At 42.4% G+C, this 132,301-nt stretch overlaps 4 protein-coding genes across 7 annotated transcripts; all 4 read right to left on the minus strand.

Moving 5' to 3' along the window:
• Positions 1-19,778: 19,778 nt before the first annotated feature.
• LOC311126475 (tripartite motif-containing protein 16-like) lies at positions 19,779-34,384 on the minus strand. The gene is made up of 6 exons (XM_084200481.1): positions 33,717-34,384; positions 33,220-33,306; positions 22,106-22,339; positions 21,770-21,929; positions 21,585-21,644; positions 19,779-21,348 (listed from the first exon to the last, which is right to left on the minus strand). The coding sequence occupies exons 1-6, from the start codon at positions 34,311-34,313 to the stop codon at positions 20,828-20,830; spliced, it is 1,659 nt and encodes a 552-aa protein (XP_084056607.1). The 5' UTR covers positions 34,314-34,384; the 3' UTR covers positions 19,779-20,827.
• A 13,568-nt stretch (positions 34,385-47,952) lies between these two features.
• On the minus strand, positions 47,953-60,576 carry LOC311126477 (tripartite motif-containing protein 16-like). Its single transcript, XM_084200483.1, has 6 exons — positions 59,935-60,576; positions 59,415-59,510; positions 50,362-50,595; positions 50,102-50,261; positions 49,917-49,976; positions 47,953-49,680 (listed from the first exon to the last, which is right to left on the minus strand). Exons 1-6 carry the CDS (start codon positions 60,529-60,531, stop codon positions 49,172-49,174), a joined length of 1,656 nt encoding a protein of 551 aa, XP_084056609.1. The 5' UTR covers positions 60,532-60,576; the 3' UTR covers positions 47,953-49,171.
• A 9,755-nt stretch (positions 60,577-70,331) lies between these two features.
• LOC311126476 (tripartite motif-containing protein 16-like) lies at positions 70,332-83,146 on the minus strand. Its single transcript, XM_084200482.1, has 6 exons — positions 82,488-83,146; positions 81,968-82,063; positions 72,861-73,094; positions 72,505-72,664; positions 72,320-72,379; positions 70,332-72,083 (listed from the first exon to the last, which is right to left on the minus strand). The coding sequence occupies exons 1-6, from the start codon at positions 83,082-83,084 to the stop codon at positions 71,572-71,574; spliced, it is 1,659 nt and encodes a 552-aa protein (XP_084056608.1). The 5' UTR covers positions 83,085-83,146; the 3' UTR covers positions 70,332-71,571.
• On the minus strand, positions 70,587-114,219 carry LOC311126478 (tripartite motif-containing protein 16-like). Of its 4 annotated transcripts, none has more exons than XR_014612989.1 (7): positions 113,540-114,177; positions 113,031-113,126; positions 103,863-104,096; positions 103,531-103,690; positions 103,346-103,405; positions 102,044-103,109; positions 70,587-70,836 (listed from the first exon to the last, which is right to left on the minus strand). XR_014612989.1 is itself a non-coding variant. In XM_084200484.1 (6 exons), exons 1-6 carry the CDS (start codon positions 113,921-113,923, stop codon positions 102,601-102,603), a joined length of 1,443 nt encoding a protein of 480 aa, XP_084056610.1. In that variant the 5' UTR covers positions 113,924-114,208; the 3' UTR covers positions 101,165-102,600. The 4 variants fall into 4 exon arrangements, 1 of the variants encoding a protein (XP_084056610.1); XR_014612990.1 differs by lacking the exon at positions 70,587-70,836 and adding an exon at positions 101,165-101,278 and having other exon boundaries at positions 102,262-103,109; positions 113,540-114,219; XR_014612991.1 differs by lacking the exon at positions 70,587-70,836 and adding an exon at positions 101,165-101,278 and having other exon boundaries at positions 102,200-103,109; positions 113,540-114,179.
• Between the last annotated feature and the right edge of the window lie 18,082 nt (positions 114,220-132,301).

The raw sequence follows: 132,301 nt of genomic DNA on the forward strand, positions 1-132,301 counted from the left end.
TTCTATATGGTGTTCTATACTCTATGTAATGATATGTCTATGTCTTCTATATGGTGTTCTATACTGTATGTAATGATATGTCTATGTCTTCTAGATGGTGTTCTATACTGTATGTAATGATATGTCTATGTCTTCTAGATGGTGTTCTATACTGTATGTAATGATATGTCTATGTTTTCTATATGGTGTTCTATACTGTATGTAATGATATGTCTATGTCTTCTATATGGTGTTCTATACTCTATGTAATGATATGTCTATGTCTTCTAGATGGTGTTCTATACTGTATGTAATGATATGTCTATGTCTTCTAGATGGTGTTCTATACTGTATGTAATGATATGTCTATGTCTTCTAGATGGTGTTCTATACTGTATGTAATGATATGTCTATGTCTTCTATATGGTGTTCTATACTGTATGTAATGATATGTCTATGTCTTCTATATGGTGTTCTATACTGCATGTAATGATATGTCTATGTCTTCTAGATGGTGTTCTATACTGTATGTAATGATATGTCTATGTCTTCTAGATGGTGTTCTATACTGTATGTAATGATATGTCTATGTCTTCTATATGGTGTTCTATACTGTATGTAATGATATGTCTATGTCTTCTAGATGGTGTTCTATACTCTATGTAATGATATGTCTATGTCTTCTATATGGTGTTCTATACTGTATGTAATGATATGTCTATGTCTTCTAGATGGTGTTCTATACTGTATGTAATGATATGTCTATGTCTTCTAGATGGTGTTCTATACTGTATGTAATGATATGTCTATGTTTTCTATATGGTGTTCTATACTGTATGTAATGATATGTCTATGTCTTCTATATGGTGTTCTATACTCTATGTAATGATATGTCTATGTCTTCTAGATGGTGTTCTATACTGTATGTAATGATATGTCTATGTCTTCTAGATGGTGTTCTATACTGTATGTAATGATATGTCTATGTCTTCTAGATGGTGTTCTATACTGTATGTAATGATATGTCTATGTCTTCTATATGGTGTTCTATACTGTATGTAATGATATGTCTATGTCTTCTATATGGTGTTCTATACTGCATGTAATGATATGTCTATGTCTTCTAGATGGTGTTCTATACTGTATGTAATGATATGTCTATGTCTTCTAGATGGTGTTCTATACTGTATGTAATGATATGTCTATGTCTTCTATATGGTGTTCTATACTGTATGTAATGATATGTCTATGTCTTCTAGATGGTGTTCTATACTGTATGTAATGATATGTATATGTCTTCTAGATGGTGTTCTATACTGTATGTAATGATATGTCTATGTCTTCTATATGGTGTTCTATACTGTATGTAATGATATGTCTATGTCTTCTATATGGTGTTCTATACTGTATGTAATGATATGTCTATGTCTTCTATATGGTGTTCTATACTGTATGTAATGATATGTCTTTGTCTTCTAGATGGTGTTCTATACTGTATGTAATGATATGTCTATGTCTTCTAGATGGTGTTCTATACTGTATGTAATGATATGTCTATGTCTTCTAGATGGTGTTCCATACTGTATGTAATGATATGTCTATGTCTTCTAGATGGTGTTCTATACTGTATGTAATGATATGTCTATGTATTCTATATGGTGTTCTATACTGTATGTAATGATATGTCTATGTCTTCTATATGGTGTTCTATACTGTATGTAATGATATGTCCATGTCTTCTAGATGGTGTTCTATACTGTATGTAATGATATGTCCATGTCTTTTAGATGGTGTTCTATACTGTATGTAATGATATGTCCATGTCTTCTATATGGTGTTCTATACTGTATGTAATGATATGTCTATGTCTTCTATATGGTGTTCTATACTGTATGTAATGATATGTCTATGTCTTCTAGATGGTGTTCTATACTGTATGTAATGATATGTCTATGTCTTCTAGATGGTGTTCTATACTGTATGTAATGATATGTCTATGTCTTCTATATGGTGTTCTATACTGTATGTAATGATATGTCTATGTCTTCTATATGGTGTTCTATACTGCATGTAATGATATGTCTATGTCTTCTAGATGGTGTTCTATACTGTATGTAATGATATGTCTATGTCTTCTAGATGGTGTTCTATACTGTATGTAATGATATGTCTATGTCTTCTATATGGTGTTCTATACTGTATGTAATGATATGTCTATGTCTTCTAGATGGTGTTCTATACTGTATGTAATGATATGTATATGTCTTCTAGATGGTGTTCTATACTGTATGTAATGATATGTCTATGTCTTCTATATGGTGTTCTATACTGTATGTAATGATATGTCTATGTCTTCTATATGGTGTTCTATACTGTATGTAATGATATGTCTATGTCTTCTATATGGTGTTCTATACTGTATGTAATGATATGTCTTTGTCTTCTAGATGGTGTTCTGTACTGTATGTAATGATATGTCTATGTCTTCTAGATGGTGTTCTATACTGTATGTAATGATATGTCTATGTCTTCTAGATGGTGTTCCATACTGTATGTAATGATATGTCTATGTCTTCTAGATGGTGTTCTATACTGTATGTAATGATATGTCTATGTATTCTATATGGTGTTCTATACTGTATGTAATGATATGTCTATGTCTTCTATATGGTGTTCTATACTGTATGTAATGATATGTCCATGTCTTCTAGATGGTGTTCTATACTGTATGTAATGATATGTCCATGTCTTTTAGATGGTGTTCTATACTGTATGTAATGATATGTCCATGTCTTCTATATGGTGTTCTATACTGTATGTAATGATATGTCTATGTCTTCTATATGGTGTTCTATACTGTATGTAATGATATGTCTATGTCTTCTAGATGGTGTTCTATACTGTATGTAATGTTATGTCTATGTCTTCTATATGGTGTTCTATACTGTATGTAATGATATGTCTATGTCTTCTATATGGTGTTCTATACTGTATGTAATGATATGTCTTTGTCTTCTAGATGGTGTTCTATACTGTATGTAATGATATGTCTATGTCTTCTAGATGGTGTTCTATACTGTATGTAATGATATGTCTATGTGTTCTAGATGGTGTTCCATACTGTATGTAATGATATGTCTATGTCTTCTAGATGGTGTTCTATACTGTATGTAATGATATGTCTATGTATTCTATATGGTGTTCTATACTGTATGTAATGATATGTCTATGTCTTCTATATGGTGTTCTATACTGTATGTAATGATATGTCCATGTCTTCTAGATGGTGTTCTATACTGTATGTAATGATATGTCCATGTCTTTTAGATGGTGTTCTATACTGTATGTAATGATATGTCCATGTCTTCTATATGGTGTTCTATACTGTATGTAATGATATGTCTATGTCTTCTATATGGTGTTCTATACTGTATGTAATGATATGTCTATGTCTTCTAGATGGTGTTCTATACTGTATGTAATGATATGTCTATGTCTTCTATGTGGTGTTCTATACTGTATGTAATTATATGTCTATGTCTTCTAGATGGTGTTCTATATTGTATGTAATGATATGTCTATGTCTTCTATATGGTGTTCTATACTGTATGTAATGATATGTCTATGTATTCTAGATGGTGAACTATACTGTATGTAATGATATGTCTATGTCTTCTATATGGTGTTCTATACTGTATGTAATGATATGTCTATGTCTTCTAGATGGTGTTCTATACTGTATGTAATGATATGTCTATGTCTTCTATATGGTGTTCTATACTGTATGTAATGATATGTCTATGTCTTCTATATGGTGTTCTATACTGTATGTAATGATATGTCTATGTCTTCTATATGGTGTTCTATACTGTATGTAATGATATGTCTATGTCTTCTAGATGGTGTTCTATACTGTATGTAATGATATGTCTATGTCTTCTAGATGGTGTTCTATACTGTATGTAATGATATGTCAATGTCTTCTAGATGGTGTTCTATACTGTATGTAATGATATGTATATGTATTCTATATGGTGTTCTATACTGTATGTAATGATATGTCTATGTCTTCTATATGGTGTTCTATACTGTATGTAATGATATGTCCATGTCTTCTAGATGGTGTTCTATACTGTATGTAATGATATGTCCATGTCTTTTAGATGGTGTTCTATACTGTATGTAATGATATGTCTATGTCTTCTAGATGGTGTTCTATACTGTATGTAATGATATGTCTATGTCTTCTATATGGTGTTCTATACTGTATGTAATGATATGTCCATGTCTTCTAGATGGTGTTCTATATTGTATGTAATGATATGTCCATGTCTTTTAGATGGTGTTCTATACTGTATGTAATGATATGTCTATGTCTTCTATATGGTGTTCTATACTGTATGTAATGATATGTCTATGTCTTCTAGATGGTGTTCTATACTGTATGTAATGATATGTCTATGTCTTCTAGATGGTGTTCTATACTGTATGTAATGATATGTCTATGTCTTCTAGATGGTGTTCTATACTGTATGTAATGATATGTCTATGTCTTCTAGATGGTGTTCTATACTGTATGTAATGATATGTCTATGTCTTCTATATGGTGTTCTATACTGTATTTAATGATATGTCTATGTCTTCTATATGGTGTTCTATACTCTATGTAATGATATGTCTATGTCTTCTATATGGTGTTCTATACTGTATGTAATGATATGTCTATGTCTTCTAGATGGTGTTCTATACTGTATGTAATGATATGTCTATGTCTTCTAGATGGTGTTCTATACTGTATGTAATGATATGTCTATGTTTTCTATATGGTGTTCTATACTGTATGTAATGATATGTCTATGTCTTCTATATGGTGTTCTATACTCTATGTAATGATATGTCTATGTCTTCTAGATGGTGTTCTATACTGTATGTAATGATATGTCTATGTCTTCTAGATGGTGTTCTATACTGTATGTAATGATATGTCTATGTCTTCTAGATGGTGTTCTATACTGTATGTAATGATATGTCTATGTCTTCTATATGGTGTTCTATACTGTATGTAATGATATGTCTATGTCTTCTATATGGTGTTCTATACTGCATGTAATGATATGTCTATGTCTTCTAGATGGTGTTCTATACTGTATGTAATGATATGTCTATGTCTTCTAGATGGTGTTCTATACTGTATGTAATGATATGTCTATGTCTTCTATATGGTGTTCTATACTGTATGTAATGATATGTCTATGTCTTCTAGATGGTGTTCTATACTGTATGTAATGATATGTATATGTCTTCTAGATGGTGTTCTATACTGTATGTAATGATATGTCTATGTCTTCTATATGGTGTTCTATACTGTATGTAATGATATGTCTATGTCTTCTATATGGTGTTCTATACTGTATGTAATGATATGTCTATGTCTTCTATATGGTGTTCTATACTGTATGTAATGATATGTCTTTGTCTTCTAGATGGTGTTCTATACTGTATGTAATGATATGTCTATGTCTTCTAGATGGTGTTCTATACTGTATGTAATGATATGTCTATGTCTTCTAGATGGTGTTCCATACTGTATGTAATGATATGTCTATGTCTTCTAGATGGTGTTCTATACTGTATGTAATGATATGTCTATGTATTCTATATGGTGTTCTATACTGTATGTAATGATATGTCTATGTCTTCTATATGGTGTTCTATACTGTATGTAATGATATGTCCATGTCTTCTAGATGGTGTTCTATACTGTATGTAATGATATGTCCATGTCTTTTAGATGGTGTTCTATACTGTATGTAATGATATGTCCATGTCTTCTATATGGTGTTCTATACTGTATGTAATGATATGTCTATGTCTTCTATATGGTGTTCTATACTGTATGTAATGATATGTCTATGTCTTCTAGATGGTGTTCTATACTGTATGTAATGATATGTCTATGTCTTCTAGATGGTGTTCTATACTGTATGTAATGATATGTCTATGTCTTCTATATGGTGTTCTATACTGTATGTAATGATATGTCTATGTCTTCTATATGGTGTTCTATACTGCATGTAATGATATGTCTATGTCTTCTAGATGGTGTTCTATACTGTATGTAATGATATGTCTATGTCTTCTAGATGGTGTTCTATACTGTATGTAATGATATGTCTATGTCTTCTATATGGTGTTCTATACTGTATGTAATGATATGTCTATGTCTTCTAGATGGTGTTCTATACTGTATGTAATGATATGTATATGTCTTCTAGATGGTGTTCTATACTGTATGTAATGATATGTCTATGTCTTCTATATGGTGTTCTATACTGTATGTAATGATATGTCTATGTCTTCTATATGGTGTTCTATACTGTATGTAATGATATGTCTATGTCTTCTATATGGTGTTCTATACTGTATGTAATGATATGTCTTTGTCTTCTAGATGGTGTTCTATACTGTATGTAATGATATGTCTATGTCTTCTAGATGGTGTTCTATACTGTATGTAATGATATGTCTATGTCTTCTAGATGGTGTTCCATACTGTATGTAATGATATGTCTATGTCTTCTAGATGGTGTTCTATACTGTATGTAATGATATGTCTATGTATTCTATATGGTGTTCTATACTGTATGTAATGATATGTCTATGTCTTCTATATGGTGTTCTATACTGTATGTAATGATATGTCCATGTCTTCTAGATGGTGTTCTATACTGTATGTAATGATATGTCCATGTCTTTTAGATGGTGTTCTATACTGTATGTAATGATATGTCCATGTCTTCTATATGGTGTTCTATACTGTATGTAATGATATGTCTATGTCTTCTATATGGTGTTCTATACTGTATGTAATGATATGTCTATGTCTTCTAGATGGTGTTCTATACTGTATGTAATGTTATGTCTATGTCTTCTATATGGTGTTCTATACTGTATGTAATGATATGTCTATGTCTTCTATATGGTGTTCTATACTGTATGTAATGATATGTCTTTGTCTTCTAGATGGTGTTCTATACTGTATGTAATGATATGTCTATGTCTTCTAGATGGTGTTCTATACTGTATGTAATGATATGTCTATGTGTTCTAGATGGTGTTCCATACTGTATGTAATGATATGTCTATGTCTTCTAGATGGTGTTCTATACTGTATGTAATGATATGTCTATGTATTCTATATGGTGTTCTATACTGTATGTAATGATATGTCTATGTCTTCTATATGGTGTTCTATACTGTATGTAATGATATGTCCATGTCTTCTAGATGGTGTTCTATACTGTATGTAATGATATGTCCATGTCTTTTAGATGGTGTTCTATACTGTATGTAATGATATGTCCATGTCTTCTATATGGTGTTCTATACTGTATGTAATGATATGTCTATGTCTTCTATATGGTGTTCTATACTGTATGTAATGATATGTCTATGTCTTCTAGATGGTGTTCTATACTGTATGTAATGATATGTCTATGTCTTCTATGTGGTGTTCTATACTGTATGTAATTATATGTCTATGTCTTCTAGATGGTGTTCTATATTGTATGTAATGATATGTCTATGTCTTCTATATGGTGTTCTATACTGTATGTAATGATATGTCTATGTATTCTAGATGGTGAACTATACTGTATGTAATGATATGTCTATGTCTTCTATATGGTGTTCTATACTATATGTAATGATATGTCTATGTCTTCTAGATGGTGTTCTATACTGTATGTAATGATATGTCTATGTCTTCTATATGGTGTTCTATACTGTATGTAATGATATGTCTATGTCTTCTATATGGTGTTCTATACTGTATGTAATGATATGTCTATGTCTTCTATATGGTGTTCTATACTGTATGTAATGATATGTCTATGTCTTCTAGATGGTGTTCTATACTGTATGTAATGATATGTCTATGTCTTCTAGATGGTGTTCTATACTGTATGTAATGATATGTCAATGTCTTCTAGATGGTGTTCTATACTGTATGTAATGATATGTATATGTATTCTATATGGTGTTCTATACTGTATGTAATGATATGTCTATGTCTTCTATATGGTGTTCTATACTGTATGTAATGATATGTCCATGTCTTCTAGATGGTGTTCTATACTGTATGTAATGATATGTCCATGTCTTTTAGATGGTGTTCTATACTGTATGTAATGATATGTCTATGTCTTCTAGATGGTGTTCTATACTGTATGTAATGATATGTCTATGTCTTCTATATGGTGTTCTATACTGTATGTAATGATATGTCCATGTCTTCTAGATGGTGTTCTATACTGTATGTAATGATATGTCCATGTCTTTTAGATGGTGTTCTATACTGTATGTAATGATATGTCCATGTCTTCTAGATGGTGTTCTATACTGTATGTAATGATATGTGTATGTCTTCTAGATGGTGTTCTATACTGTATGTAATGATATGTCTATGTCTTCTATGTGGTGTTCTATACTGTATGTAATTATATGTCTATGTCTTCTAGATGGTGTTCTATATTGTATATAATGATATGTCTATGTCTTCTATATGGTGTTCTATACTGTATGTAATGATATGTCTATGTATTCTAGATGGTGTTCTATACTGTATGTAATGATATGTATATGTCTTCTATATGGTGTTCTATATTGTATGTAATGATATGTCTATGTCTTCTAGATGGTGTTATATACTGTATGTAATGATATGTCTATGTCTTCTAGATGGTGTTCTATACTGTATGTAATGATATGTCTATGTCTTCTATATGGTGTTCTATACTGTATGTAATGATATGTCTATGTCTTCTATATGGTGTTCTATACTGTATGTAATGATATGTCTATGTCTTCTATATGGTGTTCTATACTGTATGTAATGATATGTCTATGTCTTCTAGATGGTGTTCTATACTGTATGTAATGATATGTCTATGTCTTCTATATGGTGTTCTATACTGTATGTAATGATATGTCTATGTCTTCTAGATGGTGTTCTATACTGTATGTAATGATATGTCTATGTCTTCTAGATGGTGTTCTATACTGTATGTAATGATATGTCTATGTCTTCTATATGGTGTTCTATACTGTATGTAATGATATGTCTATGTCTGCTATATGGTGTTCTATACTGTATGTAATGATATGTCTATGTCTTCTATATGGTGTTCTATACTGTATGTAATGATATGTCTATGTCTTCTAGATGGTGTTCTATACTGTATGTAATGATATGTCTATGTCTTCTAGATGGTGTTCTATACTGTATGTAATGATATGTCTATGTCTTCTAGATGGTGTTCTATACTGTATGTAATGATATGTCTATGTCTTCTAGATGGTGTTCTATACTGTATGTAATGATATGTCTATGTATTCTATATGGTGTTCTATACTGTATGTAATGATATGTCTATGTCTTCTATATGGTGTTCTATACTGTATGTAATGATATGTCTATGTCTTCTATATGGCGTTCTATACTGTATGTAATGATATGTCTATGTCTTCTAGATGGTGTTCTATACTGTATGTAATGATATGTCTATGTCTTCTAGATGGTGTTCTATACTGTATGTAATGATATGTCTATGTCTTCTATATGGTGTTCTATACTGTATGTAATGATATGTCTATGTCTTCTATATGGTGTTCTATACTGTATGTAATGATATGTCTATGTCTTCTAGATGGTGTTCTATACTGTATGTAATGATATGTCTATGTCTTCTAGATGGTGTTCTATACTGTATGTAATGATATGTCTATGTCTTCTAGATGGTGTTCTATACTGTATGTAATGATATGTCTATGTCTTCTAGATGGTGTTCTATACTGTATGTAATGATATGTCTATGTCTTCTATATGGTGTTCTATACTGTATTTAATGATATGTCTATGTCTTCTATATGGTGTTCTATACTCTATGTAATGATATGTCTATGTCTTCTATATGGTGTTCTATACTGTATGTAATGATATGTCTATGTCTTCTAGATGGTGTTCTATACTGTATGTAATGATATGTCTATGTCTTCTAGATGGTGTTCTATACTGTATGTAATGATATGTCTATGTTTTCTATATGGTGTTCTATACTGTATGTAATGATATGTCTATGTCTTCTATATGGTGTTCTATACTCTATGTAATGATATGTCTATGTCTTCTAGATGGTGTTCTATACTGTATGTAATGATATGTCTATGTCTTCTAGATGGTGTTCTATACTGTATGTAATGATATGTCTATGTCTTCTAGATGGTGTTCTATACTGTATGTAATGATATGTCTATGTCTTCTATATGGTGTTCTATACTGTATGTAATGATATGTCTATGTCTTCTATATGGTGTTCTATACTGCATGTAATGATATGTCTATGTCTTCTAGATGGTGTTCTATACTGTATGTAATGATATGTCTATGTCTTCTAGATGGTGTTCTATACTGTATGTAATGATATGTCTATGTCTTCTATATGGTGTTCTATACTGTATGTAATGATATGTCTATGTATTCTATATGGTGTTCTATACTGTATGTAATGATATGTCTATGTCTTCTATATGGTGTTCTATACTGTATGTAATGATATGTCTATGTCTTCTATATGGTGTTCTATACTGTATGTAATGATATGTCTATGTCTTCTAGATGGTGTTCTATACTGTATGTAATGATATGTCTATGTCTTCTAGATGGTGTTCTATACTGTATGTAATGATATGTCCATGTCTTCTATATGGTGTTCTATACTGTATGTAATTATATGTCTATGTCTTCTATATGGTGTTCTATACTGTATGTAATGATATGTCTATGTCTTCTATATGGTGTTCTATACTGTATGTAATGATATGTCTATGTCTTCTAGATGGTGTTCTATACTGTATGTAATGATATGTCTGTGTCTTCTATATGGTGTTCTATACTGTATGTAATGATATGTCTATGTCTTCTAGATGGTGTTCTATACTGTATGTAATGATATGTCTATGTCTTCTATATGGTGTTCTATACTGTATGTAATGATATGTCTATGTCTTCTAGATGGTGTTCTATACTCTATGTAATGATATGTCTATGTCTTCTAGATGGTGTTCTATACTGTATGTAATGATATGTCTATGTCTTCTATATGGTGTTCTATACTGTATGTAATGATATGTCTATGTCTTCTAGATCTTCTCCACCACTTCAGCCAACATGTTATTTTTCCTCAGATTAGGCCTTGGAGTGAAGGTCTCTCTGCACTTAGGACAGCTATAGACCCCTTTCAGAACATCCTGATCCCAGCAGCCCTCAATACAGCTCCTACAGTAACTGTGTCCACAGGGGATGGTGACCGGCTCCTTCAGTAGATCCAGACAGACAGAACAACAGAACTGGTCCTGGTCGAGCAGTACTCCCTGCTGAGCCATTTGGACGGTTGTTCACTCTCACACAGACAGACGACACAGAGACTCAGATCAGTTTCGTTTCCTCAGAAGTGAGTTTTTGGGAGGGCGAGGACTTTCTGGATCTGCCAGATAGGTGAGGTTAGAGGGAGGGAGGGAGGGAGGGATAGAGAGAGAACTGCGTTCAACGTGGAGAGGGAGACAAATATTTTAGTTTCTAGGTTAGGGCCCTTCATTTGGAATAAATCTAACAAATATGAGTTGTTAGAATATATAAAGGGTAACAGTTCCTATGAAGTACATATTATAATTATTTTAATAAGCTTCATAATGCCTTATAATACACTTATGTGTTATAACACTGATTATAAGTGTCTATAATAATTCATAAGTGGTTGTAATGGGGGGGGGGTTGATATTGATACAATATACTGTAGTTTAAATGAATACTGTATGTATTGACTGATCATTGAGAATGAGGTAATACTTTACATTACAGTGTGGTTATTACTGTTAGGCCTAGGGTCAGGGTTAGAGTTACTACATTCAGCAGTAACCCTAACCCTAGCCATATCTAGGACTAAAAAGAGAAGACGTTTTACAATCAGAGTTCTTTGTATCTCTTCTTAGTCAGACAGAAACCCCCCACATCTTATAGGTGGACGGGGTTATGAACATATCCAATGAATTGTTTGCTGCAACCAGATGAAATGAAACTGCCTTTCAGCAGGAAAAGCTTCTCTAATAATCCTAACCATTGCTGGGTGTCTTCAGAGACTGAGGTATAGAGACACACTGTCATTATGTGGTATTGTGGGTAGAGTGATGAGGAAAATGTTTTATTAATTTTAGAATAAGGCTGTAACGTAATAAAATGTTGAAAAAGTCAAAGGGTCTGAATACTTTCCGAATGCACTGTATGGCAGCTAGAAATCAAAACTGGATGGTCTTCAGAGATAGATGGGAGGGTCTTCGGGTAGCTGAAGGCGGGGACTAAAAACAAACAAAAGATAACTCATGTAAAATGTAGTGTCTGTGAAATGTATGTAGTATGTACATTTATAAGCTGGAAGTGGAAGCCTAAGTATTGTTTGTCCATTAGTTTAGGAGGGGTGGTAGGGTTAGGGAAAAAATAATAAAGAAGGAAAATATATTTAAAATAATATTTACAAAACATATATATGGGGGATTGGAAATGATGCAGACAATTCCACAGATAGAAGCCCCAATATATCTGCAATGTTAAAGCTGGTCCTATAGCTGTAGGGTGGCTTTGACCAGCTGGTGCTTCTTCAAAGCAGGAGATTCATAGTGAGGTTGGAGGTGAGTCTCACAGTAAGAGGCCAGACACACCAGACAGGACATGAGGGCTTTCTGCTTTCTGGTCCTAGTGCAGAAATCACACGCCACATCTCCAGGTCCAGCATAGCACAGAGCAGGAGGGGGAGCAGCCTGGAGTCCTGTCTTCTTCAGTTTCTCCACCACTTAGGCGAGCACAGCACTCCTGTTCAGAATAGGTCTTGGGGTGAAGGTATGTCTGCACTGCACTCAATCTGGTTTATTTAGTACCCCAGCGCAGGTTAAGTAGTGGAAAGAACATGTTGGGTTATTTTGACCCAGACAGTTTGGTTGAGTGAATAACCCAATATGTTGGGTTGTTAGTATTAACAGAACACGGGTTAATTTAACCATCAGTTGGGTATTTTTTACTCTCATGCTTGGTTGACCTAGCAACTGGGTCTGTCTTAATGTCATGCTTGGTTGACCTAGCAACTGGGTCTGTTCTAATGTCATGCTTGGTTGACCTAGCAACTGGGTCTGTTTTAATGTCATGCTTGGTTGACCTAGCAACTGGGTCTGTTTTAATGTCATGCTTGGTTGACCTAGCAACTGGGTCTGTTTTAATGTCATGCTTGGTTGACCTAGCAACTGGGTCTGTTTTAATGTCATCCTTGCTGTAGGTTATTTTAAGGCATTTACATACTGTAAACTCAATTTACTGTAAACTCAATAACCCAACACCCAGCATCCATAACCCAGCAGTTTTTAAAGAAAACAACCCAACTAAGTGACCCAACGCCTGCAACCCAACATTTGGGTCAACCAAACTAGGTTATTTTAAGGCGTTTACATACTGTAAACTCAATGTTTCCTTATTAAATTATTCTATAATATGTAGAGTATTTATTACATATTATAATAAGGTATACCACTGTATCATAGCCCAACAATGAGACATACGTGGACTTTAAGGAAACTCTATAAGCATAATTGAAGCTACAAAAATGTCAATGTTCAACCTTAACATGTGCTAACTACGCAACAGACCAGATGAACAGGAATTATATTTACTCTCATGGGTGGCTAAAAATAACTATCTGAAAGCCACACCCCTACTAAACTATGCCTACAGTCTTCTGATCTGACCTGATGGGTCATATCTCAATAACCAAACAACAATAACCCAACACCCAGCATCCATAACCCAGCAGTTTTTAAAGAAAACAACCCAACTAAGTGACCCAACGCCAGCAACCCAACATTTGGGTCAACCAAACAACCCAGTATTTTTTAGAGTGTGGGGACAGGTGTAGACCCCTTTCAGATCATCCTGATCCCAGCTTTCTTTAATACAGCCCATACAGTAGCTGTGTCCACAGGCAGTAGTCACCGGATCCTTCAGTGGATCCAGACAGACGGAGCAACAGAACAGTTCTAGATTGTCAGCCATTTTAGTGCTTTCACCTGAAGGTTGAGCAACAGGGTGTCAAAAATGACTTTCTGTTTCATGGAACTCTACACCAGAGGACAGGGAGTGGCTTCCTCTTGACTGTGTACTCTGTATCTACAGGTTTTTGGGGGATGGAAGTCAAGCTAAGAAGATGACGTTGCATACAGCTGTGTCCACAGGGAATAGTAACTGGATCCTTTGGTAGATCCAGACAGCAGAGTGGATATTTTAAAAGGGCCTCTGCAATGTCCATCCAACAAACTGCACAGCAGAGTATCAGAGATAACTTTAATTTCTTTGAAAGTCTGAGTGGTGGGGGAGGCCTTTTAGATCTGTTTGGAGACGTTAGTCCTGGATGGATGCACTGAGGTATATAGGGATGGAAGCCATAGTGACGTGTAACCAAATATAAGGTTGTGGTAAAACATTACAACGTTTTAAAGGTTCCATAAATGTACAGTGACCTATTCAGAAGCCACAGTGGTGAATGATGAATATGTCAAATCAAAAGTTCTCTTTCATTTTCAGTCATGTAAAATTATCATAAATTGTAAAGAAACATGTGGATGCAGTGGTGTGCAAATACCTCTGTAGAATTAATTAAGCGAGAAATGGCGGTGGAAACGGCTTTATGCACAAATATTGATATAATAACCATCATATTGAAGTAAACTTGGAGTCACACGATGATATGTGGTGTGGTCCTCCCACTACGACTCAGGAAACCATGCAGTTTATTAGGCTACAGATGAAATGAGTTATGCTGAACTTCACAGGGTGGTGAAAGTTCACAGTGAAGAGCTTGATGCTCCTTTCCAATAAATATCTAGGGTCTTTTTGTCCATAATAATGTCATCATGTAGGTAGCCTGTCCAGAGTGGGCACGTTCGCTATATAATGCACAACCAAATCTGACAAAACCATCAGTAGAGTTGAAAATGTGATGGAAACCCATTTAACATAACTTTTTAAACCGGTACATGGGAATTTAACTGCAAAAATATATTAGTATTTTCTAAAATATATATTTGTATGTGCATTACGTCATCACGCACAGCCATTTATCTTCAACACGTCAATTTGATGGAAACATCTCTGCTGGTAAAATGCACATGTTTTTATGAAGATTTTACAATGTTCACATGAAAATCTGACGCCAGTCAAATGGAAACAGATTTTCATGCGAATATTCAAATATCTGCATAAAAACAATATCCTCATCTATAAACAATATCCCAATAGAATTGAATGGTAAATTACGTATTGAATCATTTTGGAGTCACTTGTATTGTAAATAAGAACATAATATGTTTAAGTGGCTCCAAAATGACACAATACATTATTTACCATTCAATTCTATTGGGCACAACATCATCTGAAACACAACCGAAACACACTGCAAATGCATCCAACAAGAGTCCCAAGCTTGATGTAGTCATAGCCTGCTAGGAATATGGGACCAAATACTAAACTTTTGACAAAGTGTAATACACTATAAGTGAATTTGTCCAAATACTTATGACACCTACATATGGAGGGCCCAGATAAATACAGTATATTTATTTCTAAACTGTAAAACAGACATGAATGAAAATGAAAATACCCTCAAATAAAAGGTGACATTCTGTACTGTCGCCTCATATAAAACATTTAATATCAATTCTAAAATGCTGGAGTATAGAGCCAAATTCATAGTTTAATAAATTCAAAAACCAAGGGTGGGTCAAAATTATTCAATAAAACAACTTGGCCATGAAGAAGTTTCAGTAGATTAGGAACTGCTTCCTATAAAGCTATGTGGAGTATATTGTAGCTGGACATTGTAAAGTCTGCTTCCTATAAAGCTATGTGGAGTATAATGTAGCTGGACATTGTCAAGTCTGCTTCCTATAAAGTTATGTGGAGTATAATGTAGCTGGACATTGTCAAGTCTGCTTCCTATAAAGCTATGTGGAGTATAATGTAGCTGGACATTGTCAAGTCTGCTTCCTATAAAGTTATGTGGAGTATAATGTAGCTGGACATTGTAAAGTCTGCTTCCTATAAAGTTATGTGGAGTATAATGTAGCTGGACATTGTCAAGTCTGCTTCCTATAAAGCTATGTGGGGTATAATGTAGCTGGACATTGTAAAGTCTGCTTCCTATAAAGCTATGTGGAGTATAATGTAGCTGGACATTGTCAAGTCTGCTTCCTATGAAGCTATGTGGAGTATAATGTAGCTGGACATTGTAAAGTCTGCTTCCTATAAAGTTATGTGGAGTATAATGTAGCTGGACATTGTCAAGTCTGCTTCCTATAAAGCTATGTGGAGTATAATGTAGCTGGACATTGTAAAGTCTGCTTCCTATAAAGTTATGTGGAGTATAATGTAGCTGGAAATTGTCAAGTCTGCTTCCTATAAAGCTATGTGGAGTATAATGTAGCTGGACATTGTAAAGTCTTCTTCCTATAAAGCTATGTGGAGTATAATGTAGCTGGACATTGTAAAGTCTGCTTCCTATAAAGCTATGTGGTGTATAATGTAGCTGGACATTGTCAAGTCTGCTTCCTATAAAGCTATGTGGAGTATAATGTAGCTGGACATTGTAAAGTCTGCTTCCTATAAAGCTATGTGTAGTATAATGTAGCTGGACATTGTAAAGTCTGCTTCCTATAAAGCTATGTGGTGTATAATGTAGCTGGACATTGTAAAGTATGCTTCCTATGAAGCTATGTGGAGTATAATGTAGCTGGACATTGTAAAGTCTGCTTCCTATAAAGCTATGTGGTGTATAATGTAGCTGGACATTGTCAAGTCTGCTTCCTATAAAGCTATGTGTAGTATAATGTCGCTGGACATTGTAAAGTCATACACACAATTATATTACTTCTTATTGACATTCAACCTGGGAATGAAAATTTAAGCAATCAATGTACAAACATGTCTAAAACAAATCCTGCAACAAAGGACCAGGTGTGAATGTTCTGGGGGGTCTAAGTCTACCCCTAACCAGTTTGAATACACTGTTTGATTTCACCCCCAGACCCCAAAACACACCCCATTCAAAACAGTTTTAACAGCCCCCCACCCGATGCAACTCAATATTAAGAAGGCATACAGTCAGTGTACAGACCAATGCACTACCCCCAGGATCACAACAAGCCCCTCACACATTGGACCACACACACACAATGTGAATGGAAATATATTATCATATTTTTATATATATTACAACCCATCACAAGAAAGGGTGTTGGTTATTTTAGTTTTCCAAGTAACATTTCTTGGACATGTCCTTACTTTAAAAATAAGCATGTTTGGTCTTGTTTGAATCAGCCCAATTCTCTGGTTATAAATAAAATAACCATGATTGGCAGAATGTTTAATTCACATCTCTGGCTATTAATAGATTGTGGAACTATGAAAAATAGGGAATAATGTTCCCAACACACCCACCTCACAGTTCCTACACAGACCCTGAGGCACCATGCAGGTCTGACACCAGAGGAGGCTGGTGGGAGGAGCTATAGGAGGACGGGCTCATTGTAATGGCTGGAATGGAATCAATGGAACGTATCAAACACAAACATATGAAACCACATGTTTGACTGAGTTCCATTTATTCCATTCCAGACATCACAATGAGCCTGTCCTGCTATAGCTCCTCCCACCAGACTCCACTGCCTGACAACCATTCTATTGTCTTGAGGACTTTACAACCATTTGGTCTGATCAAAGACCAGGACACCCTTTCAAATAGATACATCCTCTCAGCCTTGATGACTAAACTAATCAAAGACTAACACACACACACACACACACACCACAGTAATCTGATCATGGTGACTCCACAGTAATAACATTTATAACTCATAAGTCACCAGGTGTGATTTACCTTTTGACAGATGAAACCCTACATCAACTACTAATGACTTATGGGAGGACGTGTGCATTTCACATATTAAGATATAATACAAGGATACTTCCTTTGTGTGTTGCACTTAGTCAATTGAAAATGTGCTTAACATTTTGAAAAAACAGCCTTTTTGATGATCTGTTTTGAGTTTTGTATTAAGAGTTGTGAGATTTTACCACATACTTGTGAAAATTGTACAAAAGTGATTATAAAATCTATAATACAAGGATACTTCCTTAAATGTACTTATTTTGTGTTATGCAGTTATGTTATTGAAACAGAATAAGTCTAATGAGAGAATAAATAAGTCCAGTCCAACCATTACCTCTCTCCTCTTTCACATCCCTCTATCATCACTCCATGGGTGTGTCCCAATAATCTCTCCTTCCTCCTGAAGTGTATCATTCCTTCACTACTCCTCTCAAATGTAAAAGCATTGGATTGGTGTTGGCATGGGTAGAGGGAGTTTACATATACCAGTCATTTCCTTTTAAATCCATGAAGGGAAGTGGACAAGTTCAAACTTAGAAAGGAGATAATAGTTCCACACCCCATGTGTCCTGATAACTACAGGAATGAAACCATATTGAGGTTGTCTGCTTTCTATACGGTTTGAGGAGAGAGAGAGAGAGAGAGAGAGAGAGAGAGAGAGAGAGAGAGAGAGAGAGAGAGAGAGAGAGAGAGAGAGAGAGAGAGAGAGAGAGAGAGAGAGAGAGAGAGAGAGAGAGAGAGAGAGAGAGAGAGAGAGAGAGAGAGAGAGAGAGAGAGAGAGAGAGAGAGAGAGAGAGAGAGAGAGAGGAGAGAGAGAGAGAGAGAGAGAGAGAGAGAGAGAGAGAGGAGAGAGAGAGAGAGAGAGAGAGAGAGAGAGAGAGAGAGAGAGAGAGAGAGAGAGAGAGAGAGAGAGAGAGAGAGAGAGAGAGAGAGAGAGAGAGAGAGAGAGAGAGAGAGGAGAGAGAGAGAGAGAGAGAGAGAGAGAGAGAGAGAGAGAGAGACGGGACATCAGGTAAAGTTCTGGAGATGAGTGGAATATGTGTGCAGAAAGAAACCCTCCAGTATGGTTAACCCCAGTTAGGCCCAGTATGGACTATCAATACAAGTGACCATTTAGAATGTGACCCAGTTCAATGGGTCTTAACAGAACTGGGGGATGTCAGCCATGAAGTTGTCTAAACACAACTGGAATATAATTTGTTTGTGATTCATTGTTAATGGATTTTCCATTAGGAACACAGGGGGAAAACCTAACACAACAACACACATAACACACAACCAATAAAAACAAAGGGGGAGGAAACCACTAAAGTCATTACCATATTGTTATTTTCTAATGACAGGGAGAAAACATGTAAAATCTAGAAGACTACTTTAGATCTGGTCAGAAGAAGCCTAGTGCACTACGTAGGGAACAGGGAGAGATTTGGGACAGAAACAGTAACTCCTGTATGGAAATCTTCATTCTAATGACAGTGAGCAAATCTCCACCCTATTCCCTATGTAGTGCACTACTTCAGATCTGGTCAGAAGAAGCCTAGTGCACTACGTAGGGAACAGGGTGTCATTTGGGCCAGAGCCAGTAACTCCCCTGGGTATGAATTCTCTCTCTATCTTATCTGTCTTCTATATGATGTTCTCCTCTCCTCCTCTCTTCTCTCCTCTATTCACTCTATTCTATCATCCACACCACATGCCAGCTTCAACACAATCCATTTACAAGTTAAAGACACACCTTGGAATAAATAGCAAAGGAAAACTACTACTAGATGATTTTTTATTTCCCATCACCATGAATCATATTTAATAACTGAACAGTAGCAGACCTAACGTCATCTGTTCCTGACTCTGGGTAGTGGATTAAAAAGACCATCAATCTCCAATGATATTAAAGTACAATTCTGAACATTACTGATATACTGAGTGGCAAGTCAAGATATCTTCTGTTTTTATTGTTTGGTTAATAGCACCAACTGCTGGACAGGTTTAATGTTGCTTGACTGAGCAGTATTTGAGAATAAATTATACCAAACTTAGGGCCGGTTTCCCGGACATCTCCATTGAACATGCTTTTTAGTCTAGGACTAGGCTTCATCTGTGTCCGGGAAACCGGCCCATATAGTTCAATTAGCAAGTAAGTAACACTACCTGTTCCATGATACTGAGGAAAATTACATTGAGACAGAGAACCAATTGAGAAAACATTTCAATGGTTCTGAATGACAACCAACATACATTAACAGCATACATCATGATTAATGTAAATGTATAAGATTACAACGTTGCACTTACAAATAATATGAATGCATTGAATTGTAATTCATAACATCTTCTGAAGATCAAATCAATCAAATCATTGTACATAAAAACAGAGCAGAATGAATCATCACATCTGGGGACCATCACCACCAGCATGACTAGTATCTATGTGGACCCTACTACAGTTTAACCAGCTCAGCTATAGACTACACCAGCATGACTAGTATCTATGTGGACCCTACTACAGTTTAACCAGCTCAGCTATAGACTACACCAGCATGACTAGTATATATGTGGACCCTACTACAGTTTAACCAGCTCAGCTATAGACTACACCAGCATGACTAGTATCTATGTGGACCCTACTACAGTTTAACCAGCTCAGCTATAGACTACACCAGCATGACTAGTATCTATGTGGACCCTACTACAGTTTAACCAGCTCAGCTATAGACTACACCAGCATGACTAGTATCTATGTGGACCCTACTACAGTTTAACCAGCTCAGCTATAGACTACACCAGCATGACTAGTATCTATGTGGACTCTACTACAGATTAACCAGCTCAGCAGTACCAGTGCACATACAATTGAAAAAAAAACCAGGATAGAGGGGCTGAGTGAATGTGGTCTGGACTCTGTGGAGGAGGGTCATTGTGTCAGAGACACTGTAGAAGGACAGAGTACCTGCCCTGTGATCCAGGTACACTCCTACTCTGGAGGACTGAGGGCCTGATACTTTAGTCTCAACATTATTGTGTCTGAAACAACAACCACCACTATAGCACACTAAACTCCAGGACTTGTTATTGTATCCAAATGCACCATCTGTCCCTGTTCTGCTGATGTCTTTATATGAGACTGCTGTATCACACCACCCACTCCACTCCACCTCCCAGTAACAGCGTCCAGACAGACCCTCTCTACACAGAACCATCAAGTAGTTAGTGAATCTGTCTGGATGAACAGGATATGGTTGGACTTGGCCTGTATAGGTCACCTTTCTGTTCCCTTCAGACAGAGAGAGGAGTGTGTATGCTGTGTTTGGGTCCAGTGTGAGCTGACAGGAATCTGGGAGAAGAGCAGAGCAGAGACCAATGAGGGGAGTTAGAACAATAAGTTAAGTCAGATACTGTATCTACCCTGTCTTTGATTAGAGCACAGCAGAGATCAAATCAGAGAAATATGAGGAGTCAGATAGATACCCAGTCTTTGATTAGATCTACTATTGCTATATATTTCTAGAGGGATTGTTAGGAGTGTCAGTAAAAAGAGACTGTTAGTTACTTCAGAATAAAGAGACTCACATTGTAAGAACTGTTCTCTGGTCTTGGGCTCTGGAGGCAGTACAACATCCACTATATTCACTACAGACACACAAACACATTCACAGAGAGAGGGAATGTTATCATCATACCATATTCCACATGTATATGACTAGTAGGGAACTTTCAATGGTCTAAAGTTGGTGTTCTTATTATTTTCAACCCACCTGTAGTGGAGATCTTGGTCCATTCTCCTTTAAGGACGTCTTCTAGTTTCTCTCTCAGTTCAGACACAGTCTTACTCACATCTCCAAAGTACTGAAGAGGACGGACAACGATGCTGGGTAAGTCTGAAGATACACTGGTACTGGAGAGAGACTGATAACTCTGGAGAGAGAGAGAGAGAGAGAGGGAGAGAGAGAGAGAGAGAGAGAGAGAGAGGGAGAGAGAGAGAGGGAGAGAGAGAGACTGATAACTCTGGAGAGAGAGAGAGAGAGAGAGAACAGAACCAAATGATTGAGAGTTTTAATTTCATATCACATGTATCAAGGCAGTTGAGTTACCTGGAGGAAATGGATGTGATCCTCTGTGTGTGAGAGCTGCTCCAGCTCAGTGCTTCTCTTCCTCAGCTCAGCTATCTCCTGCTCCAGTTGCTCCAGGAGTCCTTCAGCTTGACTCACTTGAGCCTTCTCTTGGGCTCTGATCAGCTCCTTCACCTCAGAGCGCCTTCTCTCAATGGAGCGGATCAGCTCAGTAAAGATCTTATCACTGTCCTCCACTGCTGCCTGTGCAGAGCGCTGTTAAGAGAGAGAGAGAGAGAGAGAGAGAGAGACAGACTGACTTGTCTTACTTTATTGAGCCTTCCTCATTACACTAACCCCCCTCCTAAAAGCACATTGCGTGCCACCACAACCTCCACACAATCACATTATCCAGTACCCAACACCACAGTACAATACACCAACAAGCACCACATTCCAACCGTCCATCCAACCCCTCCTCTCCAGCCGTACAGACAGCCCCCCTGAGCCCCCATACCTCCTGAAACATCTCCACACTGTTGATCATTTTGTACAACTCAAACTCAACCCTAAGGCGTCAACAGTAATGGCATTACCCTGGCAACACAGAAAAAACATGATGAACAGTCTGTCATTGCAGAAAACGGACACCCCTCCCCAACTCCCAGGTCAACCCGAGCCAACCAGCTATTGGTGTCCAGGGCTCCATGTAATACCCTCCACTGGACGACCCCTGACCTTTCCAGCACTGGGAGCTTATAGAGCCCCTCCACCTATACCCTGCCATGCTCTCAGCCCCCACAACCCCCTGCCACTGATGCCCCTTCACTCCCACTAAGCTCAGAGTGTTAAAAGTCAGTAAGTCCTCCAGACTCTCCTGCCAGTCCCCAGTCTCTGCTGTCACTTGCAGTGGTGGAAACGGTGGTGGCCCCTCCTCAGGCTGCTCCAGCCCTCAGTACTGCAGCATAGAAATCAGAGACCCCTGCTGTATTGAGTCTCTCCGGCCGCATGATGAAGAGCTGCTGATCCAGCCCCAAACCACCAGCCCTCCTCAACAGAGCACATGCTGGTTCCCTCCAGCCCACCTCCGTACGGTACAGAATCCTCTGCGCTGCTTTGAGTCAGAACGCTGCCACCCTGCTCTCCATGTCCACCAGGCCTTGTCCCCCCTCCTGGACAGGCAGGTACAGCACTGCCGCCCTCAGCCAGTGATGCCCAAACCGGAAAGAAATCACTGGCCAATTTATGCCATAGGGAGGATGCCGCCAAGTTGTTGATGATCAGAACCCTCCCTCTGTATGACACCTGGGAGAGGAGCCACCAAACGTCCTGGTACACAGTACGTTTGGTCCTTGTGTACAATAGAGTCCAGGTGGGACTTCAGTCTGTTAACGAGGACCTTGGCAAAGACCTTATAGTCCAAACAGAGCAATGCCACAGGCCTCCAGTTCTTTAAGTCGCTCAAATCCCTATTTTGGGCAGGAGAGTCAAAGCCGGCGGTCTACAGCTTAGCGACAGCTCCCCCACCCCGACGCACTCACACAACACACATCCTGTAAAATAATTCCCCAGAACTTTTTATAAAAATCCACAGGCAGACCGTCTGAGAGACAGCAGCTGAGAGTTTGTGAAAGGCCAGGGAAATGTCAATTTGATTTCTCTGTGACAGAGAGAGTTTGGAAAGGTCTGTGAGAAGAACCTGAGAACACCCAGGATCACAGAGTTCTGCCCTCTATAAATCAGAGTACAACTCCACAGCCTCATCTCCTCACAACAGAAGTTACCCACCAATCAGGCTCCCTCATCTCCCTGAAACAGAAGTTACCCACCCATCAGGCTCCCTCATCTCCCCACAACAGAAGTTACCCACCCATCAGGCTCCCTCATCTCCCCACAACAGAAGTTACCCACCCATCAGGCTCCCTCATCTCCCCACAACAGAAGTTACCCACCCATCAGGCTCCCTCATCTCCCCACAACAGAAGTTACCCACCCATCAGGCTCCCTCATCTCCCCACAACAGAAGTTACCCACCCATCAGGCTCCCTCATCTCCCCACAACAGAAGTTACCCACCCATCAGGCTCCCTCATCTCCCCACAACAGAAGTTACCCACCCATCAGGCTCCCTCCTCTCCCCCACAACAGAAGTTACCCACCCATCAGGCTCCCTCCTCTCCCCCACAACAGAAGTTACCCACCCATCAGGCTCCCTCATCTCCCCACAACAGAAGTTACCCACCCATCAGGCTCCCTCATCTCCCCACAACAGAAGTTACCTACCCATCAGGCTCCCTCATCTCCCCACAACAGAAGTTACCCACCCATCAGGCTCCCTCCTCTCCCCCACAACAGAAGTTACCCACCCATCAGGCTCCCTCCTCTCCCCCACAACAGAAGTTACCCACCCATCAGGCTCCCTCATCTCCCCACAACAGAAGTTACCCACCCATCAGGCTCCCTCATCTCCCCACAACAGAAGTTACCCACCCATCAGGCTCCCTCATCTCCCCACAACAGAAGTTACCCACCCATCAGGCTCCCTCCTCTCCCCCACAACAGAAGTTACTCCCCCTTCTGCTGTCCCCACCTCTCCCAAAAGCCTTGGAAGCTTGAGCAAAAAGTGACATCTTGGAAGAGCTTTACATGGAATTTCCAATAGGACACCTGCCTGGGCCCTGGTGAAACAGAGAACTGAGCCCTGTACTAGGTGCAGACACATTTTGGAAAGCAAAGACAAGGTCACTGATTTTGGCTCTAACCACTAACAACCTACCCTTACACACCTCTTTTGCTACCCCTGCACTAAGATTTGTGCCATGGCTCAGCACCTGCGCCCCCTTCCACCAGACCCCCAATACACTTCATTAATCACATCACTGTGTGTCTCTTGCTAAAAAATCACGTTTAAATGTTTTTGTTTGACATATTCCCCCAGTCTCTGCCGCCGTTCATGTTAAGGAAGTCTAACCGTGAAATCTCCATAACAGGTGGGAGGGAAATCACCACAATCAGAAACCAGTAGAGAAGCCCATAAAGCCGCCATGCCAGAAAAAAACATCAATTTAAGCAGATTCTGAAGACATGCCCTTAAGAACCCATGACCCATTTTCTCAGCCTATACCGCTTCCTGGGTGAGAGGACACTAAACCCCTCATTCTTCATCACGTGTTGTACTGACCTTACAAACCTTCCAGGATCAATCAAATAAGACTCCAGCAGAACCTTCTTTTTCCCCTTTAGTCTCCATCAGGAACCTAGAAAGTTCTCTCAGCGTATATACTGGGCCCTCAGCCTGACTGTCTGTCAGCTCTGGATCCAATGAGCCGTCTGAAAACGAGACCTCATTGTCCTCCGCTCCCGCAGACTCACCTCCCCCCCTCTTCCTCTTCCTCCTCCTCCATTGGCACGGTACCGTCCTCCTCCTCCCCAGTCTCTTCCCCCCTGCACTTCCCCCCTGATCAGTGCCTCTTCCCCAATGACAGGCAATATTTCCTGGGATGAGCCCACCAAGCCTTCGCCCACCGGAGTCTCTGTTACTACAGAAACCTGCCTCAGCTCATGTAGCCCAGCTGCAACCCTCCCCACCATCAGGAACCTAGAAAGTTCTCTCAGCGTATATACTGGGCCCTCAGCCTGTCTGTCTGTCAGCTCTGGATCCAATGAGCCGTCTGAAAACGAGACCGCCTTGTCCTCCGCTCCCGCAGACTCACCTCCCCCCCTCTTCCTCTTCCTCCTCCTCCATTGGCACGGTACCGTCCTCCTCCTCCCCAGTCTCTGCCCCCCTGCACTTCCCCCCTGATCAGTGCCTCTTCCCCAATGACAGGCAATATTTCCTGGGATGAGCCCACCAACCCTTCGCCCACCGGAGTCTCTGTTACTATAGAAACCTGCCTCAGCTCATGTAGCCCAGCTGCAACCCTCCCCACAACCGCTTTCTCCACAGCCTGCGCACCACCACTTGACCCTGCTCTACTCTCCTCCCTCCTGGTACCACCACCACTTGACCCTGCTCTACTCTCCTCCCTCCTGGTACCACCACCACTTGACCCTGCTCTACTCTCCTCCTTCCTGGTACCACCACCACTTGACCCTGCTCTACTCTCCTCCTTCCTGGTACCACCACCACTTGACCCTGCTCTACACTCCTCCTTCCTGGTACCACCACCACTTGACCCTGCTCTACTCTCCTCCTTCCTGGTACCACCACCACTTGACCCTGCTCTACTCTCCTCCTTCCTGGTACCACCACCACTTGACCCTGCACTACTCTCCTCCTTCCTGGTACCACCACCACTTGACCCTGCTCTACTCTCCTCCTTCCTGGTACCACCACCACTTGACCCTGCTCTACTCTCCTCCTTCCTGGTACCACCACCACTTGACCCTGCTCTACTCTCCTCCTTCCTGGTACCATCACCACTTGACCCTGCTCTACTCTCCTCCTTCCTGGTACCACCACCACTTGACCCTGCTCTACTCTCCTCCTTCCTGGTACCACCACCACTTGACCACCACTTGACCCTGCTCTACTCTCCTCCCAGCCTCTGCCCCCTGAGTCCTAGTAGGCTGGACAACAGAACAAGTCAAAATGCACTTAAGGCTGTAAAACGGCCAAAGAGCATTGGCTGAGCTGGAACACTAGCCTGAGGCCAAAGTAAATGATTTGAAGCGAACCATCACTGAGCCTCTTCTGACTGGAATGTTCCTTAGAATTCAATTTTCCCTAAATGGCACCAAAAAATGTCTACCTTTTTATTTTACCACTACAATCTGTTCTTAGGACGAAACAGAAAAAAATAAGTAATAAATAACAACTGGTGTAGAAAGTAAACATCCACACCTCAATGGTGCCAAGTGTGCTTATATCTGCATTACCAGGAAGTAGGATTTTTTTTAAACTTCTGACTATTTCTGGTCTAGCGATCGATGACAGCAGAGTACAGTGCCCAACCTGATGTCATTAGAAAGAGGAGATTATCCTGATTAAAATGGAGTCTGACTTGAAATATACCATTGTGAGATATTTTGTGAAATAAAGAGACATAACTATATTTCCCCTAAAGGAAACAATGGGACGACCTCAGAGCTCATTAAGTATTGTACATGTAGGAGTACATGTTGTTTTGGGGACGTTTTAACTACCAGCAATACGCTGCCCAAACTTACATCATTAGAAATAATAGGTTATCTTGATTAAAATGATGTAGAACTTCAAACCATTAAAATTAATACATATATTTGACATAATTGGTGAAATAGACAGACATGTCCATATTTCCCCAAAACAATGGCAGTCTGAAAGTTCTAAGAGCAGTCTTTTATTTAACCAGCTTACCATTTATCTACGACCATTTGCCTTTTTGTGGATTGTTTACATTTAGTTTACATTTACATGTGAGTCATTTAGCAGACGCTCTTAATCTAGTGGTTAAGAGCGTTGGGCAGTAATCGAAAGGTGGCTGGTTCGAATCCCCGAGCCGACTAGGTGAGAAAACTGTCGATGTACCCTTGTACAGATTTATGCACTTAACCCTAGTCGTTCTGAATAAGAGCGTCTGCTAAATGACTCACATGTAAATGTAAACTAGGCCTCTGTGAAAGCGTGGCAATAACTTATTAACTTTACATTATTCCCCGACAGACTCCTCTGAAGGCAGGCAGGCAGCACACTCCTGAAAACTAACTGCTCAGCAAAGCAAAGGCTCTTTTGAGAGCTACCAGATTTATATATAAAAAAGCTCATTTTCAGTGTGTGTCCAGTGTCTGTTTATATGTTAAGGGGGTGTTACTTTGGCAGATAATGTCACCCATCTAAATATATATATTATTTTTTTAGATAATTAACTAAATGTATGGTGTTTTTGGTTTATGTCCGTTTCATTGTTTGTTATGCTATGAATTGTTATTTTATGGTTGTAAGTGATCAAATGAACTAGAACATTTTATATTTAGCAATTTTGAGCAATTACTACTTTAGTAAGGATACACTTAGTAAGGATATACACTTTATTCAGTACTACTGCAGTTGCTTAATAATTCCAATAGATTGCAGCATAAATGACATTTCAGAAGATTAGTTTAGTTCTCTCCCTGGATACACCACCACTCCACCTCACAGGAAAACTCCTGCCTGAGCTTTTTACTGTCCCTTTCCACACTGCTAACGCAAGAGGAAGGACTGAAAACACATTACTGTGAAGTAATATAATGATGATTCATGTTTATTATTACCTGTTTTTATGCTAATGTTTTAAAATTATACCTCATTACTATAACGATTATCAAAAAGCGCGAACATTAATTCAGTCACCTCTGGTCGACAAAAATGTATTTTTCTAGTACATTCATTGTCAAATTCATCAACCAGCACAGAGCCACTCTGCCTTCTCGAACAAGTAGCCAACTCAACAAGCCCCGCAAAAAGCTTGAGCCGTCAGCGGCAGCGAGCACTCTGCCTTCTAGCACAAGGGAGGAGCATGTTGAGGTACATTTTCTAACCGCGATGGTTGCATGATTTATTGGTGGGCTGGAATATATGAGATATTAAGATGATGTCATAATGCATGTTTACTTGGGTTGAGGTTAGCGCATCTGACTAGTGATTATTTGGCCGGGGTTCAATACCTGCTAGAGTTAATATTTTGTTGCTCTCCCAAAAGCAACACAGGCCTAATACGAGATATATAGCTAACTGTAAAGTAATGAGTGACCTTTTTAGAAAATCATAGGACATAGTCTTTGGTTGCATGCTATTTTATGCTAGTAGCCTATAACTGATGCTTTGTGGTTTTATGCAGCCATCTATTGGAAACATTTAGCAATTAAAAGTTAGTAATTCACGTAAAGACATTGGTGAGGCAGCTGAGAAATAAAGTGTAGTTTTCTTATTAATTCTGGAGATCAGTCTCAAACCTGCCCCACCTATGACATGTCAATTGCTGGACTTTCACATAGAGGTTACTAGGTCACACCCAGTTCACCCCACATTTAAAAAATAAAACAAATGTGTTGTTTATCAAGTGTTCTGCCTTGCAATAATACATATAATAAAATGACTAATAAAGGTTACATAGGTTTTATTTAAAAAATAACAATAAATGCTATTTAGTACTATAATGGTATTTACTAACATAAAATTATTACTAAAATAGTTTCTAAACGTGTTCTAGGCTACCCTACCCTAGAATTAGGGTTTAGAGTTAAGGCTAAAATAGGTTATAAGTAGGGTTAGAGTTTCTGTATAGCACTTTGTGACATCTGCTGATGTAAAAAGGACTTTATAAACACATTTGATTAATTGATTGTTAGGTTTAGGGTATTTAAAGCAAAAAAAAATGAATAGGTTTATAGCTCTCTTGCTCCTCCCTGTGGCCTTCTGTGGGTACTACATACCTCATTCACGACACTTGCTAGGCTCATTATCTGAGGTAGCAACTGTGTCAGATCTATAAATCAATGAGCTACACCTATCCATTTAGTTTACAACTCAGTGAACCTGCGCAGCATTCGCTCAATTCAATGCCTATGAACTTACAGATTTCGATGCATATCAAATTACCCAGCAGTAATATAGAAACAATAAATGTAAAAACATTTTTAAAAAGGTTATTTCTTAATTTAAAAAAATTATTCTGGCTGTTTAAAATCGGCCACATCTTGAAAAAGAGGACGGATATGCGTTTTGTTTAGGTTATACACCTTTTTCTGAAAGAAAATATGATTAACCGTGACCAGAAAATGTTAAATGTTTGATTGCTATGCCCCAACCATATGTAGCACTGTGGGTCACCACAATGTGTACCCAGGTGAACAGTGAGTTTGCTCACCTAGTAGTCATAACCTTGTTAATAATAAGTTACCTGAGGTAAAGCTACAATGTTCATACGGGCTGGTCTCATTACCAACAATAGTGAAGCTGGCATTGTGACGCAGAACAATGGGCTGGGAATAGAACTTTCATTAGGCGAGTTGGTGCCACAGAGCTCAAAACAACTAATAGGAGCTGGCAGGGTGAAACATGTCCTATTATTTCTAAACTACGGCAAGCATCTGGGACATATGGTAATATTATGAAACTGGGCTCCATGGCGGATGTAATTAAGTAGTTTTATCAGAAAAAGGTGTTAAAAATGTATTGTGTCCAGCCTAGTCCTAGCCCCCGCTGCCGGCTGGTCGCGCTTGTCTGCATTAGCATTATGTCCTACATCCCCACACTAGAAACACCCAAAACTATCTGTGCTAGCAAACCCTGTGTTCCACCCCTCCCCTGTGTAACCTTGAAGTTTGTTAAGAAACAAACACTTGTCTATGAAAAGAGACATGTTTAACGAATTCCGCTTGGCACCCAGCCGAGAGCACACGAAAACCACTTTATTTTAAAATTTACCAAAATTAACCAACTACTTGGGGTCTGTTCGTACGTAATAAACGGAGGCAGATTAGCCACCACAACTCTTATCGAAAGAGGCGACATCTGCACCAACACACCCCTCACAAAAATCCCACTCACAACAAGACAAACCTTTTTCATTAACACAACCACCGCCTTGTTCATTCTGGATGCAGAGTGCAGATGTTCCGCTCCAACCTGTTCGCCGACCATGAGCAAAACTTCCTCCACACCTTTCTCCGGAACGGACCCGAAGCGACAGCGTTTCTTCTCCACTCGGTTGAGGCCATCACGCCGCCCTAACAAACTACCCCTACTCCCCCCTCAACTCTAAACGATAAACAGTGGAAACCAATAAACAAACCCACCACCATCAGAAAATACATTCAGAAAATACGCAAGAACCAAAAGAAAAAAGAATAGTAGCCCTCCTCACGAACCACAAATCTCTCACAGCAACAACTTCTTCTTCTATGATATAATGGCGGTCCACAAACCAACGTTAAAGGTGCATGCTGCCACCTACTGTGCTGGAGTGTGTGGTCAATCACGGTTTCCAACATTTCTAAATCCTCCTACCTAACTCAGTACTTCTGAGAAAATAAAGAAGAGCCCTACTAACTTCTAATAGACCCTCCCCCATCCCCAAAATCCCTTCCAAACCCCCCCAACCCCGTCCAACCTCAATGACCCTACACTTCAATCTTTCCGTCTCTTCAACATACTTACAACAATATAACAACACATGCTCCACCGTTTCATCGACCGTACCTTCCAGACACAAACCATTCACATGCTTGCCAACCAGATGTAATGACGAGATCAATGTACAATTTTCTACTCAACCTACTACTGCAAAAGTGATGGAATGAGAGAGGCAGAGACACTGTACATTGCCATAATGTAACGTTTCTTCTTCTTTGGAGTTTAACGGCGGTTGGCATCCAATATGTTGCATTACCGCCCCCAACTGGACTATAATATAACTCTATTTTACTTTGTGATACAAAATGGGAAAAGGGGAAAGGAACATTTAATTAAAAACCTTCCAACTAACCCTACACTCATTAAATACCCACTACCCCATTCCACTACTTTGACCCTATCTGCTCCTGCACCATGCCATCGGCCTGGGAGGACGGGACACCCCCACTCAACACACCCTGTAACTCTTCTGAAGTCTAATCTTGGATGCCCAAATACTTCTCTGCAGCTGCCACCACAACATCTATTTTCTGTGATTTACATTCCATTTCTGCTGTACAGTTGATAACCATTGCTATGAACGCTAAGAAACTAACTTTACTAAAGCATATATCACTCGTTGGCCTATCCCTCTGTGCTGGCACAGATCTACTACTCACAGGGATCCTCTCAGGATCTCTCACCCATGACCCATCCTCCTCTACTTCCTTCACTGCCTCAGCATACGACACCTTCTGCACTACTCTGACTCTAGCCACCTCAACCTGCCTCTCTCGCACCGGACACTTCAGATCCCCAGCAACATGGGCATCCCAACAGTTGACACACACAACATTATCCACCGAAACTACACAATCCTCTCTCCCATGCCCTCCTGCACACTTCCCACATCTTGGATCTCCCTCCTACAAACTGCTGACCATAAACGTTGCACCTGAAACAAAGCAGTGGATTCGCCACAAAAGCTCTAACAGGATAACTGATATATCCTACCATGACTTTGTTGGGTAAAGACTCAAAACTCAAAAGGACTGACAGTGACTCCTCTGTTTCACCACGCTCACCACCAGGTCTGTGTTGCACCAAACGGCGGGCATCACAAACACCAGGAAGCTTAAACTTGAATTGCTCCACCTCCACACTTAACGCTACCCCAGAAATCACTCCTTTCAATGGTGCCCTGTTCCTAAGAGCAAAGCAAGAAACAGATCTTGACCCAAGTTGCGTGACACGGAGCGCCCACTCCCTCTGGTCAGAAGAAACACAAACAAATATCACAAGTCCACTACAGGTTACCTTCACTGATTCAACTGCACCCAACTCCTTTCCCACCCACCCTGAAACCACAAATGGATCTGCCAAAAGGTATGGATCCACGTTCTCCTACAATGTATCTCCTACTGCACCAGATTCTTCTTTATCATGTCCATTGATGCCAGGCTCTGGTTCTGAGCTCTTCACCACACCTTCTACCTCACTTAACTCTCCCTCATTCATTTCCATTTCACCTCCAGAACTCAGTCTGGCGAATGGCTCACTCTGTTTGCACTTGAATTATAACATTTGAAATGTCTCTATTCCTTTGAACATTTTGTGAGTGCAATGTTTACTGTTCATTTCTGGTGGTTTATTTCACTTTTGTTTATTATCCTTTTCACTTGCTGTGGCAATGTAAACATATGTTTCCCATGCCAATGAAGCTATTTGAATTCAATTGAATTGAGAGAGAGAGAGAGAGCTCCATGTAAATGTATAGGGGACATGAGTCGGTCATGGTTACTCATGGTTATGTGATGAGGTGGCCCCGCCTTCGACTTCAAAATCAGTGTCGGCCCTCAGCCCAATAGGGAATGTCCTCTTGGTGTAACGGTCAAGATGTTGGTTTCTCCCTCAGTAGACCAGGGTTCATATCCCGCCGGTTACATTAAGCAGTCTATTCTCTGACAGGGGTCCAGACAGCCTGTTCCCAACAGTGGGATTGGATAGGGGCCCCTCTCTCTCTCTCTCTGACTGGAGGAGAGATGTGAAATGGTGTGTCTCCTCTGGTCAACAATACTCACCTTGAGAGACTCCACAGCCTGTTTGAGCTCCTTCTCTCTCTCCTGGAATCTCTCCTGGACCTTCTGCTGACTCATCCCCAGCTGCCTCTGTGGAGAATCACTCTTCAATGAGCTATCAAGCTTTATTTGTCCACTAGATCAATAGTATAGTAATGGGACATAGGGCCCATAGAAGATAGGGATTAAAATGTTGAGGAAGTGTCTGTGTGAAATTATATTATTATATTGTTATGTGAATGATTATAGTTTTAACAGTGCACAAAACAGGGGAGCTGATTGGGTGTTTAACAAATTACAATGGTGTTTGACTTTAGAAAATGGTGATACATTTGGAGAATCTGGGTTAGCATATCTATATAATCAAGGTTTGTGTTCATATTTGTTCTGCCGTGGATCGATATCATTTGAATGATCTCATATTCAAACAGCCTTAGTTCCTACTGTATCTTTAATTATTTGTTTATCAGACAGTCACCAACAAGTAGTTCTGGTATTACCTGTTTCTCAGTCCTCTCTGCTGCAGCTGACACTGTATCATGGCCTTTATGTTCATCCATCACACACAGCAGACAGATACACTGCTGATCGGTACGACAGTAAACCTCCAGCAGTTTGTCATGATGAGAGCAGATCTTCTCCTGTAGTTGTGCGGTGGCTTTGACCAGCTTGTGCTTCTTCAAAGCAGGAAATTCATAGTGAGATTGGAGGTGAGTCTCACAGTAAGAGGCCAGACACGCCAGACAGGACATGAGGGCTTTCTGCTTTCTGGTCCCAGTGCAGAAATCACACGCCACATCTCCAGGTCCAGCATAACACAGAGCAGGAGGGGGAGCAGCCTGGAGTCCTGTCTTCTTCAGTTTCTCTACCAACTCAGCCAACATGTTATTTTTCCTCAGATTAGGCCTTGGAGTGAAGGTCTCTCTGCACTGAGGACAGCTATAGACCCCTTTCAGAACATCCTGATCCCAGCAGCCCTCAATACAGCTTCTACAGTAACTGTGTCCACAGGGAATAGCCACCGGCTCCTTCAGTAGATCCAGACAGACAGAACAACAGAACTGGTCCTGGTCCAGCAGAACTCCCTGCTGAGCCATTTGGACGGTTGTTCACTCTCACACAGACAGACGACACAGAGACTCAGATCAGTTTCGTTTCCACAGAAGAGAGTTTGTGGGAGGGGAGGGACTTCCTGGTTATGCCAGAGGGGTGGGGTTAGAGGGAGGGAGGGGTTAGAGGGAGAGTGTGAGAGAGAGAGAGAGAGAGAGAGAGAGAGAGAGAGAGAGAGAGAGAGAGAGAGAGAGAGAGAGAGAGAGAGAGAGAGAGAGAGAGAGAGAGAGAGAGAGAGAGGAGAGGGAGAGGGAGAGGGAGAGGGAGAGGGAGAGGGAGAGGGAGAGGGAGAGGGAGAGGGAGAGGGAGAGTGAGAGAGAGAGAGAGAGAGAGAGAGAGAGAGAGAGAGAACTGTCCACAATGTTAATAGAGACAAAGAGTTGTGTTCCTAGGTTAGGGCCCTTAATATGGAATACATTAAATAGAGTGGTTAGAATATGTAAAGGGTAACAGTTTCTATGAAGTACATATGTATAATGCTTTTAATTAATTTTGTAATGCCTTAAACTTGTGCTATGACACTAACTATAAGAAATGTATGTAATGTACCGTATGTATTGACTGATCATTGAGAATGATATAACACTTTACATTACAGTGTGTTTATTGGTGTGTAATTATTCCTGTTAGTCCAGTGGTGTAAAAGTACTGTGATGCCTCATTCTTCCACTGTACTAGCAGCAGTAACCCTAGCCAGTAATAAGGCTACTGGAATGGAAAGTGGTACAGGAAATATAAAGGAAGGATTTATACATGTCATCTATGATATACTCTATGTAATGATATGTATATGTCTTCTATATGGTGTTCTATACTGTATGTAATGATATGTCTATGTCTTCTATATGGTGTTCTATACTCTATGTAATGATATGTCTATGTCTTCTATATGGTGTTCTATACTGTATGTAATGATATGTCTATGTCTTCTATATGGTGTTCTATACTGTATGTAATGATATGTCTATGTCTTCTATATGGTGTTCTATACTCTATGTAATGATATGTCTGTCTTCTAGATGGTGTTCTATACTGTATGTAATGATATGTTTATGTCTTCTAGATGGTGTTCTATACTGTATGTAATGATATGTCTATGTCTTCTATATGGTGTTCTATACTCTATGTAATGATATGTCTATGTCTTCTAGATGGTGTTCTATACTGTATGTAATGATATGTCTATGTCTTCTATATGGTGTTCTATACTGTATGTAATGATATGTCTATGTCTTCTATATGGTGTTCTATACTGTATGTAATGATATGTCTATGTCTTCTATATGGTGTTCTATACTCTATGTAATGATATGTCTGTCTTCTAGATGGTGTTCTATACTGTATGTAATGATATGTCTATGTCTTCTAGATGGTGTTCTATACTGTATGTAATGATATGTCTATGTCTTCTATATGGTGTTCTATACTGTATGTAATGATATGTCTATGTCTTCTATATGGTGTTCTATACTGTATGTAATGATATGTCTATGTCTTCTATATGGTGTTCTATACTGTATGTAATGATATGTCTATGTCTTCTATATGGTGTTCTATACTGTATGTAATGATATGTCTATGTCTTCTAGATGGTGTTCTATACTGTATGTAATGATATGTCTATGTCTTCTATATGGTGTTCTATACTGTATGTAATGATAGGTCTATGTCTTCTATATGGTGTTCTATACTGTATGTAATGATATGTCTATGTCTTCTAGATGGTGTTCTATACTGTATGTAATGATATGTCTATGTCTTCTATATGGTGTTCTATACTGTATGTAATGATATGTCTATGCCGTCTATATGGTGTTCTATACTGTATGTAATGATATGTCTATGTCTTCTAGATGGTGTTCTATACTGTATGTAATGATATGTCTATGTCTTCTAGATGGTGTTCTATACTGTATGTAATGATATGTCTATGTCTTCTAGATGGTGTTCTATACTGTATGTAATGATATGTCTATGTCTTCTAGATGGTGTTCTATACTATATGTAATGATATGTCTATGTCTTCTATATTGTGTTCTATACTGTATGTAATGATATGTCTATGTCTTCTACATGGTGTTCTATACTGTATGTAATGATATGTCTATGTATTCTAGATGGTGTTCTATACTGTATGTAATGATATGTCTATGTATTCTATATGGTGTTCTATACTGTATGTAATGATATGTCTATGTCTTCTAGATGGTGTTCTATACTGTATGTAATGATATGTCTATGTCTTCTAGATGGTGTTCTATACTGTATGTAATGATATGTCTATGTCTTCTAGATGGTGTTCTATACTATATGTAATGATATGTCTATGTCTTCTATATGGTGTTCTATACTGTATGTAATGATATGTCTATGTCTTCTACATGGTGTTCTATACTGTATGTAATGATATGTCTATGTCTTCTAGATGGTGTTCTATACTGTATGTAATGATATGTCTATGTCTTCTATATGGTGTTCTATACTGTATGTAATGATATGTCTATGTCTTCTACATGGTGTTCTATACTGTATGTAATGATATGTCTATGTATTCTAGATGGTGTTCTATACTGTATGTAATGATATGTCTATGTCTTCTAGATGGTATTCTATACTGTATGTAATGATATGTCTATGTCTTCTATATGGTGTTCTATACTGTATGTAATGATATGTCTATGTCTTCTAGATGGTGTTCTATACTGTATGTAATGATATGTCTGTCTTCTAGATGGTGTTCTATACTGTATGTAATGATATGTCTATGTCTTCTATATGGTGTTCTATACTGTATGTAATGATATGTCTATGTCTTCTATATGGTGTTCTATACTGTATGTAATGATATGTCTATGTCTTCTAGATGGTGTTCTATACTGTATGTAATGATATGTATATGTCTTCTATATGGTGTTCTATACTGTATGTAATTATATGTCTATGTCTTCTAGATGGTGTTCTATACTGTATGTAATGATATGTCTATGTCTTCTAGATGGTGTTCTATACTGTATGTAATGATATGTCTATGTCTTCTATATGGTGTTCTATACTCTATGTAATGATATGTCTATGTCTTCTATATGGTGTTCTATACTCTATGTAATGATATGTCTATGTCTTCTAGATGGTGTTCTATACTGTATGTAATGATATGTCTATGTCTTCTAGATGGTGTTCTATACTGTATGTAATGATATGTCTATGTCTTCTAGATGGTGTTCTATACTGTATGTAATGATATGTCTATGTCTTCTAGATGGTGTTCTATACTGTATGTAATGATATGTCTATGTCTTCTATATGGTGTTCTATACTGTATGTAATGATATGTCTATGTCTTCTATATGGTGTTCTATACTGTATGTAATGATATGTCTATGTCTTCTATATGGTGTTCAATACTGTATGTAATGATATGTCTATGTCTTCTAGATCTTCTCCACCACTTCAGCCAACATGTTATTTTTCCTCAGATTAGGCCTTGGAGTGAAGGTCTCTCTGCACTGAGGACAGCTATAGACACCTTTCAGAACATCCTGATCCCAGCAGCCCTCAATACAGCGCCTACAGTAACTGTGTCCACAGGCAGTAGTGACTGGCTCCTTCAGTAGATCCAGACAGACAGAACAACAGAACTGGTCCTGGTCCAGCAGAACTCCCTGCTGAGCCATTTGGACGGTTGTTCACTCTCACACAGACAGACGACACAGAGACTCAGATCAGTTTCGTTTCCACATAAGTGAGTTTTTGGGAGGGCGAGGACTTTCTGGATCTGCCAGATAGGTGAGGTTAGAGGGAGGGAGGGAGGGAGGGATAGAGAGAGAACTGCGTTCAACGTGGAGAGGGAGACAAATATTTTAGTTTCTAGGTTAGGGCCCTTCATTTGAAATAAATCTAACAAATATGAGTTGTTAGAATATATAAAGGGTAACAGTTCCTATGAAGTACATATTATAATTATTATAACAAGCTTCATAATGCCTTATAATACACTTATGTGTTATAACACTGATTATAAGTGTCTATAATAATTCATAAGTGGTTGTAATGGGGGGGTTTGATATTGATACAATATACTGTAGTTTAAATGAATACTGTATGTATTGACTGATCATTGAGAATGAGGTAATACTTTACATTACAGTGTGGTTATTACTGTTAGGCCTAGGGTCAGGGTTAGAGTTACTACATTCAGCAGTAACCCTAACCCTAGCCATATCTAGGACTAAAAAGAGAAGACGTTTTATAATCAGAGTTCTTTGTATCTCTTCTTAGTCAGACAGAAACCCCCCACATCTTATAGGTGGACGGGGTTATGAACATATCCAATTAATTGTTTTCTGCAACCAGATGAAATGAAACTGCCTTTCAGCAGGAAAAGCTTCTCTAATAATCCTAACCATTGCTGGGTGTCTTCAGAGACTGAGGTATAGAGACACACTGTCAATTCAAAACATCTGGCTGTGCTTTCATGTCAAAACATTTATTATTTTCTATTCATAAAATTATGTTGTATTATATTCTTTGATAATATATTATATCCATAGGCTCCACTCTGTATAGTGTTAATGATGACTGTTTGTTCTGTACATTGATTGAATGGTTAGGACTATCTCACTGTATTCACTGTTTAAATCCCAAGAGACCAGGAGACCTAAAGGAAGCCTTCAACACTGTATCCCTTCATCCAGTCATAGTAAACAACCTCTGTCTGTCTGTCTGTACGTCTGTCTGTCTGTAAACACAGCCAACTTTTCTGCGGTGGTTGTTGTTGCTATCAGTGCTGCACAGCTATTTTCAGGTCTCTCCAGAGATGGTCGATCGGGTTCAACTCCAGGATCTGGCTGGACCACTCAAGGACATTCAGAGACTTGTCCCGAAGCCACTCCTGCGTCTTGGCTGTGTGCTTAGGGTTGTTGTCTTGTTGGAAGTTGAACCTTCGCCCCAGTCTGAGATCCTGAGCGCTCTGAAGCAGGTTTTCATCAAGGATCTCTCTGTACTTTGCTCTGTTCATTTTTCCCTCGATCCTGGCTATTCTCCCAGTCCGTGCCTCTGAAAAACATCCCCAAAGCCTGATGCTGCCACCACCATGCTTCACCATAGGGATGGTGCCATTTTTTCTACAGACGTGACGCTTGGCATTCAGGCCAAAGAGTTCAATCTTGGTTTCATCAGACCAGAGAATCTTCTTTCTCATGGTCTGAGAGTACTTTAGGATCCTTTTGGCAAACTCCAAGCGGGCTGTCATGTGTCTTTTACTGAGGAGTGGCTTCCGTCTGGCCACTCTACCATAAAGGCCTAATTGGTGGAGTGCTGCAGAGGTGGTTGTCCTTCTGGAAGTTTCTCCCATCTCCACAGAGGAACTCTGGAGCTCTGTCAGAGTTACCATCGGGTTCTTGGTCACTTCCCTGACCAAGGCCCTTCTCCCCCGATGCTCAGTTTGGCCAGGCGGCCAGCTCTAGGAAGGGTCTTGGTGGTTACAAACTTCTTCCATTTAAGAATGATGGAGGCCATTGTGATCTTGGGGACCTTCAATGTTGCAGAAATGTTTTGGGACCCTTCCCCAGATCTGTGCCTCAACACAATCCTGTCTCAGGGCTCTACGGACAATTCCTTCACCCTCATGGCTTGGTTTTTGCTCTGACATGCACTGTCAACTGTGGGACCTTATATAGACAGCTGTGTGCCTTTACAAATCATGTCCAATCAATTGAATTTACTACAGGTGGACTCCAATCAAGTTGTAGAAACATCTCAAGGATGATCAATGGAAACAGGATGCACCTGAGCTCAATTTTGAGTCTCATAGCAAAGGGTCTGAATACTTATGTAAATAAGGTATTTCTGTCTTGTATTTTCAATAAGTGTGTAAAAATAAAAACCTGTTTTCGCTTTGTCATTATGTGGTATTGTGGGTAGAGTGATGAGGAAAATGTTTTATTTAATCAATTTTAGAATAAGGCTGTAACGTAATAAAATGTTGAAAAAGTCAAAGGGTCTGAATACTTTCCGAATGCACTGTATGGCAGCTAGAAATCAAAACTTGTCAGAACGCTGAGTGTGGATGTGGTGCAGGGAATCAAGCGCAGGCACAAAGGTGTTCGTCAACAGTCTTTAGTAGTCAAAAACAACTCCAAACAGGAGAAATAGCCAACCCAACCGGGAGGCAAGAGCGACAAAACGCACACACACAACAGTGCGTAAAATAAGAAAAGGCGCACGCAGTGCGAACTCGCAAAAACACACTAGGAGCGAAAACCCCATCAACAAGAACACAGCTGACAATAAACAATCACACATAACACCTGACCCAATTACGAAACTTAAATAGGGAACACAATCAAACACTAACAAGGGACAGGTGTAAAAACAGACAAAACCAAACAAACATGAAACATCGAACGGTGGCAGCTAGTACTCCGGGGACGACGACCGCCGAAGCCTGCCCGAACAAGGAGGAGGGGCAGCCTCGGCCGAAACCGTGACAAAACTGGATGGTCTTCAGAGATAGATGGGAGGGGCTTCGGGTAGCTGAAGGCGGGGACTAAAAACAAACAAAAGATAACTAATGTAAAATGTAGTGTCTGGGAAATGTATGTAGTATGTACATTTATGAGCTGGAAGTGGAAGCCTAAGTATTGTTTGTCCATTAGTTTAGGAGGGGTGGTAGGGTTAGGGGAAAATAATAAAGAAGGAAAATATATTTAAAATAATATTTACAAAACATATATATGGGGGATTGGAAATGATGCAGACAATTCCACAGATAGAAGCCCCAATATATCTGCAATGTTAAAGCTGGTCCTATAGCTGTAGGGTGGCTTTGACCAGCTGGTGCTTCTTCAAAGCAGGAGATTCATAGTGAGGTTGGAGGTGAGTCTCACAGTAAGAGGCCAGACACACCAGACAGGACATGAGGGCTTTCTGCTTTCTGGTCCCAGTGCAGACATCACACGCCACATCTCCAGGTCCAGCATAGCACAGAGCAGGAGGGGGAGCAGCCTGGAGTCCTGTCTTCTTCAGTTTCTCCACCAACTCAGCCAACATGTTATTTTTCCTCAGGTTAGGCCTTGGAGTGAAGGTCTGTCTGCACTGAGGATGTCACACACCACATCTAAAGGTCCAGCATGACAGTGAGCAGGAGAAGCAGCCTGGAGTCCTGTCTTCTTCAGTTTCTCCACCACTTAGGCGAGCACAGCACTCCTGTTCAGAATAGGTCTTGGGGTGAAGGTATGTCTGCACTGCACTCAATCTGGTTTATTTAGTACCCCAGCGCAGGTTAAGTAGTGGAAAGAACATGTTGGGTTATTTTGACGCAGACAGTTTGGTTGCGTGAATAACCCAATATGTTGGGTTGTTAGTATTAACAGAACACGGGTTAATTTAACCATCAGTTGGGTATTTTTTACTCTCATGCTTGGTTGACCTAGCAACTGGGTCTGTTTTAATGTCATGCTTGGTTGACCTAGCAACTGGGTCGGTTTTAATGTCATACTTGGTTGACCTAGCAACTGGGTCTGTTTTAATGTCATGCTTGGTTGCCCTAGCAACTGGGTCTGTTTTAATGTCATGCTTGGTTGCCCTAGCAACTGGGTCTGTTTTAATGTCATGCTTGGTTGACCTAGCAACTGGGTCTGTTTTAATGTCATGCTTGGTTGACATAGCAACTGGGTCTGTTTTAATGTCATGCTTGGTTGACCTAGCAACTGGGTCTGTTTTAATGTCATGCTTGGTTGACCTAGCAACTGGGTTTGTTTTAATGTCATGCTTGGTTTACCTAGCAACTGGGTCTGTTTTAATGTCATGCTTGGTTGACCTAGCAACTGGGTCTGTTTTAATGTCATGCTTGGTTGACCTAGCAACTGGGTCTGTTTTAATGTCATCCTTACTGTAGGTTATTTTAAGGCGTTTACATACTGTAAACTCAATTTTTCCTTATTAAATTCTTCTATAATATGTAGAGTATTTATTACATATTATAATAAGGTATACCACTGTATCATAGCCCAACAATGAGACATATGTGGACTTTTAGGAAACTCTATAAGCATCATTTAAGCTACAAAAATGTCAATGTTCAACCTTAACATGTGCTAACTACGCAACAGACCAGATGAACAGGAATTATATTTACTCTCATGGGTGGCTAAAAATAACTATCTGAAAGCCACACCCCTACTAAACTATGCCTACAGTCTTCTGATCTGACCTGATGGGTCATATCTCAATAACCAAGCAACAATAACCCAACACCCAGCATCCATAACCCAGCAGTTTTTAAAGAAAACAACCCAACTAAGTGACCCAACGCCTGCAACCCAACATTTGGGTCAACCAAACAACCCAGTATTGTTTAGAGTGTGGGGACAGGTGTAGACCCCTTTCAGATCATCCTGATCCCAGCTTTCTTTAATACAGCCCATACAGTAGCTGTGTCCACAGGCAGTAGTCACCGGATCCTTCAGTGGATCCAGACAGACGGAGCAACAGAACAGTTCTAGATTGTCAGCCATTTTAGTGCTTTCACCTGAAGGTTGAGCAACAGGGTGTCAAAAATGACTTTCTGTTTCATGGAACTCTACACCAGAGGACAGGGAGGGGCTTCCTCTTGACTGTGTACTCTGTATCTACAGGTTTTTGGGGGAAGGAAGTCAAGCTAAGAAGATGACGTTGCATACAGCTCTGTCCACAGGGAATAGTAACTGGATCCTTTGGTAGATCCAGACAGCAGAGTGGATATTTTAAAAGGGCCTCTGCAATGTCCATACAACAAACTGCACAGCAGAGTATCAGAGATAACTTTAATTTCTTTGAAAGTCTGAGTGGTGGGGGAGGCCTTTTAGATCTGTTTGGAGACGTTAGTCCTGGATGGATGCACTGAGGTATATAGGGATGGAAGCCATAGTGACGTGTAACCAAATATAAGGTTGTGGTAAAACATTACAACGTTTTAAAGCTTCCATAAATGTACAGTGACCTATTCAGAAGCCACAGTGGTGAATGATGAATATGTAAAATCAAAAGTTCTCTTTCATTTTCAGTCATGTAAAATGATCATAAATTGTAAAGAAACATGTGTGTCACGCCCTGGCTCTGGGGACTCTGAAATGTTGAGCCAGGGTGTGGATTTTCTATGTTTAGTTTCACGGGGTAGCTTCTATGTTGTGTTTTCTATGTTTTGGTTTCTGTTCTAGATCGTATAGATCTATGTTGGTCAGGGTTGCTCGTTGTCTCTGATTGGGAGCCATACTTAGGTAGGCTGTTTTCAGCTATTCTTTGTGGGATCTTGTTCGTGTTTGGTTGTGTATTGACCGTCACGTCGTTGTTTTGTTGTTTTGATCGGGTGATCATTCTAATAAATAATATGTTCACATTCAACGCTGCGCCTTGGTCCGCTTCATCATGTGTCAACGATCGTGACAATGTGGATGCAGTGGGGTGCAAATACCTCTGTAGAATTAATTAAGCGAGAAATGGCGGTGGAAACGGCTTTATGCACAAATATTGATATAATAACCATCATATTGAAGTAAACTTGGAGTCACACGATGATATGTGGTGTGGTCCTCCCACTACGACTCAGGAAACCATGCAGTTTATTAAGCTACAGATGAAATAAGTTATGCTGAACTTCACAGGGTGGTGAAAGTTCACAGTGATGAGCTTGATGCTCCTTTCCAATAAATATCGAGGGTCTTTTTGTCCATAATAATGTCATCATGTAGGTAGCCTGTCCAGAGTGGGCACGTTCGCTATATAATGCACAACCAAATCTGACAAAACCATCAGTAGAGTTGAAAATGTGATGGAAACCCATTTAACAGAACGTTTTTAACCGGTACATGGGAATTTAACTGCAAAAATATATTAGTATTTTCTAAAATATATATTTGTATGTGCATTACGTCATCACGCACAGCCATTTATCTTCAACACGTCAATTTGATGGAAACATCTCTGCTGGTAAAATGACCATGTTTTTATGAAGATTTTACAATATTCACATGAAAATCTGTCGCCAGTCAAATGGAAACAGATTTTCATGCGAATATTCAAAAATCTGCATAAAAACAATATCCTCATCTATAAACAATATCCCAATAGAATTGAATGGTAAATTACGTATTGAATCATTTTGGAGTCACTTGTATTGTAAATAAGAACATAATATGTTTAAGTGGCTCCAAAATGACACAATACATTATTTACCATTCAATTCTATTGGGCACAACATCATCTGAAACACAACCGAAACACACTGCAAATGCATCCAACAAGAGTCCCAAGCTTGATGTAGTCATAGCCTGCTAGGAATATGGGACCAAATACTAAACTTTTGACAAAGTGTAATACACTATAAGTGAATTTGTCCAAATACTTATGACACCTACATATGGAGGGCCTAGATAAATACAGTATATTCATTTCTAAACAGTAAAACAGACATTAATGAAAATAGCCTCAAATAAAAGGTGACATTCTGTACTGTCGCCTCATATAAAACATTTAATATCAAACCTAAAATGCTGGAGTATAGAGCCAAATTCAAAGTTGAATAAATTCAAAAACCAAGGGTGGGTCAAAATTATTCAATAAAACAACTTGGCCATGAAGAAGTTTCAGTAGATTAGGAACTGCTTCCTATAAAGCTATGTGGAGTATAATGTAGCTGTACATGGTCAAGTCTGCTTCCTATAAAGCTATGTGGAGTATAATGTAGCTGGACATTGTCAAGTCTGCTTCCTATAAAGCTATGTGGAGTATAATGTAGCTGGACATTGTAAAGTCTGCTTCCTATAAAGCTATGTGGAGTATAATGTAGCTGGACATTGTAAAGTCTGCTTCCTATAAAGCTATGTGTAGTATAATGTAGCTGGACATTGTAAAGTCTGCTTCCTATAAAGCTATGTGGTGTATAATGTAGCTGGACATTGTAAAGTCTGCTTCCTATAAAGCTATGTGGTGTATAATGTAGCTGGACATTGTCAAGTCATACACAAAATTATATTACTTCTTATTGACATTCAACCTGGGAATGAAAATGTAATCAATTAATGTACAAACATGTCTAAAACAAATCCTGCAACAAAGGACCAGGTGTGAATGTTCTGGGGGGTCTAAGTCTACCCCTAACCAGTTTGAATACAATGTTTGATTTCACCCCCAGACCCCAAAACACACCCCATTCAAAACAGTTTTAACAGCCCCCCACCCGATGCAACTCAATATTAAGAAGGCATACAGTCAGTGTACAGACCAATGCACTACCCCCAGGATCACAACAAGCCCCTCACACATTGGACCACACACACACACAATGTGAATGGAAATATATTATCATATTTTTATATATATTACAACCTATCACAAGAAAGGGTGTTGGTTATTTTAGTTTTCCAAGTAACATTTCTTGGACATGTCCTTACTTTAAAAAGAAGCATGTTTGGTCTTGTTTGAATCAGCCAAATTCTCTGGTTATAAATAAAATAACCATTATTGGCAGAATGTTTAATTCACATCTCTGGCTATTAATAGATTGTGGAACTATGAAAAATAGGGAATAATGTTCCCAACACACCCACCTCACAGTTCCTACACAGACCCTGAGGCACCATGCAGGTCTGACACCAGAGGAGGCTGGTGGGAGGAGCTATAGGAGGACGGGCTCATTGTAATGGCTGGAATGGAATCAATGGAACGTATCAAACACAAAACATATGAAACCACATGTTTGACTGAGTTCCATTTATTCCATTCCAGACATCACAATGAGCCTGTCCTGCTATAGCTCCTCCCACCAGACTCCACTGCCTGACAACCATTCTATTGTCTTGAGGACTTTACAACCATTTGGTCTGATCAAAGACCAGGACACCCTTTCAAATAGATACATCCTCTCAGCCTTGATGACTAAACTAATCAAAGACTAACACACACACACACACACACACCACAGTAATCTGATCATGGTGACTCCACAGTAATAACATTTATAACTCATAAGTCACCAGGTGTGATTTACCTTTTGACAGATGAAACCCTACATCAACTACTAATGACTTATGGGAGGAAGTGAGCATTTCACATATTAAGATATAATACAAGGATACTTCCTTTGTGTGTTGTACTTAGTCAATTGAAAATGTGCTTAAAGTTTTGAAAAAACAGCCTTTTTGATGATCTGTTTTGAGTTTTGTATTAAGAGTTGTGAAATTCTACCACATACTTGTGAAAATAGTACAAAAGTGATTATAAAATCTATAATACATGGATACTTCCTTAAATGTACTTATTTTGTGTTATGCAGTTATGTTATTGAAACAGAATAAGTCTAATGAGAGAATAAATAAGTCCAGTCCAACCATTACCTCTCTCCTCTTTCACATCCCTCTATCATCACTCCATGGGTGCGTCCCAATAATCTCTCCTTCCTCCTGAAGTGTAGCATTCCTTCACTACTCCTCTCAAATGTAAAAGCATTGGATTGGTGTTGGCATGGGGTAGAGGGAGTTTACATATACCAGTCATTTCCTTTTAAATCCATGAAGGGAAGTGGACAAGTTCACACTTAGAAAGGAGATAATAGTTCCACATCCCATGTGTCCTGATAACTACAGGAATGGAACCATATTGAGGTTGTCTGCTTTCTATACGGTTTGATGGGAGAGAGAGAGAGAAGAGAGAGAAGAGAGAGAGAGAGGGGCAGAGAGAGAGAGAGAGAGAGGGGCAGAGAGAGAAAGAGAGAGAGAAAGAGAGAGAGAGAGAGAGAGAGAGAGAGAGAGAGAGAGAGAGAGAGAGAGAGAGAGAGAGAGAGAGAGAGAGAGAGAGAGAGAGAGAGAGAGAGAGAGAGAGAGAGAGGACATCAGGTAAAGTTCTGGAGATGAGGGAATATGTGTGCAGAAAGAAACCCTCCAGTATGGTTAACCCCAGTTAGGCCCAGTATGGACTATCAATACAAGGGACCATTTAGAATGTGACCCAGTTCAATAGGTCTTAACAGAACTGGGGGATGTCAGCCATGAAGTTGTCTAAACACAACTGGAATATAATTTGTTTGTGATTCATTGTTAATGGATTTTCCATTAGGAACACAGGGGAAAAACCTAACACAACAACACACATAACACACAACCACTAAAAACACAAAGGGGGAGGAAACCACTAAAGTCATTACCATATTGTAATTTTCTAATGACAGGGAGAAAACATGTAAAATCTAGAAGACTACTTTAGATCTGGTCAAAAGAAGCCTAATGCACTACGTAGGGAACAGGGAGAGATTTGGGACAGAGACAGTAACTCCTGGATGGAAATCTTCATTCTAATGACAGTGAGCAAATCTCCAATCTCCACCCTATTCCCTATGTAGTGTACTACTTTAGCTCTGGTCAGAAGTAGCCTAGTGCACTACGTAGGGAACAGGGTGTCATTTGGGCCAGATTCAGTAACTCCCCTGGGTATGAATTCTCTCTCTATCTTATCTGTCTTCTATATGATGTTCTCCTCTCCTCCTCTCTTCTCTCCTCTATTCACTCTATTCTATCATCCACACCACATGCCAGCTTCAACACAATCCATTTACAAGTTAAAGACACACCTTGGAATAAATAGCAAAGGAAAACTACTACTAGATGGATTTTTTATTTCCCATCACCATGAATCATATTTAATAACTGAACAGTAGCAGACCTAACTTCATCTGTTCCTGACTCTAGATAGTGGTTTAAAAAGACCATCAATCTCCAATGATATTAAAGTACAATTCTGAACATTACTGATATTAAAATGTGTAAGTCGCTCTGGATAAGAGTGTCGGCTAAATTACGTAAATGTAAATATACTGAGTGGCAAGTCAAGATATCTGCTGGTTTTATTGTTTGGTTAATAGCACCACCTGCTGGACAGGTTTAATATTGCTTGACTGAGCAGTTGGGAAAATAAAAGATGCCAAATTTAGGGTCGGTTTCCCGGACATCGCCATTGAACATGCTTTTTAGTCTAGGACTAGGCTTCATCTGTGTCCGGGAAACCGGCCCATATAGTTCAATTAGCAAGTAAGTAACACTACCTGTTCCATGATACTGAGGAAAATGACATTGAGACAGAGAACCAATTGAGAAAACATTTCAATGATTCTGAATGACAACCAACATACATTAACAGCAAACATCATGATTAATGTAAATGTAGCCAATTAAAACATTGCATTTGATAAAAATACGTTATTACGTTTTACTTACACTCTGAAGATTAAATCAGTCAGACAAAAATAATTGTACAGAAAAATTCAGCATTTTTATCTGCAGACCATCACCACCAGCATAACTAGTATCTATGTGGACACTACTACAGTTTAACCAGCTCAGCTATAGACTACACCAGCATGACTAGTATCTATGTGGACCCTACTACAGTTTAACCAGCTCAGCTATAGACTACACCAGCATGACTAGTATCTATGTGGACCCTACTACAGTTTAACCAGCTCAGCTATAGACTACACCAGCATGACTAGTATCTATGTGGACCCTACTACAGTTTAACCAGCTCAGCTATAGACTACACCAGCATGACTAGTATCTATGTGGACCCTACTACAGTTTAACCAGCTCAGCTATAGACTACACCAGCATGACTAGTATCTATGTGGACCCTACCACAGTTTAACCAGCTCAGCTATAGACTACACCAGCATGACTAGTATCTATGTGGACCCTACTACAGTTTAACCAGCTCAGCTATAGACTACACCAGCATGACTAGTATCTATGTGGACCCTACTACAGTTTAACCAGCTCAGCTATAGACTACACCAGCATGACTAGTATCTATGTGGACCCTACTACAGTTTAACCAGCTCAGCAGTACCATAGAGATTAAACCCAGGATAGAGGGGCTGAGTGAATGTGGTCTGGACTCTGTGGAGGAGGGTCATTGTATCAGAGACACTGTAGAAGGACAGAGTACCTGCCTTGTGATCCAGGTACACTCCTACTCTGGAGGACCGAGGGCCTGATACTTTAGTCACAACACTATTGTGTCTGAAACAATAATCACCTCTATAACACACTAAACTCCAGGACTTGTCATTGTGTCCAAATCCACCATCTGTCTCTGTTCTGCTGATGTCTTTATATGAGACTGCTGTATCACACCACCCACTCCACTCCACCTCCCAGTAACAGCGTCCAGACAGACCCTCTCTACACAGAACCTGCCACCGGTTGGTGAATCTGTCTGGATGAACAGGATATGGTTGGTCTTGGTCTGTATAGGTCACCCTTCTGTTCCCTTTAGACAGAGAGAGGTGTGTGCCTGCTGTGTTTGGGTCCAGTGTGAGCTGACAGGAATCTGGGAGAAGAGCAGAGCAGAGACCAATGAGGGGAGTTAGAACAATAAGTGAAGTCAGATACTGTATCTACCCTGTCTTTGATTAGAGCACAGCAGAGATCAAATCAGAGAAATATGAGGAGTCAGATAGATACCCAGTCTTTGATTAGATCTACTATTGCTATATATTTCTAGAGGGATTGTTAGGAGTGTCAGTGAAAAGAGACTGTTAGTTACTTCAGAATAAAGAGACTCACATTGTAAGAACTGTTCTCTGGTCTTGGGCTCTGGAGGCAGTACAACATCCACTATATTCACTACAGACACACAAGCACATTCACAGAGAGAGGGAATGTTATCATCATACCATATTCCACATGTATATGACTAGTAGGGAACTTTCAATGGTCTAAAGTTGATGTTCTTATTATTTTCAACACACCTGTAGAGGAGATCTTGGTCCATTCTCCTTTAAGGACGTCTTCTAGTTTCTCTCTCAGTTCAGACACAGTCTTACTCACATCTCCAAAGTACTGAAGAGGACAGACAACGATGCTGGGTAAGTCTGAAGATACACTGATACTGGAGAGAGACTGATAACTCTGGGGGGAGAGAGAGAGAGAGAGAGAGAACAGAACCAAATGATTGAGAGTTTCACATTAAGTTAATTTCATATCACATGTAACAAGGCAGTTGAGTTACCTGGAGGAAATGGATGTGATCCTCTGTGTGTGAGAGCTGCTCCAGCTCAGTGCTTCTCTTCCTCAGCTCAGCTATCTCCTGCTCCAGTTGCTCCAGGAGTCCTTCAGCTTGACTCACTTGAGCCTTCTCTTGGGCTCTGATCAGCTCCTTCACCTCAGAGCGCCTTCTCTCAATGGAGCGGATCAGCTCGGTAAAGATCTTATCACTGTCCTCCACTGCTGCCTGTGCAGAGGTCTGTTAAGAGAGAGAGAGAGAGAGAGAGAGAGACTTGTCTTACTTTAATGAGCCATCCTCATTACACTAACACCCCCACCCCTAAAAGCACATTGCGTGACACCACAACCTCTACACAATCACATTATCCAGTACCCAACACCACAGTACAATACACCAACCAGCACCACATTCCAACCGTCCATCCAACCCCTCCTCTCCAGCCGTACAGACAGCCCCCCTGAGCCCCCATACCTCCTGAAACATCTCCACACTGTTGATCATTTTGTACAACTCAAACTCAACCCTAAGGCGTCAACAGTAATGGCATTACCCTGGCAACACAGAAAAAACATGATGAACAGTCTGTCATTGCAGAAAACGGACACCCCTCCCCAACTCCCAGGTCAACCCTCCCCAACCAGCTATTGGTGTCCAGGGCTCCATGTAATACCCTCCACTGGACGACCCCTGACCTTTCCAGCACTGGGAGCTTATAGAGCACCCTCCACCTATACCCTGCCATGCTCTCAGCCCCCACAACCCCCTGCCACTGATGCCCCTTCACTCCCACTAAGCTCAGAGTGTTAAAAGTCAGTAAGTCCTCCAGACTCTCCTGCCAGTCCCCAGTCTCTGCTGTCACTTGCAGTGTTGGAAACGGTGGTGGCCCCTCCTCAGGCTGCTCCAGCCCTCAGTACTGCAGCATAGAAATCAGAGACCCCTGCTGTATTGAGTCTCTTGCCGCATGATGAAGATCTGCTGATCCAGCCCCAAACCACCAGCCCTCCTCAACAGAGCACATGCTTGTTCCCTCCAGCCCACCTCCGTACGGTACAGTAGCAACACACGTCCTGTCCAATAATTTCCCAGACCTTTTAAAAAAATATCAGAGGCAGACCGTCTGAGAGACGGCAGCTGAGAGTTTGTGAAAGGCCAGGGAAATGTCAATTCTCTGTGACAAAGAGAGTTTGGAAAGGTCTGTGAGCAGAACCTGAGAACACCCAGGATCACAGAGTTATGCCCTCTATAAATCAGAGTACAACTCCACAGCCGCGGCCTCATCTCCCCACAACAGAAGTTACCCACCCATCAGGCCCCCTCATCTCCCCACAACAGAAGTTACCCACCCATCAGGCTCCCTCATCTCCCCACAACAGAAGTTACCCACCCATCAGGCTCCCTCCTCTCCCCCACAACAGAAGTTACTCCCCCTTCTGCTGTCCCCACCTCTCCCAAAAGCCTTGGAAGTTTGAGCAAAAAGTGACATCTTGGAAGAGCTTTACATGGAATTTCCAATAGGACACCTGCCTGGGCCCTGGTGAAACAGAGAACTGAGCCCTGTACTAGGTGCAGACACATTTTGGAAAGCAAAGACAAGGAAATTGATTTTGGCTCTAACCACTAACAACCTACCCTTACACACCTCTTTTGCTACCCCTGCACTAAGATTTGTGCCATGGCTCAGCACCTGCGCCCCCTTCCACCAGACCCCCAATACACTTCATTAATCACATCACTGTGTCTCTTGCAAAAAAATCACGTTTAAATGTTTTTGTTTGACTTATTCCCCCAGTCTCTGTCACCGTTCATGTTAAGGAAGTCTAACCGTGAAATCTCCATAAGAGGTGGGAGGGAAATCACCACAATCAGAAACCAGTAGAGAAGCCCATAAAGCCACCATGCCAGAAAAAACCATCAATTTAAGCAGATTCTGAAGACATGCCCTTAAGAACCCATGACCCATTTTCTCAGCCTATACCGCTTCCTGGGTGAGAGGACACTAAACCCCTCATTCTTCATCACGTGTTGTACTGACCTTACAAACCTTCCAGGATCAATCAAATAAGACTCCAGCAGAACCTTCTTTTTCCCCTTTAGTCTCCATCAGGAACCTAGAAAGTTCTCTCAGCGTATATACTGGGACCTTAGCCTGACTGGCTGTCAGCTCTGGATCCAATGAGCCGTCTGAAAACGAGACCGCCTTGTCCTCCTCTCCCGCAGACTCACCTCCCCCCTCTTCCTCCTCCTCCATTGGCACGGTACCGTCCTCCTCCTCCCCAGTCTCTGCCCCCCTGCACTTCCCCCCTGATCAGAGCCTCTTCCCCAATGACAGGCAATATTTCCTGGGATGAGCCCACCAAGCCTTCGCCCACCGGAGTCTCTGTTACTACAGAAACCTGCCTCAGCTCATGTAGCCCAGCTGCAACCCTCCCCACCACCGCTTTCTCCACGGTCTGCGCACCACCACTTGACCCTGCTCTACACTCCTCCTTCCTGGTACCACCACCACTTGACCCTGCTCTACTCTCCTCCCTCCTGGTACCACCACCACTTGACCCTGCTCTACTCTCCTCCTTCCTGGTACCACCACCACTTGACCCTGCTCTACACTCCTCCTTCCTGGTACCACCACCACTTGACCCTGCTCTACTCTCCTCCCAGCCTCTGCCCCCTGAGTCCTAGTAGGCTGGACAATAGAACAAGTCAAAATTCACTGAAGGCTGTAAAACGGCCAAAGAACATTGGCTGAGCTGGAACACTAGCCTGAGGCCAAAGCGTCTTAATCTAGCGGTTAAGAGCGTTGGGCAGTAATCTAAAGGTGGCTGGTTCGAATCCCCGAGCCGACTAGGTGAGAAATCTGTACCCTTGTACATCGACAGATTTAGGCACTTAACCCTTGTCGTTCTGGATAAGAGCGTCTGCTAAATGACTCACATGTAAATGTAAACTAGGCCTCTGTGAAAGCGTGGCAATAACTTATTAACTTTACATTATTCACAGACAGACTCCTCTGAAGGCAGGCAGGCAGCACACTCCTGAAAACGAACTGCTCAGCAAAGCAAAGGCTATTTTGAGAACTACCAGATTTATATAAAAAAAGCTAATTTTCAGTGTCTGTGTCCAGTGTCTGTTTATATGTTAAGGGGGTGTTACTTTGGCAGATAATGTCACACATCTAAATATATATATTATTTTTTAGATAATTAACTAAATGTATGGTGTTTTTGGTTTATGTCCGTTTCATTGTTTGTTATGCTATGAATTGTTATTTTATGGTTGTAAGTGATCAAATGAACTAGAACATTTTATATTTAGCAATTTTGAGTAATTACTACTTTAGTAAGGATACACTTAGTAAGGATATACAATTTGCTAAATGGCATATTATTATTATATTATTTATTCAGCACTACTGCAGTTGCTAAATAATTCCAATAGATGGCAGCATAAGACCATGAATGACATTTCAGAAGATTAGTTTAGTTCTCTCCCTGGATACACTACCACTCCCCCTCACAGGAAAACTCCTGCCTGAGCTTTTTACTGTCCCTTTCCACACTGCTAACGCAAGAGAAAGGACTGAAAACACATTACTGTGAAGTAATATAATGATGATTCATGTTTATTATTACCTGTTTTTATGCTCATGTTTTAAAATTATACCTCATTACTATAACAATTATCAAAAAGCGCAAACATTAATTCAGTCACCTCTGGTCGACATGTGTTTTTCTAGTACATTCATTGTCAAATTCATCAACCAGCACAGAGCCACTCTGCCTTCTCGAACAAGTAGCCAACTCAACAAGCCCCGCAAAAAGCTTGTGCCGTCAGCGGCAGCGAGCACTCTGCCTTCTAGCACAAGCGAGGGGCATGTTGAGGTACATTTTCTAACCGCGATGGTTGCATGATTTATTGGTGGGCTGTAATATATGAGATATTAAGATGATGTCATAATGCATGTTTACTAGGGTTGAGGTTAGAGCATCTGACTAGTGATTATTTGGCCGGTGTTCAATACCTGCTAGAGTTAATATTTTGTTGCTCTCCCAAAAGCAACACAGGCCTAATACGAGATATATAGCTAACTGTAAAGTAATGAGTGACCTTTTTAGAAAATCATAGGACATAGTCTTTGGTTGCATGCTATTTTATGCTTGTAGCCTATAACTGATGCTTCATGGTCTTATGCAGCCATCTATTGGAAATATTTAGCAATTAAAAGTTATTAATTCACGTAAAGACATTGGTGAGGCAGCTGAGAAATAAAGTGTATTTTTCTTATTAATTCTGGAGATCAGTCTCAAACCAGCCCCACCTATGACATGCCAATTGCTGGACTTTCACATAGAGGTTACTAGGTCACACCCAGTTCAAACCACATTTAAAAAATAAAACAAATGTGTTGTTTATCAAGTGTTCTGCCTTGCAATAATACCTATAATAAAATGACTAATAAAGGTTACATAGGTTTTATTAAAAAAATAACAATAAATGCTATTTAGTACTATAATGGTATTTACTAACATAAAATTATTACTAAAATAAGTTCTCAACGTGTTCTAGGCTACTCCACCCTAGAATTAGGGTTAGGGGTTAGAGTTAAGGCTAAAATAGGTTATAAGTAGGGTTAGAGTTTCTGTATAGCACTTTGTGACATCTGCTGATGTAAAAAGGACTTTATAAACACATTTGATTGATTGTTAGGTTTAGGGTGTTTAAAGCAAAAAACTGTATGGGTTATAGCTCTCTTGCTCCTCCCTGTGGCCTTCTGTGGGTACTACATACCTCATTCACAACACTTGCTATGCTCATAATCTGAGGTAGCAACTGTGTTAGATCTATAAATCAATAAGCTACACCTATCCATTTAGTTTACAACTCAGTGAACCTGCGCAGCATTCGCTCAATTTGATGCCTACTAACAAACAAATTACCCAGCAACAATTTAGAAACAATAAATCGTACAATTATTTTGTAAAAATGTATTTATTTAAAAAATGTCTGGCTGTTTAAATCGGCTACATCTTGAAAAAGGAGGACAGGAATGCGTTCTGTTTAGGTTTTACACCTTTTTATGAAAATAATATGGTTAACCATCGCTAGCACTGTGGGCAGGGGCGGTGTGTTCATTAGGGCGATATGGGCGACGCACTGCCAAACGGGAAAAGGAAGGGATTTTTTTTCTAATCAATTATATCACAGCAACATTAGTTATCAGTGTTCTAATCTAGACGTCTGATCTGCCACTAAATGTCCAATCAGGCTAAAGTCGTGCTTCAAATGGCCCCGCCCCCTTTGGGGCGATTTCAGTCAGGTTGAAAATCGCCCAGAAGTCTCTCATAGCCTGTCATGTAAAATCTTTTTTTTTCAAATATCAGAGCTTTCAATACAATCTCTATGGGTTTCTGAGGGCTTGCACTTACGCGCTTTCGTCATACGTAACATAACCATGAACGTAACTAAGAAAAGAGCGGGTAGCAGCGTCAATCAATTCACGTACTACTATCAAGATGGCTAGCCTTCAGTGCAACTCGATTGTCTCTTTGAAAGAAGTTCACATCAAAGACCATTCAAAACGAGCTACTGTAACTGGAGTGTATGCTAGCGGTCATGAGGGAACATATTGTCTCAATCGCCAGTGTGCTTTTGGAGAGACTGAACGGTCTTTTTGCCATTCAATGGGCCAGGAACGTCTGAATGCACTGGCCATGCTTTCCATGGAGAGGGAACTAGTCCTCAGCATGCCTGATTTCAATGAGAAAGTCATTGACCGCTTTGCTGCATTGAAAGAGAGAAGAGAACAGTTTCAGTACAAGTAATGTAGCCTCTCTCTCTCTTTGTCCCTCCCTGTCTGTCTCTTTAACACACACACGCCCAAATCAGTTCACAGTTGATGTTGTTTAAAATAGTTATTTTTCATTTTAAAAAAAGTTAAAAAATAATAATAATCTTCATTTTTACAAATCTATACAATTGGCCAGAATATGGTTGTTCATATTTACAAATCTATACAATTGGCCAGAATATGGTTGTTCATTTTTACAAAGCCATACAGATAGCTGTGTTTACCTTTTCTATAAATTATTTTCAAATTCTGTTTTCAGGCAAAATGTCTATCACTGTTCATTTTCACAAATCTATACAAGAGGGCAGAATATGGAAGTCTATAAAAATTTCTTATTACCAATAACTTGCATCAATGTTTTCAGTAGCCTCTATCAAAAGCTCCTGCTTGCTTGTTGTGAATTATGCTCAGGTGCACATATTTCCAATTCAACCATGAGTCAAAAAATATGGTAAAAGCTCTTGTTGATCCTGCAATCTGAACAAATACCAAGATGCTGTATTTTCAGCTGATATTTCATTTGTTTATGGAAATGCATATTGTTTATGAAGTGTTGAGGAATGTGAAAGAACACCCTTGATTATTTTTACAGTGATAACTTATTTTGCTTTTGTAAGCCAACACTTTTGAGATCAGTCAATAAATGCTTCTGGCATTGACTTATATGCTGCCCCTGTCTTCATGTTGTTGCTGGACATATCTTTTTTAAAATGTGTGTAGGTCACCTAAATCATCAGAAAAATTGCCCCCCCTGAGAATTTTTTCAGGAGCCGCCACTGACTGTGGGTCACCACAAGGTGTACCCAGGTGAACAGTGAGTTTGCTCACCAAGTAGTCATAACCTTGTTAATAATAAGTTACCTGAGGTAAAGCTACAATGTTAATACGGGCTGGTCTCATTACCAGCCCATAATAGTGAAGCTGGCATTGTGACGCAGAACAATGGGCTGGGAATAGAACTTTCATTAGGCGAGTTGGTGCCACAGAGCTCAATACAACTAATAGGAGCTGGCAGGGTGAAACATGCCCTATCATTTCTAAACTACGGCAAGCATCTGGGACATATGGTAATATTATGAAACTGGGCTCCATGGTGGATGCAATTAAGTAGTTTTATCAGAAAAAGGCGTTCAAAATGTATTGTGTCCAGCCTAGTCCTAGCCCCCGCTGCCGGCTGGTCGCGCTTGTCTGCATTAGCATTATGTCCTACATCCCTACAATAGAAACACCCAAAACTATCTGTGCTAGCAAACCCTGTGTTCCACCCCTCCCCTGCGTAACCTTGAAGTTTGTTAAGAAACAAACACTTGTCTACGAAAAGTTAAATTTTTAATGGATTCCGCTTGGCACACAGCCGAGAGCACACGAAAACCACTTTATTTTTAAATTTACCAAAACTAACCAACTACTTGCGGTCTGTTCGTAAGTAATAAACGGAGGCTGGACTATAATATAAATCCATTATACTTTGTGACACAAAATGGGAAAAGGGGAAATTATAATAATACAGAAAAACACCCTTCCAACTAACCCTACTCATTAAATACCCACTACCCCATTCCACTACTTTGACCCTATCTGCTCCTGCACCATGCCAACGGCCTGGGAGGACAGGAAACCACAACTCAACACACCCTGTAACTCTTCTGAAGTCTAATCTTGTATGCCCAAATACTACTCTGCAGCTGCCACCACAATATCTATTTTCTTTTTTTTACGTTCCATTTCTGCGGTACAGTTGATAACCATTGCTATGAACTCTAAGAAGCTAACTTTACTGAAGCATATATCACTCGTTGGCCTATCCCTCTGTGCTGGCACAGATCTACTACTCACAGGGATCCTCTCAGGATCTCTCACCCTTGACCCATCCTCCTCTACTTTCTTCACTGTCTCAGCATACGACACCTTCTGCACTACTCTGACTCTAGCCACCTCAACCTGCCTCTCTCGCACCGGACACTTCAGATCCCCAGCAACATGGGCATCCCAACAGTTGACACACACAACTTTATCCACCGAAACTACACAAACCTCTATCCCATGCCCTCCTGCACACTTCTCACATCTTGGAATCTCCCTCCTACAAACTGCTGCAACATTACCATAAACGTTGCACCTGAATCAGCACAGTGGATTCGCCACAAAAGCTCTAACAGGATAACTGATATATCCTACCATGACTTTGTTGGGTAAAGACTCAAACCTCAAAAGGACTGACAGTGACTCCTCTGTTTCACCACGCTCACCACCGGGTCTGTGTTGCACCAAACGGCGGGAATCACAAACACCAGCAGTCTTCAACCTGAATTGCTCCACTTCTACACTTAACGCTACCCCAGAAATCACTCCATTCAATGGTGCCCTGTTCCTAAGAGCAAAGCAAGAAACAGATCTTGACCCAAGTTGCGTGACACGGAGCACCCACTCCCTCTGGTCAGAAGAAACACAAACAAATATCACAAGTCCACTACAGGTTACCTTCACTGATTCAACTGCACCCAACTCCTTTCCCACCCACCCTGAAACCACAAATGGATCTGCCAAAAGGTATGGATCCACTTTGTCCTACAATGTAACTCCTACTGCACCAAATTCTTCTTTATCATGTCCATTGATGCCAGGCTCTGGTTCTGAGCTCTTCACCACACCTTCTACCTCACTTAACTCTCCCTCATTCATTTCCATTTCACCTCCAGAACTCGGTCTGGCGCACGGCTCACTCTGTTTGCACTTGAGTTATAACATTTGAAATTTAATTTACTTACTAAATTACTTTGAAACTTTTTTGAGTGTAACGTTTACTGTTATTTTCTGATTTGTTTATTATTTATTTCACTTGCTTTGGTATTGTAACATATGTTTCCAATGCCAATAAAGCCCATTTAATTGAATCGAGAGAGAGAGCTCCCTGTTAATGTATAGCAGACATGAGTCGCTCATGGTTACTCATGGTTATGTGAAGAGGTAGAGCCGCTTGCGACTTTAAATCAGTCAGAACAATAGGGAATGTCCTTTTGGTCAAGATGATGGTTTCTCCCTCAGTAGACCCGGGTTCATAACCAGTCAGTTATATTAAGCAGTCTATTCTCTGACAGGGGTCCAGACAGCCTGTTCCCAACAGTGGGATTGGATAGGAGCCTCTCACTCTCTCTCTCTGACTGGAGGAGAGAAGTGAAATGGTGTGTCTCCTCTGGTCAACAATACTCACCTTGAGAGACTCCACAGCCTGTTGGAGCTCCTTCAGCTTCTTCTCTCTCTCCTGGAATCTCTGCTGGACCTTCTGCTGACTCATCCCCAGCTGCCTCTGTGGAGAATCACTCTTCAATGAGCTATCAAGCTTTATATGTCCAGTAGATCAATAGTATAGTAATGTGACATAGGGCCCATAGAGAGGAAAGTCTAAAATCTTGAGGAAGTCCCTTTACCATATGACATTTTCTATGTTGCTATGTTAATGATTATAGTGTTTATGGTAGGTGTACATGTATCAAGGGGTTGAGACTGAACTTTGAACTCTTAAAAGGGCATTCGGAATGATAATAGTGTTTGACTTCAGAAAATGGTGATACATTTGGATCAAACTCAATATACTCAAGGTTTGTGTTCATATATGTTCTGCTGAGGATCAATTTCATTTTATTTATCTCATATTCAAACAGACTTAGTTCCTACTGTATCTTTAATTCTTTGTTTATCAGATAGTAACCAACAAGTAGTTCTGGTCTTACCTGTTTCTCAGTCCTCTCTGCTGCAGCTGACACTGTATCATGGCCTTTATGTTCATCCATTGTACACAGCATACAGATACACTGCTGATCGGTACGACAGTAAACCTCCAGCAGTTTATCATGATGAGAGCAGATCTTCTCCTGTAGCTGTGCGGTGGCTTTGACCAGCTTGTGCTTCTTGAAAGCAGGATATACATAGTGAGGTTGGAGGTGAGTCTCACAGTAAGAGGCCAGACACACCAGACAGGACATGAGGGCTTTCTGCTTTCTGGTCCCAGTGCAGAAATCACACGCCACATCTCCAGGTCCAGCATAGCACAGAGCAGGAGGGGGAGCAGCCTGGAGTCCTGTCTTCTTCAGTTTCTCCACCATCTCAGCCAACATGGTATTTTTCCTCAGATTAGGCCTTGGAGTGAAGGTCTGTCTGCACTGAGGACAGCTATAGACCCCTTTCAGAACATCCTGATCCCAGCAGTCCTCAATACAGCGCCTACAGTAACTGTGTCCACAGGCAGTAGTGACCGGCTCCTTCAGTAGATCCAGACAGACAGAACAAAAGAACTGGTCCTGGTCCAGCAGAACTCCCTGCTGAGCCATTTGGATGGTTGTTCACTCTCACACAGACAGACGACACAGAGACTCAGATCAGTTTCGTTTCCACAGAAGTTTTTGGGAGGGCGTGGACTTTCTGGATCTGCCAGATAGGTGAGGTTAGAGGGAGGGAGGGAGGGAGGGAGGGATAGAGAGAGAACTGCGTTCAACGTGGAGAGGGAGACAAATATTTTAGTTTCTAGGTTAGGGCCCTTCATTTGGAATAAATCTAACAAATATGAGTTGTTAGAATATATAAAGGGTAACAGTTCCTATGAAGTACATATTCTAATTATTATAATAAGCTTCATAATGCCTTATAATACACTTATGTGTTATAACACTGATTATAAGTGTCTATAATAATTAATAAGTGGTTGTAATGGGGGGGGGGGGGGGGGGGGGGGTTGATATTGATACAATATACTGTAGTTTAAATGAATACTGTATGTATTGACTGATCATTGAGAATGAGGTAATACTTTACATTACAGTGTGGGTATTACTGTTAGGCCTAGGGTCAGGGTTAGAGTTACTACATTCAGCAGTGACCCTAACCCTAGCCATATCTAGGACTGAAAAGAGAAGACGTTTTATAATCAGAGTTCTTTGTATCTCTTCTTAGTCAGACAGAAACCCCCACATCATATAGGTGGACGGGGTTATGAACATATCCAATGAATTATTTCTGCAACCAGATGAAATGAAACTGACTTTCAGCAGGAAAAGCTTCTCTAATAATCCTAACCATTGCTGGGTGTCTTCAGAGACTGAGGTATAGAGACACACTGTCAAGTCAAATCATCTGGCTGTGCATTCATGTCAAAACAGTTATTATTTTCTATTCATAAAATTATATTCTATTATATTATTTGATAATATATTATATCCATAGGCTCCACTCTGTATAGTGTTAATGATGACTGTTTGTTCTGTACATTGATTGAATGGTTAGTACTATCTCACTGTATTCACAGATTAAATCCCAAGAGACCAGGAGACCTAAAGGAAGCCTTCAGCACTGTATCCCTTCATCCAGTCATAGTAAACAACCTCTGTCTGTCTGTCTGTATTTCTGTCTGTCTGTAAACACAGCTAACTTTTCTGCGGTGGTTGTTGTTGCTATCAGTGCTGCACAGCTATTTTCAGGTCTCTCCAGAGATGGTCGATCGGGTTCAACTCCAGGATCTGGCTGGACCACTCAAGGACATTCAGAGACTTGTCCCGAAGCCACTCCTGCGTCTTGGCTGTGTGCTTAGGGTTGTTGTCTTGTTGGAAGTTTAACCTTCGCCCCAGTCTGAGATCCTGAGCGCTCTGAAGCAGGTTTTCATCAAGGATCTCTCTGTACTTTGCTCTGTTCATTTTTCCCTCGATCCTGGCTATTCTCCCAGTCCGTGCCTCTGAAAAACATCCCCACAGCCTGATGCTGCCACCACCATGCTTCACCATAGGGATGGTGCCATGTTTTCTACAGACGTGACGCTTGGCATTCAGGCCAAAGAGTTCAATCTTGGTTTCATAAGACCAGAGAATCTTCTTTGTCATGGTCTGAGAGTACTTTAGGATCCTTTTGGCAAACTCCAAGCGGGCTGTCATGTGTCTTTTACTGAGGAGTGGCTTCCGTCTGGCCACTCTACCATAAAGGCCTAATTGGTGGAGTGCTGCAGAGGTGGTTGTCCTTCTGGAAGTTTCTCCCATCTCCACAGAGGAACTCTGGAGCTCTGTCAGAGTTACCATCGGGTTCTTGGTCACCTCCCTGACCAAGGCCCTTCTCCCCCGATGCTCAGTTTGGCCGGGTGGCCAGCTCTAGGAAGAGTCTTGGTGGTTACAAACTTCTTCCATTTAAGAATGATGGAGGCCATTGTGATCTTGGGGACCTTCAATGTTGCAGAAATGTTTTGGGACCCTTCCCCAGATCTGTGCCTCAACACAATCCTGTCTCAGAGCTCTACGGACAATTCCTTCACCCTCATGGCTTGGTTTTTGCTCTGACATGCACTGTCAACTGTGGGACCTTATATAGACAGCTGTGTGCCTTTACAAATCATGTCCAATCAATTGAATTTACCACAGGTGGACTCCAATCAAGTTGTAGAAACATCTCAAGGATGATCAATGGAAACAGGATGCACCTGAGCTCAATTTTGAGTCTCATAGCAAAGGGTCTGAATACTTATGTAAATAAGGTATTTCTGTCTTGTATTTTCAATAAGTGTGTAAAAATAAAAACCTGTTTTCGCTTTGTCATTATGTGGTATTGTGGGTAGAGTGATGAGGAAAATGTTTTATTTAATCAATTTTAGAATAAGGCTGTAACGTAATAAAATGTTGAAAAAGTCAAAGGGTCTGAATACTTTCCGAATGCACTGTATGGCAGCTAGAAATCAAAACTGGATGGTCTTCAGAGATAGATGGGAGGGGCTTCGGGTAGCTGAAGGCTAGGACTAAAAACTAACTAAAGATAACTAATGTAAAATGTAGTGTCTGTGAAATGTATGTAGTATGTACATTTATAAGCTTGGAAGTGGAAGCCTAAGTATTGTTGTCCATTAGTTTAGGAGGGGTGGTAGGGTTAGGGGAAAATAATAAAGAAGGAAAATATATTTAAAATAATATTTACAAAACATATATATGGGGGATTGGAAATGATGAAGACAATTCCACAGATAGAAGCCCCAATATATCTGCAATGTTAAAGCTGGTCCTATAGCTGTAGGGTGGCTTTGACCAGCTGGTGCTTCTTGAAAGCAGGAGATTCATAGTGAGGTTGGAGGTGAGTCTCACAGTAAGAGGCCAGACACACCAAACAGGACATGAGGGCTTTCTGCTTTCTGGTCCCAGTGCAGAAATCACACGCCACATCTCCAGGTCCAGCATAGCACAGAGCAGGAGGGGGAGCAGCCTGGAGTCCTGTCTTCTTCAGTTTCTCCACCAACTCAGCCAACATGTTATTTTTCCTCAGATTAGGCCTTGGAGTGAAGGTCTCTCTGCACTGAGGATGTCACACCCCACATCTAAAGGTCCAGCATGACAGTGAGCAGGGGGAGCAGCTTGGAGTCCTGTCTTCTTCAGTTTCTCCACCACTTAGGCGAGCACAGCACTCCAGTTCAGAATAGGTCTTGGGGTGAAGGTATGTCTGCACTGCACTCAATCTGGTTTATTTAGTACCCCAGCGCAGGTTAAGTAGTGGAAAGAACATGTTGGGTTATTTTGACCCAGACAGCTTGGTTGCGTGAATAACCCAATATGTTGGGTTGTTAGTATTAACAGAACACAGGTTAATTTAACCATCAGTTGGGTATTTTTTACTCTCATGCTTGGTTGACCTAGCAACTGGGTCTGTTTTAATGTCATGCTTGGTTGACCTAGCAACTGGGTCTGTTTTAATGTCATGCTTGGTTGACCTAGCAACTGGGTCTGTTTTAATGTCATGCTTGGTTGACCTAGCAACTGGGTCTGTTTTAATGTCATGCTTGGTTGACCTAGCAACTGGGCCTGTTTTAATGTCATGCTAGGTTGACCTAGCAACTGGGTCTGTTTTAATGTCATGCTCGGTTGACCTAGCAACTGGGTCTGTTTTAATGTCATGCTTGGTTGACCTAGCAACTGGGTCTGTTTTAATGTCATGCTTGGTTGACCTAGCAACTGGGACTGTTTTAATGTCATGCTTGGTTGACCTAGCAACTGGGTCTTTTTTAATGTCATGCTTGGTTGACCTAGCAACTGGGTCTGTTTTAATGTCATGTTTGGTTGACCTAGCAACTGGGTCTGTTTTAATGTCATGCTTGGTTGCACTAGCAACTGGGTCTGTTTTAATGTCATGCTTGGTTGACATAGCAACTGGGACTGTTTTAATGTCATGCTTGGTTGACCTAGCAACTGGGTCTTTTTTAATGTCATGCTTGGTTGACCTAGCAACTGGGTCTGTTTCAATGTCATGTTTGGTTGACCTAGCAACTGGGTCTGTTTTAATGTCATGCTTGGTTGCCCTAGCAACTGGGTCTGTTTTAATGTCATCCTTACTGCAGGTTATTTTAAGGCGTTTACATACTGTAAACTCAAATTTTCCTCATTAAATTCTTCTATAATTTGTAGAGTATTTATTACAAATTATAATAAGGTATACCACTGTATCATAGCCCAACAATGAGACATACGTGGACTTTTCGGAAACTCTATAAGCATAATTGAAGCTACAAAAATGTCAATGTTCAACCTTAACATGTGCTGACTACGCAACAGACCAGATGAACAGGAATTATATTTACTCTCATGGGTGGCTAAAAATAACTATCTTGAAAGCCACACCCCTACTAAACTATGCCTACAGTCTTCTGATCTGACCTGATGGGTCAAATCTCAATAACCAAGCAACAATAACCCAACACCCAGCATCCATAACCCAGCAGTTTTTAAAGAAAACAACCCAACTAAGTGACCCAACGCCTGCAACCCAACATTTGGGTCAACCAAACAACCCAGTATTGTTTAGAGTGTGGGGACAGGTGTAGACCCCTTTCAGATCATCCTGATCCCAGCTTTCTTTAATACAGCCCATACAGTAGCTGTGTCCACAGGCAGTAGTCACCGGATCCTTCAGTGGATCCAGACAGACGGAGCAACAGAACAGTTCTAGATTGTCAGCCATTTTAGTGCTTTCACCTGAAGGTTGAGCAACAGGGTGTCAAAAATGACTTTCTGTTTCATGGAACTCTACACCAGAGGACAGGGAGTGGCTTCCTCTTGACTGTGTACTCTGTATCTACAGGTTTTTGGGGGATGGAAGTCAAGCTAAGAAGATGACGTTGCATACAGCTGTGTCCACAGGGAATAGTAACTGGATCCTTTGGTAGATCCAGACAGCAGAGTGGATATTTTAAAAGGGCCTCTGCAATGTCCATACAACAAACTGCACAGCAGAGTATCAGAGATAACTTTAATTTCTTTGAAAGTCTGAGTGGTGGGGGAGGCCTTTTAGATCTGTTTGGAGACGTTAGTCCTGGATGGATGCACTGAGGTATATAGGGATGGAAGCCATAGTGACGTGTAACCAAATATAAGGTTGTGGTAAAACATTACAACGTTTTAAAGGTTCCATAAATGTACAGTGACCTATTCAGAAGCCACAGTGGTGAATGATGAATATGTCAAATCAAAAGTTTTATTTCATTTTCAGTCATGTAAAATGATCATAAATTGTAAAGAAACATGTGGATGCAGTGGGGTGCAAATACCTCTGTAGAATTAATTAAGCGAGAAATGGCAGTGGAAACGCTTAATGCACAAATATTGATATAATAACCATCATATTAAAGTAAACTTGGAGTCACACGATGATATGTGGTGTGGTCCTCCCACTACGACTCGGGAAACCATGCAGTTTATTAAGCTACAGATGAAATAAGTTATGCTGAACTTCACAGGGTGGTGAAAGTTCACAGTGAAGAGCTTGATGCTCCTTTCCAATAAATATCGAGGGACTTTTTGTCCATAATAATGTGATCATGTAGGCAGCCTATCCAGAGTGGGCGTGTTCACTATATAATGCCCCCAAAACATCTGACAAAACCATCGGTAGAGTTGAAAATGTGATGGAAACCCATTTAACATAACTTTTTAAACCGGTACATGGGAATTTAACTGCAAAAATATATTAGTATTTTCTAAATATATATATTTGTATGTGCATTACGTCATCACGTGGTCCTCTGTAGCTCAGCTGGTAGAGCACGGCGCTTGTAACGCCAAGGTAGTGGGTTCGATCCCCGGGACCACCCATACACAAAAAAAAATTATGCACGCATGACTGTAAGTCGCTTTGGATAAAAGCGTCTGCTAAATGGCATATTATATTATATTATCACTTACAGCCATTTATCTTCAACACGTCAATTTGATGGAAACATCTCTGTTGGTAAAATGCACATGTTTTTATGAAGATTTTACAATATTCACATCTGACGCCAGTCAAATGGAAACAGATTTTCATGCGAATATTCAAAAATCTGCATGAAAACAATATCCTCATCTATAAACAATATCCCAATAGAATTGAATGGTAAATTACGTATTGAATCATTTTGGAGTCACTTGTATTGTAAATAAGAACATAATATGTTTAAGTGGCTCCAAAATGACACAATACATTATTTACCATTCAATTCTATTGGGCACAACATCATCTGAAACACAACCGAAACACACTGCAAATGCATCCAACAAGAGTCCCAAGCTTGATGTAGTCATAGCCTGCTAGGAATATGGGACCAAATACTAAACTTTTGACAAAGTGTAATACACTATAAGTGAATTTGTCCAAATACTTATGACACCTACAAATGGAGGGCCTAGATAAATACAGTATATTTATTTCTAAACAGTAAAACAGACATTAATGAAAATAGCCTCAAATAAAAGGTGACATTCTGTACTGTCGCCTCATATAAAACATTTAATATCAAATCTAAAATGCTGGAGTATAGAGCCGAATTCATAGTTGAATAAATTCAAAAACCAAGGGTGGGTCAAAATTATTCAATAAAACAAATTTGGCCATGAAGAAGTTTCAGTAGATTAGGAACTGCTTCCTATAAAGCTATGTGGAGTATAATGTAGCTGGACATTGTCAAGTCTGCTTCCTATAAAAGCTATGTGGAGTATAATGTAGCTGGACATTGTAAAGTCTGCTTCCTATAAAGCTATGTGGAGTATAATGTAGCTGGACATTGTAAAGTCTGCTTCCTATAAAGCTATGTGTAGTATAATGTAGCTGGACATTGTAAAGTATGCTTCCTATAAAGCTATGTGGAGTATAATGTAGCTGGACATTGTAAAGTCTGCTTCCTATAAAGCTATGTGTAGTATAATGTAGCTGGACATTGTAAAGTATGCTTCCTATAAAGCTATGTGGAGTATAATGTAGCTGGACATTGTCAAGTCTGCTTCCTATAAAGATATGTGGTGTATAATGTAGCTGGACATTGTAAAGTCATACATACAATTATATTACTTCTTATTGACATTCAACCTGGGAATGAAAATGTAAGGAATTAATGTACAAACATGTCTAAAACAAATCCTGCAACAAAGGACCAGGTGTGAATGTTCTGGGGGGTCTAAGTCTACCCCTAACCAGTTTGAATACACTGTTTGATTTCACCCCCAGACCCCAAAACACACCCCATTCAAAACAGTTTTAACAGCCCCCCACCCGATGCAACTCAATATTAAGAAGGCATACAGTCAGTGTACAGACCAATGCACTACCCCCAGGATCACAACAAGCCCCTCACACCTGGGACCACACACACACAATGTGAATGGAAATATATGATCATATTTTCTATATATTACAATCACAAGAAAGGGTGTTGGTTATTTTAGTAACCTTTCTTGCACATGTCCTTACTTTTAAAATAAGCATGTTTGTCTTGTTTGAATCAGCCCAATTCTCTGGTTATAAATAAAATAACCATGATTGCCAGAATGTTTAATTCACATCTCTGGCTATTAATAGATTGTGGAACTATGAAAAATAGGGAATAATGTTCCCAACACACCCACCTCACAGTTCCTACACAGACTCTGAGGCACCATGCAGGTCTGACACCAAAGGAGGCTGGTGGGAGGAGATATAGGAGGACGGGCTCATTGTAATGGCTGGAATGGAATCAATGGAACGTATCAAACACAAACACATGGAACCACATGTTTGACTGAGTTCCATTTATTCCATTCCAGACATCACAATGAGCCTGTCCTGCTATCGCTCCTCCCACCAGACTCCACTGCCTGACAACCATTCTATTGTCTTGAGGACTTTACAACCATTTGGTCTGATCAAAGACCAGGACACCCTTTCAAATAGATACATCCTCTCAGCCTTGATGACTAAACTAATCAAAGACTAACACACACACACACACACACACCACAGTAATCTGATCATGGTGACTCCACAGTAATAACATTTATAACTCATAAGTCACCAGGTGTGATTTACCTTTTGACAGATGAAACCCTACATCAACTACTAATGACTTATGGGAGGAAGTGTGCATTTCACATATTAAGATATAATACAAGGATACTTCCTTTGTGTGTTGTATTTAGTCAATTGAAAATGTGCTTATAGATTTGAAAAAAACAGCCTTTTTGATGACCTATTTTGAGTTTTGAAATAGTACAAAAGTGATTATAAAATCTATAATACATGGATACTTCCCTAAATGTACTTATGTTATTGAAACAGAATAAGTCTAATGAGAGAATAAATAAGTCAAGTCCAACCATTACCTCTCTCCTCTTTCACATCCCTCTATCATCACTCCATGGGTGTGTCCCAATAATCTCTCCTTCCTCCTGAAGTGTATCATTCCTTCACTACTCCTCTCAAATGTAAAAGCATTGGATTGGTGTTGGCATGGGGTAGAGGGAGTTTACATATACCAGTCATTTCCTTTTAAATCCATGAAGGGAAGTGGACAAGTTCACACTTAGAAAGGAGATACTAGTTCCACACCTCATGTGTCCTGATAACTACAGGAATGGAACCATATTGACGTTGTCTGCTTTCTATACGGTTTGATGGGAGAGAGAGAGGCAGAGAGAGAGAGGCAGAGAGAGAGAGGCAGAGAGAGAGAGAGAGAGAGAGAGAGAGAGAGAGAGACACAGAGAGACACAGAGAGAGAGACAGAGAGAGAGAGACAGAGAGAGAGAGAGAGAGAGAGAGAGAGAGAGAGAGAGAGAGAGAGAGACAGTGACAGTGACAGTGACAGTGACAGAGCGAGAGAGAGAGAGAGAGAGAGAGAGAGAGAGAGAGAGAGACAGAGAGAGAGAGAGAGAGAGAGAGAGAGACAGAGAGAGAGAGACGGGACATCAGGTAAAGTTCTGGAGATGAGGGAATATGTGTGCAGAAAGAAACCCTCCAGTATGGTTAACCCCAGTTAGGCCCAGTATGGACTATCAATACAAGTGACCATTTAGAATGTGACCCAGTTCAATGGGTCTTAACAGAACTGGGGGATGCCAGCCATGAAGTTGTCTAAACACAACTGGAATATAATTTGTTTGTGATTCATTGTTAATGGATTTTCCATTAGGAACACAGGGGGAAAATCTAACACAACAACACACATAACACACAACCAATAAAAACAAAGGGGGAGGAAACCACTAAAGTCATTACCATATTGTCATTTTCTAACGACAGGGAGAAAACATGTATAATCTAGAAGACTACTTTAGATCTGGTCAAAAGAAGCCTAGTGCACTACGTAGGGAACAGGGAGAGATTTGGGACAGAGACACTAACTCCTGTATGGAAATCTTCATTCTAATGCCAGCGAATCTCCAATCTCCACCCTATTCCCTATGTAGTGCACTACTATTGATCTGGTCAGAAGTAGCCTAGTGCACTACGTAGGGAACAGGGTGTCATTTGGGCCAGAGACAGTAACTCCCCTGGGTATGAATTCTCTCTCTATCTTATCTGTCTTCTATATGATGTTCTCCTCTCCTCCTCTCTTCTCTCCTCTATTCAATCTATTCTATCATCCACACCACATGCCAGCTTCAACACAATCCATTTACAAGTTAAAGACACACCTTGGAATAAATAGCAAAGGAAAACTACTACTAGATGGATTTTTTATTTCCCATCACCATGAATCATATTTAATAACTGAACAGTAGCAGACCTAACTTCATCTGTTCCTGACTCTGGGTAGTGGATTAAAAAGACCATCAATCTCCAATGATATTAAAGTACAATTCTGAACATTACTGATATACTGAGTGACAAGTCAGGATATCTGCTGGGTTTTTATTGTTTGGTTAATAACACCACCTGCTGGACAGGTTTAATGTTGCTTGACTGAGCAGTACGGGAGAATAAAAGATGCCAAACTTAGGGCCGGTTTCCCGGACATCTCCATTGAACATGCTTTTTAGTCTAGGACTAGGCTTCATCTGTGTCCGGGAAACCGCCCATATAGTTTAAGTAGAAAGTAAGTAACACTACCTGTTCCATGATACTGAGGAAAATGACATTGAGACAGAGAACCAATTGAGAAAACATTTCAATGGTTCTGAATGACAACCAACATACATTAACAGCATACATCATGATTAATGTAAATGTATAAGATTAAAACGTTGCACTTACAAATATTATGAATGCATTGAATTGTAATTCATAACATCTTCTGAAGATCAAATCAATCAAATCATTGTACATAAAAACAGAGCAGAATGAATCATCACATCTGGGGACCATCACCACCAGCATGACTAGTATCTATGTGGACCCTACTACAGTTTAACCAGCTCAGCTATAGACTACACCAGCATGACTAGTATCTATGTGGACCCTAATACAGTTTAACCAGCTCAGCTATAGACTACACCAGCATGACTAGTATCTATGTGGACCCTACTACCGTTTAACCAGCTCAGCTATAGACTACACCAGCATCTATGTGGACCCTACTACAGTTTAACCAGCTCAGCTATAGACTACACCAGCATGACTAGTATCTATGTGGACCCTACTACAGTTTAACCAGCTCAGCTATAGACTACACCAGCATGACTAGTATCTATGTGGACCCTACTACAGTTTAACCAGCTCAGCTATAGACTATACCAGCATGACTAGTATCTATGTGGACCCTACTACAGTTTAACCAGCTCAGCTATAGACTACACCAGCATGACTAGTATCTATGTGGACCCTACTACAGTTTAACCAGCTCAGCTATAGACTACACCAGCATGACTAGTATCTATGTGGACCCTACTACAGTTTAACCAGCTCAGCTATAGACTACACAAGCATGACTAGTATCTATGTGGACCCTACTACAGTTTAACCAGCTCAGCTATAGACTACACCAGCATGACTGGTATCTATGTGGACCCTACTACAGTTTAACCAGCTCAGCTATAGACTACACCAGCATGACTAGTATCTATGTGGACCCTACTACAGTTTAACCAGCTCAGCTATAGACTACACCAGCATGACTAGTATCTACGTGGACCCTACTACAGTTTAACCAGCTCAGCAGTACCATTGAGCCAAAACCCAGGATAGAGGGGCTGAGTGAATGTGGTCTGGACTCTGTGGAGGAGGGTCATTGTGTCAGAGACACTGTAGAAGGACAGAGTACCTGCCTTGTGATCCAGGTACACTCCTACTCTGGAGGACTGAGGGCCTGATACTTTAGTCCTAACATTATTGTGTCTGAAACAATAACCACCACTAGAGCACTCTAAACTCCAGGACTTGTTATTCTCTCCAAATCCACCATCTGTCCCTGTTCTGCTGATGTCTTTATATGAGAAGGCTGTAACAAACCCCCCCCCACTCCACTCCACCTCCCAGTAACAGCGTCCAGACAGACCCTCTCTACACAAAACCTGGTAGATGTTTGTGAATCTGTCTGGATGAACAGGATATGGTTGGACTTGGCCTGTATATGTCACCTTTATGTTCCCTTTAGACAGAGAGAGGAGTGTGTGTGCTGTGTTTGGGTCCAGTGTGAGCTGACAGGAATCTGGGAGAAGAGCAGAGCAGAGACCAATGAGGGGAGTTAGAACAATAAGTGAAGTCAGATACTGTATCTACCCTGTCTTTGATTAGAGCACAGCAGAGATCAAATCAGAGAAATATGAGGAGTCAGATAGATACCCAGTCTTTGATTAGATCTACTATTGCTATATATTTCTAGAGGGATTGTTAGGAGTGTCAGTAAAAAGAGACTGTTAGTTACTTCAGAATAAAGAGACTCACATTGTAAGAACTGTTCTCTGGTCTTGGGCTCTGGAGGCAGTACAACCTCCACTATATTCACTACAGACACACAAACACATTCACAGAGAGAGGGAATGTTATCATCACACCATATTCCACATGTATATGACTAGTAGGGAACTTTCAATGGTCTAAAGTTGATGTTCTTATTATTTTCAACACACCTGTAGTGGAGATCTTGGTCCATTCTCCTTTAAGGACGTCTTCTAGTTTCTCTCTCAGTTCAGACACAGTCTTACTCACATCTCCAAAGTACTGAAGAGGACGGACAACGATGCTGGGTAAGTCTGAAGATACACTGGTACTGGAGAGAGACTGATAACTCTGGGGGGAGAGAGAGAGAGAGGGAGAGAGAGAGAGAGAGAGACTGATAACTCTGGAGGGAGAGAGAGAGAGAGAGAGAGAGAGAGAGAGAGAGACTGATAACTCTGGGGGGAGAGAGAGAGAACAGAACCAAATGATTGAGAGTTTCACATTGAGTTTTAATTTCATATCACATGTATCAAGGCAGTTGAGTTACCTGGAGGAAATGGATGTGATCCTCTGTGTGTGAGAGCTGCTCCAGCTCAGTGCTTCTCTTCCTCAGCTCAGCTATCTCCTGCTCCAGTTGCTCCAGGAGTCCTTCAGCTTGACTCACTTGAGCCTTCTCTTGGGCTCTGATCAGCTCCTTCACCTCAGAGCGCCTTCTCTCAATGGAGCGGATCAGCTCAGTAAAGATCTTATCACTGTCCACCACTGCTGCCTGTGCAGAGCGCTGTTAATAGAGAGAGAGAGAGAGAGAGAGAGAGAGACTTGTCTTACTTAAATGAGCCATCCTCATTACACTAAAACCCCCACCCCTAAAAGCACATTGCGTGCCACCACAACCTCCACACAATCACATTATCCAGTACCCAACACCACAGTACAATACACCAACCAGCACCACATTCCAACCGTCCATCCAACTCCTCCTCTCCAGCCGTACAGACAGCCCCCCTGAGCCCCCATACCTCCTGAAACATCTCCACACTGTTGATCATTTTGTACAACTCAAACTCAACCCTAAGGCGTCAACAGTAATGGCATTACCCTGGCAACACAGAAAAAACATGATGAACAGTCTGTCATTGCAGAAAACGGACACCCCTCCCCAACTCCCAGGTCAACCCGAGCCAACCAGCTATTGGTGTCCAGGGCTCCATGTAATACCCTCCACTGGAAGACCCCTGACCTTTCCAGCACTGGGAGCTTATAGAGCACCCTCCACCTATACCCTGCCATGCTCTCAGCCCCCACAACCCCCTGCCACTGATGCCCCTTCACTCCCACTAAGCTCAGTGTTAAAAGTCAGTAAGTCCTCCAGACTCTCCTGCCAGTCCCCAGTCTCTGCTGTCACTTGCAGTGGTGGAAACGGTGGTGGCCCCTCCTCAGGCTGCTCCAGCCCTCAGTACTGCAGCATAGAAATCAGAGACCCCTGCTGTATTGAGTGTCTCCTGCCGCATGATGAAGATCTGCTGATCCAGCCCCAAACCACCAGCCCTCCTCAACAGAGCACATGCTGGTTCCCTCCAGCCCACCTCCGTACGGTACAGTAGCCTCTGCGCTGCTTTGAGTCAGAACGCTGCCACCCTGCTCTCCAGGTCCACCAGGCCTTGTCCCCCCTCCTGGACAGGCAGGTACAGCACCGCCGCCCTCAGCCAGTGATGCCCAGACCGGAAAGAAATCACTGGCCAATTTATGCCATAGGGAGGATGCCGCCAAGTTGTTGATGATCAGAACCCTCCCTCTGTATGACACTTGGGAGAGGAGCCACCAAACGTCCTGGTACACAGTACGTTTGGTCCTTGTGTACAATAGAGTCCAGATGGGACTTCAGTCTGTTAACGAGGACCTTGGCAAAGACCTTATAGTCCAAACAGAGCAATGCCACAGGCCTCCAGTTCTTTAAGTATCTCAAATCCCTATTTTGGGCAGGAGAGTCAAAGCCTCCCGTCTACAGCTTAGCAACAGCTCCCCCACCCCGACGCACTCACGCAACACACGTCCTGTAAAATAATTCCCCAGAACTTTTTATAAAGATCCACAGGCAGACCGTCAGAGACAGCAGCTGAGAGTTTGTGAAAGGCCTGGGAAATGTCTATTTGATTTATCTGTGACAGAGAGAGTTTGGAAAGGTCTGTGAGCAGAACCTGAGAAAACCCAGGATAATAATAATAATAATAATAAATATGCCATTTAGCATACGCTTTTATCCAAAGCGACTTACAGTCATGTGCATACGTTTTTACAAATGGGTGGTCCCGGGGATCGAACCCACTACCCTGGCATTACAAGGGCCATGCTCTACAGAGGACCACAGAGTTCTGCCCTCTATAAATCAGAGTACAACTCCACAGCCTGCTGCCTCATCTCCTCACAACAGAAGTTACCCACCCATCAGGCTCCCTCATCTCCCCACAACAGAAGTTACCCACCCATCAGGCTCCCTCATCTCCCCCACAACAGAAGTTACCCGCCCATCAGGCTCCCTCATCTCCCCACAACAGAAGTTACCCACCCATCAGGCTCCCTCATCTCCCCACAACAGAAGTTACCCACCCATCAGGCTCCCTCATCTCCCCACAACAGAAGTTACCCACCCATCAGGCTCCCTCATCTCCCCACAACAGAAGTTACCCACCCATCAGGCTCCCTCATCTCCCCACAACAGAAGTTACCCACCCATCAGGTTCCCTCATCTCCCCCACAACAGAAGTTACCCACCCATCAGGCTCCCTCATCTCCCCCACAACAGAAGTTACCCACCCATCAGGCTCCCTCATCTCCCCACAACAGAAGTTACCCACCCATCAGGCTCCCTCATCTCCCTACAACAGAAGTTACCCACCCATCAGGCCCCCTCATCTCCTCACAACAGAAGTTACCCACCCATCAGGCTCCCTCATCTCCTCACAACAGAAGTTACCCACCCATCAGGCCCCCTCATCTCCTCACAACAGAAGTTACCCACCCATCAGGCTCCCTCATCTCCCCCACAACAGAAGTTACCCACCCAGCAGGTTCCCTCATCTCCCCCACAACAGAAGTTACCCACCCAGCAGGTTCCCTCATCTCCCCCACAACAGAAGTTACCCTCCCATCAGGCTCCCTCATCTCCCCACAACAGAAGTTACCCGCCCATCAGACTCCCTCATCTCCCCACAAAAGAAGTTACCCACCCATCAGGCTCCCTCATCTCCCCACAACAGAACTTACCCGCCCATCAGACAAACGTAAACAATGGATTTTCTTCTTTCCCCACTCTGTTTTTCCAACCCCAAAAACAAAGAGCTGGGAGCATCCATCTCTCTCAACATGTTAAAGCTCTGTGCTTTCCCTACATCCCACCACTGACTGAGAGACTCAAACTCCCTCTTCTGCTGTCCCCACCTCTCCCAAAAGCCTTGGAAGCTTGAGCAAAAAGTGACATCTTGGAAGAGCTTTACATGGAATTTCCAATAGGACACCTGCCTGGGCCCTGGTGAAACAGAGAACTGAGCCCTGTACTAGGTGCAGACACATTTTGGAAAGCAAAGACAAGGAAATTGATTTTGGCTCTAACCACTAACAACCTACCCTTACACACCTCTTTTGCTACCCCTGCACTAAGATTTGTGCCATGGCTCAGCACCTGCGCCCCCTTCCACCAGACCCCCAATACACTTCATTAATCACATCACTGTGTGTCTCTTGCAAAAAAATCACGTTTAAATGTTTTTGTTTGACTTATTCCCCCAGTCTTTGCCGCCGTTCATGTTAAGGAAGTCTAACCGTGAAATCTCCATAAGAGGTGGGAGGGAAATCACCACAATCAGAATCCAGTAGAGAAGCCCATAAAGCCGCCATGCCAGAAAAAAACATCCATTTAAGCAGATTCTGAAGACATGCCCTTAAGAACCCATGACCCATTTTCTCAGCCTATACCGCTTCCTGGGTGAGAGGACACTAAACCCCTCATTCTTCATCACGTGTTGTACTGACCTTACAAACCTTCCAGGATCAATAAAATAAGACTCCAGCAGAACCTTCTTTTTCCCCTTTAGTCTCCATCAGGAACCTAGAATGTTCTCTCAGCGTATATACTGGGCCCTCAGCCTGACTGGCTGTCAGCTCTGGATCCAATGAGCCGTCTGAAAACGAGACGCCTTGTCCTCCGCTTCCACAGACTCACCTCCCCCCTCTTCCTCCTCCTCCATTGGCACGGTACCGTCCTCCTCCTCCCCAGTTTCTGCCCCCCTGCACTTCCCCCCTGATCAGTGCCTCTTCCCCAATGACAGGCAATATTTCCTGGGATGAGCCCACCAAGCCTTCGCCCACCGGAGTCTCTGTTACTACAGAAACCTGCCTCAGCTCATGTAGCCCAGCTGCAACCCTCCCCACCACCGCTTTCTCCACGGCCTGCGCACCACCACTTGGCCATGCACTACTACCGTGTAGCTTAGTTGGTAGAGCATGGGGCTTGCAACGCCAGGGTTGTGGGTTCGTTTCCCATGGGGGGACAGTATGAAAATGTATGCACTCACTAACTGTAAGTCGCTCTGGATAAGAGCATCTGCTAAATGACTAAAATGTAAAAAATGTACTCTCCTCCCTCCTGGTACCCCCGCCATTTATTTTGCAATTCTGAGTAATCACTACTTTAGTAAGGATTAGTAAGGAAAAACACTTTATTCAGTACTACGGCAGTTGCTTAATAATTCCAATAGATGGCAGCATAAGACCATGAATGACATTTCAGAAGATTAGTTTAGTTCTCTCCCTGGATACACCACCACTCCACCACAAAGGAAAACTCCTCCTGCCTGAGCTTTTTACTGTCCCTTTCCACACTGCTAACGCAAGAGGAAGGACTGAAAACACATTACTGTGAAGTAATATAATGATGAGTCATGTTTATTATTACCTGTTTTTATGGTCATGTTTTGAAATTATACTTCATTACTATAATGATTATCAATAAGCCTAAACATTAATTCAGTCACCTCTGGTCGACAAAAACGTATTTTCCTAGTACATTAATTGTCAAATTCATCAACCAGCATCGAGCACTCTGCCTTCTCACGCAAGCGAGGGGCATGTTGAGGTAAATATGCTGACCGCCAAGGTTGCATTATGTCATTTATTGGTGGGCTGGAAGATGCAGTGTTTTTTCTTTTCTATTCAGAGGCTATTTACTCCCAATATGAGAGAACTTTATATATAAGGTTTTTATAATGCATGTTTACTAGGGTTGAGGTTAGCGCATCTGAGTAGGGATTATTTGGCCGGGGTTCAATACCTGTCCTACCTATCAATCATATTGCTGCTTGTAGCCTATAACTGATGATCCCCACACTAGAAACACCCAAAACTATCTGTGCTAGCAAACCCTGTGTTCCACCCCTCCCCTGTGTAACCTTGAGGTTTGTTAAGAAACAAACACTTGTCTATGAAAACAGACATGTTTAACGGATTCCGCTTGGCACCCAGCCGAGAGCACACGAAAACCACTTGCAAATTTACCAAAACTAACCAACTACTTGCGGTCTGTTCGTAAGTAATAAACGGAGGCAGATTAGCCACCACAACTCTTATCGAAAGAGGCGACATCTGCACCAACACACCCCTCACAACAAGACAAACCTTTTTCATTAACACAACCACCGCCTTGTTCATTCTGGATGCAGAGTGCAGATGTTCCGCTCCAACCTGTTCGCCGACCATGAGCAAAACTTCCTCCACACCTTTCTCCGGAACGGACCCGAAGCGACAGCGTTTCTTCTCCACTCGGTTGAGGCCATCACGCCGCCCTAACAAACTACCCCTACTCCCCCCTCAACTCTAAACGATAAACAGTGGAAACCAATAAACAAAAACCCCACCATGAGAAAATAAATTCATAAAATACGCAAGAACCAAAAGAAAAAAGAATAGTAGCCCTCCTCACGAACCACAATCTCTCACACAAACAACTTCTTCTTCTATGATATAATGGCGGTCCACAAACCAACGTTAAAGGTGCATGCCGCCACCTACTGTGCTGGAGTGTGTGGTCAATCACGGTTTCCAACATTTCTAAATTCTCCTACCTAACTCAGTACTTCTGAGAAAATAAAGAAGAGCCCTACTAACTTCTAATAGAACATCCCCCATCCCCAAAATCCCTTCCAAACCCCCCCAACCCCGTCCAACATCAATGACCCTACACATCTTTCCCTCTCTTCAACATATTTACAACAATATAACAACACATGCTCCACCGTTTCATCGACCGTACCCCCCAGACACAAACCATTCCCATGCTTGCCAACCAGATGTAATGACGAGTTCAATGTACAATGTCCTAAGCGCAATCAAGTAAACACCACCTCTTCCTTCCTAATCTGACTTTTGAATCTTGGTCCATCGACCTTTCTGTAAAACTGTAAACTATTCATATAAATGCCGGCCCTTGTGCTCAGAGTACCATCTCTTCTGCCACACATCTATCAAAATGGCTCTGATCTTACATTTGGCCTCACCTCTACCCAGTGGAACATTATTATCAATTATATCTCGTTTCAAAGCTCTTTTAGCTAACTGGTCTACAATTTCATTCCCTTCCACACCCGTATGTGCTGGGACCCAGCAGAATCTCACTACTAAACCCATTCTCTCAATTCTCCATAATAACATTAATACCTCCAATAGCAGGTGACTCCTATTAGAATTACCAGATGATAAACTATTCAATACAGACAGAGAATCTGAGAATACTATAATTCTAACAGGTTGTACGTCCTCCACCCACTGGAGGGCAACTATTATCACCAACAGTTCAACTGAGTATACTGACAGTTCATCTGTTAGTCTTCTACATATCTGCACATCAAATTCAGGAACGTAAACGCCTGCTCCTGTGAGCCCACTATCTGGGTCCTTGGATCCGTCTGTGAAAAGCATTAAAAAAGCATAAAAACGTTTACCAATGTAATTGTCAACCAGTTTCACTATATCACTGACTTCTGACCAATCTTTCCTTTTCTCTACCAAGGTTAGATCAACAACAGGGTCTGGGAGTAACCATGGAGGAACATCCCCTATCACCACAGAAGGGCCAACCTCCAACTCCCTCAAACCACTCTCATCAGCAAGCTTTCCAACTGTCCAACCAAAACCACTGCCTTGTCTACTAGTATATTCCCAACAGTCATCTAGAACAGTAGCAGTGGGATGCTCAACATCACAGCCTTTCAACCCAATAAGATAATGACCATTTTTTACGCTGTATATCCAAAGGCATCTCTCCTGCCTCCACCAGTAAGGCACATACAGATGTTGATTTAAATGCACCAATACATATCCTTAAAGCTATATACTGGATTCTGTCCAGCTTCTGAAGCCAAGTTTTGCCTTGTTCGATAAACTATACACCCGTAATCAGTTGGCGTCCTGATCAGAGCTCTATAAATATCCATCAACAATTGTCTGTCAGCACCCTATTCATAACCAGAGACCCACACAACCAACTACCGCGAAAGTTAATGAATGAGAGAGACAGAGACATCGTTACAATACTGTACATAGCCATAATATAACGGTTCTTCTTCTTTGGAGTTTAACGGCGGTTGGCATCCAATATGTTGTATTACCGGCCCAACTGGACTATAATATAAATCCATTAAACTTTGTGATACAAAATGGGAAAAGGGGAAATTATAATAATACAAAAAACACCCTTCCAACTAACCCTACACTCATCAAATACCCACTACCCCATTCCACTACTTTGACCCTATCTGCTCCTGCACCATGCCAACGGCCTGGGAGGACGGGACACCACCACTCAACACACCCTGTAACTCTTCTGAAGTCAAATCTTGTATGCCCAAATACTTCTCTGCAGCTGCCACCACAACATCTATTTTCTGTGATTTACGTTCCATTTCTGCGGTACAGTTGATAACCATTGCTATGAATGCTAAGAAGCTAACTTTACTGAAGCATATATCACTCGTTGGCCTATCCCTCTGTGCTGGCACAGATCTACTACTCACAGGGATCCTCTCAGGATCTCTCACCCTTGACCCATCCTCCTCTACTTTCTTCACTGCCTCAGCATACGACACCTTCTGCACTACTCTGACTCTAGCCACCTCAACCTGCCTCTCTCGCACCGGACACTTCCGATCCCCAGCAACATGGGCAACCCTCCAGTTGACACACACAACTTTATCGACCGAAACTACACAATCCTCTATCCCATGCCCTCCTGCACACTTCCCACATCTTGGAATCTCCCTCCTACAAACTGCTGCAACATGACCATAAACGTTGCACCTGAATCAGCACAGTGGATTCGCCACAAAAGCTCTAAAAGGATAACTGATATATCCTACCATGACTTTGTTGGGTAAAGACTCAAAACTCAAAAGGACTGACAGTGACTCCTCTGTTTCACCACGCTCACCACCGGGTCTGCGTTGCACCAAACGGCGGGAATCACAAACACCAGGAATCTTCAACTTAATTGCTCCACCTCCACACTTAACATTACCCCAGAAATCACTCCTTTCAATGGTGCCCTGTTCCTAAGAGCAAAGCAAGAAACAGATCTTTACCCAAGTTGCGTGACATGGAGCGCCCACTCCCTCTGGTCAGAAGAAACACAAACAAATATCACAAGTCCACTACAGGTTACCTTCACTGATTCAACTGCACCCAACTCCTTTCCCACCCACCGTGAAACTACAAATGGATCTGCCAAAAGGTATGGATCCACTTTCTACAACAATGTAACTCCTACTGCACCAGATTCTTATTTACCATGTCCATTGATGCCAGGCTCTGATTCTGAGGTCATCACCACACCTTCTACCTCACTTAACTCTCCCTCATTCATTTCCATTTCACCTCCAGAACTCAGTCTGGCGAATGGCTCACTCTGTTTGCACTTGAATTATAACATTTGAAATGTCTCTATTCCTTTGAATATTTTGTGAGTGCAATCTTTACTGTTAATTTCTGATTGTTTATTTCACTTTTGTTTATTATCTATTTCACTTGCTTTGGCAATGTAAACATATGTTTCCCATGCCAATAAAGCCATTTGAATTGATTTGAATTGAGAGAGAGAGAGAGAGAGAGAGAGAGAGAGAGAGAGAGAGAGAGAGGAGAGAGAGAGAGAGAGAGAGAGAGAGAGAGAGAGAGAGAGAGAGAGAGAGAGTGGAGAGAGAGAGAGTGAGAGAGAGAGAGAGAGAGACGAGAGAGAGAGAGAGAGAGAGAGGAGAGAGAGAGAGAGAGCTCAATGTTAATGTATAGGGGACATGGGTCGGTCATGGTTACTCATGGTTATGTGATGAAGTAGCCCCGCCTGCGATTTCAAAATCAGTGTCGGCCCTCAGCCCAATAGGGAATGTCCTCTTGGTGTAACGGTCAAGATGTTGGTTTCTCCCTCAGTAGACCCGGGTTCATATCCCGTCGGTTATATTAAGCAGTCTATTCTCTGAACAGAGTCCAGACAGCATGTTGCCAACAGTGAGGTCAGTGGGATTGGAGAGAGTCCCCTCTCCCTCTCTCTCTCTCTCTCTCTCTCTGACTGGAGGAGAGAAGTGAAATGATGCCTCTCCTCTGGTCAACAATACTCACCTTGAGAGACTCCACAGCCTGTTGGAGCTCCTTCAGCTCCTTCTCTCTCTCCTGGAATCTCTGCTGGACCTTCTGATGACTCATCCCCAGCTGCCTCTGTGGATAATCACTCTTCAATGAGCTACCAAGCTTTATTTGTCCAGTAGATCAATAGTATAGTAATGGGACATAGGGCCCATAGAGAGGAAGGTCTAAAATCTAGAGGAAGTCCCTTTACCATAAGATATTTTCTATGTTGCTATGTGAATGATTATAGTTTTTATGGTAGACGTACATGTATCAAGGGGTTGAGATTGAACTTTGAACTCCTAAAAGGGCATTCGGAATGATAATAGTGTTTGACTTCAGAAAATTGTGATACATTTGGAGCAAACTCAATATACTCAAGGTTTGTGTTCATATTTGTTCTGCCGTGGATATATTTAATTTGTATGATCTCATATTTAAACAGACTTAGTTCCTACTGTATCTTTAAGTCTTTGTTTATCAGAAAGTCACCAACAAGCAGTTCTGGTCTTACCTGTTTCTTAGTCCTCTCTGCTGCAGCTGACACTGTATCATGGCCTTTATGTTCATCCATTGTACACAGCATACAGATACACTGCTGATCGGTACGACAGTAAACCTCCAGCAGTTTGTCATGATCAGAGCAGATCTTCTCCTGTAGTTGTGCGGTGGCTTTGACCAGCTTGTGCTTCTTCAAAGCAGGAGATTCATAGTGAGATTGGAGGTGAATCTCACAGTAAGAGGCCAGACACACAAGACAGGACATGAGGGCTTTCTGCTTTCTGGTCCCAATGCAGAAATCACACGCCACATCTCCAGGTCCAGCATAGCACAGAGCAGGAGGGGGAGCAGCCTGGAGTCCTGTCTTCTTCAGTTTCTCCAAAACTTCAGCCAACATGTTATTTTTCCTCAGATTAGGCCTTGGAGTGAAGGTCTCTCTGCACTGAGGACAGCTATAGACCCCTTTCAGAACATCCTGATCCCAGCAGCCCTCAATACAGCTCCTACAGTAACTGTGTCCACAGGGAATAACCACCGGCTCCTTCAGTAGATCCAGAAAGACAGAACAACAGAACTGGTCCTGGTCCAGCAGAACTCCTTGCTGAGCCATTTGGACGGTTGTTCACTCTCACACAGACAGACGACACAGAGACTCAGATCAGTTTCATTTCCACAGAAGAAAGTTTGTGGGACTTCCTGGTTCTGCCAGAAGGGTGGGGTTAAAGGGAGGGAAGGGTTAGAGGGAGAGAGAGAGAGAGAGAGAGAGAGAGAGAGAGAGAGAGAGAGAGAGAGAGAGAGAGAGAGAGAGAGAGAGAGAGAGAGAGAGAGAGAGAGAGAGAGAGAGAGAGAGAGAGAGAGAGAGAGAGAGAGAGAGAGAACTGTCCACAATGTTAATAGAGACAAAGATTTGTGTTCCTAGGTTAGGGCCCTTAATATGGAATACATTAAATAGAGTGGTTAGAATATGTAAAGGGTAACAGTTTCTATGAAGTACATATGTATAATGCTTTTAATGAATTTTGTAATGCCTTAAACTTATGTGCTATGACACTAACTATAACCATCCATAATAACTAATACGTGGTTGTAAAACTCTACAATGTGTTATAGATAATTATCTACAATGGGGGATACAATGTACTGTAGGTGAAATTAATACTGTATGTTTTGACTGATCATTGAGAATGACGTAACACTTTACATTACAGTGTGTTTATTGGTATGTAATTATTCCTGTTAGTACAGTGGTGTAAAAGTACTGTGATGCCTCATTCTTACACTGTACTAGCAGCAGTAACCCTAGCCAGTAATAAGGCTACTGTAATGGAAAGTGTAACAGGAAATATAAAGGAAGGATTTATACATGTCATCTATGATATACTGTATGTAATGATATGTCTATGTCTTCTAGATGGTGTTCTATACTCTATGTAATGATATGTCTATGTCTTCTATATGGTGTTCTATACTCTATGTAATGATATGTCTATGTCTTCTAGATGGTGTTCTATACTGTATGTAATGATAAGTCTATGTCTTCTAGATGGTATTCTATACTGTATGTAATGATATGTCTATGTCTTCTATATGGTGTTCTATACTGTATGTAATGATATGTCTATGTCTTCTATATGGTGTTCTATACTGTATGTAATGATATGTCTATGTCTTCTAGGTGGTGTTCTATACTGTATGTAATGATATGTCTATGTATTCTATATGGTGTTCTATACTGTATGTAATGATATGTCTATGTCTTCTATATGGTGTTCTATACTGTATGTAATGATATGTCTATGTCTTCTAGATGGTGTTCTATACTGTATGTAATGATATGTCTATGTCTTCTATATGGTGTTCTATACTGTATGTAATGATATGTCTATGTCTTCTATATGGTGTTCTATACTGTATGTAATGATATGTCTATGTCTTCTAGATGGTGTTCTATACTGTATGTAATGATATGTCTATGTCTTCTAGATGGTGTTCTATACTGTATGTAATGATATGTCTATGTCTTCTATATGGTGTTCTATACTGTATGTAATGATATGTCTATGTCTTCTAGATGGTGTTCTATACTGTATGTAATGATATGTCTATGTCTTCTATATGGTGTTCTATACTGTATGTAATGATATGTCTATGTCTTCTAGGTGGTGTTCTATACTGTATGTAATGATATGTCTATGTATTCTATATGGTGTTCTATACTGTATGTAATGATATGTCTATGTCTTCTATATGGTGTTCTATACTGCACGCACCCCTCACCTGGAGTTCCAGGTCGCAGGCAGCCTCTGGAACTGCCGTTCTGCTGCCAACAAAGCTGACTTCATCCCAGCCTATGCCAACCTCCAGTCCCTCGACTTCCTGGCGCTGACGGAAACATGGATCACCACTGAAAACACGGCTACTCCTACTGCTCTCTCCTCGTCTGACCATGTGTTCTCGCATACCCCGAGAGCATCTGGTCAGAGGGGTGGTGGTACAGGAATCCTCATCTCTCCCAAGTGGACATTCTCAATTTTTCCCCTAACCCATCTGTCTATCTCCTCATTTGAATTCCATGCTGTCACAGTCACTAGCCCATTTAAGCTTAATATCCTTGTCATCTATCGCCCTCCAGGTTCCCTTGGAGAGTTCATCAACGAGCTTGACGCCTTGATAAGTTCCTTTCCTGAGGATGGCTCACCCCTCACAGTTTTGGGGGATTTCAACCTCCCTATGTCCACGTTTGACTCATTTCTCTCTGCCTCCTTCTTTCCACTCCTCTCCTCTTTTGACCTCACCCTCTCACCGTCCCCCCCTACTCACAAGGCAGGCAATACGCTTGACCTCATCTTCACTAGATGCTGCTTCTCTACTAATCTCACTGCAACTCCCCTCCAAGTCTCCGACCACTACTTTGTTTCCTTTTCTCTCTCGCTCTCCTCCCACACTACTCACTCTGCCCCTACACAGATGGTAATGCGCCGCCGCAACCTTCGCTCTCTCTCTCCCACTACTCTCTCCTCTTCCATCCTATCATCTCTTCCCTCTGCTCAATCCTTCTCCCTCCAATCTCCTGATTCTGCCTCCTCAACCCTCCTCTCCTCCCTTTCTGCATCCTTTGACTCTCTGTGTCCCCTATCCTCCCGGCCGGCTCGGTCCTCCCCTCCAGCTCCGTGGCTTGATGACTCACTGCGAGCTCACAGAACAGAGCTCCGGGCAGCGGAGCGGAAATGGAAGAAAACTAAACTCCCTACCGACCTGGCATCTTTTCACTCCCTCCTCTCTACATTTTCTTCATCTGTTTCTGCTGCTAAGGCCACCTTCTACCACTCTAAATTCCAAGCATCTGCCTCTAACCCTAGGAAGCTCTTTGCCACATTTTCCTCCCTCCTGAATCCTCCTCCCCCCCCCCCCCCCCCTCCTCTCTCTCTGTGGATGACTTCGTCAACCACTTTGAAAAGAAGGTTGACGACATCCGATCCTCGTTTGTTAAGTCTAATAACACTGCTGGTCCTGCTCACACTGCCCTACCCTATGCTTTGACTTCTTTCTCCCCTCTCTCTCCAGATAAAATCCTGCGACTTGTGACTGCAGGCCGCCCAACAACCTGCCCGCTTGACCCCATCCCCTCCTCCCTTCTCCAGACCATCTCCGGTGACCTTCTCCCCTACCTCACCTCGCTGATCAACTCATCCTTGACCGCTGGCCATGTCCCTTCCGTCTTCAAGAGAGCGAGAGTTGCTCCCCTTCTCAAAAAACCAACACTCGACCCCACTGATGTCAACAACTACAGACCAGTATCCCTTCTTTCTTTTCTTTCCAAAACTATTGAGCGTGCCGTCTTTAGCCAACTCTCTTGCTATCTCTCTCAGAATGACCTTCTTGATCCAAACCAATCAGGTTTCAGGACTGGTCATTCAACTGAGACTGCTCTTCTCTGTGTCACGGAGACTCTCCGCACTGCTAAAGCTAACTCTCTCTCCTCTGCTCTTGTCCTTCTAGACCTGTCTGCTGCCTTTGATACTGTGAACCATCAGATCCTCCTCTCCACCCTCTCCGAGATGGGCATCTCCGGCGCGGCTCACTCCTGGATTGCGTCCTACCTGACCGGTCGCTCCTACCAAGTGGCGTGGCGGGAAGCTGTCTCCGCACCACGTGCTCTCACCACTGGTGTCCCCCAGGGATCGGTTCTGGGCCCTCTCCTTTTCTCCCTATACACCAAGTCACTTGGCTCTGTCATATCCTCACATGGTCTCTCCTATCATTGCTACGCTGACGATACACAACTAATCTTCTCCTTTCCCCCTTCTGATAACCAGGTGGCGAATCGCATCTCTGCATGTCTGGCAGACATATCAGTATGGATGACGGATCACCACCTCAAGCTGAACCCTGGCAAGACGGAGCTGCTCTTCCTCCCGGGGAAGGACTGCCCGTTCCATGATCTCGCCATCACGGTTGACAACTCCGCTGTGTCCTCCTCCCAGAGTGCGAAGAGCCTAGGCGTGACCCTGGACAACACCCTGTCGTTCTCCGCCAACATCAAGGCGGTGACCCGCTCCTGCAGGTTCATGCTCTACAACATTCGGAGAGTGCGACCCTGCCTTACACAGGAAGCGGCGCAGGTCCTGGTCCAGGCACTTGTCATCTCCCGTCTGGACTACTGCAACTCGCTCTTGGCTGGGCTCCCTGCCTGTGCCATTAAACCCCTACAACTCATCCAGAATGCCGCAGCCCGTCTGGTGTTCAACCTTCCCAAGTTCTCTCACGTCACCCCCCTCCTCCGCACACTCCACTGGCTTCCAGTTGAAGCTCGCATCCGCTACAAGACCATGGTGCTTGCCTATGGAGCAGTGAGGGGAACGGCACCTCTGTACATTCAGGCTCTGATCAGTCCCTACACCCAAACGAGGACATTGCGTTCATCCACCTCTGGCCTGCTGGCTCCCCTTCCTCTGCGGAAGCATAGCTCCCGCTCAGCCCAGTCAAAACTGTTCGCTGCTCTGGCACCCCAATGGTGGAACAAGCTCCCTCACGACGCCAGGACAGCGGAGTCACTCACCACCTTCCGGAGACATTTGAAACCCCACCTCTTTAAGGAATACCTGGGATAGGATAAAGTATTCCTTCTAACCCCCCCCCCCCCCCAAATTGTAAAGTGGTTATCCCACTGGCTATAGGGTGAACGCACCAATTTGTGAGTCGCTCTGGCTAAGAGCGTCTGCTAAATGACGTTAATGTGCCCTTGAGCAAGGCACTTAACCCTAATTGCTCCTGTAAGTCGCTCTGGTTAAGAGCGTCTGCTAAATGACTAAAATGTAAATGTAAAAATGTATGTAATGATATGTCTATGTCTTCTAGATGGTGTTCTATACTGTATGTAATGATATGTCTATGTCTTCTATATGGTGTTCTATACTGTATGTAATGATATGTCTATGTCTTCTAGATGGTGTTCTATACTGTATGTAATGATATGTCTATGTCTTCTATATGGTGTTCTATACTGTATGTAATGATATGTCTATTTCTTCTAGATGGTGTTCTATACTGTATGTAATGATATGTCTATGTCTTCTATATGGTGTTCTATACTGTATGTAATGATATGTCTATGTCTCCTAGGTGGTGTTCTATACTGTATGTAATGATATGTCTATGTCTTCTAGATGGTGTTCTATACTGTATGTAATGATATGTCTATGTCTTCTAGATGGTGTTCTATACTGTATGTAATGATATGTCTATGTCTTCTATATGGTGTTCTATACTGTATGTAATGATATGTCTATGTCTTCTAGATGGTGTTCTATACTGTATGTAATGATATGTCTATGTCTTCTATATGGTGTTCTATACTGTATGTAATGATATGTCTATGTCTTCTAGGTGGTGTTCTATACTGTATGTAATGATATGTCTATGTATTCTATATGGTGTTCTATACTGTATGTAATGATATGTCTATGTCTTCTATATGGTGTTCTATACTGTATGTAATGATATGTCTATGTCTTCTATATGGTGTTCTATACTGTATGTAATGATATGTCTATGTCTTCTAGGTGGTGTTCTATACTGTATGTAATGATATGTCTATGTATTCTATATGGTGTTCTATACTGTATGTAATGATATGTCTATGTCTTCTATATGGTGTTCTATACTGTATGTAATGATATGTCTATGTATTCTAGATGGTGTTCTATACTGTATGTAATGATATGTCTATGTCTTCTATATGGTGTTCTATACTGTATGTAATGATATGTCTATGTCTTCTAGATGGTGTTCTATACTGTATGTAATGATATGTCTATGTCTTCTATATGGTGTTCTATACTGTATGTAATGATATGTCTATGTCTTCTAGATGGTGTTCTATACTGTATGTAATGATATGTCTATGTCTTCTATATGGTGTTCTATACTATATGTAATGATATGTCTATGTCTTCTAGGTGGTGTTCTATACTGTATGTAATGATATGTCTATGTATTCTATATGGTGTTCTATACTATATGTAATGATATGTCTATGTCTTCTATATGGTGTTCTATACTGTATATAATGATATGTCTATGTCTTCTAGATGGTGTTCTATACTGTATGTAAAAATATGTCTATGTCTTCTAGATGGTGTTCTATACTGTATGAATTCTGGAGGATTTAAAATATGAATCTTTAATCATGCTTCCCTTTCAATGTCAATGTGTATTTGTAACATTCTAACCCTGTTTACAATAGTGCTTTGACGAAGAAGCTTTCGCCAAAACGTGTCAGCAAGTAATATCACTGAAGGGAATTAATCTGCCGTCCTGCACCTTATTTTACAAACAGTGAGCACGAGAGGGTGGTGACCTGGGGGATCTGAGGTACTGGAATTGGGGCTGGGTGGGCATTCCTCCTCGGCGGCGGCTCCGGCTCCGGGCTTGCCCACCACCCTCCAACAAACCCCCCATAGCGCCCCTGGTCCGGTCTGGCCCCGCTGGCTGGAGCTGGACTGGACGTAGCAGGAGCGGTAGGCTTCAGCTCCTTAGTGGAGCAGTTGAGCGGTACCTGAATTTGCACCGATGACCCAGGCATGGGTTGTGCCGGACTGCCGACTCGCACCACTGGCTTGGTGCGAGTGGCAGGAACGGGCCGGGCCGGGCTGGCAACGCACACCGTAGACTTGGTGCGGGTGGCAGGAACAGGCCGGACCGGGCTGGCGACGCACACCGTAGGCTTGGTGCGGGTGGCAGGAACAGGCCGGGCCGGGCTGTCGACGCACACCGTAGGCTTGGTGCGTGGAGCAGGGACAGGCCGGGCTGGGCCGGCGACGCACACCGTAGGCTTGGTGCGTGGAGCAGGGACAGGCCGGGCTGGGCTGGCGACGCACACCGTAGGCTTGGTGCGTGGAGCAGGAACAGGCCGGGTTGGGCTGTCGACGCACACCGTAGGCTAGGTGCGTGGAGCAGGGACAGGCCGGGCTGGGCTGTCGACGCACACCGTAGGCTTGGTGCGTGGAGCAGGGACAGGCCGGACCGGGCCGGCGACGCACACCGTAGGCTTGGTGCGTGGAGCAGGAACAGGCCTTACCAGGCAGACGACTCGCACCCCTGGCTTTGTGCGCGGAAGAGAGACGGGCCGGACCGGGCTGGCGACGCGCACCGTAGGTTTGGTGCAAGTGGCAGGAACAGGCCGGGTCGGGCTGGCGACGCGCACCGTAGGTTTGGTGCGAGTGGCAGGAACAGGCCGGACCGGGCTGGCAACGCACACCGTAGACTTGGTGCGGGTGGCAGGAACAGGCCGGACCGGGCTGGCGACGCACACCGTAGGCTTGGTGCGTGGAGCAGGGACAGGCCGGGCTGGGCTGTCGACGCACACCGTAGGCTTGGTGCGTGGAGCAGGGACAGGCCGGGCTGGGCTGGCGACGCACACCGTAGGCTTGGTGCGTGGAGCAGGAACAGGCCGGGCTGGGCTGTCGACGCACACCGTAGGCTTGGTGCGTGGAGCAGGGACAGGCCGGACCGGGCCGGCGACGCACACCGTAGGCTTGGTGCGTGGAGCAGGAACAGGCCGGGCCGGGCTGTCGACGCACACCGTAGGCTTGGTGCGTGGAGCAGGGACAGGCCGGGCTGGGCCGGCGACGCACACCGTAGGTTTGGTGTGTGGAGCAGGAACAGGCCGGGCTGGGCTGGCGACGCACACCGTAGGCTTGGTGCGTGGAGCAGGGACAGGCCGGAATGGGCTGGCGACGCACACCGTAGGCTTGGTGCGTGGAGCAGCAACTGGCCGGACCGGGCTGGGAACACACACCACTGGCTTTAAACGGGGATCAGGAACGGGCCGGACCGGACTGGCAATACACCTCAGTACCTCTCGCCGTGCCTCTACAACTTCCTTCCCTCCTCTCGCCAATGGCTCCCGTAACCCGGTGGCCTTCTCTCCTCGTCTCCTATTTCGCCCTGTGGCAGCCTCCTGCTGCCCAGTCGCCCATGCCGTGTGCCCCCCCCTAAAAAATTCTTGCGGGTGCCTCTCGTCCGTCCGACGATGGCACTGCTGACGCCGCTGCTCCTCTCCTGCCTGGGTTTCCCCCTTCATAGCCCTCCGGTACCGGACGGCCTCCTCCTCAGCAATCTGCCCCCAACCGAGGAGGACATCCACCAGCGTCACCTCCTGCGTTTGTTCCTGGACACGCTGCTTGGTCGTTGTATGGTGGGTTTTTCTGTCACGAACGTCGTATGAGTGAGTAGACCAAGGCGCAGCGTGTGAAACAAACATGACTTTAATAGTTAAAGTTTACCAAACAAAACACGACTCGTGAAGTCCACGGTGACAACCACCGACACGGAACAAAAACCCACAAACACAAAGTGAAACACAGACAGTTAAATATGGCTCCCAATCAGAGACAACCAGCACACAGCTGACACTCGTTGCCTCTGATTGGGAGTCACTCAGTCAAACATAGAAAATGACGAACTAGAAACACCCAACATAGAAACAGAACACATAGAATGAACACACCCTGGCTCAACATATAGAGTCCCAGAGCCAGGGTGTGACATAAACTCTGTATTCGGTGATTAACCTCCTGCACTTGACTACTTCCACCACACTCATCACAGTCATTCTAGTTATGTGAGAGATACAGGCGTGCTTCTCACACAGCCACCGTCACGCGTCGGCCACGTGTTTGTCTCCAACATATACTATGCCCACATACTCTAGTGTAGCTGTGGGGCTTACAAGTCTGAATTTCTTACAGCCTAATTTTCAAGACATCAATGTACAGCAACATTTTTAGGTGTCACTGCAGAACACCCTCCATATGCATATGAACACATACTCAGAGGTGGGGCTTACAAGACTCACATTTCATATACTCAGAGGTGGGGCTTTCAAGACTCACATTTCATATACTCAGAGGTGGGGCTTACAATCCTCACATTTCATATACTCAGAGGTGGGGCTTACAAGACTCACATTTCATATACTTTTCAAGACATCACTGTAGGACAAACATTTGATTTGATATCAGAATATACTTCAAATAAAATAAATCAATGTATGCTACAGCAGAATACATATTATAGTATATAGGCCTCCTGTCTATCTGATAATATGAAGCGCATATTCAGATTAACTTCACAGTACAGAACAAGTTTGTAAAGTTTTCCAGAACCTCCCACAACACGGCCATTTCCTGGTGCGTCTTCTCCTCCCTATCTCTTGTTTTGCTCCTGGTGTCTGTGACACATCTGGGTCCTTTAGCAATCCATGACCTCACATAGGGGACTGGGTTGAATTTGGTCAGGGGTGGGCCAACAAGGTTCAGATAGAGTAGCCCTGATATGGCAGAGGTATGCAGAGAGGCGCGGGTTGAGGTGCAAATCAGATTCATTTGAGAAAATTCCTGCTGGCCTTCTGCACTGGAGATGGGGATGGTGCTGACCACCATCAACATCTCTTTAAGTCCATCTGGAGATGGGGATGGTGCTGACCATCATCAACATCTCTTTAAGTCCATCTGGAGATGGGGATGGTGCTGACCTCCATCAACATCTCTTTAAGTCCATCTGGAAAGTCTCCTTTATCATTACCATCAGTGTCCCTGTACTGCCTGTAGGCCCGTATGACCGTACGTGGACTGTCAATGCCAATCCTCTGGCAGAGAGATTCTATCACTGTTTCTCCATACAGTGCTCCTGCATCCTCTGGCCAGTATTGAGCATAAAGCACCTTCAGCTCCTCTATGAACTGGCTGTATCCTGTATTGTCCATTGGTGACTGCCCTGTGTTCAGTAATAACACCCTCACTTCCCTGGTGACTGCCCTGTGTTCAGTAATAACACCCTCACTTCCCTGGTGACTGCCCTGTGTGCAGTAATAACACCCTCACTTCCCTGGTGACTGCCCTGTGTGCAGTAATAACACCCTCACTTCCCTGGTGACTGCCCTGTGTGCAGTAATAACACCCTCACTTCCCTGGTGACTGCCCTGTGTGCAGTAATAACACCATCACTTCCCTGGTGACTGCCCTGTGTGCAGTAATAACACCCTCACTTCCCTGGTGACTGCCCTGTGTGCAGTAATAACACCATCACTTCCCTGGTGACTGCCCTGTGTGCAGTAATAACACCATCACTTCCCTGGTGACTGCCCTGTGTGCAGTAATAACACCCTCACTTCCCTGGTGACTGCCCTGTGTGCAGTAATAACACCCTCACTACCCTGGTGACTGCCCTGTGTGCAGTAATAACACCATCACTTCCCTGGTGACTGCCCTGTGTGCAGTAATAACACCCTCACTTCCCTGGTGAATGCCCTGTGTGCAGTAATAACACCCTCACTTCCCTGGTGACTGCCCTGTGTGCAGTAATAACACCCTCACTTCCCTGGTGACTGCCCTGTGTGCAGTAATAACACCCTCACTTCCCTGGTGACTGCCCTGTGTGCAGTAATAACACCATCACTTCCCTGGTGACTGCCCTGTGTGCAGTAATAACACCCTCACTTCCCTGGTGACTGCCCTGTGTGCAGTAATAACACCATCACTTCCCTGGTGACTGCCCTGTGTGCAGTAATAACACCATCACTTCCCTGGTGACTGCCCTGTGTGCAGTAATAACACCCTCACTTCCCTGGTGACTGCCCTGTGTGCAGTAATAACACCCTCACTTCCCTGGTGACTGCCCTGTGTGCAGTAATAACACCCTCACTTCCCTGGTGAATGCCCTGTGTGCAGTAATAACACCATCACTTCCCTGGTGACTGCCCTGTGTGCAGTAATAACACCCTCACTTCCCTGGTGACTGCCCTGTGTGCAGTAATAACACCCTCACTTCCCTGGTGACTGCCCTGTGTGCAGTAATAACACCCTCACTTCCCTGGTGACTGCCCTGTGTGCAGTAATAACACCATCACTTCCCTGGTGACTGCCCTGTGTGCAGTAATAACACCCTCACTTCCCTGGTGACTGCCCTGTGTGCAGTAATAACACCATCACTTCCCTGGTGACTGCCCTGTGTGCAGTAATAACACCCTCACTTCCCTGGTGACTGCCCTGTGTGCAGTAATAACACCCTCACTTCCCTGGTGACTGCCCTGTGTGCAGTAATAACACCCTCACTTCCCTGGTGACTGCCCTGTGTGCAGTAATAACACCATCACTTCCCTGGTGACTGCCCTGTGTGCAGTAATAACACCCTCACTTCCCTGGTGACTGCCCTGTGTGCAGTAATAACACCATCACTTCCCTGGTGACTGCCCTGTATGCAGTAATAACACCCTCACTTCCCTGGTGACTGCCCTGTGTGCAGTAATAACACCATCACTTCCCTGGTGACTGCCCTGTGTGCAGTAATAACACCATCACTTCCCTGGTGACTGCCCTGTGTGCAGTAATAACACCATCACTTCCCTGGTGACTGCCCTGTGTGCAGTAATAACACCATCACTTCCCTGGTGACTGCCCATCCAGCTGCTGTGGCTTGTGAAGAGCCGGGTAATTTCTCCACACAGAATCTACAGTTCTAAGGAGACCAATAGTTTAAATGTGTCTCACCTGTAAGGAGACCTAGACCAGTTTAAATGTGTCTTACCTGTAAGGAGACCTAGACCAGTTTAAATGTGTCTCACCTGTAAGGAGACCTAGACCAGTTTAAATGTGTCTCACCTGTAAGGAGACCTAGACCAGTTTAAATGTGTCTAACCTGTAAGGAGACCTAGACCAGTTTAAATGTGTCTCACCTGTAAGGAGACCAAGACCAGTTTAAATGTGTCTCACCTGTAAGGAGACCTAGACCAGTTTAAATGTGTCTTACCTGTAAGGAGACCAAGACCAGTTTAAATGTGTCTCACCTGTAAGGAGACCTAGACCAGTTTAAATGTGTCTCACCTGTAAGGAGACCAAGACCAGTTTAAATGTGGCTAACCTGTAAGGAGACCTAGACCAGTTTAAATGTGTCTTACCTGTAAGGAGACCTAGACCAGTTTAAATGTGTCTCACCTGTAAGGAGACCTAGACCAGTTTAAATGTGTCTCACCTGTAAGGAGACCAAGACCAGTTTAAATGTGTCTCACCTGTAAGGAGACCTAGACCAGTTTAAATGTGTCTTACCTGTAAGGAGACCAAGACCAGTTTAAATGTGTCTCACCTGTAAGGAGACCTAGACCAGTTTAAATGTGTCTCACCTGTAAGGAGACCAAGACCAGTTTAAATGTGTCTCACCTGTAAGGAGACCAAGACCAGTTTAAATGTGGCTAACCTGTAAGGAGACCTAGACCAGTTTAAATGTGTCTAACCTGTAAGGAGACCTAGACCAGTTTAAATGTGTCTCACCTGTAAGGAGACCAAGACCAGTTTAAATGTGTCTCACCTGTAAGGAGACCTAGACCAGTTTAAATGTGTCTCACCTGTAAGGAGACCTAGACAAGTTTAAATGTGTCTCACCTGTAAGGAGACCAAGACCAGTTTAAATGTGTCTTACCTGTAAGGAGACCTAGACCAGTTTAAATGTGGACAAATGAGCCCCAGAGTGTGAACATTAATGCTAGTGTGATGATGATGCTGTCAGTACAGCATAGTGTGGTGAGTTTCAGAGTTGGTCATTAGTCCTCATAGGGGATGGTTTCATTCTATGGAGTAGCAGTGGTCTTCATGACATTGTGCATGTTTTAGATCAAATCCATTGAAGTCAACTGCACAGACTCACTAATCTACAAATCCACTTGCATCTGAAATATTGACTCACTAAGTGGTCCAGATCAGTGATTCTGCGCCTCTCCTTGATCAGACTGATCCCCTCCAACACACTGATGACTGTTTCTCACTAAAGAACTGAGTCAAGCCAAGCAGGGCCAAACTGGGCTGGCTAACACTACAGAGCTGAGTCAAGCAGGGCCAAACTGGGCTGGCTAACACTACAGAGCTGAGTCAAGCAGGGCCAAACTGGGCTGGCTAACACTACAGAGCTGAGTCAAGCCAAGCAGGGCCAAACTGGGCTGGCTAACACTACAGAGCTGAGTCAAGCAGGGCCAAACTGGGCTGGCTAACACTACAGAGCTGAGTCAAGCCAAGTTCTGGAACCATCCTTGAAAGGACAATGTGTAAAGAAAATATCCCAGCCAGTCCAGTCCAGTTGTGGTCAGCTCTGTTGTGTGAATCTTGGTTCTCCATACCTCTAAATGCCATCTTTCTAGATGGTGCCATTTTCAAATAAAATAAAATAAAATGTCATTACATTTGTCACATGCGCCGAATACAACAGGTGTAGACCTTACCGTGAAATGCTTACTTACAAACCCTTAACCAACAATGCTGTTCAAGAAATAGAGTTAAGAAAATATTTACTAAATAAACTAAATTTAAAAAACAAATCAAATCAAAAAGTAACACAATAAAATGACATAACAATAATGAGGCTATATACAGGGGGTCATTCTAGAGGTGGAGTAGCTCTGCCAGCCAATGTGTGGGGGTACAGGTTAGTTGAGGTCATTTGGAAAGTGACTATGCATAGATAAACAGCAAGTAGCAGCAGTGTAAAATCAAAAAGGGGGTGGGGGGGGGGGGGGGTCAATGTAAATAGTCCGGGTGGCCATTTCATTAATTCTTCCCCCATTCGTTTGGGATTGAGACCTGCAGTCACCTTGATTTAAGACCACTTTTGAGAAGTGTTCCACAGGCAGTAAATCTATTGTAGAATAAATGGAACCTGGATCCATTTCATTCTATTAACATGGCTTGTGTGTGTTATAAAAGTAATGGGGTTAAACTGATATTAAAATGACAACTCCATAGGTGGGTATCAGGTCAGGGGAGTTCATCTCTGCTCCCAGCATCCCTGGGACAGTACTGATCAACATAGCTGACCTGATGCAGAGGTGGACCAGTGATGTTTTCCTCTCAGTGGTGAGACTTGCCCTTCCATTTGATACACTGTTAACTCATAAGATCATACAAGATGTTACAGGCTTATTGCATGTGGAAACAGACCTGCATTCAATTACTATTTAAAATCATGTTGAATACTTAATAAGCAGTGCTTGATTGAGTTTGCCTGTTGTAATGGAACCAATAGAAAAGTCCCAAAAGTACAAACATCAAAAACTTTTCTCGTTCAGTTAGTCCCTCCCTGTTTCAGCTAATTATCTTCAGTTTGGTGCCTAGTGAATACGACTCAGGTCTCTATGGAAACATCAATGTAAATTCACCTTAGGTTTTTACTCCTCACTTTCCCTTTCAGGTCTATAGGGTTTTGCTGCCCCCTGCTGGAGACTGGAGCACAAGGCAGTCCCTGGCTTTCTTTGGGCAGCTGGAGGATGAGGCCCTCCTCACCTGTTGTGACGGGTCCAACAAATATCCCCTGGTGAAGGCAGGGTCCTATCTCATCCAACGCTTCAATGACTCTTATGGGAGGCAGTGAGCATTTCCCATGTTAAGCTATGGAATTAATTGTACAGCATTGGATTGGTGTTGGCATGGGGTAGAGGGAGTTTACATATACCAGTCATTTCCTTTTAAATCCATGAAGGGAAGTGGACAAGTTCACACTTAGAAAGGAGATAATAGTTCCACACCCCATGTGTCCTGATAACTACAGGAATGGAACCATATTGAGGTTGTCTGCTTTCTATAGTCTCCCGAGTGGCGCAGTGGTCTAAGGCACTGCATCACAGTGATAGCTGTGCCACTAGAGATCTTGGTTCAAATCCAGGCTCTGTCGTAGCCGTCAGCGACCGGGCGGCGCACAATTGGTCCAGGGTAGGGGAGGGAATGGCCGGCAGGGATGTAGCTCAGTTGGTAGAGCATGGTGTTTGCAATGCCAGGGTTGTGGTTTCGATTCCCATGGGGGCCAGTATGAAAAATATATATAATAATATAATATGCCATTTAGTGGACGCTTTTATCCAAAGCGACTTACAGTCGTATATATATACAGTGGGGAAAAAAAAGTATTTAGTCAGCCACCAATTGTGCAAGTTCTCCCACTTAAAAAGATGAGAGAGGCCTGTAATTTTCATCATAGGTACACGTCAACTATGACAGACAGATTGAGGGAAAAAAATCCAGAAAATCACATTGTAGGATTTTTAATGAATTTATTTGCAAATTATGGTGGAAAATAAGTATTTGGTCACCTACAAACAAGCAAGATTTCTGGCTCTCACAGACCTGTAACTTCTTCTTTAAGAGGCTCCTCTGTCCTCCACTCATTACCTGTATTAATGGCACCTGTTTGAACTTGTTATCAGTATAAAAGACACCTGTCCACAACCTCAAACAGTCACACTCCAAACTCCACTATGGCCAAGACCAAAGAGCTGTCAAAGGACACCAGAATCAAAATTGTAGACCTGCACCAGGCTGGGAAGACTGAATCTGCAGCTTGGCTTGAAGAAATCAACTGTGGGAGCAATTATTAGGAAATGGAAGACATACAAGACCACTGATAATCTCCCTCGATCTGGGGCTCCACGCAAGATCTCTCCCTGTGGGGTCAAAATGATCACAAGAACGGTGAGCAAAAATCCCAGAACCACAGGGGGGGACCTAGTGAATGACCTGCAGAGAGCTGGGACCAAAGTAACAAAGCCTACCATCAGTAACACACTACGCCGCCAGGGACTCAAATCCTGCAGTGCCAGACGTGTCCCCCTGCTTGAGCCAGTACATGTCCAGGCCCATCTGAAGTTTGCTAGAGTGCATTTGGATGATCCAGAAGAGGATTGGGAGAATGTCATATGGTCAGATGAAACCAAAATAGAACTAAAAACTCAACTCGTCGTGTTTGGAGGACAAAGAATGCTGAGTTGCATCCAAAGAACACCATACCTACTGTGAAGCATGGGGGTGGAAACATCATGCTTTGGGGCTGTTTTTCTGCAAAGGGACCAGGACGACTGATCCGTGTAAAGGAAAGAATGAATGGGGCCATGTATCGTGAGATTTTGAGTGAAAACCTCCTTCCATCAGCAAGGGCATTGAAGATGAAACGTGGCTGGGTCTTTCAGCATGACAATGATCCCAAACACACCGCCCGGGCAACGAAGGAGTGGCTTCGTAAGAAGCATTTTAAGGTGCTGGAGTGGCCTAACCAGTCTCCAGATCTCAACCCCATAGAAAATCTTTGGAGGGAGTTGAAAGTCCGTGTTGCCCAGCGACAGCCCCAAAACATCACTCCTCTAGAGGAGATATGCATGGAGGAATGGGCCAAAATACCAGCAACAGTGTGTGAAAACCTTGTGAAGACTTACAGAAACCGTTTGACCTGTGTCATTGCCAACAAAGGGTATATAACAAAGTATTGAGAAACTTTTGTTATTGACCAAATACTTATTTTCCACCATAATTTGCAAATAAATATATTAAAAATCCTACAATGTGATTTTCAGGATTTTTTTTTCTCATTTTGTCTGTCATAGTTGACGTGTACCTATGATGAAAATTACAGGCCTCTCTCATCTTTTTAAGTGGGAGAACTTGCACAATTGGTGGCTGACTAAATCCTTTTTTCCCCCACTGTATATGCACTAACGGTAAGTTGCTCTGGATAAGAGCGTCTGCTAAATGCTGTAAATGTGTATGGTTTGAGAGAGAGAGAGAACATCAGGTAAAGTTCTGGGGGATGTCAGTCATGAAGTTGTCTAAACACAACTGGAATATAATTTGTTTCTGATTCATTGTTAATGGATTTTCAATTAGGAACACATGGGGGAAAACCTAACACAACAACACACATAACACACAACCAATAAAAACACAAAGGGGGAGGAAACCACTAAAGTCATTACCATATTGTCATTTTCTAACGACAGGGAGAAAACATGTAAAATCTAGAAGACTACTTTAGATCTGGTCAGAAGAAGCCTAGTGCACTACGTAGGGAACAGGGAGAGATTTGGGACAGAGACAGTAACTCCTGTATGGAAATCTTCATTCTAATGACAGTGAGCAAATCTCCACCCTATTCCCTATGTAGTGCACTACTTTAGATCTGATCAGAAGTAGCCTAGTGCACTACGTAGGGAACAGGGAGAGATTTGGGACAGAGACAGTAACTCCTGTATGGAAATCTTCATTCTAATGACAGTGAGCAAATCTCCACCCTATTCCCTATGTAGTGCACTACTTTAGATCTGGTCAGAAGTAGCCTAGTGCACTACGTAGGGAACAGGGAGAGATTTGGGACAGAGACAGTAACTCCTGTATGGAAATCTTCATTCTAATGACAGTGAGCAAATCTCCAATCTCCACCCTATTCCCTATGTAGTGCACTACTTTAGATCTGATCAGAAGTAGCCTAGTGCACTACGTAGGGAACAGGGAGAGATTTGGGACAGAGACAGTAACTCCTGTATGGAAATCTTCATTCTAATGACAGTGAGCAAATCTCCAATCTCCACCCTATTCCCTATGTAGTGCACTACTTTAGATCTGGTCAGAAGTACCCTAGTGCACTACGTAGGGAACAGGGTGTCATTTGGGCCAGAGTCAGTAACTCCCCTGGGTATGAATTGTCTCTCTATCTTATCTGTCTTCTATATGATGTTCTCCTCTCCTCCTCTCTTCTCTCCTCTATTCACTCTATTCTATCATCCACACCACATGCCAGCTTCAACACAATCCATTTACAAGTTAAAGACACACCTTGGAATAAATAGCAAAGGAAAACTACTACTAGATGGATTTTTTATTTCCCATCACCATGAATCATATTTAATAACTGAACAGTAGCAGACCTAACTTCATCTGTTCCTGACTCTGGGTAGTGGATTAAAAAGACCATCAATCTCCAATGATATTAAAGTACAATTCTGAACATTACTGATATACTGAGTGGCAAGTCAAGATATGTGTTGTTTTTATTGTTTGGTTAATAGCATCACCTGCTGGACAGGTTTAATGTTGCTTGACTGAGCAGTATGGGAGAATAAAAGATGCCAAACTTAGGGTCGGTTTCCCGGACATCTCCATTGAACATGCTTTTTAGTCTAGGACTAGGCTTCATCTGTGTCCGGGAAACCGGCCCATATAGTTCAATTAGCAAGTAAGTAACACTACCTGTTCCATGATACTGAGGAAAATGACATTGAGACAGAGAACCAATTGAGAAAACATTTAAATGGTTCTGAATGAAAACCAACATACATTAACAGCAAACATCATGATTAATGTAAATGTAGCCAATTAAAACATTGCATTTGATAAAAATACGTTAAGTTTTAATTAAACTCTGAAGATTAAATCAGTCAGACAAAAATAATTGTACAGAAAAACAGAGTATTATATCTGAGGACAATCACCACCAGCATGACTAGTATCTATGTGGACCCTACTACAGTTTAACCAGCTCAGCTATAGACTACACCAGCATGACTAGTATCTATGTGGACCCTACTACAGTTTAACCAGCTCAGCTATAGACTACACCAGCATGACTAGTATCTATGTGGACCCTACTACAGTTTAACCAGCTCAGCTATAGACTACACCAGCATGACTAGTATCTATGTGGACCCTACTACAGTTTAACCAGCTCAGCTATAGACTACACCAGCATGACTAGTATCTATGTGGACCCTACTACAGTTTAACCAGCTCAGCTATAGACTACACCAGCATGACTAGTATCTATGTGGACCCTACTACAGTTTAACCAGCTCAGCTATAGACTACACCAGCATGACTAGTATCTATGTGGACCCTACTACAGTTTAACCAGCTCAGCTATAGACTACACCAGCATGACTAGTATCTATGTGGACCCTACTACAGTTTAACCAGCTCAGCTATAGACTACACCAGCATGACTAGTATCTATGTGGACCCTAAACAGTTTAACCAGCTCAGCTATAGACTACACCAGCATGACTAGTATCTATGTGGACCCTACTACAGTTTAACCAGCTCAGCTATAGACTACACCAGCATGACTAGTATCTATGTGGACCCTACTACAGTTTAACCAGCTCAGCTATAGACTACACCAGCATGACTAGTATCTATGTGGACCCTACTACCGTTTAACCAGCTCAGCTATAGACTACACCAGCATGACTAGTATCTATGTGGACCCTACTACAGTTTAACCAGCTCAGCTATAGACTACACCAGCATGACTAGTATCTATGTGGACCCTACTACAGTTTAACCAGCTCAGCTATAGACTACACCAGCATGACTAGTATCTATGTGGACCCTACTACAGTTTAACCAGCTCAGCTATAGACTACACCAGCATGACTAGTATCTATGTGGACCCTACTACAGTTTAACCAGCTCAGCTATAGACTACACCAGCATGACTAGTATCTATGTGGACCCTACTACAGTTTAACCAGCTCAGCTATAGACTACACCAGCATGACTAGTATCTATGTGGACCCTACTACAGTTTAACCAGCTCAGCTATAGACTACACCAGCATGACTAGTATCTATGTGGACCCTACTACAGTTTAACCAGCTCAGCTATAGACTACACCAGCATGACTAGTATCTATGTGGACCCTACTACAGTTTAACCAGCTCAGCTATAGACTACACCAGCATGACTAGTATCTATGTGGACCCTACTACAGTTTAACCAGCTCAGCTATAGACTACACCAGCATGACTAGTATCTATGTGGACCCTACTACAGTTTAACAAGCTCAGCAGTACCATAGAGCCTAAACCCAGGATAGAGGGGCTGAGTGAATGTGGTCTGGACTCTGTGGAGGAGGGTCATTGTATCAGAGACACTGTAGAAGGACAGAGTACCTGCCTTGTGATCCAGGTACACTCCTACTCTGGAGGACTGAGGGCCTGATACTTTAGTCTCAACATTATTGTGTCTGAAACAATAACCACCACTATAACACTCTAAACTCCAGGACTTGTTATTGTATCCAAATGCACCATCTGTCCCTGTTCTGCTGATGTCTTTATATGAGACTGCTGTATAAACCCACCCCCCACTCCACTCCACCTCCCAGTAACAGCGTCCAGACAGACCCACTCTACACAGAACCTGACAGTTTGTGAATCTGTCTGGATGATCAGGATATGGTTGGACTTGGCCTGTATAGGTCACCTTTCTGTTCCCTTCAGACAGAGAGAGGCATGTGTATGCTGTGTTTGGGTCCAGTGTGAGCTGACAGGAATCTGGGAGAAGAGCAGAGCAGAGACCAATGAGGGGAGTTAGAACAATAAGTGAAGTCAGATACTGTATCTACCCTGTCTTTGATTAGAGCACAGCAGAGATCAAATCAGAGAAATATGAGGAGTCAGATAGATACCCAGTCTTTGATTAGATCTACTATTGCTATATATTTCTAGAGGGATTGTTAGGAGTGTCAGTAAAAAGAGACTGTTAGTTACTTCAGAATAAAGAGACTCACATTGTAAGAACTGTTCTCTGGTCTTGGGCTCTGGAGGCAGTACAACATCCACTATATTCACTACAGACACACAAACACATTCACAGAGAGAGGGAATGTTATCATCATACCATATTCCACATGTATATGACTAGTAGGGAACTTTCAATGGTCTAAAGTTGATGTTCTTATTATTTTCAACACACCTGTAGTGGAGATCTTGGTCCATTCTCCTTTAAGGACGTCTTCTAGTTTCACTCTCAGTTCAGACACAGTCTTACTCACATCTCCAAAGTACTGAAGAGGACGGACAACGATGCTGGGTAAGTCTGAAGATACACTGGTACCGGAGAGAGACTGATAACTCTGGAGAGAGAGAGGGAGAGAGAGAGAGGGAGAGAGAGAGAGAGAGAGAGAGAGAGAGAGAGAGAGAGAGAGAGGGGGAGAGAGAGAGAGAGAGAGAGAGAGTGAGAGGGAGCAGAACCAAATGATTGAGAGTTTTAATTTCATATCACATGTATCAAGGCAGTTGAGTTACCTGGAGGAAATGGATGTGATCCTCTGTGTGTGAGAGCTGCTCCAGCTCAGTGCTTCTCTTCCTCAGCTCAGCTATCTCCTGCTCCAGTTGCTCCAGGAGTCCTTCGGCTTGACTCACTTGAGCCTTCTCTTGGGCTCTGATCAGCTCCTTCACCTCAGAGCGCCTTCTCTCAATGGAGCGGATCAGCTCAGTAAAGATCTTATCACTGTCCTCCACTGCTGCCTGTGCAGAGCGCTGTTAAGAGAGAGAGAGAGAGAGAGAGAGACTGACTTGTCTTACTTTAATGAGCCATCCTCATTACACTAACACCCCCACCCCTAAAAGCACATTGCGTGCCACCACAACCTCCACACAATCACATTATCCAGTACCCAACACCACAGTACAATACACCAACCAGCACCACATTCCAACCGTCCATCCAACCCCTCCTCTCCAGCCGTACAGACAGCCCCCCTGAGCCCCCATACCTCCTGAAACATCTCCACACTGTTGATCATTTTGTACAACTCAAACTCAACCCTAAGGCGTCAACAGTAATGGCATTACCCTGGCAACACAGAAAAAACATGATGAACAGTCTGTCATTGCAGAAAACGGACACCCCTCTCCAACTCCCAGGTCAACCCGAGCCAACCAGCTATTGGTGTCCAGGGCTCCATGTAATACCCTCCACTGGACGACCCCTGACCTTTCCAGCACTGGGAACTTATAGAGCCCCTCCACCTATACCCTGCCATGCTCTCAGCCCCCACAACCCCCTGCCACTGATGCCCCTTCACTCCCACTAAGCTCAGAGTGTTAAAAGTCAGTAAGTCCTCCAGACTCTCCTGCCAGTCCCCAGTCTCTGCTGTCACTTGCAGTGGTGGAAACGGTGGTGGCCCCTCCTCAGGCTGCTCCAGCCCTCAGTACTGCAGCATAGAAATCAGAGACCCCTGCTGTATTGAGTCTCTCCTGCCGCATGATGAAGATCTGCTGATCCAGCCCCAAACCACCAGCCCTCCTCAACAGAGCACATGCTGGGTCCCTCCAGCCCACCTCCGTACGGTACAGTAGCCTCTGTGCTGCTGAGTCAGAACGCTGCCACCCTGACCAGAAAAAATTCACTAACTTGCGCTGCAGGTCCACAAGCAGACCACCGGGGGCGTTGAGAATGGCCAATTTAAGCCATAGAGAGGATGCCACCAAGTTGTTGATGATCAGCACCGCCCCTCTGTATGCCACTTGGGAGATGAGCCACCTCCACTTCGTCAGCCTCGACACCACCGCTTGTGACACTCCTTCCCAGTTCTTCCTATCCCAACCCTCCGAGCCCAGATACACCCCAAGCATCTTGAGCCACTCACAGCCCCACTGCAACCCCCCTGGAAGCTGCGGAGGTTCCCTGTCCCTCCATGCCCAACATAACAGAGCCTCACTCTTGCCCCAGTTTCCCTAAGCAGAAGACGCCCCCTCGTACACCCTCAAACTATTCTCCAGGGCCTGTAGGTTCTGCTCATCCCTAACCAACACAGACGTCATCAGCGTATGCTGCCACTGCTATGCCTGTCCCCAACCCTATGCCTGGCTCCCACACTCCCTGTAGCCTCCTGCGTAGCAGGCCCAGAAAGGGCTCAATAACAAGAGTGTATAGCTGCCCTGACAGAGGGCATCCCTGGTGAATGCCCCTCCCTACCCAGACTGGCCTACTGAGCCCTCCCCACACCTTGACCATACATGAAGCCCCAGCATACGACCGCGACATTACGTGGTCCTCTGTAGCTCAGCTGGTAGAGCACGGCGCTTGTAACGCTAGGGTAGTGGGTTCGATCCCCGGGACCACCCATACACAAAAATGTATGCACGCATGACTGTAAGTAGCTTTGGATAAAAGCGTCTGCTAAATGGCATATTATGTATATTTATTTATTTAACATTTGAACACAGGCCACAAAATTCTCCCCACAACCAAAACAACACATTGAACAGATATTCATGGTCCACCCTATCAAAGGCTTTCTCCTGATTATGAACAGATTGTTTGTGATTGAGCGTCCTGGTACACAGTACGTTTGGTCCTTGTGTACAATAGAGTCCAGGTGGGACTTCAGTCTGTTAACGAGGACCTTGGTAAAGACCTTATATTCCACACAGAGCAATGCCACAGGCCTCCAGTTCTTTATGTCGCTCAAATCCTTATTTTGGGCAGGAGAGTCAAAGCCTCCCGTCTACAGCTTAGCGACAGCTCCCCCACCCCGACGCACTCACACAACACACGTCCTGTAAAATAATTCCCCAGAACTTTTTATAAAGATCCACAGGCAGACCGTCTGAGAGACAGCAGCTGAGAGTTTGTGTAATGCCAGGGAAATATCTATTTGATTTCTCTGTGACAGAGAGAGTTTGGAAAGGTCTGTGAGCAGAACCTGAGAACACCCAGGATAATAATAATAATAATATGCCATTTAGCAGACGCTTTTATCCAAAGCGACTTACTGTCATGCGCATACATTTTTACATATGGGTGGTCCCGGGGATCGAACCCACTACCCTGGCATTACAAGGACCATGCTCTACAGAGGACCACAGAGTTCTGCCCTCTATAAATCAGAGTACAACTCCACAGCCTCATCTCCTCACAACAGAAGTTACCCACCCATCAGGCTCCCTCATCTCCCCACAACAGAAGTTACCCACCCATCAGGCTCCCTCATCTCCCCACAACAGAAGTTACCCACCCATCAGGCTCCCTCATCTCCCCACAACAGAAGTTACCCACCCATCAGGCGCCCTCATCTCCCCACAACAGAAGTTACCCACCCATCAGGCTCCCTCATCTCCCCCACAACAGAAGTTACCCACCCATTAGGCTCCCTCATCTCCCCACAACAGAAGTTACCCACCCATCAGGCTCCCTCATCTCCCCCACAACAGAAGTTACCCACCAAAGTTACCCACCCATCAGGCTCCCTCATCTCCCCACAACAGAAGTTACCCACCCATCAGGCTCCCTCATCTCCCCCACAACAGAAGTTACCCACCCATCAGGCTCCCTCATCTCCCCACAACAGAAGTTACCCACCCATCAGGCTCCCTCATCTCCCCCACAACAGAAGTTACCCACCCATCAGGCTCCCTCATCTCCCCACAACAGAAGTTACCCACCCATCAGGCTCCCTCATCTCCCCACAACAGAAGTTACCCACCCATCAGGCTCCCTCATCTCCCCACAACAGAAGTTACCCACCCATCAGGCTCCCTCATCTCCCCCACAACAGAAGTTACCCACCCATCAGGCTCCCTCATCTCCCCCACAACAGAAGTTACCCACCCATCAGGCTCCCTCATCTCCCCACAACAGAAGTTACCCACCCATCAGGCTCCCTCATCTCCCCCACAACAGAAGTTACCCACCCATCAGGCTCCCTCATCTCCCCACAACAGAAGTTACCCACCCATTAGGCTCCCTCATCTCCCCCACAACAGAAGTTACCCACCCATCAGGCTCCCTCATCTCCCCACAACAGAAGTTACCCACCCATCAGGCTCCCTCATCTCCCCCTTAACAGAAGTTACCCACCCATCAGGCTCCCTCATCTCCCCCTTAACAGAAGTTACCCACCCATCAGGCTCCCTCATCTCCCCCTTAACAGAAGTTACCCACCCATCAGGCTCCCTCATCTCCCCACAACAGAAGTTACCCGCCCATCAGACAAACGTAAAACAAGGGATTTTCTTGGTTTCCCCACTCTGTTTTTCCAACCCCTCTGGTGAAACAGAGAACTGAGCCCTGTACTATAATATAATATAATGTGCCATTTTGCAGACGCTTTTATCCAAAGCGACTTACAGTCATGCGTGCATATATATATATATATATATATTTTTTTTTTGTGTATGGGTGGTCCCGGGGATCGAACCCACTACCCTGGCATTACAAGCGCCGTGCTCTACCAGCTGAGCTACAGAGGACCAGGTGCAGACACATTTATGAAAGCAAAGACAAGGTCATTATTTGGGCTCTAAACACTAACAACCTACCCTTACACACCTCTTTTGCTACCCCTGCACTAAGATTTCTGCCATGGCATTTAAATGTTTTTGTTTGACATATTCCCCCATTCTTTGCCGGCGTTCATGTTAAGGAAGTCTAACCGTGAAATCTCCATAAGAGGTGGGAGGGAAATCACCACAATCAGAAACCAGTAGAGAAGCCCATAAAGCCGCCATGCCAGAAAAAACCATCAATTTAAGCAGATTCTGAAGACATGCCCTTAAGAACCCATGACCCATTTTCTCAGCCTATACCGCTTCCTGGGTGAGGACACTAAACCCCTCATTCTTCATCACGTGTTGTACTGACCTTCCAAACCTTCCAGGATCAATCAAATAAGACTCCAGCAGAACCTTCTTTTTCCCCTTTAGTCTCCATCAGGAACCTAGAAAGTTCTCTCAGTGTATATACTGGGCCCTCAGCCTGACTGGCTGTCAGCTCTGGATCCAATGAGCCGTCTGAAAACGAGACGCCTTGTCCTCCGCTCCCGCAGACTCACCTCCCCCCTCTTCCTCTTCCTCCTCCTCCATTGGCACGGTACCGTCCTCCTCCTCCCCAGTCTCTGCCCCCCTGCACTTCCCCCCTGATCAGTGCCTCTTCCCCAATGACAGGCAATATTTCCTGGGATGAGCCCACCAAGCCTTCGCCCATGTTTTGAAATTATACTGGTCATGTTTTGAAATTATACTTCATTACTATAATGATTATCAATAAGCCTAAACATTAATTCAGTCACCTCTGGTCGACAAAAACGTATTTTCCTAGTACATTAATTGTCAAATTCATCAACCAGCATCGAGCACTCTGCCTTCTCAGGCAAGCGAGGGGCATGTTGAGGTAAATATGCTGACCGCCAAGGTTGCATTATGTCATTTATTGGTGGGCTGGAAGATGCAGTGTTTTTTCTTTTCTATTCAGAGGCTATTTACTCCCAATATGAGATAATTTTCTATAGAAGGTTTTTATAATGCATGTTTACTAGGGTTGAGGTTAGCGCATCTGAGTAGGGATTATTTGGGTTCAATACCTGTCCTACCTATCAATCATATTGCTGCTTGTAGCCTATAACTGATGATCCCCACACTAGAAACACCCAAAACTATCTGTGCTAGCAAACCCTGTGTTCCACCCCTCCCCTGTGTAACCTTGAGGTTTGGTAAGAAACAAACACTTGTCTACGAAAAGAGACATGTTTAACGGATTCCGCTTGGCACCCAGCCGAGAGCACACGGAAACCACTTGCAAATTTACCAAAACTAACCAACTACTTGCGGTCTGTTCGGAAGCAATAAACGGAGGCAGATTAGCCACCACAACTCTTATCGAAAGAGGCGACATCTGCACCAACACACCCCTCACAACAAGACAAACCTTTTTCATTAACACAACCACCGCCTTGTTCATTCTGGATGCAGAGTCCAGATGTTCCGCTCCAACCTGTTCGCCGACCATGAGCAAAACTTCCTCCACACCTTTCTCCGGAACGGACCCGAAGCGACAGCGTTTCTTCTCCACTCGGTTGAGGCCATCACGCCGCCCTAACAAACTACCCCTACTCCCCCCTCAACTCTAAACGATAAACAGTGGAAACCAATAAACAAACCCTCCACCATGAGAAAATACATTCAGAAAATACGCAAGAACCAAAAGAAAAAAGAATAGTAGCCCTCCTCACGAACCACAAATCTCTCACAGCAACAACTTCTTCTTCTATGATATAATGGCGGTCCACAAACCAACGTTAAAGGTGCATGCCGCCACCTACTGTGCTGGAGTGTGTGGTCAATCACGGTTTCCAACATTTCTAAATCCTCCTACCTAACTCAGTACTTCTGAGAAAATAAAGAAGAGCCCTACTAACTTCTAATAGACCCTCCCCATCCCCAAAATCCCTTCCAAACCCCCCCAACCCCGTCCAACCTCAATGACCCTACACTTCAATCTTTCCCTCTCTTCAACATACTTACAACAATATAACAACACATGCTCCACCGTTTCATCGACCGTACCCCCCAGACACAAACCCTTCCCATGCTTGCCAACCAGATGTAATGACGAGATCAATGTACAATGTCCTAAGCGCAATCTAGTAAACACCACCTCTTCCTTCCTAATCTGACCTTTGAATCTTGGTCCATCAACCTTTCTGTAAAACTGTAAACTATTCATATAAATGCCGGCCCTTGTGCTCAGAGTACCATCTCTTCTGCCACACATCTATCAAAATGGCTCTGATCTTACATTTGGCCTCACCTCTACCCAGTGGAACATTAATATCAATTATATCTCATTTCAAAGCTCTTTTAGCTAACTGGTCTACAATTTCATTCCCTTCCACACCCGAATGTGCTGGGACCCAGCAGAATCTCACTACTAAACCCATTCTCTCAATTCTCCATAATAACATTAATACCTCCAATAGCAGGTCACTCCTATTAGATTTACCAGATGATAAACTATTCAATACAGACAGAGAATCTGAGCATACTATAATTCTACCAGGTTGTACGTCCTCCACCCACTGGAGGGCAACTATTATCACCAACAGTTCAACTGAGTATACTGACAGTTCATCTGTTAGTCTTCTACATATCTGCACATCAAATTCAGGAACGTAAACGCCTGCTCCTGTGAGCCCACTATCTGGGTCCTTGGATCCATCTGTGAAAAGCTTAAAAAACTTTTACCAATGTAATTGTCAACCAGTTTCACTATATCACTGACTTCTGACCAATCTTTCCTTTTCTCTACCAAGGTTAGATCCACAACAGGGTCTGGGAGTAACCATGGAGGAACATCCCCTATCACCACAGAAGGGCCAACCTCCAACTCCCTCAAACCACTCTCATCAGCAAGCTTTCCAACTGTCCAACCAAAACCACTGCCTTGTCTACTAGTATATTCCCAACAGTCATCTAGAACAGTAGCAGTGGGATGCTCAACCTCACAGCCTTTCAACCCAATAAGATAATGACCATTTTTTACGCCGTACATACAAAGGCATCTCACCTGCCTACACCAGTAAGGCACATACAGATGTTGATTTAAATGCACCAATACATATCCTTAAAGCTATATACTGGATTCTGTCCAGGTTCTGAAGCCAAGTCTTTACCTCTGTTCCATAAACTGTACACCAGTAATCAATTGGCGTCCTGATCAGAGCTCTATAAATATCCATCAACAATTGTCTGTCAGCACCCTATTCATAACCAGAGACCCACACAACCAACTACCGCGAAAGTTAATGAATGAGAGAGAAAGAGACATCGTTACAACACTGTACATAGCCATAATATAACGGTTCTTCTTCTTTGGAGTTTAACGGCGGTTGGCATCCAATATGTTGCATTACCGCCCCCAACTGGACTATAATATAAATCCATTATACTTTGTTATACAAAATGGGAAAAGGGGAAATTATAATAATACGAAAAACACCCTTCCAACTAACCCTACACTCATTAAATACCCACTACCCCATTCCACTACTTTGACCCTATCTGCTCCTGCACCATGCCAACGGCCTGGGAGGACGGGACACCACCACTCAACACACCCTGTAACTCTTCTGAAGTCTAATCTTGTATGCCCAAATACTTCTCTGCAGCTGCCACCACAATATCTATTTTCTGTGATTGACAATCCATTTCTGCGGTATAGTTGATAACCATTGCTATGAACTCTAAGAAGCTAACTTTACTAAAGCATATATCACTCGTTGGCCTATCCCTCTGTGCTAGCACAGATCTACTACTCACAGGGATCCTCTCAGGATCTCTCACCCTTGACCCATCCTCCTCTACTTCCTTCACTGCCTCAACATACGACACCTTCTGCACTACTCTGACTCTAGCCACCTCAACCTGCCTCTCTCGCACCGGACACTTCCGATCCCCAGCAACATGGGCATCCCAACAGTTGACACACACAACTTTATCCACCGAAACTACACAATCCTCTATCCCATGCCCTCCTGCACACTTCCCACATCTTGGAATCTCCCTCCTACAAACTGCTGCAACATTACCATAAACGTTGCACCTGAAACAAAGCAGTTGATTCACCACAAAAGCTCTAACAGGATAACTGATATATACTAACATGACTTTGTTGAGTAAAGACTCAAACCTGAAAAGGACTGACAGTGACTCCTCTGTTTCACCACGCTCACCACCGGGTCTGCGTTGCACCAAACGGCGGGAATCACAAACACCAGCAGTCTTCAACCTTAATTGCTCCACTTCTACACTTAACGCTACCCCAGAAATCACTCCTTTCAATGGTGCCCTGTTCCTAAGAGCAAAGCAAGAAACAGATCTTGACCCAAGTTGCGTGACACGGAGCGCCCACTCCCTCTGGTCAGAAGAAACACAAACAAATATCACAAGTCCACTACAGGTTACCTTCACTGATTCAACTGCACCCAACTCCTTTCCCACCCACCCTGAAACCACAAATGGATCTGCCAAAAGGTATGGATCCACTTTCTCCAACAATGTAACTCCTACTGCACCAGATTCTTCTTTATCATGTCCATTGATGCCAGGCTCTGGTTCCGAGCTCTTCACCACACCTTCTACCTCACTTAACTCTCCCTCATTCATTTCCATTTCACCTCCAGAACTCGGTCTGACTCACTCTGTTTTCACTTGAATTATAACATTTGATTTTTATTTTTATTAATTTTTATGTCTCTATTCCTTTGAAACTTTTGTGAGTGTAACGTTTACTGTTAATTTCTGATTTGTTTATTATTTATTTCACTTGCTTTGGTAATGTAACATATGTTTCCAATGCCAATAAAGCCCATTTAATTGAATCGAGAGAGAGAGCTCCCTGTTAATGTATAGCAGACATGAGTCGCTCATGGTTACTCATGGTTATGTGAAGAGGTAGAGCCGTTTGCGACTTTAAATCAGTCAGAACAATAGGGAATGTCCTTTTGGTCAAGATGATGGTTTCTCCGGCAGTAGACCCGGGTTCATAACCAGTCAGTTACATTAAGCAGTCTATTCTCTGACAGGGGTCCAGACAGCCTGTTCCCAACAGTGGGATTGGATAGGGGCCTCTCTCTCTCTCTGACTGGAGTAGGGAAGTGAAATGGTGTGTCTCCTCTGGTCAACAATACTCACCTTGAGAGACTCCACAGCCTGTTGGAGCTCCTTCAGCTCCTTCTCTCTCTCCTGGAATCTCTGCTGGACTTTCTGCTGACTCATCCCCAGCTGCCTCTGTGGAGAATCACTCTTCAATGAGCTATCAAGCTTTATTTGTCCAGTAGATCAATAGTATAGTAATGGGACATAGGGCACATTGAAGATAGGGATTAAAATGTTGAGGAAGTGTCTGTGTGAAATTATATAATTAAGTTGTTATGTGAATGATTATAGTTTTAACAGTGCACAAAACAGGGGAGCTGATTGGGTGTTTGATAACGAATGATAATGGTGTTTGACTTTAGAAAATGGTTATACATTTGGAGAATCTGGGTTAGCACATCTATATAATCAAGGTTTGTGTTCATATTTGTTCTGCCGTGGATCGATATAATTTGAATGATCTCATATTCAAACAACCTTAATTCCTACTGTATGTTTAATTCTTTGTTTATCAGATAGTAACCAACAAGTTGTTCTGGTCTTACCTGTTTCTCAGTCCTCTCTGCTGCAGCTGACACTGTATCATGGCCTTTATGTTCATCCATTGTACACAGCAGACAGATACACTGCTGATCGGTACGACAGTAAACCTCCAGCAGTTTGTCATGATCAGAGCAGATCTTCTCCTGTAGTTGTGCGGTGGCTTTGACCAGCTTGTGCTTCTTGAAAGCAGGAAATTCATAGTGAGGTTGGAGGTGAGTCTCACAGTAAGAGGCCAGACACACCAGACAGGACATGAGGGCTTTCTGCTTTCTGGTCCCAGTGCAGAAATCACACGCCACATCTCCAGGTCCAGCATAGCACAGAGCAGGAGGGGGAGCAGCCTGGAGTCCTGTCTTCTTCAGTTTCTCCACCACCTCAGCCAACATGTTATTTTACCTCAGAGTAAGCCTTGGAGTGAAGGTCTGTCTGCACTGAGGACAGCTATAGACCCCTTTCAGAACATCCTGATCCCAGCAGCCCTCAATACAGCTTCTACAGTAACTGTGTCCACAGGGGATGGTGACCGGCTCCTTCAGTAGATCCAGACAGACAGAACAACAGAACTGGTCCTGGTCCAGCAGAACTCCTTGCTGAGCCATTTGGACGGTTGTTCACTCTCACACAGACAGACGACACAGAGACTCAGATCAGTTTCGTTTCCTCAGAAGAGAGTTTGTGGAGGGGAGGGACTTCCTGGTTCTGCCAGAGGGGTGGGGTTAAAAGGAGGGAGGGAGGGGTTAGAGGAATGGAGGAAGAGAGAGAGGAACTACATGCAACAGGAAGAGGGAGACAAATAGTTTTGTTCCTAGGTTACAGTCCTTAACATGGAACAAATGAAATAATGAATCTTAAAATGTGAGTTGTTAGAATATATAAAGGATAACAGTTTCTATGAAGAACATACAGTGAGCTCCATAATTCACTGGACAGTGACCATTCTTTTGTTATTTTGGTTCTGTACTCTAGCACTTTGAGTTTGAAAGGATACAATGACAATGAGGGTGAAGTGCAGACTGTCAGCTTTAATTTGAGGGTATTTTCATACATATCGGATGAACCGTTTACGATTTATAGAAGCTTTTGAACATGGTCCCCCCCATTTTCGGGCATCAAAAATCATTGGACAGTTTAACATAATGTAGAATAAAGTAATCATTGTTAATAATTGGTCGCATATCCTTTGCATGCAATGACTGCTTGAAGTCTGCGATGCATCGCCATCACCAGACGCTGGGTATCTTCCCTGGTGATGCTCTGCCAGGCCTGTACTGCAGCCATCTTCAGTTCCTGCTTGTTTCGGGGACTTATTGCCTTAAGTCTCCTCTTCAGCATGTAAAATGCATGTTCAATTGGATTCAGATCTGGTGATTGACTCGGCCAGTCAAGGTTTTTCCACTTTTTGGCCATCAAAAACCCCTTTGTTGCTCTAGCAGTATGTTTAGGGTCATTGTCTTGTTGCGTGATTAAGTGCCGTCCAATGAGTTTGGAGGCATTTGGTTTTATCTGAGCAGATAAAATATTTCTGTAGACTTCAGAATTCATTGTTCTACTTCTGTCTGCAGTCACATCATCGATGAAGACAAGTGAGCCTGTTCCACTGGCAGCCATACAGGCCCAAGCCATAACACCCCCTCCACCATGTTTCATGGATGAGGTGGTATGCTTTGGATCATGGGCATTTCTTTTTTTTCTCCACACTTTTGTCTTTCCATCACTCTGGTACATGTTAATCTTTGTCACATCTGTCTACAATATTTTTTTCCAGAACTCTTGGGGTTCTTTTAGGTGCTTTTTAGCAAACTGTAATCTTGCCTTTCTGTTCTTCAGGCTTATCAGTGGTTTGCATCTTGTAGTGTACCCTCTGTAGTCCTGCTGGTGTAGTCTTCTGCGTATGGTAGACTTTGACACATCTACACCTGCATCCAGGAGAGTGTTTTTGATCTGTTGGGCTGTTATCAGGGTTTTTTCTTCACCATAGAGAGTATTCTCCGGTCATCCACTACAGTGGTCTTCCTCTGTCTACCGGGTCTTTTGACATAATTGAGTTCACCGGTTGTTTTTTTCTTGTTAATGATGAACAAAACTGTTGACTTGGGCATGGCCAGGGTTTTTGCAATGTTCCTGAATGATTGATTTTCATTTCTGAGCCTTTTGACGGCCAACTTCATTTGCATCGACACTGCTGTCTTCCTCATGTTGTCACACCCCAATAACAACCTCCAAAGGCAATAGCAACGTCTAGAATCATTACTATTCATCAACAGCTCTCCTGCATTCACTAACGACACAAATGAATCCACCTGCCTAACGACACACATCTGTGAAGCCAATTTAACAAATACTTGTAGTACCTTAAAATGGGGGGACCATGTACAAAAGGTGCTGTCATTTCTAAACGGTTCATCCGATATGTATGAAAATACCCTCAAATTAAAGCTGACAGTCTGCACTTCACGCTAATTGTCATTGTATCCTTTCAAACTCAAAGTGCTAGAGTACAGAACCAAAATAACAAAACAATGGTCACTGTCCAATGAATTATGGAGCTCACTGTATGTATAATTATTTCAATGAACTTTATAATGCCTTATAATATACTAATGTGTTCTACTTAAGCAATAAGGCCTGAGGAGGTGTGGTATATGGCCAATATACAATACCACAGCTAAGGGCTGTTCTTAGCCACAACGCAATGCGGATTGAGAATGATGTAACACTTTCAAAAATCAAATCAAATTATTGGTCGCATACACATATTTAGCAGATGTTATTGCAGGTGTAGCGAAATGCTTGTGTTCCTGGCTCCAACAGTGCAGTAATAACTAACAATACACACATCTAAAAAGTAAAGGAATGGAATTAAGAAATATATAAATATTAGCACGAGCAATGTAGGAGTCTGGAGTGTAAATATATTTATAAACTGGGTAGTTCAAGCCCTGAATGCTGATTGGCCGACAGCCGTGGTATATCAGACCGTATACAAAACATTTATTTTACTGCTCTAATTACGTTGGTACGTTAATAGCAATAAGGCAGTTTTAGAACACCTACTCATTCAAGGGTTTTTCTTTATTTGTACTATTTTCTACATTGTAGAATAACAGTGAAGACATCAAAACTATGAAATAACACATATGGAATCATGTAGTAACCAAATAAGTGTTAAACAAATCAAAATATATTTTATATTTGAGATTCTTCAAATAGCCACCCTTTGCCTTGATGATAGATTTGCACACTCTTGGCATTCTCTCAACCAGCTTCATGAGGTAGTCACCTGGAATGCATTTCAATTAACAGGTGTTCCTTCTTAAAAGTTAATTTGTGGAATTTATTTCCTTCTTAATGCGTTTGAGCCAATCAGTTGTGTTGTGACAAGGGAGGGGTGGTATACAGAAGATAGCCTTATTTGGTAAAAGACCAAGTCCATATTATGGCAGGAAGAGCTCAAATAAGCAAAGAGCAACGACAGTCCATCATTACTTTAAGACATGGTCAGTCAATACGGAACATTTAAAGAACTTTGAAAGTTTCTTCAAGTGCAGTCGCAAAAACCATCAAGCGCTATGATGAAACTGGCTCTCATGAGGACCGCCATAGGAAAGGAAGACCCAGAGTTACCTCTGCTGCAGAGGATAAGTTCATTAGAGTTAACTGCACCTCAGATTGCAGCCCAAATAAATGCTTCACAGAGTTCAAGTAACAGACACATCCCAACATCAACTGTTCAGAGGAGAATCAGGCCTTCGTGGTCAAATTTCTGCAAAGAAACCACTACTAAAGGACACCAATAAGAAGAAGAGACTTGCTTGGGCCAAGAAAACACAAGCAATGGACATTAGACCGGTGGAAATCTGTCCTTTGATCTGATGAGTCCAAATTTGATATTTTGGGTTCCAACCGCAGTGTCTTTGTGAGACACAGAGTAGGTGAACGGATGATATCCACATGTGTAGTTCCCACCGTGGAGCATGGAGTAGATGGTGTGATGGTGTGGGGGTGCTTTACTTATGACACTGTCTGGGATTTCTTTAGAATTCAAGGCACACTTAACCAGCATGGCTACCACAGCATTCTGCAGCGATACACCATCCCATCTGGTTTGGTCTTAGTGGGACTATCATTTGTTTTTTCAACAGGACAATGACCCAACACACCTCCAGGCTGTGTAAAGGGTGTGATGTGTAAAGAATGTGAGGAGAGACAGGGTCAATCACCAATCAGGATATTACTTTATTCAAAACTTATCAATAAGGTAATAAGTTGAGGCTGGTCGACCCAACAGTCTTGACACAAAGAATACTAAAGATCTTTTATAGCAAAGATACACCCTCTTAGTCTACATGACAAATAACAGATGTATGGAAGGAGTCAAAAGGTGAGGCTTGATATATGAGAAAGGAGTATCCCCAAGCCAGAAAGCATTTGCTATGAAGACTGTTCTTACTGTATGGAAATCAGAGTTTAGCCTCCAAAACAAGCTTCCTCTCATCATTATCCATAGCCAAGCCATCTCTCCCTGGTACCTCATTACACCAACTCATTCTATGGAATGCGTTCTGTAGGTTTTATCACCAAAGGCATCGTTAATCTACTGTCAGTGTTAACAGACACATGAGAGTTCTAAGAACCCTTTTCTACTGCAGAAAACAACCATTTGATGCAATAACAGTATTAGAACATCATCTAGTCATTGTTGTCCTCACAATGATCAATGCCTTGAGCTCCTCAAAACTCTTTCTGATGATTACTGTTCCAACACCACTCTGTAGTTTTACACAGTAGACTTCTCATCTGACTAGTGTGAGTTGCCAGATTAGGTACAAATTAGCCCACATAGTTAACCAGCCCTTAGAACCTTTGTACGTCCTCTTGATCGGTAGGCAGTGGCATGTTCTTGATGGCTGTCACTTTGCTCTGGTCTGTCTGAACACCTTCACATGTTAGTTTTTCACCCTAGAAGGTTATTTCTGTCTTTCTGAATTCCCATTTGTCTGCGTTTAGCTTTAGCCCATTATCTCTGGCTAGATCAAGTGCTGCTTTCAACCTGGTGTTGTGCTCTTCAAGAGTCTGAGCCCATATTAGCACATCATCAATGGACACTGTGGTGCCTGACACACTCTCAGATATCTGTTGGACTGTCCTATGAAAGACTTCTGGTGCTAAAGTGAGACCAAACGGGAGCCTTTGAAATGACTAGCAACAAAAGGAGGATTGAAAGTACAAAGCCTTGTACTCTCCTTGTCTAGACTGATCTGCCAAAACCCTGATGAGGCGTCTAGCTTTGAGAAGTATTTAGCCCCTGCTATGTCCCTGAATATCTCCCCTCTGGTAGGCAGCTGAAAGGGTTCCCTTTTTACATGCTTGTTTAGCTCTTTTGGATCCACACACAGTCTGAGCGAGCCGTCTTCCTTCTCAACTATTACTAGTGAGTGGACCCATTCAGTAGGCTCTTCTACTTTGTCTAGGATATCTAAGGACTCTAGCCTCAGCAGCTCTGCTTTTAGCTAGTCTCTTGGTGATAATGGTACCTTTCTAGGTGCATGGATCACTGGTCTGTTTGGCTGATCTAACTCCATTTTGTACTGCACCTTGAGTTTTCCTATTCCCTGAAAAACATCAGCATATGCATCCTCAACATTAGTCATTTCACCATATGAACCCATTTCACTAGACCCAGTAAGTTACATGACTTTAACCCAATGATGGGTGTTGTTTCTCCCTTTACTATGACAAACGGAACCTTGTGAGATTCATCATCTACCTCTAGCACCAACCTGCATGTCCCTGAAGACCACTGGTTTTACCTGTAACCGTAACAATACAGTCTCTGGAATGATGTTGACCTGTGCTCGTGTCAAGTTTGAACACAATATCAGTTCCATTAGTCTTGTAGGTAGCAGTCCTCGTCTAGTCCTGCAAGTGCGACTGTTCCCACAAAGAGGTCACCAAAAGACCCCTCACTGTACTCGTTGTCACCACTGTTGTCCTGGTCATCGTTGACACAGTGTACTGTATTTTGTTGTCTCCGCTGCCTGCATTTGAGTGAGAAGGGGTTCTTCATGCCACAGTTGTAACACTCTTTTCTATATGCTGGGCACTGGCAAGGTCTGTGCTCTCCTCCACAGCTGCTGCAGGAGCGCTGGTTCCCTGAAGTGTCAAATCAAATCAAATCAAATTGTATTGGTCACATGCGCCGAATACAACAGGTGCAGACATTACAGTGAAATGCTTACTTACAGCCCTTAACCAACAGTGCATTTATTTTAAACAAAAAAGTAAGAATAAAACAACAACAAAAAAGTGTTGAGAAAAAAAGAGCAGAAGCAAAAATAAAGTGACAGTAGGGAGGCTATATATACAATAGAATAAAGTGACAGTAGGGAGGCTATATATACAGGGGGTACCGTTGCATAGTCAATGTGCGGGGGCACCGGCTAGTTGAGGTAGTTGAGGTAATATGTACATGTGGGTAGAGTTAAAGTGACTATGCATAAATACTTAACAGAGTAGCAGCAGCGTAAAAAGGATGGGGTGGGGGGGCAGTGCAAATAGTCCGGGTAGCCATGATTAGCTGTTCAGGAGTCTTATGGCTTGGGGGTAGAAGCTGTTGAGAAGTCTTTTGGACCTAGACTTGGCACTCCGGTACCGCTTGCCGTGCGGTAGCAGAGAGAACAGTCTATGACTAGGGTGACTGGAGTCTTTGACAATTTTGAGGGCCTTCCACTGACACCGCCTGGTATAGAGGTCCTGGATGGCAGGGAGCTTTGCCCCACTGATGTACTGGGCTGTACGCACTACCCTCTGTAGTGCCTTGCGGTCAGAGGCCAAGCAGTTGCCATACCAGGCGGTGATGCAACCAGTCAGGATGCTCTCGATGGTGCAGCTGTATAATTTTTTGAGGATCTGAGGACCCATGCCAAATCTTTTTAGTCTCCTGAGGGGGAATAGGCTTTGTCGTGCCCTCTTCACGACTGTCTTGGTGTGTTTGGACCATGATAGTTCGTTGGTGATGTGGACACCAAGGAACTTGAAGCTCTCAACCTGTGCTGCTGTCCTTTGAAGTTAGCCGTAGCTCTTCCTTTGCTAAAATACTCCACTTTGCATACTGTTTCACTAAGACCACCACTGTCCATTGACCGTATGCTACTCTGAGTCACCCCTCTAGCTTGTCTCTCACCCTCATGACAATTCGCTCTCGTATCAGCGAGTCTGCAATTTGACCGAAATTACACAACGGACATTTCAGTTTGATGTCCATAATAAATTCCTCAAGTCTCTGTTTCATTCTGACATCTACTGTTGAAAACATACCTCATTTCTTCTGGGAGTACAAAAAGACAGAAATTTGGCTAACACCAGTTCATAATCTGCTTGCTCTTCATCCATTAGCTGAAAGCTGTTGTAGACATCAATGGTGTCCTAGACTGTGAGAAACAGTGCGACCTTCTGTGCGTCGTCTTTTCCAGCCGCTCCTATCGCCGTCAGATAGAGGGTGAAACGCTGCTTGAACCGCTTCCATTGCTCTTCAACGTTGCCGTTCAGTTTCAGTTCTGTTGGAGGCTTTAGCTGCTCCATGTCGTTAGCCAGCTAGCACTGCAAAACGACTAGCTACATGCACTGCACGCTCCGTTAGCTCCGGCGTGGTTATTTTTTACCTCAGTCTCGTTAGCCCAGTGGCTAGTTAGCTAACGTTAGTCAAGTTAGCTAGCTAGTTGATGTGAAGCCTCTTGGCGGCGTTCAGCATTTTCGACCAAAACTCGATGATGGATGAGTCAAATCGAGTTATTTCACTCCTGGTACCATGTTGTATCTTCTTGTCTAAGAAATACTAAAGAAAACAACTGTTCTTTAAAACATAAGTACTTCTTTATTCAAGTTAACCGGAGCCGTACAAGTATCGTGCATTAAGCTGAGATCTCCCACTCTTTGTTTGAATGTTAAATGACGAGACAGAGGCATTGATGAGAGTAACCAGTCTTGTTCAGTATATTGCAATACATCCGGATATCTCAAGTACACCGGTAAAACACTGGAGTTGCAGTAATTAACATTTACCAACAGATGGAATCAATGTGCCATCTTACACCCATAACATCTTCCCTTTTATAAAATAGGACAGGAGCTGTCAATTCACTAACAAAACAAACCTAGTAGTAATTTCCAACATGAACAGTTTAGTATTTTTTTTTTTTTTCAGTTAACCACTTAACACATTTTGATACTCTCTTCACTTTTATCTCTGTCACCTGGTATACTCGGCAGCTGGGTAAACACCTCCCGAGTATCATTTCTTACTCGGCAGGATCCGTCCACGTTTTCGGAGGGCTCCTGGCAAGCGTTCACCTGGTAGTCGTCTTTTTTTTCATTTTCATATTTATGAAAAAATATATATATATATTTTTTTTGGTAGTCATTTAGCAGACACTCTTATCCAGAGCGACTTACAGTTAGTGATGCATATTTTCTTCATATTTTTTATTTTTTTTAATATATTTTTTTCTAGCTTTATAAAAAAACAAACGGATAAAAACCTGGTTTTCTAATATGTACGGGTTCATGAGGGTTGCCTAATCACACATGTGACATTTTGGAAGGATGTGACCTTTTTAACCCTTCGAAACAGCGCCTATGACCACAATGTTGGGCACTTCCGGTTGTCACAGGAAGCTGTAATTAAACACATATCCTCATTGGTACAAGCTCTTACAGAATCCTGAGTTTCATGTCAATCCGTGAAAAACTAAACTTTTTACAGAGGGTTGAATGTAGCGTTTTCACTATCTGCTGGTGGATACATCTAAACCATGTTTAGGGTCAATCTTCCCACTTCCGGTTGCTCCAGGAAGCTTAAACTCAACACAGGTAATCCTTATAGTGGCCTGATGGGTTGACAAAGAAGACAGTTTGATATGGCAATATAAACCCACATAGGCATCAAGTTGAAGTTAGGGCAGCAGGCAATGTATTTCTATGGAAAAGAGTTCACGGTCAACTGTTTGAATAAATGCACCCTGTTTTCACTGTTAAGGATTAATTCCACATGGTCATGGGTAGGCTTGCACAGATCGGGAGAACCTTAGGAGCGTTCCTGTGGTTGAAATGTTTTTCTATCCTTACCGGATCTAATGCTCTCACCCAAAAGCACCTCAAATTTAAGACCAGGCTTCATTTTGGGCCTTGTCCTGAGACCTTTCTGGATGTCTATATTTTAGCCCAAAAAACGTCAGAGCCTGCTGATCTTCACATATGTTGCTCTTTATATGCCCCCCAACCATAATCTGGAAATATATTAATTTCAGACTTCTGGACATAAAACTTACATATTGTGTAAACCACACACAGACATGTGAAATCCCTTAGCTAGATGAGCCTCAAACATCAGAGCAATGGCCTAGGCGACAACACCTTGGGTGGGCAATTGTCTTCCAAATGAATGTTCATATCTAACACGCCATTCTCCAAATCAATATTTCTATATAACATGCCATTCTCATTGCATTATGCTGTTGGGTCAGGGAGGAGGGAGGTTGCAATGCTGGGAAAAACACCTCCACAGCAGATCAACACAGCATTGCAACATTTTTCGAATGAAAGTAACAGCGCCCTTGGGCACCCCTGTAGTTTATTTTTAGTCATTTAGCGACCCCACTGGTCATTTAAAGACGTGTTTGACTACGGGCACGTGGTAAGTTATGCGTTCACCTGGTAGTCGTCTTTTTTTTCATTTTCATATTTATGAAAAAATATATATATATATTTTTTTGTAGTCATTTAGCAGACACTCTTATCCAGAGCGACTTACAGTTAGTGATGCATATTTTCTTCATATTTTATATATTTTTTTAATATATTTTTTTCTAGCTTTATAAAAAAACAAACGGATAAAAACCTGGTTTTCTAATATGTACGGGTTCATGAGGGTTGCCTAATCACACATGTGACATTTTGGAAGGATGTGACCTTTTTAACCCTTCGAAACAGCACCTATGACCACAATGTAAGGCACTTCCGGTTGTCACAGGAAGCTGTAATTAAACACATATCCTCATTGGGACAAGCTCTTACAGAATCCTGAGTTTCAGGTCAATCTGTGAAAAACTAAACTTTTTACAGAGGGTTGAATGTAGCGTTTTTCACTATCTGCTGGTGGATACATCTAAACCATGTTTAGGGTCAATCTTCCCACTTCCGGTTGCTTCAGGAAGCTTAAACTCAACACAGCTAATCCTTATAGTGGCCTGATGGGTTGACAAAGAAGACAGTTTGATATGGCAATATAAACCCACATAGGCATCAAGTTGCAGTTAGGGCAGCAGGCAATGTATTTCAATGGAAAAGAGTTCACGGTCAACTGTTTGAATAAATGCACCCTGTTTTCACTGTTAAGGATTAATTCCACATGGTCATGGGTAGGCTTGCACAGATCGGGAGAACCTTAGGAGCGTTCCTGTGGTTGAAATGTTTTTCTATCCTTACCGGATCTAATGCTCTCACCCAAAAGCACCTCAAATTTAAGACCAGGCTTCATTTTGGGCCTTGTCCTGAGACATTTACATTTAAGTCATTTAGCAGACGCTCTTATCCAGAGCGACTTACAGAAGCAATTAGGGTTAAGTGCCTTGCTCAAGGGCACATCGACAGATTTTTCACCTAGTCGGCTCGGGGATTAGAACCAGCGAACTTTCGGTTACTGGCACAACGCTCTTACCCACTAAGCTACCTGCCGCCTTTCTGGATGTCTATATTTTAGCCCAAAAAACGTCAGAGCCTGCTGATCTTCACATATGTTGCTCTTTATATGCCCCCCAACCATAATCTGGAAATATATTAATTTCAGACTTCTGGACATAAAACTTACATATTGTGTAAACCACACACAGACATGTGAAATCCCTTAGCTAGATGAGCCTCAAACATCAGAGCAATGGCCTTGGCGACAACACCTTGGGTGGGCAATTGTCTTCCAAAAGAATGTTCATATATAACACGCCATTCTCCAAATCAATATTTCTATATAACATGCCATCTCCTTGCATTATGCTGTTGGGTCAGGGAGGAGGGAGGTTGCAATGCTGGGAAAAACACCTCCACATCAGATCAACACAGCATTGCAACATTTTTCGAATGAAAGTAACAGCGCCCTTTAACATTAAACATTAATTCAGTCACCTCTGCTTGACAAAAACATATTTTTCTAGTACATTCATTTGTCAAATTCATCAACCAGCATCGAGCCACTTTGACTTGTATTTGTACTGAGCTGTTTGTTTGAACTACTGGCGCACAGCTCGGACACCCATGCATACCCCACAAGTGAGGTCAGTGGGATTGGAGAGAGTCCCCTCTCCCTCTCTCTGTCTCTCTGTCTCTCTCTCTCTCTCTCTCTGACTGGAAGTGAGAAGTGAAATTGTGTGTCTCCTCTGGTCAACAATACTCACCTTGAGACACTCCACAGCCTGTTGGAGCTCCTTCAGCTCCTTCTCTCTCTCCTGGAATCTCTGCTGGACTTTCTGCTGACTCATCCCCAGCTGCATCTGTGGAGAATCACTCTTCAATGAGCTATCAAGCTTTATTTGTCCAGTAGATCAATAGTATAGTAATGTGACATAGGGCCCATAGAGAGGAAAGTCTAAAATCTTGAGGAAGTCCCTTTACCATATGACATTTTCTATGTTGCTATGTGAATGATTATAGTGTTTATGGTAGGTGTACATGTATCAAGGGGTTGAGACTCACCTGGTATACTCGGCAGCTGGGTAAACACCTCCCGAGTATCATTTCTTACTCGGCAGGATCCGTCCACGTTTTCGGAGGGCTCCTGGCAAGCGGGGAGTCGCCGACCCGCGTTCAATGTGCCGGTCCGCTTAGCGAGTGTGTCCCGCACGCCCCCATGTCTTCTTTTTTTTCTTTTTCATATTTTTGAAAAAATAATTTTTCATATTTTTTTTTCTGCTTCAAAGTAGATTAAGTCAGCTTCTCCAACATTCCGGTTTTTTCTCTGCTTCAAAGTAGATTAAGTGAAGCTTCACCTCCATTCAGGCAGTTATCACACCCCCCCACCCGGATTCGACCCCACTGGTCATTTAAAGACGTGTTTGGCTACGGGCACGTGGTAAGTTATGCGTTCACCTGGTAGTCGTCTTTTTTTTCATTTTCATATTTATGAAAAAATATATATATATATTTTTTTGGTAGTCATTTAGCAGACACTCTTATCCAGAGCGACTTACAGTTAGTGATGCATATTTTCTTCATATTTTTTATATTTTTTATATATTTTTTTCTAGCTTTATAAAAAAACAAACGGATAAAAACCTGGTTTTCTAATATGTACGGGTTCATGAGGGTTGCCTAATCACACATGTGACATTTTGGAAGGATGTGACCTTTTTAACCCTTCAAAACAGCACCTATGACCACAATGTAAGGCACTTCCGGTTGTCACAGGAAGCTGTAATTAAACACATATCCTCATTGGGACAAGCTCTTACAGAATCCTGAGTTTCAGGTCAATCCGTGAAAAACTAAACTTTTTACAGAGGGTTGAATGTAGCGTTTTCACTATCTGCTGGTGGATACATCTAAACCATGTTTAGGGTCAATCTTCCCACTTCCGGTTGCTCCAGGAAGCTTAAACTCAACACAGGTAATCCTTATAGTGGCCTGATGGGTTGACAAAGAAGACAGTTTGATATGGCAATATAAACCCACATAGGCATCAAGTTGAAGTTAGGGCAGCAGGCAATGTATTTCTATATCCCCTGTGGAGGCTGGCCACTCTCTCCCCCCTTTCTCCTAGCCTGCTGCACCTCATATGACATTTTGGAAGGATTTAACCTATTTGAAAAAAGTTGAAAGGCAACGTGGATCTACTGTGGTGTAGTTCTTCCCAGCATTGCAACCAAATCAGATTTGTATTACATATTGCCTGGAGTGATTTAAAAAGGAAAGAAAGCTCTAATCTTTACCCAAATGGTCTCAAATTAAAGGCCTGATCACCCTGGACCAATGCCTGTTGCTAATTTCAGTAGAACCAAGCAACTCAAGTAGCTATTCAACCTCAAAACTACCTGGTTTTGCTATACATTCAAAACAGCAGTATAATGTGAAATTTTTTTATGGGCATTTAAAAATGACAGAAAATCTTTTCCAAAATGGTCTCAAATGAGCTGTACTCTCAGGCCCATGGGAGAAAGGGTTTTACTAGGCAGGGAGTGTAGAACAAGATGCATGGAGCTCCAGAGGTCACAAGGTCAATGTGGGCCTGCATGGATGTCAGCAGGGCATGAGGGAGAAGGCCCAAGTGAATAGGTGTGTCTGTGTGAGTGTGTGTGTGAGTGATGTATGTTGTTAAGCTATGGAATTAATTGTACAGCATTGGATTGGTGTTGGCATGGGGTAGAGGGAGTTTACATATACCAGTCATTTCCTTTTAAATCCATGAAGGGAAGTGGACAAGTTCACACTTAGAAAGGAGATAATAGTTCCACACCTCATGTGTCCTGATAACTACAGGAATGGAACCATATTGAGCTTGGCTGCTTTCTATACGGATTGATGGGAGAGAGAGAGAGAGAGAGACAGAGAGAGAGAGAGAGAGAGAGAGAGAGAGAGAGAGAGAGAGAGAGAGAGAGAGAGAGAGAGAGAGAGAGAGAGAGAGAGAGAGAGAGAGAGAGAGAGAGAGAGAGAGAGACAGAGAGAGAGAGGCAGAGAGAGAGAGAGAGAGAGACAGAGACAGAGACAGAGACAGAGACAGAGACAGAGACAGAGACAGAGACAGAGACAGAGACAGAGAGAGAGAGAGAGAGAAGAGAGAGAGAGAGAGAGAGGACATCAGGTAAAGTTCTGGAGATGAGGGAATATGTGTGCAGAAAGAAACCCTCCAGTATGGTTAACCCCAGTTAGGCCCAGTATGGACTATCAATACAAGTGACCATTTAGAATGTGACCCAGTTCAATGGGTCTTAACAGAACTGGGGGATGTCAGCCATGAAGTTGTCTAAACACAACTGGAATATAATTTGTTTGTGATTCATTGTTAATGGATTTTCCATTAGGAACACAGGGGGAAAACCTAACACAACAACACACATAACACACAACCAATAAAAACAAAGGGGGAGGAAACCACTAAAGTAATTACCATATTGTCATTTTCTAACGACAGGGAGAAAACATGTAAATCTAGAAGACTACTTTAGATCTGGTCAGAAGAAGCCTAGTGCACTACGTAGGGAACAGGGAGAGATTTGGGACAGAGACAGTAACTCCTGTATGGAAATCTTCATTCTAATGACAGTGAGCAAATCTCCACCCTATTCCCTATGTAGTGCACTACTTTAGATCTGATCAGAAGTAGCCTAGTGCACTACGTAGGGAACAGGGTGTCATTTGGGCCAGAGTCAGTAACTCCCCTGGGTATGAATTGTCTCTCTATCTTATCTGTCTATGCTTGGTTGACCTAGCAACTGGGTCAGTTTTAATGTCCAGACAGCATGTACCCAACAGTGAGGTCAGTGGGATTGGAGAGAGTCCCCTCTCCCTCTCTCTGTCTCCTCCAGAGTATCATTTCTTACTCGGCAAGATCCGTCCACGTTATCGGAGGGCTCCTGGCAAGCGGGGAGTCGCCGACCCGCGTTCAATGTGCCGGTCCGCTTAGCGAGTGCGTCCCGCACGCCCCCATGTCTTCTTTTTTTTATTTTTCATATTTTTGAAAAAATAATTTTTCATATTTTTTTTTCTGCTTCAAAGTAGATTAAGTGAAGCTTCACCTCCATTCAGGCAGTTATCACACCCCCCCACCCGGATTCGACCCCACTGGTCATTTAAAGACGTGTTTGGCTACGGGCACGTGGTAAGTTATGCGTTCACCTGGTAGTCGTCTTTTTTTTCATTTTCATATTTATGAAAAAATATATATATATATTTTTTGGTAGTCATTTAGCAGACACTCTTATCCAGAGCGACTTACAGTTAGTGAAGCATATTTACTTCATATTTTTTATTTTTTTAATATAATTTTTTCTAGCTTTATAAATAAACAAACGGATAAAAACCTGGTTTTCTAATATGTACGGGTTCATGAGGGTTGCCTAATCACACATGTGACATTTTGGAAGGATGTGACCTTTTTAACCCTTCGAAACAGCACCTATGACCACAATGTAAGGCACTTCCGGTTGTCACAGGAAGCTGTAATTAAACACATACCCTCATTGGGACAAGCTCTTACAGAATCCAGAGTTTCAGGTCAATCCGTGAAAAACTAAACTTTTTACAGAGGGTTGAATGTAGCGTTTTCACTATCTGCTGGTGGATACATCTAAACCATGTTTAGGGTCAATCTTCCCACTTCCGGTTGCTCCAGGAAGCTTAAATTCAACACAGGTAATCCTTATAGTGGCCTGATGGGTTGACAAATAAGACAGTTTGATATGGCAATATAAACCCACATAGGCATCAAGTTGAAGTTAGGGCAGCAGGCAATGTATTTCTATATCCCCTGTGGAGGCTGGCCACTCTCTCCCCCCTTTCTCCTAGCCTGCTGCACCTCATATGACATTTTGGAAGGATTTAACCTATTTGAAAAAAGTTGAAAGGCAACGTGGATCTACTGTGGTGTAGTTCTTCCCAGCATTGCAACCAAATCAGATTTGTATTACATATTGCCTGGAGTGATTTAAAAAGGAAAGAAAGCTCTAATCTTTACCCAAATGGTCTCAAATTATAGGCCTGATCACCCTGGACCAATGCCTGTTGGTAATTTCAGTAGAACCAAGCAACTCAAGTAGCTATTCAACCTCAAAACTACCTGGTTTTTTTTCCTATACATTCAAAACAGCACTATAATGTGAAATTTTTTTATGGGCATTTAAAAATGACAGAAAATCTTTTCCAAAATGGTCTCAAATGAGCTGTACTCTCAGGCCCATGGGAGAAAGGGTTTTACTAGGCAGGGAGTGTAGAACAAGATGCATGGAGCTCCAGAGGTCACAAGGTCAATGTGGGCCTGCATGGATGTCAGCAGGGCATGAGGGAGAAGGCCCAAGTGAATAGGTGTGTCTGTGTGAGTGTGTGTGTGAGTGATGTATGTTGTTAAGCTATGGAATTAATTGTACAGCATTGGATTGGTGTTGGCATGGGGTAGAGGGAGTTTACATATACCAGTCATTTCCTTTTAAATCCATGAAGGGAAGTGGACAAGTTCACACTTAGAAAGGAGATAATATTTCCACACCTCATGTGTCCTGATAACTACAGGAATGGAACCATATTGAGGTTGGCTGCTTTCTATACGGTTTGATGGGAGAGAGAGAGAGACAGAGACAGAGACAGAGACAGAGACAGAGACAGAGACAGAGACAGAGAGAAAGAGAGAGAGAGAGAGAGAGAGAGAGAGAGAGAGAGAGAGAGAGAGAGAGAGAGAGAGAGAGAGAGAAGAGAGAGAGAGAGAGAGAGAGAGAGAGAGAGAGAGAGACAGAGACAGAGACAGAAGAGAGAGAGAGAGAGAGAGAGAGAGAGAGAGAGAGAGAGAGAGAGAGAGAGAGAGAGAGAGAGAGAGAGAGAGAGAGAGAGGACATCAGGTAAAGTTCTGGAGATGAGGGAATATGTGTGCAGAAAGAAACCCTCCAGTATGGTTAACCCCAGTTAGGCCCAGTATGGACTATCAATACAAGTGACCATTTAGAATGTGACCCAGTTCAATGGGTCTTAACAGAACTGGGGGATGTCAGCCATGAAGTTGTCTAAACACAACTGGAATATAATTTGTTTGTGATTCATTGTTAATGGATTTTCCATTAGGAACACAGGGGGAAAACCTAACACAACAACACACATAACACACAACCAATAAAAACAAAGGGGGAGGAAACCACTAAAGTCATTACCATATTGTCATTTTCTAACGACAGGGAGAAAACATGTAAAATCTAGAAGACTACTTTAGATCTGGTCAGAAGAAGCCTAGTGCACTACGTAGGGAACAGGGAGAGATTTGGGACAGAGACAGTAACTCCTGTATGGAAATCTTCATTCTAATGACAGTGAGCAAATCTCCACCCTATTCCCTATGTAGTGCACTACTTTAGATCTGATCAGAAGTAGCCTAGTGCACTACGTAGGGAACAGGGTGTCATTTGGGCCAGAGTCAGTAACTCCCCTGGGTATGAATTGTCTCTCTATCTTATCTGTCTATGCTTGGTTGACCTAGCAACTGGGTCTGTTTTAATGTCCAGACAGCATGTACCCAACAGTGAGGTCAGTGGGATTGGAGAGAGTCCCCTCTCCCTCTCTCTGTCTCCTCCCGAGTATCATTTCTTACTCGGCAGGATCCGTCCACGTTATCGGAGGGCTCCTGGCAAGCGGGGAGTCGCCGACCCGCGTTCAATGTGCCGGTCCGCTTAGCGAGTGCGTCCCGCACGCCCCCATGTCTTCTTTTTTTATTTTTCATATTTTTGAAAAAATAATTTTTCATATTTTTTTTTCTGCTTCAAAGTAGATTAAGTGAAGCTTCACCTCCATTCAGGCAGTTATCACACCCCCCCACCCGGATTCGACCCCACTGGTCATTTAAAGACGTGTTTGGCTACGGGCACGTGGTAAGTTATGCGTTCACCTGGTAGTCGTCTTTTTTTTCATTTTCATATTTATGAAAAAATATATATATATATTTTTTTTGGTAGTCATTTAGCAGACACTCTTATCCAGAGCGACTTACAGTTAGTGATGCATATTTTCTTCATATTTTTTATATTTTTTATATATTTTTTTCTAGCTTTATAAATAAACAAACGGATAAAAACCTGGTTTTCTAATATGTACGGGTTCATGAGGGTTGCCTAATCACACATGTGACATTTTGGAAGGATGTGACCTTTTTAACCCTTCGAAACAGCACCTATGACCACAATGTAAGGCACTTCCGGTTGTCACAGGAAGCTGTAATTAAACACATATCCTCATTGGGACAAGCTCTTACAGAATCCAGAGTTTCAGGTCAATCCGTGAAAAACTAAACTTTTTACAGAGGGTTGAATGTAGCGTTTTCACTATCTGCTGGTGGATACATCTAAACCATGTTTAGGGTCAATCTTCCCACTTCCGGTTGCTCCAGGAAGCTTAAACTCAACACAGGTAATCCTTATAGTGGCCTGATGGGTTGACAAAGAAGACAGTTTGATATGGCAATATAAACCCACATAGGCATCAAGTTGAAGTTAGGGCAGCAGGCAATGTATTTCTATATCCCCTTTGGAGGCTGGCCACTCTCTCCCCCCTTTCTCCTAGCCTGCTGCACCTCATATGACATTTTGGAAGGATTTAACCTATTTGAAAAAAGTTGAAAGGCAACGTGGATCTACTGTGGTGTAGTTCTTCCCAGCATTGCAACCAAATCAGATTTGTATTACATATTGCCTGGAGTGATTTAAAAAGGAAAGAAAGCTCTAATCTTTACCCAAATGGTCTCAAATTATAGGCCTGATCACCCTGGACCAATGCCTGTTGGTAATTTCAGTAGAACCAAGCAACTCAAGTAGCTATTCAACCTCAAAACTACCTGGTTTTGCTATACATTCAAAACAGCAGTATAATGTGACATTTTTTTATGGGCATTTAAAAATGACAGAAAATCTTTTCCAAAATGGTCTCAAATGAGCTGTACTCTCAGGCCCATGGGAGAAAGGGTTTTACTAGGCAGGGAGTGTAGAACAAGATGCATGGAGCTCCAGAGGTCACAAGGTCAATGTGGGCCTGCA

Source organism: Coregonus lavaretus (genome assembly GCF_964263955.1).
Source record: "Coregonus lavaretus genome assembly, contig: HAP1_SCAFFOLD_1201, whole genome shotgun sequence".
NCBI lineage: Eukaryota > Metazoa > Chordata > Actinopteri > Salmoniformes > Salmonidae > Coregonus > Coregonus lavaretus.

Excerpts from the sequence above, each read along its gene's own strand:
- LOC311126475 (XM_084200481.1), bottom strand. The coding sequence starts at position 34,313 with ATGGCTCAGCAGGGAGTTCTGCTGGACCAGGACCAGTTCTGTTGTTCT. Across the intron at positions 33,307-33,716 it reads CAGAGAGGACTGAGAAACAG|AGGCAGCTGGGGATGAGTCA; the intron begins GTAATACCAGAA and ends GATTCTCCACAG. Across the intron at positions 22,340-33,219 it reads AGGCTGTGGAGTCTCTCAAG|CGCTCTGCACAGGCAGCAGT; the intron begins GTGAGTATTGTT and ends CTCTCTTAACAG.
- LOC311126477 (XM_084200483.1), bottom strand. The coding sequence starts at position 60,531 with ATGGCTCAGCAGGGAGTTCTGCTGGACCAGGACCAGTTCTTTTGTTCT. Across the intron at positions 59,511-59,934 it reads CAGAGAGGACTGAGAAACAG|AGGCAGCTGGGGATGAGTCA; the intron begins GTAAGACCAGAA and ends GATTCTCCACAG. Across the intron at positions 49,681-49,916 it reads CAGAGAACAGTTCTTACAAT|ATTCCTGTCAGCTCACACTG; the intron begins GTGAGTCTCTTT and ends CTCTTCTCCCAG.
- LOC311126476 (XM_084200482.1), bottom strand. The coding sequence starts at position 83,084 with ATGGCTCAGCAAGGAGTTCTGCTGGACCAGGACCAGTTCTGTTGTTCT. Across the intron at positions 82,064-82,487 it reads CAGAGAGGACTAAGAAACAG|AGGCAGCTGGGGATGAGTCA; the intron begins GTAAGACCAGAA and ends GATTATCCACAG. Across the intron at positions 72,665-72,860 it reads ATCACATCCATTTCCTCCAG|AGTTATCAGTCTCTCTCCAG; the intron begins GTAACTCAACTG and ends CTCTCCCCCCAG.
- LOC311126478 (XM_084200484.1), bottom strand. The coding sequence starts at position 113,923 with ATGTTGGCTGAGGTGGTGGAGAAACTGAAGAAGACAGGACTCCAGGCT. Across the intron at positions 104,097-113,030 it reads AGGCTGTGGAGTCTCTCAAG|CGCTCTGCACAGGCAGCAGT; the intron begins GTGAGTATTGTT and ends CTCTCTTAACAG. Across the intron at positions 103,406-103,530 it reads GACCAAGATCTCCACTACAG|TGAATATAGTGGATGTTGTA; the intron begins GTGTGTTGAAAA and ends GTGTGTCTGTAG.